The following is a 142,900-nucleotide window of genomic DNA, read 5'->3' as shown; positions in this document are numbered from 1 at the left end:
GGTCAAGTGCTTCGGTCATTTACCTAGGTCTTGGATTGTACTAATAACATTGCTTAGGGCACATGTTTAAAAAAAAGAGCAGCTACTTTTACTGTAGCAGAAAAACACAGGAATGTGTAGCAGATGAGCATTTGAAAGGGGTTGAGAACCCAGGTTCTGGTTCAGCCGCTAATAAACCATATTATTCTGGGCAAACTCATCTTCATCTGTAAGACTAAGAAACTGTGTACTCTGCATCGTATTATCTCTTGCACAAAAACATAAGCTCTGCCAAAGCACCACTGCCTGCCTTGTCTAGGGCTGAGTCTTAGAATAAATCCTGGCACCTGGCAGATGCTCAGAAATGTGTGCTGCTATTGACCAATCCATGCTGTACATCGTTCACTAGAAGACTCTCTTACATGTGAAGGACAGCTCACTAGCTGAAGCTCTCATTTGGCTCTCCAGGGGGACATGCCTCACTTGTTAATGTAGAAATATAGGCATCGAGAAGCCTCTTCTGGGATAAGAAGTCTGGCCCAGGAGTCAGCAAACTTGGCCCACCACTAGCTCCTGTGTGGCTTTGAGTAAGTTATCCTATCCCTCCAAGGTTCTGCTTTCTCCTCTTCAAGGTAAGAATGCTAATAAGTACCCTTCTGGAGGCATGGCCCTATGACAAAAGAGCATCGAGGTCAGATGAAATCTCAGAGAGGAGGATGTGGAGCTGCGTGACTAATGAAGGCAAGACCATGAGCACAGAGGCGGAGGCTCATTAGAAACTTCGAGACAGGTGGACCTTGCTTTTTAGGTTCACCACTTAACATCCTTTACGAGCACCACCTGGAGTGGCTGGCTGTTCCTTTGCTCTCACTGGTTTGTCAAAGCAGGTCACTGTCTGCTGCCATGCTGTGATGGGGTGGGAACAGCAGGGGAGGAAGCTGGCCCTCCTGTAGTCTGTGGGAATGACCATGTATTTACACTGGCCAGGTGGGGTGATCCTGATGATTCCGCTATAATTTTTATAGAAAATTCCTTTTTTTTTTTTTTCGGAGACAGGGTCTTGTTATGTAGTCTGTGCTAGACTTGAACTCACTGTGTACTCCAGATTGGCCTCAAATTTACAGTGATTCTCTTGCTTCCAGTCTTATCCGCCCCCCCCCCCGCCTTTCCCTCTCTCCCTCTCCCTCTCCCTCTCCCTCTCCCTCTCCCTCTCCCTGCAGTGCTGGAGATCAAACCTAGGGCCTCATGCATGCTAAGTGAGTGCTTCACCAGGAATCTACTTCCCCAGCCCTTTTGGGTTTCTTTATGCAAAATGACCAGACCTCTCATACTCATTAGGATGGCTGCTATACATAGAGACAAAAACCAGAAACACCAAGGAAATAACAAGTATTGGTGGGGTTGAGGAGAGAGATTGGAACTCTGTTCACTATTGGTGAAAGTGTCAAATGAGGTAGCCACAAAGGTAAACAATCTGAAGGTTCCTCAAAAAATTAAAATAGAATTACCATATGATCCAGAAATCCCACTTTTGGGTATATATATAAAAGAATTGACAGCAGAGCTGGGCGTGGTGGCGCATGCCTGTAATCCCAGCACTCAGGAGGCTGAGGCAGGAGGATCACTGTGAGTTCAAGGCCAGCCTGGGGCACATAGTAAGTTCAAAGCCAGCCTGAGGTATATAGTGAGACTCTGTCTCAACAAAACAAAACAAAAGATTTGAAAGCAGTATTTCAAAGAGATATTTTTGTACACTCATGTTCATTGCAGCATTAATCACAGAGCCCATGAGGTAGAAGCAACTCAAATGTCTGACAGATGAATAAAGAAAAATGTGATGTATACATACAATAGAATACTATTTAGCCTTTCAAAGGAAGGAAAGCCTGTTACATGCTACAGCATGGATGGACCTTGTGGACATTGTATTGAGTGAAGTAAGCCAGTCACAAAAAGACAAATACGTCATGATTCTATTGTATGAGGCATCTAGAGTAACCAAAGTCATAAAGACAGAAAATAGAATGGTGGAGGCCAGGGGCTGGGGCAGGGAGGCTAGTTCAAAGGGCATAGAATTTCAGTTTTGCTAAAAGAAAAAGTTTTAGAGACCTTTGTATACAACAGGGTCAATATAACTACTACTAGTGAATTGAACACTCAAATGTTGGTTTAAATGGTATATTTTGTTATTTTTTAAAAAGTATGACTAAAAAATACTAACCAGGGAAGTAATCCAACAGGTAAGTTGCTACTAACATCTCTACTTCATCACATTAGAATGAGCCTAATTTCTTCAGACCAGGGTATTTCAATCCCATGAATACGTGGCACCAATTCTTTCCAGGTTTGCTGGGAAAGGGCTAGTGCAGCCCTTCAGACGTGAAGAAAGAGACACACAGACAATGCAGGGGCCAGTAAGAGTGTAATTCTGCAGGGAAGGGTAGTTGTTGGATGGAGGGTCCTGGAGGATGGGAAGCGCTAGGAGTCAGAGGAGGAGGGCCAGCAGAGGCCCCGTTGCTAGTGTGACTTGCGAGCTCTCCAGGAGCCTTCCCCAGTCACCTTGATCAGGACGTGTGCTTGGATTTCCACGGTTCGTGTTTCCTACGGATATTATAATCCTGCATCTTGCTGGGGGCTTAGAGTCGCCCGTGGGATGAGATACTCCTGTGTGGTATCAACAGTCTGGAAAGGAAGAAATGCCATCAATAACACTCCAAGCCAACACAGGGGACAATCATCTCCCAAACTGCGTTTGAAATATTATCATCTCACCATCACTTAATTCTTTGTTAATGAAAAAGAAAAAAATACTGAGCCCACTCATCTCAGACTACCCTCTTAGGCATTAACAAGAATCTTTTTTGCAAGGCTCTGGAATGGCTGATTACTGGATTTTGAAACTCATCCAAGAAAGTCTTAGAGGGGATAATAAAGATTTTCTTATTGTGTAAATGCCCTCCTGAGGGTTAATTAGAGCAAATGATTTATAGCCATGCCCTTGATCCTTGTGTCTTTCTAGAAAAAGGAAAAATCTCAGATAACAGTCCAGAGGGCCTAGCTCAGCTAGTTGCCTGGTAAAGTTCATTGAACAAGCAGTCTGAGGACACCTTTCATTCTTGGATTTTAGCTGCTTTCCAGCCCCATCATTTCAGCACTGGGTCCCCAAGTGGTATTTTTGGCCGTCTGGATTTGAATGTCTTGGAGCCATCACAGTACAGATGTGAGTGATGCCCAATCTACTCCGTCTTTTCCCTAAAAGGATTAAAACTGGTTCATCTATCTGGGCATCCAGATGATGACAACAGACCTTGCCCTGTCCTTGGGGGAAGACTTGGGGGCTGGAGCTAGACAGTGATTCAGAGAGGCAATGGGGGATGCTCAGAGGATGGATTTAGTCAACTGATCCTAAAAACAGAGCCGGTGCCCACCCATATTTATGGTCTTCTGTTGACCTCAATGCAAATCCTGGTCAGCTGGCTCTTCTTCACCCTCATACAAACCGTTTAAGTTCCTTGTTCTTTCCGGAGACATTCACGGCATCAGAATAGACAGGAGACTCACAGGTTCGGGCAGAGGAGAATGGGAGCCTTGCCTGTCTTGTGCTACCCTGGTAAGGCTAGGAGCTGGATGGCAGAAGCTCTGCATGCCTTTGAGGATGATTCTGCCCTGTTTTGCGTGTCTGAGGTCAGTAGGGCCATTGCAAGTGGAGCCAGAAGGCTCTTCAAAGGAAGACGTGCTTACTATGTCTCTCCTGGGCAAAAGAGAGGAGCACATTTACCTGCAGCTGAATGGGAGTACCATAGGAAGTTAATGCTACATCCTCCTCAGCTCCGTCACTGTCTCGGGCTGAAAGCCAAAGGAGGGAGGGCGGGGTTAGTGTCAGAGATTCATGGGAAACAGCTTGTGAGGTCTACGAGATGGCTCAGTGGCTTGCAAAGGGGCCCCTGACCCTCGAAAAGCAATATTCAGTTGGAGCTGTTACTGAAAATAATGTACGGTTTAGGAGTGTTTTAGAAGTGTGCAAGGAAGGTTGATATGTGTCCAGGAGAAGCACATGGATGTTTAGTTACTAGAGGGGGGAAGAGTCCCCATCACTTTCTAGAGAAAGAGCATGAGCCCCAGAGCTTAGTATTAATTGTGTAAATGTGGGCATCACACTTGTTAAAAATTGTCCCTTTGAGCTTAATTCTTGCTTTTTAAGACTGGATGTAATAAAGACCCCTAGAGACATTCTATACTGTGGTAGAGCAGCCACACACAGTTATTTGCTTAATGTCTGTCTTCTCAACCAGATGTAAGCTTCGAGAAGACAGATGCTTGTCTCGCTCCAAGGCCAGGCTGTGCCCGATGCATTGTTTGCTGTTGGATGGCCACAGACATAACTGTGTCACTAGTGTTCCCACTCCGGGGCTATAGTGCTGAGTAGAGAAGGATTCTAATTCTGGAAAAGGATTACTGGGTCCCTCATCTGTGTTACCTAAAGCCAAGTTCCTTAACCTTTTGTTGCTTTTGCTTCCTGATGGAAATAAAAGACAACCATGTAATAGTAAATGTGTTGCAGAGATGTTTTAAGAATATAGTTAATATATATATAAAAACCTTGGATCAGAGCATGATATAGTAAAAAAAATATATGTGCTCTTTGTATATTTTTATTGGTGGTTGTGATGGTGTACAGTTTTAATTGATTCTCTGAGAACCTCCTCCTACTGGCATTTTTAAAAGGAGCTGGATGCTGTGAGGTTTGAAACATTTGTCTTAACATCTCCCTTCCTCTTCTCCTCCTGCTTTACTCCTTTTAGTTCCAGTACTGGGGATTAAATCCAGGGGCTGCTGAGCTAAAATCCTCAGCTTCTTTCTTTTTTAAACAAAACTTTTGAGACAGGATTTTTTTTTTTTTGGTCCCGGGGATTGAACTCGTGTCCTTGCGCTTGCACAGCAGGTGGCGAAACCACTGAGCTAAATCCCCGGCCCGAGACAGGATTTTTTAAGCTGCCCAGGCTGGCCTCTCAAACTTTAGTCCTCCTGCCTCAGCCTCCCAAGTAGCTGGGATTACAGGAATGTATGTACCACTGCACTAGACAAATGCTTATCTTTCTTCCAAGGCAGAACAAACTGAAGCCTTGGCTTAACTTTGCTCCTTGTGGCATAACAGGACTCCTCCACACTCAGTCCCTGGATAACCAGCTTTCATCCGACATTCTTATCAGACCAAATCATACATTAGAAAAACGAATTCTCCAGCTCCAGTTATTGCTCCTGGATTTACCAAAATGCTGAGTATCTCTCTATATTCAACTGGCAACCATTTCATGGTAGGAACTGGAAGTTGAGGAAGACCTGATATTTACACATGGAGGAGGCAGGGAAGGGCAAATAACCATCATTTATCAACAAAGACTCTGAGTAGATTCCTGGTCTTTGGAGCCCCTGGTCTTGTGTTTGCAGGAACAATTTTCCTAGGTGGTGAGAAAGAAGGAGAGCGAGGCTTTGTAGCCCGGATGCTACTGCCCAGTTATGCTTTGGTCTCCATGGATATCAGACCCACATGGACACTGCCCAAAGCCTCCCAGGACTCATTGTCTTCTGACCTGCTCTCTGCTAGTCTCCCCCACCCCGTCTGACCCATAACTCTTTTTCAATTTATTTTTAACTGATAAATAAAATTGGACCTATAATGGAGCACTATGTGACATTTCCATACCTGTATCCTTTGCTTAATGGCCAAATCCAGGAAAACATTATCTACCTCCTGACACAGTTATCAATTCTTTATGATGAAAAATATTCTAAATCCTTTCTTTTAGCTTTTAAGAAAATACACAACACACAGGACACAGCACTCCCTATTGTATAACAGCACACCAGCACTTCTTTCCCCTCTTTGGCTGTAGTAGCATCCACTGGTCATCCATTAATCTCCCCAGCCTTGGAGAACCACAATTCTATCCCAACACCTATGAAATCAACTTCTGTAGATCCCCGAAACACCTAAGAGTAGCAAACAGAGCTTCCTGTGGAGGAACAAATGACAATTGTGACACCTGAGACCATGTGAATTGGATTTCCTTTGGAAAGCTGGATGTGCTTTGAAGAACAAAAATGTTGAGAATTGTCAAAAAGGACTACATTTAGCAAAAGTTGGGAATACATCCTCAAAGATTTATGTTTGCAGGAACAATTTTCTCCTGGTTTGTCTCATTTTTGTATCATGTAGATTCATTGGTTATCTTTTCCCTAATATCTTAAAAAATCATACTAGGTTTGTCTATACACATTCAAACATCACATCACATGTGTCCACAGTATTGTGATTCTTTCGAACATGGGTGGGTCTTTCTTTTAGCAAGCTTGATGTAACGAGATTCTAATTAATCTCAAACAGATACAGTAGGTAATAGAGGAGAAGTTTTTATCTCACAAAAATGTTGGTAGTTAATAGTCTACTAGATTTAAGACTTCTGCAAATTTCCAGTGAAAAGAGCAACTGATTTAGTTGATTAAGTAATTCATCCATTTATTTTTGGACGTTAGTTATACTTTATTTGGGAAGAGAAATATTAAAAAACTCACCAACTCCACAAATAAAACAAGTAACATATCCATAAACTAATCTAATTAATGAAGGATATGTTAAAAAATAGCATAATCCCAAATGCATGTAAATGACTAATTAAACATTCACATAATGGCTTGTGCATTTTTACTTTGCATTTTAACTACTTTATTTATACACGCGCAGATTCTTTGCCCTACTCTTGAGCATCTTTATGTTACAGTTTCCTGAGCCTAACAATATGTTGAGGTTATAAAATATTAATCAAATTCTGTGAGAGCATATATCTATCTTTTTGGCTTAAGATTCTGGTGAAGAGCAACTGATTTAAAAAGTTCAATCAATACATATTTAGGGGATAGGGCAAAGGATATTTATACCCATTTGTTCACTGTCTTGTAGTGGCAAGCCTGACTGCACTTTTACTCTCTATCCAGATGTTTTTATATCTTGGATTTAAGTCCATAAGCCACTTCAGAGAGATAAAGTCTAATCTTCTCTGGAAAGACTTCTGGGGAGATGGAGTCCTTAATCCCTTTTGCTAATCTGTTCCAGCAAAGTGTTTACCATCCCTTATGTTCATATTTGATCTAAATTTCTCCTGTTTTGGTTCAAGTTAATTCCCACCCCTTGTTTTTAGCTGGAGATGGAAAACAGCAGGACAATGGCCTCTTGCAGGGAGGTCTTCATACTTGTGAAATTCTCCACTAATCATCCTTTGACTTACTTTTCTTTCAGTTGAATAATTCTGCTGTCATAAACCCAGTGGTAAATCAAATACTCATGCGAGTGGAGCCACAGTCGCAAACAGCATTAGTCAGAAGAGTCATATGACAAGTGCTTGCCTCATGGACTTGGACAAAATGATGTGTTTTAGTCCAGAATTTAGAGAGAGGGGAGGAGAGAGAGAGAGGGAGTGAGAACACTTCGGTCATCTACAAGAAAGGCACACGAAGAACTCAAGAGCTGCCAGGTCAGGATCATTGTCTTACCCTTTCCACACAGGTCTGATGCTATAATCCCTTAATCATCTTTGTGGTTTTCTGCCCCACACTTCTCATTAAAGAATCCCAGGCCTGGGATGGAAATTCTTGCTGGATCCTGACCCATGCTGAGGACAAGGACAAGGTTGTTCTTGGCAGCCACATCTGTTTACATAGTGCCTTGACGGTTTCTTCAGCAAACTGCCCCAGGCAGCTGAGAGCAGCTTTCCCCATCAGCTCCTGACCCGTGATGACATTCAGGCTTATTCCACTTACTGTTCCTCTACTTCTCTGGCTCTTACTTCCAACCTTATCTATTTGTATGTTTTTCCTAAGTAGCTGTAATCTTGCATTTTCAAATTGAGTTTTACGTAGTCTTCTAATTTTTGACATTTGTACTTTTTCCTGGTGACCTATATTCTGATTCTATTCTCTGACTTGAAGTTTCTAGTGACTTTGTCCAGTCATGGAGAGAAATATAGAATTTTTTTTTTAACTACATTATTGATTTTTTTCTCTCCATGAAATATCAAACTGCTTTGGCAATGACTCTCACTGGCAGATTATTTCCTGCTCAGAAATGGGTTTCTAACCTTACTTGAGTAACAGGGTTGTCCTGGCCAAATCAGGAAACATGTCCTTTTGTAAACACTCTCTCTTCAACTAAGATACTCCTTAGAAAATTTTGAACACACGGTCCATATACGGGGTAGGTAAGGACTATTGATCATTACAAGTGTGTACTGGGTTATTGTGAAACTCAGAGAGCTTCGTTCTGACTTTTGTTTGGTGGAAACATTCAACAACCAAAACCAACACAGCAACTTTTATCCTATCTTCTGGTAAGAACTATGAAAAGAATTTTCCAGAAAGATGGACTCTGCAATTCTGCCGCACTTCTCCAGTGATCTGATTACACATTATCAACAAGCAATGAAAAAATTTCAGAGGAAGGATGTAGTGTTAATTTCTGATTCTTGATCAACTGAACTGAAAAGAATTAATGGGAGCATTTAGATGAACAGGATTTGATTTGAATGTGCAATTAGCCATAGATTACAGCTCAAAAAAGTATATGCACTTAAAAGGAAAGCTTTACATTAATTTCTTTAGCTTGGTGAACATTATGTGTACTGCATAATATATAAAATAACACCATTGGTACACTTTAGAAATAAAATGTGAGAAATTAGTTGCCTATTAAGATATAAAAATTGATATAAAACTATGATAGTGAATTCTCAATAACAGGCCAGATGTTTCAGAAAAGGAATTAATGAGTTTTGATACATTTCCAGATAACTGAAATTGGCACTATTTCCCCCAGGTTGCTGGGGACAAAATATTTTTGTTGTTATAGATAATATGTTTTATTTCCTAACACAATGGAGTCAGGTGGCTTGGTCTTACATAAGACTAAAAATATGACCCAGAAATTATTATGAAAACATCACGTAAGCAACTTGCATTATATCTACCAATGATCGAACTTTTACTCAGAATTTGGATTAAATGATCCTTCCTGTTGCTTGTTTGTAAACCTTGAAAGATTTAAAACAATTCATAGTTTGAAAGTGGAAATCCAGAAACTGTTGGGTCCTGTGGCTTTTATGAGTGGTGAGTCCCAGAAAAAGTTTAAGATTATGTTGGGACAAATTAGCTTTGAGACTCAAAATTTTAAAATATTAATCACTGTTGCCAGGATTGACTTTTGTACTCAATAGCCAACTCAATTGGATATAGCATTCAATGTCACACAATAGCATGGGCTAAGCCTCATTTGGGGGTGAGTAACTGATTTTATTGTGGGTGCCTCTCTTTACCCGGCTTGTGCACTCAGAGTCATGCCTTGTTTACTTAGGATCTTTGATTCCTGTCTGTCTTGGTGCCTCCCCATCAACCTCTCTGTTCTGGAAGAACTACGTTTTCATAAAAATTTAACCTTGAATCCGAGAGTCTTCATCTCCACGCTTGAACTATGAAGTTACTCACCAAAAATCTGACCATTCCTTTTGGATCCCTCTTGGTCAACCAGCTGCCCTATTTCTCTGCACTTCTCCCTGTCCCCTGAGCCATGCCCACCTCCCCGCAGGAAAGTACCTCTGGAGAGCTCCTGGTTCTCCGTGCAGAAGGTGCGCTGGTAGACTGGGACCATACCACAGGCATCGCCTTGTGGAGGGCAGTCCTGCCTACACGATCTGTAGAGAATGCAGAGCTCAGGAATGATGTACAGCAGCAGGAAAACCCACGCATTGGTGACCAGGCCAATGCAGATGACTGCGTCGTCCCACTGGGGCTGCTGCTGGAGCTGTGGGTTGCCTCTCATGAGCATGGAGATCCACACCACCCAGATAATGATGGAGAGGAGCACAGTGACAAAGATGAGCCTTCCATGTTGCTTCCAGTTCTCACATGGGCCACAGAAAGTGGCTTTGGAAACGAAGAACGTGAGGGCCATCAGGAGGAGGACGTAGACCAAGAGCACAACAAAGTCCACATTGAGCTGATAGGGTGTCATGTGCACAAACATCATGCCTCGGGTCATCATGAGTGTCACATACTCGATGGCAATAATCGTCTGCAGCAGACTGACCCCAACAGCAATGCACAGGATTGTTGTCCAAGAGAAGGAGACTCCACCTCGGACCAGTTTCACCAAGTTGGAGGCATGAGCCAGGAGGCAGGAGAAACAGAGAGCAAAGAGAACCCCAAAGAGAAAGTAGCGCACAGGGGCAGTTTGTTCATTGAATTGGATGATAAAGGCAAAAGCAAGTCCAAAGAGCCCCAGCACACCCAGCAGGAAGAGGAACTGGGTGGGGAGGACGTTCCACTGGCTGCAGTCTTGGACTTTCCGCATAAGGAACAGAAAGGCTAAGAGCAGCAGAATTGTCACCACTATGCCAATCGCTGCCAAGGACTCCAGGACAATGCCCCACGCGCCCTCATTGTCACAGAAGAGATAATAGTCTTTGGTGGGCTCCATGCAATCATCGTACATGGTGACTTCTAGGTGGCCCTCACGGGAATGGTCTTCCTGCACCCTGCAGAAAAAGGAGGAGACAAACAGGTGATTTTTCATCCATCCTCAGAATGATGTTAGGAGTCCTAGGCAGGGCACTATAGTGCCTCTCACTCCCCATGAAGATGCCTGGCACGTGAAGGAAATGCCTTTACCAAACTGTCACTAGGACACGGAGAAGACACAAGTTCTATTTTGTTTGACTACTGATACTTATCTAAATCCTAAGCTTCCTTAGAGTAGTTTAGATCATATATATACAAGTGTAGTCTAGGGGGATGGGAAATGCTGGTACATACAGCACCCCCAGATTTATAGCTGTTGTATATAGGATGCCAGGAAAGCAAATGAGAAAGCTAACCTAATATTCTCCAAGCTATCTGCTAGAATTGCCCCATATTTCAGCTGGAATAAGCAGAACAGATTTCTTTGGGGCTCCAGATAACTCACCCCTTTTTTTTTGAGATAAGGTCTCATTAAATTGCTAAGCTGCCCAGGCAGGGCTTGAAAACTCATCCGTTTCAGTATCACAGTTTCTAAGGCTTTTTGAAAGCAAATACAGAATCTTTTTCATAAAATGGGATATGTGACAATGTTTGCGTGATTGATGGGATTCCAGCTATGTCAACAAAGTTTGCCTACATCAGTGGATCATTGATTCGATTATTCTAAACACGGATTCACTGCTTGAAGGAATAGGCAGATGATTTTCCCCAGTAATTTTAATTTAATGACTGTTTCTTTTTTCAATTCAAATCAATCCAATGCAACAGGTTATTATTCAACAGCTGTAGTTTATCAAAGAATTATATAAAATGGTTCCTTTTTTCCAAATAACTTTCTGGATAGCTTAGTATCAAAGTTCATGTCTTGACTAAAGTGGTTTGATAAAAAAAAAATCCCACATATTTATTTGGGGAAAACCAAACTCAACCAAACCAAGCCAAGCCAAACCAAACCAAACCAAACCACCTTGCTACTGAATATCCCCGAGCCCATTCCCCTTCAGTTATTCCCAAACTAGACGGCCTGAGTGATCCAGGTTTGTAGCTGACAGCAGGCCCCTTAATCCCGACTTACCTCCTCTGTGTCTGTCCGCTCTGGAAGCTGAGGCTGTAGTGGTGGTGAGGCTTTAACTGCAAATGAGTAAGAAGGAGACAACCTCAGCTTCTTTAATCTCTCCCCAAATGGGCGGAAGAGCTGTAGGCCCTCACTCAGGTTCCTGCAGTGCCTATAAAAAGAACCGGAAGGACAGAAAGACACACCTATTCCAGTTTCACAGCAGTTTATCCACTCAGATTTCTTTGGTGAGAACCATTATTTTTCATTCTTCTGCTGACCAGAGGGACCTTGGTTTCCAGGAGGTCCTCAAGGGGTGGGAATGTAGGGACATCTGTGTCCTCCTCATATATTTCAGTGCATTCAGGAAGCAACACGAGGCCTGTTTGGGCTCAGAGAGGGACACTTCATCCGTCTTCTGACCTACTTCCTAAAAACGCCATTTCCGGAGACTTCCCTACATCTTCGTTTAATTGTAAGATTCAACACAGCATCCATTTTACAAACTAACAAGAATTTCACTGGACCATTGGAAAGGCAATTTTGTCTATTATTAGCATTCAAATGGTCAATGGACTAGATGTGGTGGTACGCATATGCCTGTAATTCCAGTACTCTGGGAGGCTGAGGCAGGAGGATTGCAAGTTCAGCCTAGCCTGGGCAACTTAATTATTTAGCGAGATCCTTTCTCAAAAAATAAAGATAAAAATTTTAAAAGAGACTGAAGAGGCAGCTCAGTGCAAAGGCCTTGGGCTCAACCCCTAACACCACCACCACCACCACCAAAAAAGCCAAAAAACCCCCCAAAACCTCACTGAAAACCAAAAGTAAAATTGTAAATTAGAGGAATTTTGCTTACCCTGCGTATCTCTTTTCTTCTCTCTTTGAAATCCTCCCTCAGGCCCTGGTGATCCATCAGAGGTGGCAGCTCACCTGGACCAGCCATTTCTGGTATTGCCCATGGCTTTACTTGCAATTTCCAGATTCCCTTTGCCTCCTCAGCCCCATGGGAATGCCCTGCCAAGGGTCTTACTTCACTGGGCCATCCAGGCTCAATAGTTTTGCCAGGCTGGCTTTCTCGCAGCTTCACAAAGAACTAAGCTGCCCCGTGGTCGTCTTTGACGTGTCCCTGTCTTGAACTGCCTTTTGCTTTATTCCTATGGATCCTGTTTCTGATCCCAACACTTTTCCTACCTCTACGACCTAGTTCATCTGACCCCCTGAACTCTTCCTGGCTTTCCTGATCATCCGGGCACACATTGATCACCTTCCACCATCAACTCAGTAGGATTTATGGTACTATTCAAATTTTCTGCCCATTTTATGTTGTTAATTTGTCAGTTAAAAAATGAAGTTATAAACAATAAACAGATATAAATGAATAGTAATAAACAAGAAATTTATCAAGTTGTTTGTATGAATCTCATCTCTTTGACAGAGTTATAACTGCTTTCAGAGTTTTGTTTTGTTTTGTTTTTTGGTACTGGAGACTGAACCCAAGACCTTCACACTGAGCTACATCCCCAGTCATTTTTATTTTTTATTTTCAGACATAGTCTAGCTAAATTGCACAGGCAGGACTTGAACTTACAATCCTCCTGCCTCAGCCTCCCAGAGTGCTGGGATTACAGGTGTGTGCCACCACTCCCAGCTAGGTTCCACAGATTTTGCCTGAATAGCACCTGGCCCCATGCAGACCACAGCCTGGGTGAATGGTTGGGTTAATTAAATGATTCTAATGATAAAAGTACTTTGCAAAAATACTTTTTAGCAATGTAGTTTTTCAACAGATGCCTTTTAATGGAAACCACCTGCAAATATGTCAGGAACTTAACAAATCCTTGCCAAAGTCATTCTGATGTTCTGTCTTCAGTGATTCTTTAATTTAAAGCCCATTTTCTCCTTTGAGAAAAGAAAATTGTAGGGATGAGATGCTCTCCTTTATTTGCTTTGGGCATAACTGTTGTCCGTCTGAAGCCAGAAAGCTCAAGTTCACGCAAAGGGTAAAGGGATTTTCCAGAGGATGCCATACAGTGTCTACAGAATTCACTCGTGAAGAAAGTGCTCTCAGTAGACCAACAGGGATTTTCCATTTAATTCTTCCAAGAGACCTATTTCGGTGACCCCTACCTCCCTCCCCCTTCCTGCTTGTCTCCTTCAGCCCATTTTGCTGTGAGCAGACTCCTCCTGACCTCTGGATGGCTTGAAGAGAGTGAATTAATGAGTTAATACTCACAAAGCCTTTTGAGCACCTCAGATAAAAGGATCTGGCTCAGGTAATAATTATTGTCATTTTAAAATCTAGGTTGATAGAATTAACCCATCTGCTGCTAAGCCTGAAGGATGTAAGGGCCCATTTCATCTACACACATCCAAATTACTCACCTCATTTCTTTTGGCTTCTATGCGGCAGCAACACCTGAACAAAGAGTTCAGATATGGCTCTGATGAATCAAAACACATAGATTACAACAAGTCCATGAAGCATGGAGATAAAATAGTCAAGAAGCTGAATGCCTTTTGCCAAACATCTCTTTGCTGAAAAAGAAACAGAGCCGGAGGGAATGTTGGAGGTCATCTAGCCTAGCGCTTTCATTAATAATGAGGAAGCCAACAGGGTAATGTGAGGAATTTAGTAATAAGGAAGCAGGGCCCAGAGAGATGAAGGCACGGAATGTTCGAGAAGACAGCCCAGGGTTGTCTCACAACCGGCCATGGTCTTGCTGCTGTACTGGCTTCACTTCCCTGACACTTTCCACCTCTGGGGACAGGACTTACACAGACATGAGTCCTTTGACAACACTCGAGGGTCATGACCAGAAAGAACAAGAAAAAAGCATGAGTGCATCGGATGTGCTTCATCCTGCAGAGGCTATGCCTGGCCATGTGGAGCCCATTTATCCTTTCGCTTGCTGGCACCTCCTGGGCTGACTTCCAGGGGGGGCAGCCAGAGCACTTTTGCCAGTCTGACTCAGTAGGGCCTGCACTTGGAGTTCCGTGGCTTTGTGGTCACCATCTTGAAATTCTTAATAATTTTATCTTTGATTTTGTATTTGGTGAGCGAAGCAGATGAGATGAGTGAGCATGTGCAGGGGTCTTACAGCCTTCATTCAAAACACGATCCTATCCCCATAGCTTTGTCACTGCCCAGAGACAGGCTCCTGAGCACCTCGTCTACGCCTCCCCTTGGCCCTGAGCCTCCTGGCCTCGCACTTCTGCCCCTTCCCATGGCTGCAGCTGCCCCTTGCAGTGGCTGCTCCTGGGTAGGAAAGCATAAAACAGCAACAAACCTTTGGAAATCAGGCTTGTTCGTTCCTCCTAATGAGTCCAGAGCCATCACCTCTGACAGATATGCATAGATCTTATTCACCTTTTCATCTAATGCTGAAGGTCTGCAAGCCAGAGGAAATGGTCTTGTCAAAAATGCAACAGTAAACATAATTTTAAAGACAATATAGGAGCTCCCAGAAGAGCTACAAGCTGAGTGATCTAGAAGACATTCTTTAGATAATCACATTCTCCTGCCTAGACCCTTTTCCCATATCCTTAAAACCCCAATCTCTTGACCTCACTGTATGATTTTTGTCTTGGAAACTTGCCCGCAGTCCCTCATGACAGTGTACCCTGAGCTAAACAAACCCTTGACTTTTCTTTTTTAAAAATTTATCTATCTATCTATCTATCTATCTATCTATCTATCTATCTATCTATCTATTTATTTATACTGGGAATCGAACTCAGGGCCTTGGGCTTGCTAGACAGGCACTGTGTCGCTGAGCTACATCCCCGGCCCTTACCCCTTGATTTTTCTTCATACCTTGTCTCTTGGTGAAATCCTTTTGATTCCCTGCATCACTGGCCCTCTTTATACAATGCTTTGCATGGCACGCCTCACCTGGCCTCACCTGTCTGCCGTGGGCTAAGTCTTTGGCCCTTGGATAGGTGTAGGGAACAGGGAAAGGGGACATTACTAGAACCTCTGCAGTAAGTCCTAGTCTCCTGTGAGCCACGGCAGCACAAGGCCAATTACAGGAAAGGTAGAAAAATGAGACTGAGAAGAAGCTGAGCTTTGGGTCTGATCAGTGCTGCTCTGGGCAGCAAAGACAAAAGCCCCCAGCTTACCGTACATCGGGAGAAACAAATGTAACAAATGACTTACAGAGAGTTCAGTACATCCTGCATAAATAAGATGTAACAATCCAAGAACAGCAAGGAACTGAGTAGATATTTGTACCTCCCAGGATGTTTTCAGCTCCTAGGATGTTTCTTGTTCTGGAGAATCACAGCATCACCGGATCATTGAGGTCTCAGTTGTGACCGGAGGCCAAAATGGAATTATGTCTCGGAATTCCATAGCTGGGCTGTAGGCAGGAGAACTAAGTTAACCAAATGATTTTTCCCTAAAATTATGTAGTATTGCTCCCGACAGATAGGGACAATGACTTACCTATTTTCAGGCAGGGCCCTATATTTTCATTTTGCAATGGACTTTAGAACTGTTGTAGCTGGTCCTGGGCATCTCATTCAATTTTCTGGTGTACGACAGGTAACTTGGTGAATTTTATATCAGTATGGGTACCTTGCACAGTTTAGTTTCATGTTTAGATGATGTGAAGTTTGTTGTGAAGTCCTGGAGGAATTGATCTGGGACCAGCAAATTGTCACGACTCTCAATTGAGTGTCATTTATAAATGTCTTTTTGAAAAGAAAGTTACTTTACATTTCCCCCTTACTTTGTGACTATAATAATCTTTTAACTTAACCAGTTCCCATTTCCTTTACTGAGCTGTTTTGTTTTTAGAAGAAACAGACGATGTGATGAATATAGAGGTAAGTTCAAGTTCAACTTCTGCATCTGGAATATAAACTTTATTGAGAAAAATGTTGATTCCAATAAAATTTTATTCCAGTTGCATTCTTTAAAGAAGACAGTTGATATAAGACCTTATAGTGACTGGTATTTAAATGTGATTTTATTTTTTATGCAAGGCTTAACAAAAATGACCAAGTTGACATTACTTATAATAAAATTCTTATAAATGAAAGCTTAAAACCTTCAAAATAAAAAACATACTGGGAGAAAATATGACATCCTTTCAATAAATGTCTCATGTTTCCAAAGGAAAAATAAATAAATTTATTAATAATTTCTAAGTTGTCAATTAATATTAATAAAAGAGTTTTAAATCATCTACTTGGTTGTATATTATGTGGCAAAGATAAAAAAAAGTCATATAGCTGCTGAAAATTCTGCTTTCAGAATGTATGGAAAGTGTATATGATTTTTCATGATAAAATGATAAGTCAGCTAACAAATTAAACAGTATATCATCATATCAAACCAGTATTATTGCTGATCAAAAGAGGCAGTTTTTTTTTTTAAAAGGCACTGTTTTTAATGCAGTTATAGCTTGGTATAGGTTTTGTGATTAAACTTAAAAAAACACTGATGGTACAAGTTGCTAATACTTTCAGTAAGGTCAAATATAAATTACAAGACAATTTCATAGAGAACATATTGTGTTGTTTAAAGTTAACTTCACCCACAAGTGGGTTAGCTATAATCTACTAGTTGGAAAAGAGTCATATTGATTCAATATTATTTAACCTAAAAAAAGCCACAAATGTTTAGAAAGATTGTATACCCTGGTACGCAGGCAGAGTCAAGCCCACCCTGTACCCCATTTATGGATGAAGTCCTAATCTCCAATATCTCAGAAGGTGACTTTATTCAGAGATAGGTTTCTTAAAAAGTGGTAATTAAAGTAGAATGTGGTTGTGACAGTAGGAGCTACTCTGATCTGACTGGGGCCCTTGTAAGATGCACACACCGGATGACCACAGGTGACCATGTAAGGACACTGGGAGGTCCATTTGCAGGCCAAGGAGAGGCTGCATGAGGAGCTACCCTATAACACCTGGATCTTGGACTTCAGTCTCCAGGACTCTTGAGAAAAATGCCTGTTGCTTAAGTCACCCAGTCTGCATTAATTGTTATGCAGCCACAGGAAACTTAGCACAGCCAGGAACCAACAACTTGAAAAGATGCTTGAAAGGAACAACAAAACAATTAGGCCCTAGGAGTAACTCTAACAGATGATGTGCAGGACCTAGTGAGAAAAACCACAGTTTATTAAAATTATTAAAGCAAACAGAAAGGAAAAAAAAAAACTGCAAAGGAGCTGTAGGCATGGACAACAAATATGACCAGAACATATGGCACTTGTTAAAAATTGTTTAAAAAATTACTAACAGCCATGGTTTATTCATCATGAATCTTTGACACCAAAAGAACTTTTTATTAAATTTCATGGATTTATTAAAATCAGATGAGATGACAGTAAGCAAAACTTGTAGAAATCTGTTTTTCAGATGTTGGAACTAAGCAATATCCACTTAGCATATGTGGTCAAATTCCTGATTGCCATGAAGGAAAATACTAAGCACAGTACGCAAACTCAGAAACAAAAGATCTTTTGGATTGAAAAAAATATCTCATTTTGGCAAATATTTTTGGACATGGTAAAAGTGCCTATTTAGCTGATTTGGGGGCATTCTTAACATTTAATTATGAGGGACAGCTATGATACATTTTAACATATCAGGCACATTTGAGGATTCCAAAAGACATGGCAGTTTTAAAGATGGCTGTAATCATCTGACATTCCTCTCATCAGGAGGTGGGGTCTAATTCTCCTCCACTTGAACTTGGGCTGGTTGTAGGGAACCTCCTGTAGCCAATAAAATGCAGTGGGAATGATGATTTGTAAGTTCCAAGGCAAAGCCAAAGTTAACCTGGCAACATCTGCTTTGGTCTGTGGAATATTTCGTCACCAAATGCTCTCTTCTGGGACAGGCTGCCGTACGCTGAAAACATTGAGTCACACAAGAGATCACTTCTCTGGTCAGCGGTACCAGCCGAGCCCAGGTTTCCGGCAGTCATCACTAAGGCGACAGACTTATGAACGTGCAACCATCTTGGAAGTGATCCTCTCATTCCAAGTGTTCAGTTGAATCTCCATTGAACACAATTATTGTGCACGCCTATGTTCAAGAATTATTTGCATTGCTACCATTTTTCTACGTGATAAGTTCTATTGTGGAGACTTCTAGAATAGCCTTGTCAAAAACATATCCATTTAGGAACAGATAAACCCAGAGGCACCAACATTTCACTGACAGGAGGTACATCCAGAGTCTTAATTTTTCCTTGAAACGTAATAATTACATCTTCCGTATATTCACAATACTGTTGGAACATATAGAAGAGCGCACTGAAGCGACAGAAAACCAGAAATGGCGGTAAGCAGGGAAGTGACACTATCCAGCTTACCCTGTACAATGATCCATCTGACTCCCAACTGCTGAATTCGTGAGGAGCACCAGCACTAGGAACAGAGTGGGGAGGGCCAGGGTAAGAAGCGGGAGACCCTCTCAAGGGTCCAAGTGAGATGCGATGAGTTCTCCAGCTTTGGGTGGAGGTGACACGGAGATCCAGTGAGATTCGAGGGATACTTTGGAGGTGGAATCTGGGTCTTGCTGGTGGCGGGAGAGACAGAATGGAGGAAAACGGCTTCTGATGACTCTAAACCTGCTCTGCATCTCAGTTGATAGCAAACCCATTCATCTGGTGGCTGAAACCAAAAAAGGTGGAATCATCTCAACTCCCCTCTTTCTTTCACACCCCACATCTGGCCAACCAGGAAATCTTAGTGGTTCTGCTCTCCAAATGTGAACACACCCTGACCACTTCTCAGCACTTCAGTGTCACTGTCAGCGTCCAGGGAACTGTCGTCTGTCTGCTTTGCTGCAGTAGACTCCTAACTGGTCACCTGCCTCTTCCCTGTCTCCTCACTCCAGCCCCAAGCCTGAACCTCCTACAGTCAACGCAGAGGCCAGAAAGCTTCTTTTGATAATAGTGCTTTTCTGCATGAATCCTACAATGGGCATTTCCATTTTATAGAGAAGTCAAAGGCTATAAAGTGGCCTCCAAAGCCTCATGTGACCTTAACTTCTCCATGGCCCCCTCTGCTCCTCTTTGCAGCCCAATTGGACCTCCCAGAGCCCCTCAGTCACACAGGCTTACCTTGTCTTAGGGCCTTTGCACTGCTGGTTCCTCTGCCAGTTCCTTCCCTTCCAGCCTCCATTCTCCATGAGGCCATCCGTGATCACACAAGTAAAAATTGTGTCCACCCTCTGCTCCCTGTACTCCCCAACACTGCCCGTGCCTTTCAATTAAATTTTAAATTTTGCCATAGCACTTTTTGTTTTCTGACGTATACCACAAATACTTATTCACATGTTTATTATTTGCTATGGGTCTCCCCTACGCTACAAGGGCAAGGGGCTTTGTTTTGTTCACTGATACATCTGCTTGCTTAGAATAGGGCTTGGCACATAGAGGGGTTTGGGAAAGTTCTGTAAAGTGAATGAATGAAATGGAGTCAAGATTGGAATCAAATACAGTGGAAGGGAATCCAGCCAACAAGGCAGAGGGTAATAGGGAAGATTTAGAGGCAGAGGTTGGTGAAATTCATGTGATCTCCTAAATTCTCGTTTCTGGTTGGAGATACCATTTGGGTTTGTGCTCCAGGACAGGGTCCCTACTCTTCCCCATCCAGTCTTCCATTTTTTATAAGAGAATTTTAGAGGAAACAGGAAGCTGGCAGGATGATCAAGAAAAAGTGAGGATGGACTTGCTAGTGGGAGGAATATTATGATCTCAGATTAGAGCTGTGTAGGGAGAAGGGCATCCAGCAAACAGGGAAGTCAATGTCCAGCGTTGTGATTTAAGCATTAGGTGAATGGTGACATGGGTTAGAGCAGGAATGGCGAACCTTTTAGAGATGAGTGCCCAAACGGCAACCCAAAACCCACGTATTTGTTGTAAAGTGCTAACACTTCAGTTAAACCCAAATACTTTTAAAAAGAAACCCCAAATACGAGGTTTTAGTTTAGAAAAAAACAACTGTTATCTGATGCTCAGCTGTAGGGGTGATTTGTCTCATGTAGACTTAGCTCGCATCCCGAGAGAGGGGCTCTGCACACCCACTGAGGTACCTGTGCCATCGGTTTGCCACCACTGGTTTGGAGAGTCGAGGAAGATTGAGAAATGAAAAGGTTTGGGGGAGTGGAAGGGTGTGGACTAAGAGTTCAGTTTTGGACATGTTAAGTTCGAAGTCTTTGTGAATTACGTGTGTGATTATATCAAGGTAGGGCATCGGACAGGTGCTTCTGAAGCTTTCAGATTTATTCCTGCGCTTGGTGCCTTTGCTGCTTCACAGTGTTCTTGCTGGTGTCATACGCACATCCCAGGTCGGTGGTGAGCATGCAGGCTGCTCCCTCTCTCCACCTTCATTTTGCAGTGTTCTTTCTATAGTTTCAGAAATCGGGAAACACACTGGTTCCTTTTTTCATCTCATAGAGATTGAGCATTGGCCACTACTGGGAACTCTCCTGGGAACTGAGAGTACAAAAATGAATAACACTAAATATCAGCACTCAAGAAATCACATCTAAATTGCTGATAAATAAGTAAGACTTACCCACCATGAGACATGTACAAGCTGGGGGGTAAATTAATACTTCTCTGACCCCATGTCTTTCCCACTAGAAAAGGACTCTCAGAAAGAGGTGGATCTTACCAATTCCTAAGAAGTGATTCCTGCAAAACTTTTGTGTCTTTGTGTCATTAAGAAAAGGACTAGTCTGTCTGTCTCAGCAATGAATTCATTTCTTACTCCTGCATGCCCAAGGGTCATGTTTTGAAAGGAGATGAGATGAAGAGAAATATTATGTAAAGAAAAGAAATGGGCTGGAAATAAATGCTTGGGAGTCATTGGACATGGATGGTCATGGAACCCACGTGGCCATGAATGAGCTCACCTCAGAGACAGTGCAGAATGATATGCTATGGCAATAAGAGGACAGAGTGCTGCCCCTGAAGAACACCAGCATTTGAGGGCTGGGCAGGGAGAGGAGCCTATGAAACAAGTTGGGGAATAGCCAGAGGCAGGCACTGCTGGACAATGGGAGGTCACGGGTACCACAGCGAAGGAGAAATCTGTATAAACTGGTACCGAGGAGCCATCCAACCTGATAAAGATCAACATATGCTGGACTGCCTAAGTGAAGATCAAAGATGTGAATATCAATGGATGGAGTGGAGGAGAGGAAAAGGTCTGAATGCTTTGGGTGTGAAGTAACTGCTTAGGCAAATTTTGAAGGCGAGGAGAGAGTTGGGGTATACCTGGAACACAAGACCACACAGACGGAAGATTTTTTGATCCTAAGTAGAGAGACATGAGCCTGATTTATGTTGAGAGGAAGGAGCCAGGGGCGAGGGAGAGAAATCAGGTCAGTGGCTGGGTGTTGTAGAGTGCTTGTGTAGCATGCAAGAGGCCCTGGGTTTGATCTTCAGTACTTAAAAAAAATTGCTGAACTCAAAAGGAGAGAGTAAATGGCAGGATGGGAGCGAGGGGCTTGGCTTTCAGGGTAGGTGACAGGATTAACCTTGCATGGAAGGTGAGATGCCTAATCCCAGTGAGGGAGAGAGATCAAGGATATTTTTCTCCAGTGACCAACAATCATGAAATCAAGTCCTGCATCTCCAATTCCTCCATGGAGCCTGAAAAACACATCTGAGTACTGAAGCTTTCATTCAGTTCTTAAAAATCAATTGAGAATTTGCTGGGCTCTGCCTTAGTATAGGTCCCCCCCACCCCCACTCAGAAAATACATTCTGATGACACAGCAAACATCCCGTGTGAATTTTTAAAAGAGAGCATGATCATAAATATATATTACTTATTCAAAAGTGTCGCAGACATTACTGAAGGGTGAGAGCTGAATTTGAATCTACAGAGAAAAGAAGGAGAGAAGATAAAGGCTGCTAATTTGACAAGCGGTAGATAGGCTGCTGCTGGGTGTCTGCTCTGCTTCAGGAGTTTCAAGCACATGGACTTGTTCGTCTACATCCCAGGCAGCAGCATATACCCTAGGGACACAGGGATTATATGGATTATACCATTGCTGCCTTAATGGAGCCACAGAGTAAACAGCACAGCATCTACCCCTCGAACTCACTTGCAGACGACACACGCCCAGGGTCATTGCCTTTCCTGCTGGCCGGGAAGCAGATGAGCACTCAGTGCTGCGTTGCACAGTGGAGGGGAGCGGGGCTCCGGGGTTAAATTCCCAGCATGCAAATTCTTTCTCTGTCATGTGTCATTCATGGAGCCCGGAGCATGTTAAGGAAGCTCCCTGCATTGCCCTCATTTATCTTTAAATGGAGTAGATATGACAGTGTTAGTGACAACCTCATACCGTGAAGTAAGGACATTCACCTCTGGGACACAGCGAACGTTCCATAAATGTTAGCCATTAATAGCTCTTAAGTTAAAAAAATACCAATATACAGTAACAAAACAGTGCTGCATGCAGATCCTAATGTGGTAGGTGTGAGGTAGGGATTATAAACCAGAGGAAGAGCAGTGTTGGGATGAGCGAAGAATTCCAAGATGCTAGAGCTGGACTTGAAAGATAGGTAGAGATTGGACAGAGAGGGATGGGGGATCTAGGTGTGGGATCAGGGTGAGCATAGACACACAGAAGGGATGGTGCAGAGCGTCCTAGGGGAACCAGAAATTATCCTTGTGCTTATGAAAATGACTTTTTGATGGGGGTCTGGCTAATTCATTGCCAAAGAGAGATGAGGTAGTTTTGCGTGAAGTTTGAGTATATGAAAGCTCAACACAGCCCACACCAATTCTAGCCATATCTGCAGTCTGTACTGGCATTTCTACCTCACCTAGTTTGATTCTTAATTCTGCGTTTGTGACTTGGGTTTGTCCCTATTGTCCCATAGAATAATGTTGTTATAGAAACAAGAATATTTCTAAGGGGAAAGCCCAGAGCTAGTCAAGAATATAAATTCAAAGGCAAAGTCTGAGGCATTCAACTGTATAAATATTCATCAACGAGGCATGCTATGAAACTTTAATTATCATGCTCAAGATCAAAGTCCTCTTATTCAAGAGTGGAGAAGCCAAGTGGGAATTAAGGAGGTCTACCTTCAACAGATGATGAGCAGCCAACTCCCTGAACTCATCCAAGTGTCCCCCTGTGTTTATACACACAATCACCCTGTGCCCCTTAAACACCCGTGTAAGCATGAGTGTGCCATTGTGCTGTGGGACATGCAGAACAACTCTGCTGGGTGGAGCTCACGAAAATGCAAGGAATGTTAATGCCCTAGGAGGGCAGCTCCTGGTGGAGGGCAAAGTATTCTTATAGACATGGTTCTGAATGGGCTGCCGACCTGAGGCCATGACCCTGGGCAGTAGGCCTAGAGCACGGTTTAGGTGTACACTGACACCTGGACAGTGGACCCTCGAGTTATGACTGGCCTGACATATGAACAGCTTGAGTTACGACCAGAATTTCACTTTTAACTTATGACCAAAGTCTTGAGTTGAGACCTGAGTGCTGGCCACTTCTGCTTCCAGATAGTCTCAGATACAAATTTAACCCTTAGAGAGTTCTGGAAGGAACATGACAGCATCCTTTCCTGTGTGGGGTTAAGAAATCCTGAGCTAATATCTCTCTAAGGACACTGAAATCTGCCCGTATGCAGGAGAGAGACTTTAAAGGTTGTGTAGAGGAGCCTGAGCCTTCAATTGATTAACTTGAGTTACAACCAGCCCTTGGGAATGAATTGAGTTTGTAAGTCAAGGGTCCACTGTACTCTCCCCTTGACAATTTTCCAACTCAGTTATACAGTGATCTGAAATATTAACCATTGGCTCTGTTCCAGACCCTAGGAAGAGGAGCAGAGAGATGACAGCCGGGGGTGTTTTTGTCAGCTTCTGTTTTGGGAAAGACCCTGACATGAGGGTAGGTGGGAATCAGGGAAAAGATTGCTTTACTAGCCACAGGTTGGTAATTAGGAACTCTGGTGTCTGTGGTTCTGTTTTTTATTATTAAATCCAAGATGAGAGAAAATTCATTTCTTTAGCCCTTACCCCCTTTTCCCTGGAATCACTATCATCCTCCTGTCGCCCCCTACGCCCTCAGTGTTGGGCAGGTGGCTGAAAATCGTTCCTCTCTTCTTTCCTGGACTACGTATATGCCATTGCTTCGGCTTCGTCAAGGGGGAAGAGGAGAGATGGGCACAGCAGGGTTCACTGGGAGGGAAGGCAGCAAAGCGCCTATGAGCTGTGCACTGGCTGAGCAATGAGCCACAGCTCACTCTCACCTCCTACACTCTGGCCCCAGACACTCTGTCTCCTTGGTTAGCTACCCAAAGCCGTTTCTGTATGTGCATCTCCCTTGCTGCTTCCCACGCCAGAGGCTAAAAACCCAAACACACACTTTCTCTATCTTCCTTGTAGGTGGGTGGCTCTGTATGTCCGTTCAGGCCCATAAATACAAGTGGAACTCTGATAGAGAAACTTCTGAAAAAGCTTTTGTTTCTTCATCAATAGGGACAGGTAAGAAATGATATGGCAGCTCCTCCTTTTCTAGCCTTGAATGTGATGTGATGACAGAAGCTGTGCCAGCCATCTTGCTGTCCTGAGGGGAAGAGCTAGACAATTGTAGAAATGCCAACACGAGGCCAGCAAACCCACCTCTATATTTCTTGCTATTCGAGAAAAAGAAAACCTTACTTGGGTAAATTACTGTTGGTTAAGTTTTCTGTTACAGTTTAGTGCATTCCTAAATGGTACGTCCCTGAGCTAGCTGAGGGTATGTATAGGAGAGCACAGCAGGTACGGGCCTCTTCTTAACAAACCTGCATCCGGTGGGGGGCAGAAGAAAGGAAATGAGCAAGTCCAAAAACTACCAATGGTGTTTGTGTTATTAAGAGAAAAAAATGATGCTATGTAGAGAACTATCTGTGTTTCCCTGAAAACAAGACCTAGCTGGAAAACAATCAGCCTTGAACTAGAGATCAAATATTCCAGTTGCAGCCAGTCTATTCTGGCCTCTCCTGCTTTACAGAGTGGCCACTGAGCAAGAGAATAGTGATGGCAGGTAAGGCAAGGATAGGCTGATAGGGGCGGCATTTTTGATCTCTAGTTTTCAAGGCTGCTTGTTTTCCACCTAGGCCTTATTTTCAGGGAAAGAGGGCAACAGCTACTGGGAGGTCCCTAGGGCTGAAAAGGTTTCAGTGTATCCAAGGCTCGGGACAGTCAGGGAGACTGATTAGGAAGAAAAGGAGTTCAGCAGTGGTCAGGGTTCATACAAGGGCCTGCAGGCTGTGACATGGAGTTGGAGTTTTAGTCTAAGTGCAAAACGAGAGTTTTAAGCAAAGATCTTTCTGGATGTTTTGTATAAAATGGACCAATGGGAGGGAGGAGTAGAAATATGGAGATCAGGGAGGAGGCTGTGGTAGAAGCTTAGGGAAGCTTGATGGGGAGGTGCCTGCCACCATCCCAGGGACTTGCGGCAGCAGACTTTCGCACATGCTGGTTGCTTCTCTCTGGTTTTCTGACATTTCTCCTCTACTTCTGGCCATTTTGTTTTTATTGTCGTCAGGCTCTTTTTCACTGCTCTTCTCTAAACATCGGGGTTTCTCTGAGATTTCCCCCTTCTTATTCTACAGCCTTTCCTCAAGGATTCATAATTCATCTACTCTATCTCTCTTTATAGGACATACAAACATAAATCTAAAGCTACCTTTTTTTTGCTGAACTGGACCTTGACTGAGCTAAATCCCTGACACTATAACTTACTTTTTTATCGTCAGACCCATACTTCCGGTTGGCCCCTGGGTGTTTTCACTTGAATGCTCTGCAAAGGCAAGCCTCCTTTCCCAACACCGTTCTGGTCACTCTGCTTCTCGCCTGCTGTCCCGTCTCAGCCCTATCCACCCACTTGTCTAAGCCACAATTCTGGGCATTGTACTTGACCCTGTAGAAGGGGAAGACTCTTCCCCTACCCGCTTAAATTCCATATATGGGGTCTGTGAGTTGAAGTGACGGAAGATAGAGTCACAGGAGAAAAAGCATACAAATTTTATCTCATGTTAATCTTTTTTATATGGCATGGGGGCTGCTTCATAGAAAGAAGCAAGTAGACCCTGGGCTCATATACCATTTTTTTTGGTACCGGGGATCAAACTCAGGACCTTGAGCTTGCAAGGCAGGCACCGGAACCACTGAACTAAATCCCTGGCCCCCATCATATACCATTTTAACAAAGAACAATAAATTGTGGAGACAGGATAAGACAAAGGACAAAGGGGCTTGGAAAATTGTGGGAAAGTGACCGGGACACATATAAGGGGAACTCATGGAAAATAAGGTTTGCATTACTAAGATAGTACTGACTCATCTTGGCATTGACTCCCCACCTCTGGGGATAAAGATGTTCTCCCCTTTGTTGTACAAGGTGAGCAGTTTTCTCAGGGGAAATTTACACCCTGATTTTTGGTGGGAAAGGGGAGGGCAGAGAGGCCATCCTGTGTTTGCTGTTTCTCAACTGTCTTCAGCTGAAAATAATCAAGTTGCCAAAATGGGATACTTGGGGTGACATGTTCTGATCTCCTCCGAATACTTCTCCCTCATCTCATTCACCATCAGTCCCCAAGTCCTGAGACCCCACCACTTGCTCCAAACTGTTCATTCTCTCCATCCACACTGCATTGCCCTAGTTGAGACTACCATCATCTTTTACTTAGCTTTGTTATCAGTCACCTTGCACCTAGCCACACCCCTTCACATCTATTTTCCATACCGTGGACAGAATTTTCCTTCTAAAACATGATGGAGTCAGTTTCCTGCTCAAAGCCATTCATATGCTTGTCAGTTTTCTTAGGAAAAAATTCCAAACCTTTTGGCACATCCTGAGGCCCCCATGGCTGCATGTGTGTCGCGGTCCTGAGTTCAGTGTGAGGCTGGGGAACCTGGGCCTCCTCACGACTGTGGGGACTGTCACCGTATCTGGGTGTCTGGCTGGGGAATCTTCAGAAACGGCCCCGGCCCCCAGGGGAGGCGATGGCAGCTCTCCTTGTCCCTCAAGGAGCCTCACTTATGCCACCTGAGCCCTCCGTGGTGAAGGCTACAGCTCAGGTTCCTGTTTTTTCCCTAAGAAGCACCTCACAGAGCCCTCACTGCTCCCAAAGTAACTCAGATGGGTCTGTGGTGGGTTTCTCCTGGGGGGGGTCACTGCCACTGTCTCAGGTGCGGCTGTTGACAGGCCAGGCCTGGGTGCACCCCATGAAGACCAGGGCGCCCCCCCTCCAAGCTCTGCTCCAGCTCTGCTATCCCCTCTCTCCCGCACACAGCCTTGCCTCCTCTTCCCTTCTCCACAGGCCAAGCTGCACATCATTTCTTCTATTTCACTCCTCTTCACTTAGCCTTTTCTGATCTCACCTCAGCAGGCTGAATAAATACTCCTGCAAATTTCCTGCCTGCGGGGCTGTTTGTGATTTTTCTCCTAAGTCTGCTTTTGTGACTCCTGGGACCCTCCACGGACTATGGCCATGAATGTGACCATCCCCTCCTTATGGTCATGGATGCGCTATGTGAGTCAGTAAATGTCCGCTGGGAAACAGTGAAGGATACTTCTCCACTGGGGCCTTTGGAACCCTGACACAGGACTCCCGCTGTGGTGACCACTGTCAACAGTACCCACAACTGGTGCACCTATGGCACGCGTGCTGCAGCAAGCTGTTTGTGTCATTCAGAGCTCTAAAAGGTTTGCCATCACTCCCCTAGATCCTTGGAAATAATTATACTTGGGTTTTGTCTCAGCTGCTTAAGTCAAAGATTTTTATTTTTGGTTTCCTTTAGATAGAGCTTTTGTAAGAATCACAGATGAAAGGCTGCACAAATCATATAATGACTCACAAAAGTACAAATTCGATCATTTAAAAAAACAGTTTTCAGCGACCCAAGTGGCTGAGAAAAATACTGCTGGGTTTTTTTCTCATATGTCACAGAATTTTCTATGAGAATGATGCTGCCTAGCTTGGCTGTATTATTTCCCACCACCAAAAAAGACCCTCAGTGTATGCAACATGCTTATTTCAGAGAACTCAGTGGTGACGGGCTTGGAAGGGAAGCTGCAACCTGAGAAGCTCTGGCCCCTGGCAACCCTGTGCCAGGGGCCACTGAGGCCCACTTCCGGGAGCTCTTGGCTCCACGAGTCACTCATGTCTTCACCAGCCAGACTTCATTGCGGCGTCCATACGGCTTCATGGGAGGGTCATAGCCTGTGCAGAAGTAGAGGTCGCCCCGGTAGGTGGCCGTTCCCTCCAGGGCGGCACGCAGCTGCCTGGCCTGAGCTACGTAGTCTGCTTCCTTGGCATAGCCACCAAACTGCCTGAGGAGACAAGAGCAAGGGCTGGTAAGAAAGGACCTGGCGTTGGAGAGAGAGGAGTCCGCAGAAGAAGTCATCGCCGTGCTCACTAGGACAAGCACGCTAGAATGGCAGCACTGTGGACTCGCCACGTCCCACATGGGTGGACTTGACCTTTCTGAGCTTAAGTTTTCACAGCTGTGAAAAAAATGCCATGTATTTTCTTTTTCCTCCAAAGTAATGACTATTACCTGAAATAACAGAAGTGAAAATTATAATCATGACAGGGCCTGAGACACAATAGTCACATCCTAAATGTGAGCTTCCTTTGCTGCAATTTCCCAGAGATGGTAAGCTGTTCCCCAGGGTACCTTAGGTCCCCACTGTTTTCTCTTAACTCCTTCTTCCACCCACCTGCTCCTCCCTGGCCTCTGTCACCAGCAGGAAGGAGGGACAACCGGGAGTCAAGGTGGAGCTGCTGCTCACAGGGTAGGAGCTACAGTTTCTCCCAAAGCAGAGCAGCTGCAATGACTGTGCTCACCCCAGAAAAGGATGTGTGGCAGCTTCATTCATCAGAGCTAAGAAAGGCCAGGACCCAGGAAGTCTCAGAAGGGACCCCACACAAGTGTTACATAGCCCCCCAAATAAACCCCTTCTAATACATCCCTTCGCCTGCACAAAATCATGAACATCTTCTTTTCCTAAATCAAGCAATTCTGCTGGCAGAAGTTAGGGAAAGAGAAGCAATAAAACCTTTCTTTTGGAGATTATTACTTCCCTTACATCATCTGCCTCTGCACCAAAAGTCATCCTATAGCCTAAATATACCACTCTAAATCTGGGTTGCCCTAAAATCTTTATTAGAGTCGAATACACCCGCATTTCTGACGAGCTTTATGACTCAAAAGTCTGAATTTGCACCAGGCCAAGATGAGGCCAAATAATGCATTATTCTTGGTGGCGTTCTCTGAATCATGCTTTGCTCTTTTACAAGTGGTTAGTCACGCCTGGCAAGCATTCAGCACGCTGATTACGGGGTCACCGATGTGAAAACATGCAGGATTTCAACTGCAAAGGACTGGTTATGCTCATCATGTCCAGGCCACAGCTTCAGATTGGGGAGTGAAGCTGACACCAGTTCACTGGTTCTTCAAATATATGGAGGAAAGACTGCAAGGCAGGTGAGGAAAGCTGAGCTCTGGTTTCCTTCTTAAGCTCTGGCTTAGGCAGGGGCACACAGGATTAGCAGACAGGATGAAGAGCCAGGAAGGATTTTTCTAGCAGTAAAAGCCCACAGGACATTAGTGTTTCTCACAAAGAGCATCTAGACAGAGAACCACCTGTCAGGACAGAGTGGGATGCCAGATGTGGGACCCGGTATTGAGGGTTTCCCTCAGCCCCTACTTGCGCTGTGACACTGAACCGTTCTGGGTGATAAGGAACAATACCAGCCAGCTCATTAAGCCGAATCTGCGCTGTCACTTTCCAGCTCACGGTACCAGGCAAGTTCTTTAATTTCTGGACCCTTTGGGTCATTGGTTTTGTTACGTAGAAATGGTGATAGAGCATCAATCTCAGGAGGCTGTGGAAAGGTTAAAGGAGACAGGACTGGGAACCGCTTGGCCAGCGGGCGTCACATAGCTAACCACAGCAAGCAGGAGCTGTGACTGTCACAGTTGTTCCTGGTATCCATGGGCACTGGTTCCTCCCCACCCACTGGGATACTAAAATTTGTAGATGCTCCATTCCCTTATACGAAATGGCACAGCTTTTGGATATATCCAGTGCATATCCTCTGTGTAATTTAAATAATCTCTAAAGCTGGGTGTGGTGGTGCTTGAAAACCCTGAGCACATAAAAACAGGACAGTGGGAGTGGGGGTAAGAGTGGATCAACAGAAGCCAGACAGAGATGGGCCGTGAATGCCGCGCCAAGGAGTTTTCAACCTATGGAAAGGTTTTAAAGCAGGCGACCGACAAGGTCAGACGGTTTACAAAGAGGCCCCAGTCACAGTGGAGGGGTGGTAGCAATGGTGGGAAGCCAGGGAAGGTCGGGAACAGCAGGGTGAGAGGCTGCGGATGTGGAGGGGAGGAGTCAGGTGGAGAGGGAGGCTCCCCAGGGCTTCTGGGAAGAAGCAGATGCCCCACTGGAACAGAGGCTGAGGGCTGAGGAGTAGCTCTGCAGAGCGGGCGCTGCTCCACCTAGGGGTGCTCGGGACCCGGTTTGGGGTACGCTTACATATTCTGGGACGACTAATTCAGCATCCAGATGTGCGTCTGATGCTGTGAGGCTCCTTCGCCTTGGTAAAGGATGGAGTCAGAGAGGCCGTTGGGAAAGCAGTGGATTTGGTGACAGAACTTGGGCATCCCGCCGCTCGGGTCCCAGGTGGAGTCATGGTGAGGAGTGAAGCGAAGTATAGAGGACGGATGCTGGGAATCCTTCCTACCACCCGAGGGGTGCCCTTGGCAGGGGACACTGGGAAGGGCTGTCCGAGAAGCAGGAGATCCAGCGGAGAGTGACAGGGAGGACGCAATCCTGAATTTAGGGTTCCTAAAATTGAGTACTAGAAAGTTCCCATTTCACTGGGCCTGGTGGCCCATCTACTGGGATGGGCCCTGTAATCCCATCTACTTGGGAAGCTGAGGCAGGAGGATTGCTAAGCTGGAGGCCAGTCTGCATAACTTAGTGAGACCCTGTCTCAAAATAAAATAAAAAGGGCTTGGAATGTAACTTAGAGTGCAAGAACGTTGCCTAGCACGCCCTAGGCCCTGGGTTCAGAAACTGCACAAGAAAAAGAAAGGAAAGAAAGAAAACCTCTGATACTTTATATTTACTCCTAGGCAGACCAAGATGCTGCAGTGAAGACAAACATCTTCCTGTTGCTTCATCATGGAAGCATTTTAGTAGGAAACAAATGAAGCTGGGAAAATTATGGACACAGACACATGGATGTCTTTGCTGCTCAATTAATAAACTCACCCGAACCCCAATCACAGAGCCACACTAACACGGCAGAAAACCAAATCCTAGCAGGAGCATGGCCTCCTGCCAGGAGGTGCAGTGACTCAGCCTATGGTCAGGGCTGAGAGCCTCGTTCTTCCCTGCCTCGGCTGCTGGGAGGAGGACTCATGGGGTCTCCAGCCCCCCAACTCATGAGCGCCTCTGAGTGTGTTAAGGAATGCTCGTAAAGTGCGCTGAGCTCCTCTGAGGAAATGAACATATTCCTTTGTACATTATTTCCCCAAGCCTGTTAATAAGTTTCCAACTCCCATCTTCAAAGGAGCACTGTGTTTTATCTCACCAAAAATCCCAACAAAAAATGTGGTTATCGTGGGAACAAAGACCACACACACACACACACACTCACACTCACACATACAGGATTCCAAAAACACAAAAGAGCCAACTCGAAAGGTCTGGGAGAGTTAGAAAGTGGTGGTGGTGCGGAGATGACGCAGGCACAATGGGGTGTAAGAGGCAGGCTTTTGGTCCAAGGAGGTAAAGATTCACAATGTGCTGTCTTCCAGGAAGTGGCTGGTGCCTCACACGGTGAGGGAGGAAGCAAAATGGAGTGACTCTGAATGTGACTGTCCAACTTTGTCTGAACCTTTAGCAACCAACAGGTCAGCACCAACGTGCACGGAGTCAGCGGTGCACACAGCCGTGTGTGAGGCAGGAGGAGGGTCAGAGCAGCATGTGGGCGTCGTCACATCAGCAGCAGGGGCCTGACTGTGTGCTTTTCATCAGCCACACGGAGCCAGTGCTACTGAGCGGGACACCTCTAGGCACAGAGCACAGAGCACAGCTGGGACTCACGGTGATGATTCAGGATGCATTTCTATGCCTCTGAGGTCCAGCCAGAGAGGTCAGGACAGAAGCACACATGGACTCTGATGGACAGAAGGAAACAGGGCTGAGGAGGCAGAGAGAAGGCACAGGTAGAATGTTGGGGACAGGGAACAGGGAGTCTCTGGTTGTGGCTGGGAATGGCTCTGAAGGACAGGACGCTAAGCAGTTACAGACTGAGCATCTCTTCTTGATGCTGGCGCGAGCAGTGTGACAGGATTCTGTCCGCACAGAACTTCTGAGAAGCAGAGGTAGGGACAGGGTGGAGAGGAGCTGGGGCTCTGAGCAAAGGTCTGCAAGAGGCTGGGGGCCGAGGGCTGGGATGCTGAGATCTATGCGCAGCGGGAGTGGGGCTATGTGCTGCAGGGCAGCGAGTGCCACGATGGGCATTTTTACTCGGCTTCATTTCCTGATTAAACACCGAGGGAACCTCACGTCATCTCTCTCCTCAGGGCAACGGAGTATCTCATTACCAGCCCAGGCTGAGGTCCCAGTGTGCACATGTAGGGAGGTCAGGGCCAGGCCTGTGGCCAGGGCTGGGCGGCCCCTGTGTCTGAGCAGGGAGTGGCGACACAACTGGTCCTGCGCTTTGAGGCTGGTGATGTAAAAGGATAAATCAGAAGAGGCAGTGGTGGGGAGCTGGAAACCCATCACAGGGCCAGGACAACTGTCCAGCAAAGAAACAATGAAGACCTGTGACACGGGGATGGGAAGGCAGGGACAGTGGGGAGGTGACAGGACTGGGCCAATAATTGGGAGTAGAAGGTGAAAGAGTCAGAGCATTAGAACCAGGTGGGCAGGAGGATGGAGGGGAACGTAAGTAAGATGGGCACAGAAAGGGATGAGACTAGGGGAAGAGCCCTGAGTTCTGTCAGGGGCCCCGTTGATGTGGGAGCTACTTGGGGAGACGCCTGTGCTGAAGTCTCCCGGCCAGCTGGGGTGCAAGGCTTGGGAGGAAGGGTGGCTCTGCATGTGCTGGGTGCCACCCCACCCACTCGGTGACCGAGGCCTTTCCGAGAATGAGTCTGTGAAGGACTGTGGCACAAGGACTGGACACAGGGGCAACGACATGGTGATCAACTAAGTTTCAGATGCAGACACTTGTCACTGTCAAGGCTTTTAGACGTGAGGTGGCTTAAATATTAGAGGTAATCAGTAAACATCTGTGAGATCGAACCAAGCCTCCAAATGTCCCGGGATCCAGCAGAATGTCACGTGCCTATCCAGATGCTGCCTAAGCTCCTCTGGGGACAAGGACTTCGCGACCTCCAACTCAGTCCATTTTAGAGTTGCCCCCAATGCTTTTGTTTTTGGATAGAAGTCTGCCTTCTTCTAATTTCAAAAATGTGGACAACAGTTCTTTCTCTGGTAAAACAGTCCTTAGCTACCCTGAGATATTTGCTTTTTTGTCTGTTTTCCCTACATATGATATTTTTCCTACTTCAAAGGGCAGAGACTTTTGTTCTCTGTTTTAGGTTCAGCACCTAAACTGTTCCTGGTTCAAAGTAAATGAACAATGAGTCCATTGTTTTTGAATGAATGAGTTGATGATTTCACCTTAGTCTTCATGCTAAGTTTGATGAAATGATAAACCATTCATCACCAATGGATGGGTGACAGCTGAAGCTCTGTTGGGGACCCAAGATCGTTAGGAGAGAGAGTGCAGCAGAAGAAAGGACTAAGGCCTGTTGTTCATTTACTGAGCACTTTTTAGATCCCAGCCCACAGCCCTGCCCCCAGGGAGCCTGCATTCTAACTGGGGAGAGGGCAGTGAACAAGTGAACAGACAGGTATATAATGCGAGGGAGAGGAGTGGAACAAAGGAAAATAAAGCAATGTAAAGGCACAGAAAAGGACAGGGTGCTCTTTTTGATAGAATGGTCACGTTAGGCCCATTTAAGTTTGAAGTGAGAGAAGAAAATAAGCAGGGACTGAATAGGACTTTCAAACTCCCTGCAGCGCTGGTGTTGGAATTCACTAGGAACTTGGGCCAACGCTGGTCTGCAGCTCTCTTGATCTTGGTAACATGGGGACCCTCAGAGGTTTAGGGGATGGGGTCCTCCCAAATGTCTCTTTTTCAATTTCAAACTTCCCAAGTGCAGGAGGCCTCCATTAGGGCCTGGTCATTCAAAGGGAGAAACGACACTGAAATTCAAGGAACTCTTACCCGACCAGGCTCTTTCACAAGGATAACTTCACTGGCCCTCACCACAATGCCTTGGAAGTCCTATTTTTATAGATAAGGGGACTGAGGCTCTGAAAGATTAGACAAGTTGCCCAAAGTTGTAAAGCATGTACTTATTAGAATTGAGGGTTAAAAACGTGCATCTACTGTATCCTTGACTTTTTTGCTGCTGTTTTTCTAATAAAACTTTAATTTTCAGCGGGAGGTGATGTCAAGAAGAAAATAGGCTAAAATGTTCTGAATGTCTACCTCATGTCTAGCACTATGTGGGCATTTACAGATATGATCCCATTTCATCCAATGGGCTATGTGTACTCTCACCTATCTTACAGAGGAGGAAACTGAGGCACCAAGAGGCCTGCCTGGTAACATGCCAGTGGTCTTACTGCCATGAAGTGGTTAGTTTGGGTCATAGCACCGGCCACCCTGACAATAAACTCATGTTTTCCAACTCTTTCTGTTATATTCAGACATTTCATGAAGATGGTGAGTTTCACTAAAGCCACCCACTCTCCTGCTGTGGGCCTGCTGAGAACCCAGTACTGGATGCTGAGCCCTAACCTTCATGGAACTTTTCTAGAACATGGAGGGAGGACAGTAGTCTACAACGTCACCCCTGGTCTAAGTGTGAGGATAATTCTACTGCCTCTTGGGGATAGTATGGTACATGTATTCTGATAGTGCTATTTTCCACAGCACTTTATTTATCTAAATAGTGCTGGTAATTAGTGCTGCTAATAAATGTATAAATCTTTTGTAGACATTTTTTTTACAAGACCATAAAAAAAGACTTAATTAAGGATGCAAGGCTTTCATTTTAGAATTAGGTCTGTCATAGAATGCACTCGCTACATTATTTGAAATGTACCTTCGTATGTGAAACAGTACTGTTGCTTTCTATCACCTCGGTAATGCTCCTAACAATCAGAAATACTACAAATTACTGTAAGCGACGTTTAAATGTACACTTGACTGTGCAGTGACACCCAGTGGCTGGTTGAGGAATTACCACATAAAAAGTTAGAATTGTATCAAATTGAAATAAAAAATTCACAGAGCCGGCTAAACACCAAATTTGGTACTATCATCGTTCTCGATTTCAGAGAATTAAAAGGAAACTTCAACAGATCTGGGTTCAATCTTTTTTTTTTTTTGGTACCAGGGATTGAACTCTGGTCCTTGCGCTTGTGCAGCAGGCGGCGAAACCACTGAGCTAAATCCCCGGCCCTCAATCTATCTTTTAAATAGATACCATTACCCAGAAATGGCTGATCTCAGCTCTACAGCAAGAAATAGTTAAGACGTGCTTGCAAGCAAAAAAGCTACCAGAGTTGGGTCAAAATAACTAAAGAACCACTGGCCACAAGTGGGACAATTTGAGGAGCAATAAGAGTAATAATTGCAAAGAATGGGAAACACATCAAGAATATTTGAATTTATGTTACTTGACACTCAAAAAACAAAACAAAACAAAACAAAGGTGAAGCCTACTCACTTTTGGACGATGTTAAAAAAATGAAATTATTTGTCTGAAAACTGGTTAGTGAAGAGAAGGCATTAGCGCATATCTTGCTTTCTCTTATTTATTTTTTTTTTACAGTACTGGGGATTGAACCTAGGGCTTTCATACTGAGCTACCTCACATTTTTAAAAGTTAAAAAAAAAATCTTTTTTTGAGATAGAGTCGCACTACGTCACTAAATTGCTCAGTTTGGGCTTAAAACTGTAATCCTCCTGCCTCAGCCTCCCAGAGAGCTGGGATTTACAGGCGTGTGCCACAGTTCCTTGGTTCCTCATTTGTATCTTGCTTCTTCTGACTCTACCTCAGCAGAACCAAACAGGAGATGAGGGAAACTTCTTACTGGATATTCCTGCTGATCAATGAAGAAGGAAACAGAGAGAACATTCCCATTGCACTAGCTCGAATGGGACAAGCCATCCAGGAAGGAATTATTTCTCTTTACTCTGATCACAACGACAGAGGACACCGGATGGGTGGGCTACACACTGCCACCTAGGAAATATTCTTGTTCCAAACCCTAAAACCTGAATCTGAACACATCTGGTTCTAAGATCTAATTTACAGGCAACAGAGGAGGACATGTTAAAGTACCACCAACGTAATCCTCAAAATCGAGGCCGTGGGAAAGAAAAGGACCAGAGAATCACACACAGCAAGGAAAAGTGAGGCAGCACTGTGGCGAGGAAAGGTCCAGATTACAAAAGCTGAAACCTGTGCTGAACCAGTGCCACGGATGGATCCTACTTGGATCCAGATTTAAACAAACTGTGAGCCCACAGGAGAAACCTGAACACTGGGTACTTTATATTACTAAAACATGAACAAGTTACTGTTAAAATTTTAGAAGCAGTAAATTACTGTGATTATATTTTTTAAATCTTCAGTCATCACACAAAAATATTTATGAGCAAAATAATACAATGTCTGGAATTTGCCTAAAAATAATCCAGGGTGGTGCCATATCTACATCAAAACTTTCCCAAGTTGATCAAGGATCAGCGATGAGTGATGGGTAGGTGTGGTTTCATTATCTTATTCTTCCTACTTTCTTATAAGTTGAAAGTTTTCATTCAAAAGCTTAAAGACAAAAGAAAACAATTGTAATAACTCATTACTCCATGTCTGGTAGAACAAATGATTAGAGACCAGGCCCATCTGTGAGAAGCCTTATTTGAGCTGATTTAATAGTGCGAACCCCATTCCTTATGAAATAAGAAGGGGCAAAGAGAAAGAATAATTACTGACATCCACTACAGGACAGAAAAATCAATTTGTAAATAATATTGTAGTAAATACTAAATATTGTTGTCCCAATGTTATTGTTATTCTTTAACAATCCCTTGAGGTAGGTTATATTATTCACACTTAATGGGGAGAACACTAAAGTTTTACATCATCCTCCTGGTACTAAACAGCGAAGCTGGCAAATCACACTTAAAATACTCATCATATGGCACCAGGCTGCCTCTCAAAGGACAGGAAGAAGAATGGGAAACTCTGAGCAGAAATGAAGGCAAGACAAGCAGATATCCAGGGTGCAGGTTTTAAGGAGGCACTCACTTCAGGGCCCGCCCTGCACTCTGATGGCTGTGAGAATGAGTACTTCCTTAAATTTTCAATCCGAGGTGCCTCAGTTCCCTACCCTAGTCCCTCCCCTGGGAGAAGACACTGTTTAATTAGTCTGCTTCCTCTGCAGCGTCTTCACTGAAGGCTGGGAACTCTGAATAAGGGCTGGAGTATAAAGAAGTATAGGAGTACAGGCTCGTGAGTCAGCGGCACACCTGCATTACACACCCTCACCGCTAGGGGGCTCTGTGGCGGCCTGGCCTAATAATGAGGACAAGCTCACGTTCTGAGGCCTAGGCAGTGCTAACTCCGGGGAACCGCCCTCATCGACAGGGGCAGAGTTGGAGCAGGGAAGCCAGATGACCAAGTCTGGAGGTCCCTGCGAGGGGACCAAAACGATGTCCAGTACAAGAGTGTTTGTATAGTTCCCTTTCATGAGGATTTTCGAGAGGAGAACCAAACCCCAACCTCCGGTTAGTACTGAAGATCCTAGCCTTCCCCTGTACCGAGTTTGGTGCCTGTCACACAGCAGGATTTTCAGAACAGGGAGTCACTGATCATCTAGAAGAGACTTGGTATCTGAGGGGGAGCCTGGGGCCCAAACAATAAACACATGATTGTCAGGATTCAGTATTTCTTACTTGAATTAATTTGGCAGCAAGAAAAAAACCAATGCAAATCTCACTGAGGATGATTCAAGGAGGGGCTGTGGGAAGCAAGGGCGGCCCATGGTGCCAAAGGAACTGTCTTCTTACGTGGAGTAGACAGTGATGCTCTCCCTCTCCTCAATCTTGATGCTGTCGTCACTGGGAACTGGTGGGTCGCTCTGGAATTGGTTCGGAATCCGGAACCAGACTTTTAATTTCTTCTGAAGGGAGCCGTCTTCATTGGGGAACACGGCGAAGGAAATAGGGACTGTCATCCCCATCCCAATTCCTGACAATGTAAAAACACAGTGCAGTGGGCATTAGGGACAGAGCTTGCTCCGGGAGTGGAGGATCACTGGTCTCATTTTTGTTTCATAGCAACATTTTTCTTTTTGTTGCTGTTGTTCTTGAAGTTAACAATGAACATTTCAGGTACTAAAAATATACAGGCAAGCTCGGTGTGATGGCACCCGCTTGTAATTCCAGCACTTTGGGAGGCTGAGGGAGGAGAACAGTAAATTAGAACATAGCCTGGGAAACCTAGTGATTTAGATGCCTCATCAAAAAAACCCCCCAGAAAACCAAAAAAACTGAGAATGTAGCTTGGTGTGAAGGCCCTGGGTTCAATCCCTAATACCTCAAAATCTCTCTCTTTCTCTATCTAGATATCTAGATAGAGAGATATAAATATAGTTAGACATTTGAAAACACTTTTTATTTTATACATTGGAGGTTGCAGTGTGGTGGTACATTTCTTGAAAAAATTATTTGCTAACATACATCAAGAGGGCCGGGAATGTAGCTCAGTAGTGCAGCTACTCTGTCTGGCAAGCTCAAGGCCCCGAGTTTGAGTCCCAGAACGCCCCCCCAAATATATATATGTACATACATACATACATCAAGAATGTAGAGGGCCAGGGATTTAGCTCAGTGGCGCCGCGCCTGCTTTGCAAGCACAAGGTCCTAAGTTTGATCCCCAGTACCAAAAAAAAGAGAATGCAGATATCAGTATCTAATTACTTCCTATGTAAATATAAATTTTAATCAATTTAAAGGAAATAATACAAAATATTGAAAAGGCTATAGGTAATAGAACATTTACCACAGCAAAATTTATTATTCTGTTCAAAACAGAAATATGTCTAAGGCAATTATGGATACATTGTGCAATATAATGCAGTTAAATTATTCTTAAGACTACTTAGTATTAGTAGAAAATAATTATATAGAATTAAAATATACAATTAAGATCACACTAAAAATCCCTAAAGTAATATGTTAAAAAGGCAATGACTGCACTTGGAATAGTTTAGAGATGGCTATTTTGTTATTTTCACAATTTTCTTTAGTATTATAATTTTTAGACATATTTTCATCTAAAAAGATGTTATAAACAGCATTAAGAGGAAAAGATTTCTTCTTTTGACTTCCTACTGGTCAACATATTTTGCAAAATCTGATTACTTTGCTCCTAGAAAATATTACTATGGTTCGTACCGGTTTCTTTCTAGATTATCAGCTTGAGAAATATCCTAAAAATTAAGTCCAACATCTCTCTTTTTTTTCACCTAACTTCCTGACTCATATTTAGTTCGCAGTGATTCCAAAAGCTGCACAAATCAGTGAGGTCCCTAAGAGGTCAACATTTAAAAATATAGTTTCTATTCCAGCAGGCACACCTTAAATGATGTCGAGAGACATTCTACATAAATTTTGGGGAAAAATCGTTTCATAGTTAAATTATGATTAGGACTGTCTACGGCCCATGTCTTCTCGCCCTCGAGCCGGCTATGGCATGCGGAAACCTAGCTCCATTTTGCCTCTGGTCACAAGTTGAGGCTTCAGTGGTCCTGTGATGCTGTGATGCTCAAGGGCAAGAGTACATCAGCTGAAGACATCCTGGTTCTTCCAGAACCCAGTAGTAATAAAAAAAAGAGAGAAAGTTTCACCTGGGGGTAGAACAAATTCTTTATTAGCCTGCTGTCTTGTTCCACCTACTATTGTAAGAATGCTCTCCTTACTGTCTTCATCAACATAAGATCCTCGTGATCTAAGATCCTCATCAACGTAGCATCACCACTGCCCTGTGAGTCACCCGATGCTCCCTCTCATTATTGTGTGCACCCAGGAAATAGTGGCGAGCTCAGAGAGTCTTTGTCTTTGCCCACTCTGAGGCATTGACCTCCCGGCCCACCATGTACTTTGAAATTACTCAAGTCTCTACTGTCTTTCTTTCTTTCTTAGCCCTCGCTGTCCCCCTTTCTAGGCAGTCGGAGGACTGATCCCCGCCCTGGGACACATGAAACTTCAGGTCTATTATTTTAAAGGCGGGGAAGCAGTCAGCATGGACAAGTCTTTAGGAGTGAGATGGTCTGAGAGTCCTCACGCCCTTCGCTTGCCAGAGGAGAGTTTGGGACCTTAACACTTAAGATTCACTCAGTTCCCTGGTGGCTGAGGACCCAAGTTGGATGTCGGCCTTGCTTTACACTGGGGCTCAGTTTACCGTGGATGACCGACCAATCCAAAGACACAACCAACACTGTAGGGTTTAAAAAAAAAGAAAACTGACAAGCTGGGTGTGGTGGTCAGGCTTGTAATCCTAGCACTCTGGGTGGCTGAGGCAGGAGGATCTCACATTCCAGCACAGTCTGGGCAACTTAGTGAGACCCTGTCTCAAAATAAAAAAATTAAAAAAAGGCTGGGACACAGCTCAGTGTGAAGGCCTGGGGTTCAATCCCCAATACTGGCAAAAACAGAATAAGAAAAAAAATACCTGTGTGGATGGCAGATGGCTCCATACTTGGGAAAGAACCGGGAACTGAGTGATACAGCAAGGGCTCCCTACAGTGAGGGGAGGGGTGAGGTGGGAGTGGTCTCTCCAGCGCTTCCTGAGGCAGGACATCACAGCTGCCTCCCAGCCCTGTCCCCATGTTTCCTATAGGTGAAGTGAGATCATGCAAAGCTGCCCTCTCAGACCAGGCCTGTCCCTCAGGGGTACTCACCCTTGTCATTGGTGCCCCCCACATACTTCATGACCTTGGGCATTGCTTCCCGGAGGGCCTCATCCACGGGCTTATTTGTCACTTCCACTGTGGCAAACTTCCCTCCATCACAGGCTCTCTCTTCATAGGAGAGGTCTTCCTAGAGGTACAGGAGACACAGCTTGAGAGGGACAGAGCAGCAGACCGTGTTATCCCCAGAAGTAGCAGTGGTCCAGCGACAGGAAGCACAAACCCTAAGGGGCTTTACAGAATGGGTGTGGTAACAACGCAGAAGAGTGCGCTGGGCCATGAGAAATAGATTCTGGGAGTCTTACACCTGTGGAGACAACACCAGAAGCTGAAAAAAATTTGTTAAAATAATTTTCTCAGGGAGATAAGATACTGCATTGGAAAACACTGGAACGTTATAAAATGGAACATTCAGAAATCAAAAGAGCTCTTAAAAATATTTTAGTAACAGAAATGAGAATTTCCACAGAAAGGCTGAAAGATAAAGTTGCGGGAAATCTGTCAAGTCAAGTAAAGAAGTAAAAAAGTGGAAAAGGAAAGAAATCAGAGGATCAAGCCCAGGGATCCAACATCTGAGTAAAAGGAGAGCCAGGAAAAAGAAGAGGAAAAGGAATGGGGAGAAGAGGAGGAGGAGGAGATGGAGGAGAGGAAGAGGGAGAGGAGGAGGACAAAGTAAGGAGAGGAAACACAGAAAGACAATGACAACAATCACACAGGACTCAAGGGCCCCAGGATGAGTTTCGTCCTAGCAGCAGAGCTGCAATTCAGAGTAGCTCTGCTGACCCACGCTCCAGGACAGTGACTCCTCCCCAACTCTGTTTGTTTGGTGCTGGGGACTGAGCCCAGGGCCTCACGCTGATCATGTGCTCTGCCACTGAGCTACACCTCCAGGCCTTCCTCTCCCTTGCTTTTTTATTAGTGCATGTTAATATTGCAGAGTGGTGGGATTTGTTCTGGGAAACTGGCACATGCATCGAATGTATCTTGATCATCTTTGATACCGTTACAAGCTCTCTCCCTTTCTCCTTCCTCTTCGTCTCCAAAAGACGACCTGATGGTATCCTGTCATCCTTCCTTTATTTATTTACTTGTTTATTAATTTATATATTGTTAGGTTTCTCATATAAGAGAAAACATGCAATTTTAAAGAATCTGACTAATTACATGCAACATGTTTGCTAGGTCTATCTATTTTCCTGCAAAGAACCTGATTTCATTCTTCTTTATGGCTGAGTAATAGTCCACTATATTTCCACTGCCATATTTTCTTTATCCATTCATTTGTTGCCTGGCATCCAGGCTGTTCCCCCAGCTCAGCTATTGTGAACAGTGCTGCTATAAGCATGGGTGTGCATGTATCATTATAGTATGCAGTCCTTAATTCTTTTGGAATATCCACAACAATGAACCTTCCTGTATCACTGGTGGGAATATAAACTAGTGTAACCACTATGGAAATCAGTATGGGGATTCCTCGAGAAACTAAACATAGAAATACCACTTGATCCAGTTATACCTCTCCCTATCTCTTGACTCACTCTATCACAGCCTCCCGACCTCTTACTGCTCAGCTCCGCGGCCTCTCCCCACACAAACCCTTCCTCCCCTACACACTCTGCACCGAGTCTCTGTCCCAAGATCATGCACTTTTCCCTGGTGTTTAGGCTCAAAAAAACCCATGTGGCTCCCCTCAGCACCCCACCCCCTTCTCCTTGCCCATGTGATGTTTCCTAGAATCCAATTTTATGTTCCTGGACACTCAGTAAGGCAATGTTTCTCAAACTCAAAAAAAAAAAAAAAAATTCCCACAATCCACAACCAGAAAGACATTTCTCCATGATGCCTTACCATGAATATACCCATGCTTGAAATGAAGTTTGGCAAAAATAATACTCTGTCTTTAGGGATGGGCCGCATTATGAATTTTTCCTTTCTTTCCTGTTTACTTCCACTCTGCTTGAGTGAATTTTATTCTATTGCACTAAAAGAGGAAAAGTTGGTCGATATTGATTTTACTCTCTGGTAAAGGAACACTGTTGTAGTTTGAAAAATCTGCAATAAAGTCTTTGTAGACAGGAACTATACCACAGAGTTTTATATGACAGCCGCTCAATAGATATTTATTTGATTAAGGGGATGTCTCTGCTAGTGATGATTATGAAAAATGGATACATAATAGAGGACCCAGCCTCCCCACTTTGGTCAAATAGGCCATCCTATGATATTGTGGTCTGACGATTCTCAACTAGGGACGACAATGTGATTCCCAGGGGCACACAAAGGATCTCTGGAGAAAGCTAGGGGGGTGGGGCTTCGAGTGGACTGTGTAGTCCGAATAAGTATATTTAATCTTACAACTTTATACTTGGAATGTAAAAATACCTGTTGTTTTTGTATATGTGCTGCCAAAGTGAACAGCCAAAGCTGTTTTTGTAATGTGAAATTAAAGGAAAGCAGTGAGAGAGGCTGGAGACATCTGAAAGCAAACCCTGAGTGACAATTTCATGCTTCAACTTCCCTGCACCTGGGTAGGAGGAATGGCACCAGACCAAGAATCAAGTGGCAAAAATCAGCTCTGACCTTGGGACTCTGGGCTTAGCAATTCCAAGGAAGGCTGGTGCTTCCAAAGAGCCATGGTGAGCAAACTTCCGTAAACTCAGAGTGGTTTGTTCCTTCTGGCTCTTCCACAGCAGAGAATTCCAGAACTCTCCTTTTATTTGAGGACTTATCTTCCTACTTGTAATGTTTCAAATTTTAGAAGTGCTGCCTGCCCTGTGAATCAACAGAGTTCAGAACTATGAGCAGTTCTAAAGCTCACCTAATCCAGGTCACTTTAACAAAGAGGAAATGAGTAACCAGGTGGATTGGATTGCTCAAGATGACCCAGCTACTAAATGGTGAAACTGGGAATTAGGATTAGTGTCCCAAACCGCACTCTTAATGGTGCAAGACTTTCTACAACTGTGGGGGTAGATTGAGCGTTTTGCTTCTCCTTAGTCACTGTGTTGGTTGAAGAGGCATTAGTATGCCCGTGTCGAGCTCAGGACAAAGCTCTGAATGATTTTATGCAGTTACTTCTTGTATAAATGGGGACTCCAGCAATAAGCACTTACTGGAGAAGCAGCCAACTGGCTCTTTTCTTTGGTCTTTCTTTCCCTTTTAATGCATTCAACCAACAAGCCCTCAGCACTGGCAACGTGTGAACACTGTGCCAGAGGCCGAAATACAGAGATGAAGGACATCAGGAAAGGGCCAGTCCAACAGGGGAGGAGCCTCCCTACTAGGGGGAGGAGCGCCAGGGCAGCGCAGGGCAAAGGAAAGAGCTGCTTAGGCTCCTCTGCGACCCTCACGTGTGGGTGTTTGTCACACAGACTCTGAGGGCCTTCCAGACCGACCCCCTCGCAGATGTTCAGCCATTGTTTCATGGATTCATTAAATAAACACGACTGAAAACTTCTGCCAGAGGCTACAGACGTGGAGATTAATATGACATGGAGAATGAGGAGGGTGGTGGGAAGGAACACACAAAGGATGATTACACAACACAGGAGATGCTGAGAGTTTAGGGAAGGGACTCCAGTAGTGAGTGCTAAAATGGGAGAGGTCAAGGACAGTATGAGGAAGGTGAAGGATACAAGAAGTTCAGTGTGGCTGGCTGGAGCTAAGACTGTCAGGAGGACATGGAGGAGGAGGAGGCCTGAGGTTCTGCAGGGGCCAGATCCCAATGGGGCTCCGGGCTGTCTCGGGATGTGGACCTTGTAGCCATTGGTCAGTCATGGTGACCTGACAGCAGGCCAGTTTCATCTCCTCTAAATTAGTTCAACTGAGTTTTGTGATCTAAACAGGACACTGAAGTGTATGTGACCCTCTGAGGGTCCCTAGAGCAGGAAGTAACAAGTAATCCGCACCCTCAGCCCACTCCCCAGGCAGAAAGTCCACAGCAAGGAAAGTAAGGCCGCTGGGAAAGGAACCTAGTTTGACTCAGAGAGCCGAGGCCCCGGAGGAAGACCTTAAGGTTGAACTCAACTCTTCCTCCTCCCTCCGCGAGTGACATTTCCTTTCTATGAACTCCAAAAGTTAGCTAATTCCAGAGCTAGGAGGGCCCTCACATTTGTCCATTCATCAGCCTCCTCTTGCATGAACCAAGCTCTCCTTTGGGCAACTGGACACGGGGGTCTGGAGCTCAGAGGGAAGCTGCCACGGAGAAATGTAAATCTGGCAGCCACCAGCAGAAGGAAGTCTGAGGCTCCGCATGTGCTGAAGGCTGCCCGGGGAGCCTATGCAGGGCATTCTGTATCATTGAATACCCTGCCCAGAGTCTTCATTCATTGAGTGTTTAATCCACCCAGATGATCCGGGTTCCACCACCCAGCTTCTACCTGCCCTGCCAGCCACACCCACACTTCCTCACTGGACTTCTCCTATTTCCTTTAAATCCTGGTCATTCCAGGGCCAGGGCCTCTGTACCTGCAGCTGCTTCTGCCTGGGGTGTCTTCCTGCTTAACTGTTCCTCCCTTAGCCTCTACACATTCAACAGGTTCCAGCCTGCAGGTTACTTCTGCACAGTGGCCCCTAATCTAAAACAGGCTCACCGTGATATTTGTATAAAGCTTTGTACTTTCATGACTAACTTACTGTGGTTACAATTAAACAGGATTGTCTTTAATCCCATCCGCAACCATAAGTCCTACGGGGTCAGGACTGTAGCTATACCTGTCCTGTGTATTGTATAAGCATTGTTGGGAAGAGGGCTCGGAGTGAAACCTGGTTTTGCTCTAATGAAAGGATTACAAATAGCTATAGCCACCAGGAGGGATGAGAGCTTAGTCTGGGCAGGTCTCCTGGAGAAAAGTTGGCTCCTGCTGTCTTAAACCAGGTCTCCTGCAGGTCGGCACCACCTGTTTTCATAGCGTCCCTGTCCATAACCTCTCATTTGAACCACTATGAAAATTTAGATCTGAGATGTGGATATGATAAAACTATTCTAGTTCTCCAGGGAGCTCTATTTGAATTTATTTCACTAGTTTTCTATTTCTGCAAAGAATAAGGCACCTATGTGAACATAGTATTGGTTCTCAAAATTTAACATCTCTCTCTCTCTATTTTATCTTATTTTTTGTATTGGGAATTGAACCCAGGGCCTTGCACATGCTAGGCCAGGGCTCCACCACTGAGCTACATTCTCAGTCCTTTTTTTCCTTTCTTTCTTTTTAAATTTTCTTTCTTTCTTTCGAGTCCAGGTCTTGCTAAGTTGCCCAGGCTGGCCTGAAACCTGTGACCCTCCTCCTTCAGCCTCCCGACTAGCCAGAATTAGAGAAATGCGCCACTGTGCCCAGATAAAATTTAACATTTTGGTGGATATTCTTGTTGGACGGAAACAGAGCAGCTTTCCTTCACCCCATCCCCAGTTAGCTATGCTTCCAGTCAGTCAGGGTCATAAACACCAATTTTTAATGTGTACTGGAAACCTTGGTGAAGTGGGGGCCCCAGAGAGATCTTGTGAGAATGCGTCTCGATATGGGATTGCAAGTTCTCTGCAAGGTCAGATTTCTTGTGGCCACTTGACATGGTGGCTACACTGCATGTGTTAATTTGGGAAGCCTGATTTCTCATTGTAAGAAAATATTAAAGCCAAGTGTGATGGCATATGCCTGTAATACATCAACCTGGGAGCCTGAGGCAGGAGGATCGTGAGTTCAAGGCCAGCCTGGACAACTTAACAAGATCCTATCTCAAAAAGAAAAATATTAATAATACCAACTAATGGAATGCTTTCTATGTACCTGTTATTATTCTAATCACCTTACATAAATTCATTCAATTCTTCCAGCCACCCTGTGAAGAAACTACTTTAATCTTCATTTTTAGGGGAGCAAGAGGTTGAGTAACATACTCAAGTTTTAGGGGGCAAATAGTGGATTCAAATCCAGGCTACTGGGTCCTAACCTATTTGCACAGGCTGGACACAAGTCCAATACAGGTGTCCATCATCAGTATCACTTCTGTTCTGGGCATTCGCAGGGCTCACTCAACCCAGCACAGGGAGCTGCCTACCCACTTCCCTCCCCAAGCAATGTAGCAGGCACCTGATAAGGTCTGTGTGGAATCACTATGCCCCGAGTCAGTCCTGAACATCTGCATGGGGACACAGTGTGCCGCCTAGTCCCTTTGCAGGACAAAGGAGATAATTTCAGGGGGAGGCTCTCTTCAAAATAATAACACTCTGACCTTGTATATTTAAAAAGCGTTACATGTACTTTTGAATATTTGTCACACTGGCATGGTCACTCTCTTCTCAGAGTTGAGGAATCTGAGGGTCCAGAGTGGTTGAGATGTTAAGTAACTCGCTCACCAGTACCACTAAGACGAAGGGCAAGCGAACAGTTACTGTGCCCAGTGAACTGCCTGGCGCCTGTTGATCAATGTATACAGTCATCTCATTCAAACTTCAAAACATTTGTAACAGTCTTCAAAGGGAAGACCTGTTCCTTTCTCTCGTGATTAGCTTCAGAGAGATTGAGTTGTCTGAGGCTACACAGCTAATAACTGTGGAGCTGAGAGTTCTGAAGTAATTATATCACTATGTATGTAGAGTGTACTATAGTGTTTGTAAAACATTTTTATCCCCAGCACTGCAAAATCTTTTCATTAAAATTTAATATTCATAGTAACTTTGGAGGAGATGAGAGATATTTTTATTTTCATTCTACAGCTGCAAAAACAGGTTCATTGGGCCAAATGATCTGCTTCAGCCTGCTAACAGTATGATGTTATATCATACCCCATTGGGTCCCCCAGTCCCATCAAGTGTTGAGGGAAATGCTTATTAGGGTATTGGATTTATCCCTAAGGCACTAAGTCAGTGGCAGGTGGTACTGTATCAGTAAGGCTCAAATAGGAAATAGAAACTAGTAGTGTTCAGAAGACAGGTACTATGATGCAAGGAACTGGTTACACAGATAACAGAAGAGTGGAGATGTCAAGCAGGGGACAAGGAGGCAACCGAGAGGTTAGGAAGCTCCCTAGGACAGACAGAGGAGGTTTACCTGTTACCTGAGCTCAGATGCCCAGGTCACCTGGTGAAAGCTAACCATGGACATCTGTATACAGAAGGCAAAGCCACCGAGTTAGAAGCTCCTAGTGTTAAAAGACCCGACAGAGGGGCAGAAAGAGGAAGTACCATGGTTTCTCCCTTCTTTCTTTCTCTGACTAGTGCTGCTTACTGTGTAAACCTAGCTGGGAGCCAGCTGTTTATCTGAGCCTGGGAAACTGCCCCAGGGAGCCCTGACTTTACACTGAGACAGACAGCAAAGCTGGGAAGGGGTGAAGGAAGCTGAAGGCACCAGCCACAGAACAGCCCAGGCCTTCCATCTGTACTCCTGGTTGCCATTAACCCCCAAAGACCAAGTGAGCCCCGTTCACTATGGAGAGGGGCCGCTCTCAGAGCTGCTGATCACATGGGCACTGTTAGAACCATGGCAACCTGCACCAGGGCAGGGATCAAAGGCGTGATCTGGCTCAGACAGGATCCCTGCAGTGCTTATGAGCACCTTAGTCCGCTGCCAGCAATTTATACCATTGCCGTCCTACTCAAAAGCTACAGCCTCACCCTAATCCTCCCTATACCTTACTTACCTCATTCTTCCTTTCCTACTTGCTTTACTTTATTTCCTTTTTGTGTGTGTGCTGGGGAAGGAACCTAGAGCCTTGCTTCACCTCAAGCTACCTCCCCAGGCTTATCTGCTGTTCTTCACAGCACTAATCGCCACCTGATTCCGGACACATCATTTCTTCATCCATTAGCTAAAGCATAAGCTGGATGAGGGCAGGGATTTGTTGGTTTCGTCCATTCCTTACCTCCACTGCCTGCAAGAGTTATCAAGTACATAGTTTGGCACTCAAAAATAGTTGAATTAAATTCAAAAATTGTTGAATTAATTAATTTCAAATTGGGAAATTTCCCATCAAGAATTTGGATATCTAGTTCTCCTTACAAATCTGGTAACACTGGCCCTGAGGGGGGCATCACTTCGCGGCGGTGGCTGGAGGGAGTCCCTCTTTACAGAAGGGGGCCCAAGGCCTCTCTCGGTCTGCCTCGGTCCCCACCGTGCCCTACAATCCAGGGCTGCCAGCTTCCATCATTTCCATCCTCTGCCTGGCGGCTGTGGGCACTGAATGTGTCACCCTCCATCAGGGCTGAAGCAGCTCATTCTACACACAGCTGAGGAGACTGAGGCAGGGACAGATGAGTGACGGGCCACTGTTGGGTTGAAGAGTCCAGTATAGAGTTCAGGGCTTTTGAGTGATAATCATTGTGCTAAGTCCCAGAACTTGGTGCCTGGGTAACATGGGCCTTTAACAAATGAGAGGCGGCGTGCTGGGAGCTCCTAGACAGCCTCGCTGTACAAAGCACCTGTCTGCAAGGAGAATATAACCGTGGAACTGCTTGTGTTCAGGGAGGCAGCCCCATTTTCGCGTTTTGGCACTGATGTAAAGCTGGAGAAATCCAGCAATTATCCCTCCTCACTCACTCTAGCAGTGCTACTGGCCCAAAGGAACTGCAGCCCCGGGCCTTTGCGCGTGCTCTCCGAGCAATGCCGGGCTCTGGTACAGCCTGGCCTAGCTCTGGGCCCTCCTTCTGTGAAGGCCCCATAGCCCCCCGGCAGAACCGCCTGTTTCTTCCACGAGCTCCACCCAGCCCAGGTCTATGGGGCAAGGCCCTTGTTCCTCAATGTCAGTTCTCCATTATCCGGGAGGATTTTTATTTAGTTTTTGCCAGCTAGGGCTCTGTCAGTCATTTCTGCAACAGGGTCTCTCAACCAGCAAAACACCACCGATCAGTATGCTTAAAAAGGAGCGCATCCAACAGGCGGCGTCCAGCTCTCCCCACGGGCGCTCCCCGCTGATCAGCCTCTGTGCTGCCCCCTCCTCTGGCTGCACGGGCCTCTGACTCCCCTCCTTCCCGGCTCCAGGTGCCAGCTGGAGAGGCCGGGCCCACCGCACTCCGGGGCCGCTGCCACCCGCTCTCCCTGAGCCAGCCCGGCCGGACCGGCCTACCTTGCCCCCGGTGCTCAGGACCTGCCACGGCCACGTCTCCACGCTCCCAAACAGCGAGTTCCTGATCATGCCCAACATGTCGCCGCGGCGATCGGGACCCACCCCCGGCGGACTCGGGTGCGGAGCAGCGGGAGAGCAGGGGCGGCGGGGAACTGGGGGGAACGGGGCAGGGCCTCCGCGGGCTCCGCCCACAGGAACTGCGCTCGGGGGTGTGTGGGCGGGACGCACCGCGCGGCCGGGACGCGGTGGGCGGAGCCGTGGGCGGGGCTACTCCGTCTCCAGCTGCTTACGGCCGGGTTACCTCTCTGATAGCAGGTTGAAAAAGCCTCAGAGAGTTCAATACCCGCTACCAAAAAAAAGAGAAAAAAAAAAAAAAAAAAGAAAAGAAAAAGCCTCGGGCCGGGGATTTAACTCAGTGGTTCCGCCGCCTGCCTCGCAAGTGAAAGAACCCGAGTTCGATCCCCGGTACCAAAAAAAAAAAGCCTCTTAACTTGTTTCCAATGCTTGCTTTCCTACAGTCCGTTTTAACCACAGATCCCACCGTACTTCCAAGCCATAGCTTCGCTCACTTACTCCTATACATAACTTTCTAGCCAATATTATTAACATTTATTGTCTGCTCCAGGCCAAGCTCACACCACTAAAAAAGTAGTATTTTAGAAACCATTCTGGAAAAGAGGAAACAGAAGCCCAAAATAAAGAAGTAACTTCACACAGTGTGACTTGTCCGGGATTTGAACTCATGCCCGTGGTGTCAATGCCCATAATGCTTTGTTGTGCCCTGTCATGCTGAGCTTCCATAGACTGATCTCTACCTCTGCATTTGCAAATGCTTTCCAAATATTCCTTGTGTCACATGGATCCTTCAGCCTGGACAGCGTCCCCGTCTCTGAGAGTTTGGCTTCCTCGAAAGCACATTTCAAACGCTGCATCTGTGGGCCCTGTACGGTCCCCTTTGTCGTGATATTTGCTCATGTGACATTTGCCTATGCACTTTTACTCGATTGATTTAATGGCGCGAATATGGTTGTCACGTGAAATTGGTAACTGAATTACTAGTGTGATTTATGGAGTACTCTCTGAACCAATCTAAGGGACCTTGTTACGTCTCCGCCTGCTGAGAAGAGAAAGTAGAGCCCAAGCCAGGCAGAAACGATCAATAATGACCTCTCATTTTGTGGAAACAAATACTAACTTTATTAACTGTGCATAAAAAAGATTTACTTTCTGACAAACAAATGCTTGTTCACTGCTGTAAAATAAATTGCCACTTAATTATTTCATGCTTTCTTAACTCTAAAATGCCATGGATTCTAAGAGGCATTGTTATTTTATGTACTGCCAAGAAAGAAAACAAATACTACCAAGTAACTACAGCATTCAATTGATTTGAAATGCTTCCAGAGACATTGAAATATGAAATAGCATTTTGGTGTTGTTTTCACTCTTTTTAAAAATCAATTATCTGGATTAATGGGTTCCATTTTGGCAGATTCGTACATGCACAAAGTATGATTTGATTGTTTTCACCCCTCCCCGTTACCCCCATCCCCAGCCTAGTTTCACATTTTGGGGGGGCTTCAATGTGTATAATGTAATTTGCTCATATCCCCTATTACCGGCCATACACTCCTCTCCCTCTCTCTTACTCCCTGCCTTTATCTAATAATAGTCCCTCCTCCACTTGTCATCTTTTCAGATTTCATATATGAGGGAGAAATTCAAAATTTGTCTTTCTGAATCCGGCTTATTTCACTCAACAAAATCGTCTCCAGATCCATCCATTTTCTGGCCAATGACAGGATTTCATTCTTCGTTATGGCTGAGTCACACTACATTATGTACATATACCACTTTTTTTATCCCTTCATCTGTTGATGGGCATCTAGGTTGGATTCATGTCTTGGCTGTTGTAAATTGTGCTGCAATAAATGTAGGTATGCAACTATTCCTGTAATACGGTGATTAATTCTTCGGGTATATACCAAGGAGTGGTTGTTTTGGGTTGGCTTGGTTTTGGTGCTAGGGATTGAACCCAGGACCTTACATATACTAGCCACACTCCTCACCCAAGCAGTGGTATAACTGGATCTACTTGTAGTGTTTTGAGGACCTCCATGCTGATAACCGTAGTGGCTGTACTAACTTACATCCCTAACAGCTGTGTAGAAGGGTTCCCCTCCCTAACCCTGCCAGCATTGAGTTGTTTTTTTTTTTGGTACTGGGGATCAAACTTGGGACCTTGTGCTTTTGAGGCAGGTGTCGGAACCACTGAGCTAAATCCCCGGCCCAGCATTTAGTTTTTGTATTCACCCAGCCATTCTGAGGGGGTGAGACTGTATTTCAATGCAATTTTTTTGCATTTCCCTGAAATAGCATTTAGGTTATAATTCATAGAGGATTGTTATCACTTTGTAAGAGTCTCTGAGCATTTTTTTTTTTTGGTACCGGGGATCAAACTCAGGTCCTTGGCTTGTGAGGCAGTCAGTGGAACCACTGAGCTAAATCCCCAGCAAATGTCTCTAATTTATCTTTTTTTTCCTTTTTGGTACTGGGGATTGAACTTGGGTCCTTTCGCTTGCGCAGCAGGCGGCAAAACCACTGCGCTAAATCCCCGGCCCTTCTCTGAGCATTTTTTCTGCTCATAGCCATCTCTCTCTCCCCACCCCATGTCTCTCTGTGGTTCTGGGAACTGAACCCATGGCCTTGTGTCCCCAGCCTAGCCACATCCCTGCTCTTACAAACGACTCTCATATAGGATGAAGGGAAGTTTAAAGTTTTCTCTCTCTCTTATATATGTTAAATAACAAGTATAGGAGGGCCGGGGACTTAGCTCAGTGGTTCTGTGCCTGCCTGGCAAGTGTGAGGTCCTGAGTTTGATCCACGGTGCCAGGAAAAAAAAAAGTATAAGAAGCCATTGTTTTGGATGACGCAGTTGCACTGGGCCCTAGGAGAATAGGCTAAAACCCAAGAAGGAGTCATCTACTCTAAATTCCATGTCACTGGCTGAAACTAAGCTGTGACCTGACTGGAGAAATCAGGGTAAGAAATGTAGTGAACAAAGTTTGTTTTACCGTGGGGTGCAGTGGTGCACCCTTGTAATTCCAGCACTCGGGGTGGCTGAAGCAGGAAAGTAACAAGTTTGAGCCCACCCTGGGCAACTTAGCAAGACACTGTCTCAAAATGAAAAATAAAGGGCTGTGGATGTAGCTTAGTGTGAAGGCCCTGGGTTCAATCCTCAGGACCTAAAAACAAAGTTTTTCTTATCATAGAGATGCAGTCTCACAGGTAACAGGTAACAGTCATCATAAGGTTGCCTGTGGGCTGGGTGTCAGACCCGCCAATCTTTTCCTGTGGAAAGATCTTTCCTAGGTGGAGAGAGGGAGGGATATCACACAGAAAACCTTCTGTCTGCAGTGCTGTTTACGGATGCAGATGGATGTCAAACTCTTTTCACAGAAGGACCACTTTTCAGAGCTATTCCCTCGTCTGCAGAAGTCTGTAGTTTCTCTGAACAGCCAACTTGAAGGATGCTAAGGAAATATATTTTGGGGTGCCCTATTTTGATTTCTCTCAGGGACAAAGATCTATTTTCTTTAGCCTTTCCCTCACTAGTCACACCCAGGGGTTGCTCAGTAAGCACAGAATGAGTAATGAAACTATTCTTGCTATTTGATCTAATCATCTATTTTGTTTTCTTTCTATTTTTGGTACTGGGGATCGAACTCGGGACCTTGCACTTTTGAGGCAGGCAGCAGAACCACTGAGCTAAATCCCTGGCATTGTTTTCTTAACTAGGTATAGTGAAAGGGATCTATTATTACTCGGCATGGTCAAGTGGCAGAAGTATTTGGGAGTCAGAAGACATTAGGTTGGAAGACCTGGATTCCAGTCTAGTTCTGTCCTGCTAGTGCGAACAATGTCTCTTCTGCATTCCTAATCTCTGCAAGGCTCGGTTTCTACATCTACAGCACAGTGCCTTGGGTTTTACCACCGAGGCACTTAGCACCACATACACTGTGAGGGCCTGGCCTCCTTGCACTCCCACGGTCAAGTTTGTTTTGCTGAACGCAGCTGTTTCAAGAGGATTTTTGAAGCATGGATTATTAGGTGTTTTTCTTAGTCTGAAGAGTTTAATATGTTGTGAGCACTTTTCTTTGCAATTTGTTGGTCATTATGATTGAGTAATGTTAGTGTGTGCTTGTGTGTGTGTGCATGTGTGTGCATGTGATATAGACAAAATGTATTTTATGCATTATTTATGCTTTGATTTTGAGAATAAAGTGCTATGACCAAGAAGAATCTGGTAAGAGAGATATAATAACTTACACTCCGAAGATCAGTGGAATAGATTAGAAGATACAGAAATAACTACAGATATACTCAGCCACCTCATCTTTGACAAAGGAGCCAAACACCCTCATTGGAGGAAAGATAGCCTATTTAATAAATGGTGTTGGAAAAACTGGATTTCAACCTGCCAAAGATTAAAACTAGACTCATACCTATCACCATGCACGGAACTAAGATCGAAGTGGATTAAAGATCTAAATATCAAGACAGAAATACTAAACTTGCTGGAAGATAAGTTAGGTAGAACTCTTGAAGACATTGGCATAGGAAAAGACTTCATGAACAAAACCTCAGCAGCACGGGAACTAGCACAAACAATCAACACCTGGGATCTCATCTTATTAAAAAGCTTCTGCACTGCAAGAGAAACCACCAACAGATCTAAGAGACAACCTACAATGTGGGAAAAAAATTTTCAGCAGCTGCGCCTTACCCAAAGGACTACTATCTAGAATATATAAAGAACTGAAAAAAATCAGACCCCCCCCAAATTCAAAGACCCAATTCAAAAATGAGCATCTGAAATGAACAGATATTTCTCAGAAAAAGAAGTAAAAGCAGCAAATAAATATATGAAAAAATGTTCAACATCACTGGTTATTCGAGAGATGCAGATGAAAACAACCCTGAGATTCCACCTCACCCCAGAAAGAATGGCTGCTATCATGAAATCAACCAATAACAAATGCTGGCGGGGCTGTGGGGAGAAAGGAACCTTTCTCCATTGTTGGTGGGAGTGCAGACTGGTGCAACCACTGGGGAAATAAGTATGGAGATTCCTCAAAGAACTAGGGCTAGAGGTCCCATTTGACCCAGCTATTCCCCTGCTGGGTATCTTCCTAAAAGAATTAAAAGAATCATACCACAGCGATACATGTGCATTCATGGTTATAGCAGCACAGTTTGTAATAGCTAAAGCTTGGAAACAGCCCAAGTGCCCATCTACTGGAGACCGGATAAAGAAGATGTGTTATTATTATTATTATTATTATTTTAAACAAAATGGAGTACTACTCAGCTATAAAGAATGAGAAACTAGAGACATTTATAGCTAAATGGATGCATATTGAGGCCATCCTCTTAAGTGAAATAAATAGGACACACATGTGTAAATACCAAATAGTTTCTCTAGTGTGAGAAACTGAAAGTGTAAATAAGGAGTAAAATGATTAAAATGAATAATGGATAATTTGAAATACAAAGAAAAGTTTCAAAGGGGTAGGGGTGGCAGGAGGGGAAGGGGAGAGATCAGGTTACAGTTTGGAATCTGTAAAGAATGCATACATAGATTGTGTTTAAAACTATAGGAAGAGAGATGTAGATAGAGACTAAGCTGGAGCTCATCAATGGGTTGGGAAGGAAGAGTCACTGAGATCAAAGGAGAGAAGGGTGTGTTTCCAGAAGAAGCACATACAACTATGTATAGTACACTGTACTTGATAGTGTGATAAATGACTGTTACTGTTTTATGTACTCATCATAACATGCTGTGTTTTTCATCCTTTAGAGCATAATCCTACTCATATAAAAGAGTTTACTGTAAAACAGTGTGCTGCTATGCCAGTGGTAGCCTCATGTATCTCATGTTTAACTGCGTATTTGGATAATATCAAGGGGCCATCACAGATGATCGATGTATACCTTTTCAGTTTGCACTTAGAAGTTGGCACTCTGTGTGGTACTTTGCGATACACATGGATGAAATTGTCTAATGACATATTTCTCAGATTATATTTCCATCACGTGTCACATGACTGTGTTGAAATTTAAATTTTAAAAAATTTGGCCTATGTGGAGTCTACTAGTTAATAGAATGTTTTCTCCAGACCACTATTTGTCCAATATTAGTTTTGAAAATCTTTCTAAAACAAATCACATCTTCTGATGTCTTGTTAATGCTTGAGATGTTTTTTAAAAATTATATGGAAAAATGTTTAAGTACTTTTCAGTTTTGCTTTGGTTGAATTCTATTATATTTGAATATTATTATAGTTTTTTTCTCTTGTACTGTTTTCCTTTGAATAATTTTAATTTTTGTATATGTGTGTTTAGTGAATGATAATAAAGTTATACATTAAAAAAAAGAAGAGTAAATATGACATGGTTTTTCTTATATGAGAAACCCAAAGCACAAATAATTTAGAGAGGGAAATAAAAGATAGGCAATAAAAAACAGGAAGGTAGACTTTATCAAGATAAGGAGGGGATCTAGAAATGGAGGGGGAGGGAAGGGCAAGGAGGGGGAGGGAAGTAAAAAGGACTAATAGGCATTATGTGTATATAGCAACTCCCGGCAATGAATGTACTCATTACATATAGCAAACATGTACTAATAGAAAAGTACACTTAGATGGGGGCGGAGAACGTATGGTAAAGGGAAAGGTTGTGTAGGTTGTATAAGTGCTTATTTGAAACTTATCAGCAACTTTGGAGAAAAAGAGGAACCAAAGAGAGGAACTTTACTGACACATCTTTAACTCAGTTGTAATGTCGGCTATTTCTTTCTTTCTTTCTTTCGTTTTTGGTACCGGGGATCAAACTCGGGACCTTGTGCTTGCAAGGCAGGGGCTGAAACCACTGAGCTAAACCCCCAGTCTAGCTATTTCTTTTTGATGACACAGTTGATATTAAAATTGAAACTAGAATGACAAGAAGATCGCGTCCCTAACTTATATCTACCTGGGCACATTGTCCTTCATTTGGAAAATTTGCCTACCACCTTGTGTAGAAAGAACGCCATGATGTTCCCATCTTATTGGGATGAGTGCCTGCCTGCCATCTTTGGCTCCTTCCAGCCTCGTTTCTGGGTAATACTTCTCTGATAATACTCTCACATGTGGGCCTGTGATGTGGGTTGGTGTTTCTCATGGGGCTCCTTGCATTTCTTGCATCCCTTAGAGAACCTTCAATAATGCAGATCCTTGCCAGGCTTGGTGGTGCATACCTGTAAACCCAACACAAGAGGCCAAGGCAGGAGGATCACTGTGAGTTTGAGGTCAGTGTGGGGTACCTAGTGAATCCAAGGCCAGTCTAAACTACACAGTGAGACTGTCTTATAAGAACCAACCAATCAAAAAAATTATGTGGATTCCTTGACCCCCAAATTGGAATTTTGGGGAGGATGCATCTAGGAAACTGCTAGCTTTAATTTTTTTTACATTTTTTGGAGTAAAATATACATTTCAGAAATTCAAAATATATTGAAGGATAGGAAGTAAAAGTTTTCTTTCTAGCCTGCTATTTCCCTTTCCCAGAAATATAAATTGTTATATTAATTTCATATTTTTTTCTCTGGAGATATTTTGTGTCTAGACATGGCAATATATGTATATACTGTTTTCTTCTCCATCACTACTCCTGTATTACTCAAATAGTAGCATATATTCACATTATTTTTGCACATAGTTTTAAAAAAATGTGCCAATATATTTGGAGAATTATTCCAATTTGGTATAAAAAATAACTTACTTTTTCATAGCTGTGAAATTCTCATGTATGTATGAGCACAATTATTCAATAAGTAGCCTATCAGTGAACATTTACATTATTTTAAAGTTTTTGATAACAGAAACAATGTTGGAATATAAAAATCACTTACATCGATCATTTCTCACACACATAGGCATATATGATGGAAAATTTCCTGGGCCAGAGGACCCATTCATTTGAAAATTTTGATAGATATTTAGTCCACTTTCCATAACTATAATAAATACCTGAGAAATCAACTTATAAGAGAAAAGATTTATTTTGGCTCAGTTTGGGAGGCTTCAGTTCATGATCAGTTGGCCCTGTTGTGTTGGGCAATGTGGCACAATATGGCAGGAGCTGTAGTAGAGCAAAGTCACTTTTGTCATGGCTAGGGAGTGAAAAAGAGAGAGAAAGAGAAGGAGGTTAGAATCCACTCTCTCCTCAGGACATGTCCCCAATGACGAGACCTCCCATAGCGCCAGCTTCTTAAAGGTTTCACCACCTCCCATCAGTGCCACGCTGAAGACTATGTGTCTCACACATGGGCCATCTAGGGGGGATTTAAGATCCAAATAGTGATATTGTCAAATTACCTTCCATCTAGGTTGATAAATTTACCTGGCCAAATAGACCTGTTATTTCTTTTTCATAAGGCTATTAATAATTAATTCAATTCCTTTAGTTGAGTTTAGGTTATCTCTACTTCTTTTGTTTTTTGGGTAGTGGGGATCCAACTTGGGATCTTGGGCTTTTGAGGCAGCTGTTGGAACCACTGAGCTAAATCCCTGGCCCATCTATACTTCTTTATGTGAGTTTTGGCACTTTGTGTTTGTGGCAGTTAAGTCTAATTGTATCAACTTGACTGGGTTGGGAGCCACCTGACGGATTAATAAAGCACACTTTGGGTCGTGGAAGTGTGACCTTGGGTATGGTATATAGTCCCTGGCCCTTTCTTTTCAGGTTCTATTCCCCTGCTCTACTTTCCTGCTACCATAAGCTAAGCATCTTTCTCCTCCCAGGCCTTTCTTCCAAGATGTTTCTGCCTTGGAGCCAGCTTACCATGAACTGAATCCCCTGAAACTGTGAGCCAAATTAAACCTCTCCTCCTTTAATTTGTGGGTGATGGGTGTTGTGTCTTAGAGACAGGAGAGCTGATTAATGCAGTGTTTTTCAAAGGAATTGGTCCATTTCATCAAAATTACCAGTTTGTGGATATAGAGTTGTTCATAGTATTCTTTTATTGTCTTTTCAGTGTTTATAAGATTGGATCAATGGTGATGAACCCTCTTTCATTTCTGATATTGATAATTTGTGCCTTCTTTTTTCTAGTTAGTTAGCTTGGCTAGTTTATCCATTTTATTGATCCTTTCAAAGAATCAATGTTTTGTTTTGTTGGTCTTCTCTGTTTTCATATGTTTAACTTCTTTTGATTTCTGGTCAAATTTTTATTATTTCTTTTATTCTTCTTGCTTTCGGATTAGATCTCCTTTCTTTCTCTAGATTCCTAACAACTCAGATCTCTCTGCCTTTTCAACATATGTGTTAAATTTTCCTATAATTTTTGTCTTTGGTCTATTTTGCACATTTTTGTTGTTAATTTTTTGGTGCTGGGAATTGAACCCAGGGTTTGTGCATGTTTAGCATGTGGCTGCTATGGAGCTATACCCCTAGGCCATTTCACATATTTTGATAAATTGTATTTTCATTTAATTAAAAAATTTAAAAATTTCTCTTGAGACATACTTTGAATATGTATTATTTAGAAGTGTGTTGTTTAACTTTGAAGTATTTTGGGTGGGGGAATTTCCAGCTCTTTCCATGAAAGATTTCTTGTAAGGGTCCACTGTGGTCTAAGAAATTCCTGCGTGGTTTATATTCTTTTTAATTTTTTAAGGCTTGTCTTATAATAAAAAATGTAACTTATCTTGGTGAATGTTCTATGTGGGCTTGAGAACAATTTGTATTCTGTTGTTGTTGGATGGAATAATCTGTAATGTTAACTAGATCAAGTAATTGATAGTGCTGTTCAGATAAACTATATTCTTACTTATTTTCTGCTTGGTTGATTTATCAATTACTAATAGAAAATTGAAATCTCTGATTATAATAGTGGACTTATCTGTTTCTCCATTCAGTTTGGACTTGGGCACATTTAAGACTATTACATCTTCTTGGAGAACTGATCCTTTTATCATTACATAGTGGCCCCATCCCTGAAAATTTTTCTTGTTCTAAGTCTGTTTGAATTTAACTCCTTCAGTATTCTTTCAATTAATGTATGATCTATTTATTTTCTCCATCCCTTTATTTTTAATCTATTTGTCTTTATAATTAAAGTGGATTTCTTATAGAAAAAATACTGTTGTGTTTATATTTTTTCTATTCTGACAGTTTCTGTCTTTTAGTTGGTAGAATTATTGATATATTTGGAAGACTATCAACTATACTTGTAACTTTTCTATTTATTGTCAGAAGTTTCTTTTTCTGTCTTCTCTGATTTTAATTGCATAACATTTTATATGATTCCATTTTTACCTGTTCTTAGTTCATCAATTTTATTTCTTTAAAAATTTTTTAGTAGTTTCCCTGGAGTTTACAATGCACATTTTTGACTAATCTAAATCAACCTTCAAATAACACACACCATTTCACATGTAGCTCAGATAATCTCTTTAGATTGTAATCTAAAACAACCCTGAATAGTTTAAGAAATAAAAGTGTAGAGAAATGAAAGATCTATTTTTGTCCTTAATGGGTGAACAGGGGTTAAAAGTTTCCATATGGTCTATTTCTTCTTTTATTACCTACAGGCTTACTTTATGATTGTTGATGCCATGTGATTTGGTGCATAGATCTTTATAACTATTATATTGCTACTGTGCATTGCATTTTTTATTATCAGGAAGTGTTTTTAAAAATCATGTTAATGTTTTTTCTCTCAATTCAACTTTAATATAATAAAATAGTTTGGTTCTTTGCCTGTTTTCTCCCGTTTTCCCCCTCTCTTTATTCTTTCTATCTTTTTTGTTTTTGAGACAGGGTCTCACTATGTAGTTCAGGCTGAGCTTGAACTCACTATGTAGCCCAGGCTGGCCTTGAACTCAAGTGCTAGGATTACAGGGATACACCACCATACCTGGCCTTCTTTTTGTTGTTTTGACACAGATCTTGGTATGTATCTCACCCCAGCCTTGAACTCATGAGACTTCTTGCCTCATTCTCCCAAGTGCTGGAATTATAGGCATGTGCCACCATGCCTAGCTTCATCTCCACTTTGGCTTGATTTTGTCTGCTTTTCTTGCTCCTGTCCTCTGTCCTTTGCTATGGTTTCAGCAGTGTCTACTTTTCCCTCCACTCCTTCATTTCTGTGATTTAAAAAATTTGTGCTTCTTTCTGAACATTTTTGATTTTTTTTACCTTTGCTTTTATTTTGGTTTCATAATGGTTTCATTACATTTTTGTAATTCATTCAAAAAGTATGGTCTACATTTTCATAGAAAATTTTAATAGAAATATTTTTCTGGTGAGTGCTTTTTGACTCTTTTTTGTTGTTGTTGTTGTTCCTGTCATCCATTTTTTCCTTTTTGCATCTCTGTACAGCTCCTGTGTTGGTTCCATTTTGATCACTCAATCTTTTTTTTTTGGTACCAGAGATCGAACTTGGGTCCTTGCGCTTGTGCAGCAGGCAGTGAAACCACTGAGCTCAATCCCCGGCCCCACTCAATCTTTAACGTGTTGAGTTTTTAGTAGATCAGATGTTCTGGGAATGTCAATATGAGGAAGGATATGTTACAAGATAGGGAAATTTAAAAAAAATTATGAGATGCATGTGGGAATTTATTTGGTCTTTCCTCACATCCAAACAAATAAAGAGTGTTTACAATGTAAATTGTCTCTTTTCCCACCACCCCCTGGACAGATGGTGATGGTGAGAAGGAGGAAGACAGAGGAGGACAAAAAGGGAAAGGAGGAGGATAGGAAGGAAGAGAAAGAGGAGGAAGAGGAGGAGGAAGACATGTCGATTCTGAAGAATTCTTTTCTGTTTTTTGTTTTGTTTCGTTTTCTAAATCAACCTGTGCATCCCTATTTTCCATTGATGCAAGCAAATGATTTCAATTTTGGACTTCAGTGCTGCCTTTAATCTTGATGAAATACCTTTGCCCACTCCTTCTGAGATCTATGGGCCTGGGTGATCTCTCACTGAATTTTCCTGAATTCCAGCTTGACCTTCTCTGTTTTTTGCACTCTTTTACCTGCTTTGAGGTTCAAGATTTTAACTGTTTCCTAATTTTATTGATTATCATGTTTATGTTTCTGTTTTCCTTCTCCTTGATATTTTTCAGTAATTTTCTAAGAAGTAATGGTTAAATTTCTTCTCTTACATGTGTATTTAATTCAAAAGTTGGATCCTACATTTTGAAAGCTTCTTCAGTGTGATAGTTTTAAAGATGGACACAGATTCTTTAATGTTTTTCTCATTGACAGGTAGAATCTACTTCCTCTTCTCCTTGAATCTAGACTAGCCCTATTCACTCATGATTAATAGAATGTAGCAGAAATGACCTAGCATGGCTTTTGATGAAGTTAGAAAGGCCATACATCTATTGTCTTATTTGCCGGAGCAATTGCCCTTGAAGCCTTGAGCCACTACCTGAGGCTGCATTGTGGAAAGGCTACATGAAAAACTGGGTGGATAATCCCAATTAGGCCAGCTTTTGTGTCATTTCAGCCCAGGCACTAGACATGTTGGTGAAGACATTGGAGGAAATCTCAACTGTTCCAACCTTTCCAGTGGAATTCACCAGACATTATGAGGCAAAGGCACACTATCCCCATTGCACTCTGTCTGAATTCTTTTTTTTTTTTTTTTTTTTTTTTTTTGAGGCAGGATCTCTACCTTTGTAGTTCAGGCTGGCCCTGAACTTACTATGTAGCTCAGCCTGGCCCCACACTTGGGGTGATACTCCTGCCTCAGCCTCCCGAGTGCTGGGATTACAGGCATGCATCACTATGTCTGGCTCTGTCTGAATACTTGACTCATAGAAGCCCCAGGTATAATAAAATGGCTGCTTTTTATGAGAGTAATTTGGAAGAGGTTTATTATACAAGCAAAAGACAATCAGAATTTTTGGTTAAGTTTTTCACAGTAAATTCTCAATACAATTTTCTTTTTTTCCCTCATTCCCTTGCCCTCCCTTCAATCCCTCCATCCCTCCCTATTTACAAAGACTTTATTTCCAGTTTTCCATTTTCTCATATTAATTCCATTCTCTTCTTTCCTTTCCCCTACCCCTCCCACTTCCTCTTCCCCTTTGCCCCTTTTCTTCCTATTTCACATTATCTATTATACCTTTTAGACCTTATTTACACTTTTAGTTCCTCACACTAGAGAAACTATTCAGTATTTACACATGTGTATCCTATTTATCTGAATACAATTTTCTGAGATGATTTCCATTGTACTCAAGAAAGTTGATTTGGTGGGTCTACATAATTTTCTTTCTCCTACCTATCACTAATAATAGGGTCCTTATAAATATCTGACTAGTAATTGACCCAGTAACAGAATTTCATTTTGAGGGCCTACTATTTATTTATTTTTGTTTGTTTGTTTTTTGCTACCAGGGATTGAACTCAGGACCTTGTGCTTGCAAGGCAGGTGCAGGCTCCACTGAGCCAAATCTCGCCCCCCCCGCTATTTATTTTTTAAATTTATTTTTAATTAAAAGATATCTGGGTGTGGTGGTGCATGCCTATAATCCCGGCACTTGGGAGGCTGAGGCAGGAGGATTGCTGTGAGTTCAAGGCCAGCCTGGGCTACATAGTGAGTTCAAGGAAATCCTAAATTAATAGTGAGATCCTGTCTCAAAAACCAAAAAAAAGATAAAGAATTGTATATAGTTATGGCATACAACATGGTGTTTTGAAATGTGTATATCTTGTAGAAGAGCTAAATGGAGCCAATTAACATATGCATTACACACATGCACTTTTGTGAGATGAGAACCTTTAAAATCTGTTCTTTGCAATTTCAGGTACACAACATATTGTTATTAACTGTAGCCATTATGTTGTACAATTCAGATCTTTTGAACTTATTTCTCCTATCTCACTGTAATTTTATATTTTTGACCATAGTCTTTCCAGCTTGTGCCCCAATCCAGCATCCCCTGATAACTACCTGTTTTGTTTCATTTAACAACATCCTTCAGTTTCATTCATGTCTTTGCAAATGGCAGGATTTCTTTTCTTTTTTAAGGCTGAATAGTATTCCATTATGTAAAGCATCATCTATTGCCAATAATTTTAGGAGAGGGTTCTTAAAAAAGGCTAATCCTGAGACAAGTATTGAATGATGGTTCTTATTTTGGAAAATAATTCTCCAAGGAAGAAAGAAGGAAGAATGAAATAGAAAAAAACGGAAAGGTTAATCTAAGAGCACCTTGTTGAGTTGATCCTATTGTGGGGAATTGGAGAGCAATCCTGAGGAGCCCTCTGGGAATTCATGCAGAATACACGGAGGAATGCTTGCCTAAGAAGGAATGAGGGAATGTTTATCACTGCCTCCTGTACATGGTTGTACACACAACTAGGCTCCAACACTCTCACACTTCTAGTTTTTAGAAAACTGATTTGGTTCTTTTGTAGCCTCTAAAGAATAATCGATGAGCACTCTAAAAAGTGTCATTATGAACATTTAGATTTTAACATACTATATTTTCTGTGTCCCAGTGTATTGCAGTCATTGTTCTTCTAGAAAATGTCCCCCCCCCCCTTTTTTTCTTTTCTTTTCTTTTCTTTTTTTTTTTTGGTACTGGGGATCGAACTCAGGACCTCGAACTTGCCAGGCAGGTGCTGTACCGCTGAGCTACATCCCCGGGTCCAGGTCCCATTTTTGATTACTGGGAGCCCCTTCACATTGATTCCTAAGACGTGACTTGGTAGACTGCAGTAGCTTCCTTGCTTTCTAGTGTGGCTAGGTGTTGCAAGCTCTTTCCTGCTCCAAATGGGAAATCACCTGTTTTACCAGGAAGCCCTGTTTCCTTTTAGCGGGCAATAGTACTGCATTTGAAGGTCATAATCAGGCACTAGAGGGCCTCATTGTTCTTGGGTTGGTCATTGCTGAGGCCTTTTTCTTTGGACAGAGCTAGAAGCAGGTATCTGTTTCTAAAAAAGAGAAATAGCTCCTAAGTTAGTACTCATATTTTTAGTTCAAATAGAACACTACAGTTTTTATTTGCCTAACTTTGTATTTCTTTATTTCTACTCATTACTAAGCACTTACTTTGCTTTAGCCTATTCTTTTTATGTGTATATGTTTCAAATACCACTATCAAATTATTTGGTATATCCTATGTGTATAATAGTTTCATATTAAAAATATCAATACTGTTATTATCAGTGTGATTCCTGAATAAAATTTAAGGTGTTTTGCAATTCTTTTTCTCCTTAGAATATATCCTACTTGAAAGTTCAAATTATTGTGTTTTTAAATTACCAAATTGGCTTTTCTCAACATAGTTAAGCCACCAACTTGATACACTTAATATTTAACTTTCAATTTTTAGGGACTGATATTCCTTAACCTTGATTTAATTTTGTTTTATAACTAGATAAGTCATTTATGGGGTTTCTTAGGCAAATGCTATAAAACAAAGCATATTCAGAGAAGTTAGCTTCTACACCTTTTCCCTCTAACCTGCTTATTGCTTCTTCTTGTAAGGAAGTTCAAATCTTCTCTCTGAAGTTTTTAATATTTGCGTTGGCTGAAATAAACTGGCAACAGACAGAATAACAGGAGAAAAGTGATAAGAAACGTATTTTTCGTAATAGTTTCATGTGACATGGAAGCCTTAAGATCTGAGACCCTGATAAACATCTATTCTTGGATGAAGAATGGACAGCCGTACAGAACTGTGATTGGAATAAAGGGGTAAGAGCTAATGCAATAGATGGTAGTGGTGTTGGAGGTGACCAGCAAGTCCTGTCTTTTCACATTCTTCTGTGCCCTCACTTGTAACATTCCTTCCTCTGGGATGTGGGACAGGATCATTTCTGGAATGGGACTCTTAGGACTTATAATCAAGACAGTTAGGTCAAGAATTTCTTTGTATGTCCTTACATGGAACATATGGAAAGGTTGGGGAGATATTTTTTAAGTTTTATGGCTGGCTGTAGGAAAAGGGGGTTCTGATTTCTGTGACCCACTTTGTTGTAGAGAAACTAGTTCCTGTATCCTAGCTCATGGGAGAATGAGGGGTGAGAGACAGGAGGGCAAGGGACTATCAGAGAGGGACTTTGCTTTTGAGATTTCTGTGGCTTTCATGATGTTTTTTTCCCCCTGATCTCCAGCACTCCTAAAAGTAATCACTTTTCATTACAATTTAATTTATTCTTCCACTTAAAAAATAGACATATACTTTCCATGTTCCGTCTCTTCTGTAGTAAAAAATACATTTGAATTTTTACTTTGTTTTTTTCATTTAACTATACTTCATGAAATTGATTCCATAATGACACCTTGACATTTCACTCCTTTCTATAGCTTCCTAATTCGTCGTTGTTTGAATTTATCTGTATCAATTCAAGACTGTGCTAGTAGATTTGGAAAATAAATCTGGGTCAATAATTAGAAAAACAGAAGTAACACTGATTGGAATTGGGAAGATTGCAAAAAAGAAGGAGTTTCAAGGGAATATCAGGAGTTTGGTTGAGAACGTATCTTGTATGAAATGTTTATTTGACTTCCAAGGAGGATGATGAGTAGATAGTTTGGACATACTAGTCTTGAATTCAAGGATGAGATCTAAATTGGATGTATAATTTTAAAGTTAATATCTAGGGTTTATAATGAGAGTGGAGGAGTCCATGGTCTATGCTGGTCAGTTTTCTCTGCTTTTCTTAACTTCTAAATCTAGAAGATTTTAGTTGCTTGCTTTTAGTTCCTGGACTCCTATTACATTGATTTCCAGGGTGGACAGGAAGGCAATGATGGTCTCAAAGTAGAGAGGCAAGAGGAAAATGCAAAGTTGTTTTCATTAACTTCTATCCCCTGCCACTCTTCTCCCCCATGCTATAGCTTCCAGCACTATCTTCAGATACACAACTCCCATCTCCCAGGGGTTTCTACTGCGGATACAATTAGTTCCTGGAACCCATGTTTCCATCTGGGCTTTTCCCTGTTTGATTGTGGGGGAAGGAAGGTGACAACCTGTACAAGATTTTCCATCTTTGCAGGAGCTAGAAATTGTATTAAATTTATTAAATTAAACAAGGTAAAGGAATATTCTTTAAGAGAAAAAAGTTGGGAGGAAGTCCATTTTACCATCTTTTTTCAAATATCCTAAGAAAACATCCCAAGGAGATTGAACCTGAGTAGACTCAAGTTGAGACAAAAGGGATTCAACAAAGCTGGAAGCTGTAGACAGAAGAAGAAGAAGGAGAAGGAGAAGGAGAAGGAGAAGGAGAAGGAGAAGGAGAAGGAGAAGGAGAAGGAGAAGGAGAAGGAGAAGGAGAAGGAGAAGGAGAAGGAGAAGGAGAAGAAGAAGAAGAAGTGACAAGTTTTCAGGAGAAAGAGTGCATTGTATGTGAAAAAATTGTATAATCTAGACATTTCCAGAATTCTTAGGAATCTAGAAAATTCTAGAATTTCAAGAATTTCTGAATTTCTACCTTGGATAAACAAGTATAGCATTTCCTTCAGAGCTACATTCCTCTGGTTTGCAATGTGCACATGGAAAAATATAAAAGTCATCACAATCTATTTCTCTTTAATGGTTCAGCAAGATTATATAGAGAGAATGATTCAGTATTATGAAGTCAAGTACAGTATAAAAGACGACAATCGATGTTAAATAGGATGAACATTAAACAGGAGAGACAGATTATAAAATTAAACTAGGTGACATAATGTGAAGTTAATAAAATTTAAATCAACAAAAGTTTTTAAATGGAAATTAATATCTAAGTTTTTATATGAATCTCTATTGCCTCTATGTCATTAGTATATTTTATTTGTTTTCTACTTTTTTTCTTTTTCAATCTGATTTTGTTTTTATTTAAGTATTATGGTCACATACAAATTTGTGCTGATGTTGTACCTTCCCCACTTTAATCCTTCTAAAGAGCTGACAAAAAGCACCACTGCCAATCACACAAAAAACAGTACTTTCAATCTTGTGTTTTTAAATAGCTATTTAAATACTATCCTGAATAACTTAGTCCAAAGAATTCAAAAATAAAATCTAATTTACTACTGTATCATGCTTTTAAAAGGATCTGAACTTATAGATCAACTATAAAAGGTTAGAAGTAGGCCGGGGATTTAGCTCAGTGGTTTCGCCGCCTGCTGCGCAAGCGTAAGGACCCAAGTTCGATCCTCGGTACCAAAAAAAAAAAAGTCTTCAAGACTTGGTATAAAAGGTGAGAAGTGTTAAATATTTTTTATTTAGTATTATACATACACCACCCTAAAATGCCTTTCAGTAAGTAAAAGGCAGCAGTCTTTAGATACAAGGAATTCTAATTAAATTGGCATAGTCAAGATAAAAAATATAGATGTTCCTTCCTGGTCTTTAACCACTGTCTTTAACAAGCTAATAAACAAATTGAAACAGGAGTCTTGCTTGGTTGTGAGACAGTGAAGGATTTCCCTGGTATTTAAACATATTCACACAACCAGTTACATGTATAAATCTAAATATAAAACCAGTAGGTTTTGAGATAACATTCTCCATCTTTGTGAAAATTCGAACATTACTAATCAAGTCCAACCATATTTTTAGAAAGAGAAAACAGTGATAGTATTTACTGAACTGGAATTACTATTAAAATTTGAAAAAAAGATATCCATTTAACTATAAGCCAGTTTTATTTAAATCAGGACTGTCCAACAAAAATACTCTGTCAGCCACTCATGATCTGAATTCTAGTGTATGAGATCTATTAAATTATGGTACACATTAAAAAGCCATGAGACGTTTCTGTTCTGTTATAAATATGGCAGTGACTATTACTCATTAGTAGCTTTTCTGAGGTAAGCTATTAAGTCTGCCCTTTTTCCCTTCTTCTTAATGCCAGTGAAGATCATTTTTGTTCCAGGGATGTACTTCTTGGGATTCTCCAAGTACTCCATCAATGAATGTATCCTCTCCCCAGGTGATGCCTTTGTTCTTGTTGGCATCTGTGTAAGAGAATCCAGCAGCTTGACCTGTCTTCCGCCCAAACAGACCATGGAGATTTGGGCCAGTCTTGTGCTTGCCTCCCTTCTCCACAGTGTGGCACTGGGCACACTTCTGCACAAAAATCTTCTTGCCTTTTTCAACATCACCCATTTTTAAATCTGCTGCGGCTTCCGCATCTGAGGCTTAGCGCTCTTTCGCCGTTACCACAGACAAAGTCCCAGCTCAGAAGCCAGACGTCCCACTCTCTACCTGTTTTCTACTTTTATACTGGTGGCTTCTTTAAAAATTTTTCAAGAAATATATGTTTATTATTCACTAATTGTGGTGGATTAACTAATGGTCAACTTGGAACGCCCAGCTGAACTGAGTCAGTGTGGTCTGGGCTTGGAAGACCCACCTGAGGTTTGTTGCCAATGGCATAAAAAGAGAGGTGGAGGGGAAGATTGCCGGATGTTGATTTTCTTGGAGAAGCTTGCTGTGGCTGGTTTTCCTGATATGAATTTGGCTGTTCTCATTGTCAGAGGAGCTCCGGTCCTTGCTGTTGCCAGGATGTCTGCTGTTCTTATCAGGAGAGCTCTGGTTTTTGCCTTAAGTATCACTTCCTGGCTCCAGTGTAGATCTCTCAGCCTGGTGGCACAGATCCTTCACCCCGCGGTGCAGGCTTCCACCACTGGCCTTTGGGCCTTCTCGTGGACAAGCAGGAGACATTGCCATGGGCTCTAGGCCTCTGGCTGGACTCATGGAGGACACTGCCTCGGGCCCTAGGCCTTCAGCTGGACTTGTGTGGGACTTTGCAGTGGGATCCAGGCCCTCAGCTGGATTCTTTGGATCTCTAGTTTATGGACATATCTTCTGTACTCCTCTGCATTTGACTTTTTGGGTGAATATTATAAAATAATCCTATAAATTATGTGTCCTGTATTAAATCTATTCCCTTGCAAACCCTGACTACAACAGTAATACAAATGAATATTGAGTCAACAGTGAAAGTTCTATAACAGCAATATTCCTGTCATGGGTGCAAGGCATCAAAACTCCCAGAGATCATCACTCTGTGTGTGTGTGTGTGTGTGTGTGTGTGGTATTCAGGTTAAACCTAGGGTCTTTGCACTGAGCTACATCCCCTCTACCTCCCCACCCCTTTTGGAGATAGGGTCTTGTTAAGTTGCCTAGGCTGGGCTGGAATTTGTGATCCTTCTGCCTCATCCTCCCAAAGTGCTGGAATTACAGCTGTGCATTGCCACGTCCAGCTCAAATAATTGCTCATGACAGACTAGTGTTCGTCCTTCTTGACTTTTTAATAGTTTTACATGTACACACACATACACATAAGGTCATTTTATGTTTATATTTGTGAAATTTAGGTATGTTGCTCTGTTACATTTATATTTATGTCATTTTAAATAGCTGAAGTTCATTTTGTACATATATTAATAAGTTATATTTTATTTCCCTAAGAAGTACACACAAAAAGATAAAATAGAAATGAACCAATCAGCCAGGTGAGATAATGCATGGCTGTAATCCTAGCTTGCTGGGAGGTTGAGGCAGGAGGATTACAAGTTTAAGCCAAGCCTGGGCAATGTAGCAACTTAGTGAGTCCCTGTTTCAAAATTAAAAATTAAAAAAAAAGGATATAGCTCAGTCCTGGGGCCCAAGCTCAAGCCACAGTACCAGAAGCAAAAAATGAACCGTATAGTCTTTATTCCATTTTAAATGAAAACATTATAAAATAATTTAAATAAGCATTCATTTGTTCCAGCTGCATCTCTTCTTTTTTATGTTGTCAACTTGTATTTTTGGCATGGTTACAAAAAGAGAAAACAATCCACAAATCTATAGGGCTGAGGTGTTGCAGAGGAATCGTGTGTAACAGAAGCACAAAAATGCTTACATGCCTGATCTTTAACAGTAGGGAGTCGAGGAAAATATAATCAACAGCTTATCAAATAAGAGAGGACAGAGGTGAAATACTTAAGCTAAGGTTTTTAAAAAGAAGAATACAGGATAAACAGGAAAATATCATTCAAAAACTCTTTCTGTGCTTCCTCTTCTGGTTGGCCTAGTAAAGCAGAAAGGTGCGATGTTCTTAGAAATAACAAAAATCTCAGGTCTTCTTTGGCTAGCAGAGAAAGAGAAACACAGAGTTCCGTGATGGGATTGTCTAGGTGGCTCCAGGTACATTCTGTTCTCTAGAAAACAATGTTCATGGTCTTGAAGCCACTACTATGGTCATGGAAATTTCCTCGTCTTTTGGGGCACGTGACTAAGGTCTTTAAAGATTTACAGGGCAGCAGTGAGAGCAAACACTTCTAAGGGGGAAGAGGCATTAACTCCATAAAGACTAGGGAATGAAACTCCATCACTCTAGGGAATGAAGGTTTGCTTGCTGTAGGAGAAATTAGCCTCAGAGGAAAACTTCATGCATTAGGTAACAGAACTTCATATACTTAAGGCAAAGGGGAGGGGGGAATATTACTAATAGGAAGGAGAAAATAGCTCTAAGTTTCCTAAGAACCATGTGTCAAGCAGATGTGTGAAGGACTGACAGGGGGACTAGAGATTAGGCCTCCTTCCCCAAGGCTTCAGGAGAGGAGAATCAATACTGCTGGGGGTGACCTCGGGTTCGGTGGCACAGTTAGACAACAGTGGTTATCTGCTATGTGTCACAAGCTCTCAGGAGCTGATAGTGTCCAAACACAGACGACATGCCTGAGGATTATGGAAGCAACAGCTGCTTGTTGGAGATTAGAAGTGCAGACCTCTGAGGTCCCATCCAACCTCACGATCCAGTGTTATGAGAGGAAATAATGGCACACACAGATCCCTGCAGCAGGGCTGACACCAAAGTAAGGGTGGGAGTAAGGACGGGTGACTGTGTGGAGTGGGAAACTATGGGGTGGCTGGAGAATTATTTCTCAGCAGCTTAATTTGAAGTGAATTGCTAAATTGGTGGGCATGTGGGAGCAGGTGAATGAGTCTCTTAAGGAGACACAGAGCCAGCAGCAGGCACCCGTTTCACTCCAGTGGCATTGCACCAGCTTGTCTTGGGCACAAGAGGGGTCCTAGAACTTTCTAGGGAGATGCTCCAAAGCATGGCGTATCCTGAGACAGAAGGCCCCTCTGCCTTCAGTCTGAAATTGTCATTCTGGATTTCCTGAGAAGGCATGGGATTAAACTTGGTAGGTAAACAATATAGCAGGCAAATACTAAATACTGTGTTTAGGATCAAATAATTTTTTTGTTTATTACTCTATTTTAAACTAAATATTTGCCTAATTCTCTCCTTCATTTCTTTATTTAAGTAAGTTAAAATTTGATAACGTGTAGTTTTGTATACCAGTAACTGGAAGAGATGATATGGGATGGATGAGAGTCATATTTTAAAGTTGGGTAATGACAGAATAGGAGATTGAAATTTTTTTCCCACTTGGAAAGAATGATATAATACTGTTGGAGCTCAGAAAATGAAACTCCAAAGTGTGAGTCTTTGGCAGGCTAGGAACTTTTAAATGAAAAGACATTGGTGGCCCTCAGAAGTAGGATCTGAGCCAAAGCCTTTCTGATCTTCTCCAAACCTTTTATCTCCTGTCCTCATTCTCCAACAAAGTGAGTCACAGAAACAAGAATTCCTCTTCTCCAAGGCAGGTCATAGAAACTAGAACCCAATTCCCTCAAAACAAGTCATAAAACCACAAAATATTAACACTGATCTTCTCTCACCTCTCTGTCTAGGAGCTGACGATAAAGAATCTCTCCGACCTTCTCTTGTGTAATTGTTAGGTCACAGGACCCTCATTCCAGGGCAGTCCCTGCCCCATACCAAAGAGGGAAGAATGCGACATCAGAGAGACCAAGAGGAATTTGAATAAACAGGCCTTCCTAGGTTTGCCTGCTTGGTCTATTATAATCATCTCACACCCTTTTTTGAAATCACGTTTCTACACAACTGTTCCTGTCTCATTGAACCTAAGCATATAATAGACATTTTCTCCTATGTCTTTGAGTCTTCAGTGCGAAGGCTTATGTGTCACGTCTTTGATTAAATGTATGTGTTATGCTTTTCTCTTGTTAACCTGTCTTGCTACAAGAGTGTTTGCCAAAGCTTTTGTATACAAGGAGGGGAAGAGGGGTTGGAGGGGAAGATGGGAAAAAAGAAGAGGCAAGATATATCATGTACAGGTACAAATTCTCTATGATGAAAGTTATCATTACTTAAATCTAAAATTACCAATAAATTTTTTGCTTCAAGAACAAAAAACAACACTCCCCACCAAAAAACCCAAGAGTGTTTGCCAAGACTCAATGATGGGAAAGAAAGAGATCAATTTTCCACTCTTACAAAGCTAAGAATTAAGAAACTTCTTCAGTGTCTAATATTTCTAGTTCTAGTTTCAAGGTAGAAGAGAAAAGATGCACACAGATTTTCTCAGTAAGGTAACTTAATCAAAAGTGTTTCAGATGGAGAAAAAGATGTGTAGTCTGAAGAACAAGTCGATATTATGAGATATTCCTCTATCAGAAATCTAGTTGTTTTAAAGCCTGTATTTGTGAAGGAAAAAATATCCTTGGAAAACTTTTAGATACAGAAGTGTTAATTGGACTTACATTTTTAAGCCATTTCTTTGGATTACTTTGCTGTTTTGAAAACAGTGTGGGAGAGATGGCAGTATTGACAGCTGCAATAACGTAGCCAAGAAATGAAATCTCTGAAATAAAAGAACATGGTTTCATGACATTATGGCCAAGACAAAAAAATATAATAAAAATAAATATTTTTCACAAGATTGAGACAGTACATGTATGCGCATTCTCCTGAGACAATATTGCAAGGGGTTACTTTTTCATGAACTTAGACACATTTATTTTTCATTATGTCTTTTACCCTGGAGTTGAAGTTTTTTTTATTATTTGTGGTTTCTTGTTTGTTTTGGTCTTGTCAATATCTTTGAAGATCATAAAATAGGATTTTATGACCATTGCAAATATTTGATTTTCATTCTACCTCCATTCTCATCCAATTTTTGACTTTAGATACGGGCTACGTGCTCATAAAATTTAGAGTCCCAATAGAACTTCCCCCTGAAGTTCAGATTCTTATATCCAACTGATGAGCCAACATTTCTACTTGACAGTCTAATTGGATGTTGAACTTACCACGCCCAAGCCAAACACCTAGCCTGTCTTTCCCATCCTACTCCACTCCCAGTCTTCTCTAGCCTTCCACTGCCTAGGCACAGCCTCAGAGACACCCTTGATTCCTTGTTCCTCATACTCAATTCACCAGCAAATCCTGTGGGCTCTGGCTCTCACATCTCCCAACCTGCACTGCTGTCAGCCTACTCTAAGCCACTGTCAGTTCTTGTCTGCATTATTGCAATAGTGAAAATTCTCCATCCACCCCTCCACCCCTATAGTCCACTTTTAAAAAATCAAAGTCATCCAAAGAGATCTTTAGAAAATCTAAGTTGAATCAACACTTCAGGGACTAAAAGCTTTCCAAGGCTTCCTATTTAACACAGACTAACAGCCAAAGTCTTTTTTTATACCTGCAAAGACTACATAATCTGTGACTCTTCTGGCCATATCTGACCTCATTTCTTACTACTTTTCCCTAGAACCATCCTTCCCGGGAAACTTCTAGGTGGTTTTCAAACAAGCTTCTTCCTCAGGGGCTCTTTACTTGCTATTCATGTTGCCTCTCAGATCTTTGTTCAAATGTCTCCCTCTTCTCCAGGCCTTCCCTAATCATCCTGTTTAAAATTGGATACCACATCCTCCACTATTAACAACATCCACACTGCATTTTCCCTTCTATATATTTTTCTATTAAATGTCACTATTGGACACAACATATATAATATATAATAATATATATAATTTATCATATTTTATTATATATATGTAATAACATACATATAATTTATCAGCATATGTTTTATCTGTTTATCAATTGTCTCTCTTATTTGATTCCACATTTCCACAAACACATACACCATAAGACAAGGACTTCTGTCTATTTTGTCTTCTCTTACATCTTAGAATAGGGGTGTTCAGTTATGATCACTCAAATATTTGTTGGATGAGTAATTTAAAATATGAATGAATGAATGAGGCTCAAAGGGGAAGCAGCTATGCTAAGTATGCCCTCTTTTCTTCTTCTGAACTCATTAATTGGAAAATTCACAAGATAATCTAGTGGAGGGCCAGGGATTTAGCTCAGTGAAATCTGAAGATTGAGGAAATGTAAAAACTTATTAAAAAATCTTGTCAAATAAGATCAGCATTATTCTTTAAAATTGGGAAAGTGGAGGAAAGACTAGCTTCATGTAAGATATCCCAGGAGAAGAAGAAAATTAGAGTTTTAAAGATTAAATTAGAAAAGAAACAAAAGTAAGACTATGTGTGTTAGGAAATATTTCTAAGCAAAATCTCATCTTTAAATCTACTTTTTGTTTTCAAGACTGGAGTAGGTATGTGCAGGGTATAAAATCAACACACAAAAATCAGTAACATCCCTATAACTAACAGTGAATGATCTGAAAAAATATTAAGAGCAATTCCATTTACAGTAGCTGGCAAAACAAACAAACAAACAAACGGTAATGAAAAACTTAGGAATAAATTTAACCAAGAAGGTTAAAGACCTCTGCAGTGACAACTATAAAAATCTGATGAAGAAAATTAAGGAAGACACCAATAAATAGAAATAGATCTCATGTTCAGGATGGAAAGGACTATAATGTTTAAAATGTATGTACTACTCAAAGGGATCAATGAATGCATGGAATTCTATCAAACTTCCAATGGGATTTTTCACAAAAGTACAAAATATAATTCTAAAATTCATATGGAATCACAAAAGATCCTGAATAGTCCAAGCAATTTTAAACACAAAGAACAAAGCTAGAGGCACCACATTACCTGATTTCAAACTATACTGGAAAATTGTAATTAAAACAGAATGATATGAGAGAAAGAGAACAGATGCACATCAGCTGGTGTAACAGAATAGAGAGCCTAGAAATGAAACTACATATGTATAGCTAACCAATTTTCAACAAAGCTACTAAGAATACATAATGAAAAAGGGACTTTTTAGATAAATACTATTAGGAAAAAGGAATATTCACATGCAGAAGAATAAAATTAGTTCCTTATCTTACCATATACAAAAGTCAGCTAAAATGGATTAAATATTTAATTGTAAAACTAGAAACTGTAAAATTACTAGAAAAAAACACAGGAGAAAACCTGCGTGATACTGGTGTGAGCAATGATTTTTTGGGGTTTTGACCTCAGAAGTTCAGGTAAGCAAGGGAAAAATAAATGAATGATTTTACATCAACTAAAATCTGCTCAGCAAAGGAAACACTGAACAGTGCGAAGAGACAATTTATGAATTGGAAAGAAAATATTTGTGAGCAAGAGTGTGGCTGATATCATTAACCTTGGCTTACCTATGATGTTTGGAACTGTGAAAAGAGCCTCCTCAGCTGCTTTGTCAGTGTCAGCTACAAGGACGGGTCATCGTCTTGCTTGACCATATCCTGTGAAAGCATGGGAGACTTCCCTCTTTGGTGACCTACCTTTTTTGGTATACTGTGCATTGGTTGACTTCTATTCTCTGGGGTCCAACAATCTCCCTGTGGAAAGGGCCCATCACGTCCTGGGTCCTTGTTGACCTTGGAGGGCAGAGTTCAATCCCCGGTACCAAAATAAATAAATTTAAAAAAAAAAGTCCCATCAAAGAAACCTAAATATGGAGACATCACAATCTTCCCTGCTCTCAGCTTTTAACATGGCTCAAGCAACCAACAAAAGGTATAAGCAACCAGTAAACAATGAATGACAATTTAAAAAAAATTTTTTTTGAAAATTTTTGATTAACTAAATGAATCACAACCCAGAATCCAGTCAAAATATTTGGGGAGTGCCATGAAACAAAAACAAACTCTTACCTTCTTCCAGTTATCTCAGTGGGATCTCCAAAATTATTTAGGAGAAATATAACTCCCAACCTGTCAGATGTGTCAAGTTCATGTCCCCTGAAATTAAAGAATGAATTTCAAAGGAGAAAGGAGGTTAAGAATAGGAAAGGTTTATTGGGGAATAGGAATAGCTCCTGAGAGACAGGAGGCATCCTAAATGGGGTGCCCACTGATGCCCTTTGTCAGGGGTAATTTATAGGGCAAAGTCACAAATGTGGGTACAACATGGGTCAAGTATAATTGACCAATAAGTTATAAATATAGCACTTAGCTAAATGATACAATAGGGAAGCAAGACACATAGCAAGTGTCAATGGCTGACATCATTAACCTTGGCTTATCTATGACTTCTAAAACAGGAACATTTTGGGGAAAGAATGGGTCCAGATGTTCTGGTTACCCACTTGGTTGTCTGAGGCATATCTAGATTTAATGGACTGGTTTGAACTAATTACAGTGTAGTCTCAAGTTCTGCTTATCCCTTAGGAAAGTATGCAAGTCTGGCCTTTGTGACTTTAGTCTCAAGCCCTTGCCTTTCTCAGATGCACCTCCGGCCACAGCTGCGATGTGTCCTGACCTTCTACACTGACTTCCTCGAGGGCCTGTTCCTGTCGGACTACCTATTAATTTCTACATAACTTAGCAGTCTAGAATAGTTTCTTGAAAAATTTTGTAGAACTTTTAGTTCTTTAAGGACAAATTCATGTAAGGAAACAATAACAAAATTTTAAAAAAATGGAAATATTTGTTGTGGCAAAGGTCCATAGGTTTATTGGTCTCACAATCTCTGCATGGTTTGTGTCTACAGAGGTACATCTTTTTGCCTTGCCATTGTGATTAATTCTCTAAAACCCTCAAGGAACAATCTAGAGACAAATTAAACATCACATCGAGTACCATGACATATCAAATCCCAGACTGACAAACCAAGCATGTTGTCAGAAGTTAATAATGAACAATTTTTATAGATTGCTTTTTGAGGCAAGATTATAACTTTTTTTTTTCAGTGCTGATGATGTACCCCAGGGTTTTTGTGTGGGAAGTGCTATACTTTCTTTTATCTAGGGGTAAGATTATAATGAAGAGTACTTCAGAAAGAATTTTTAAGTCATTCATAAAATTGAAAAAAATAGTTTATTTGGTTAGTTTACAAGTAAGACAGCTAGCTAGTGGAAGGGCCTGAGATAGAGTGGGGTGACCAACCATATTGATAAAAATTTAGAATAGACAGGACTTTGGACTGGACTAGGACTTTGGACAAAGAATAAATTTGCTCAGGCAACTTGGAATGCAGCCCACCCCTACCAAGGGGTGGTATAGCCACTCCCCTACTAAATTCCTGAATTTCAAGGAAATTGTAACGCAAATTAATCAGATCCTTCTGAGATCCAAGTTTATGGTAAACCCTACATGTCAAAGAACTGAGTTAAAGCTTGAGTCCCAATTGATCCTTTTAAGTCCACAGAGCCACCTGTGATAAATGACCACTAAAGAATTGAACAGTTCCTGAGCTGTTTATTTATAATTAGCTCTAGAACAGGGAGCCATGTGGCCACCCCATTCAGACCCCTCCTGGAAATCCAGGAGCTATTCTCTTTCTCCTTATTTTCAATAAAAACTCTTCTGACCTCTTTCTTTGCTTTGGGACTTCATTCTTCAACATTTGCAGAACCACGAGTCTAGTATATACGGTAACAAAATTATATTATAACAATATGCTTCAGTTTAGGAAAGCTGAATGTATTAATTGTACAGGAACGCAAATGGATAGTACTTAAGATAGTACTTAAGTCAGAATTTACCATTATATAGTGAGTATTGTGTGATAGCTGTTTATCTTTTCCTCAATGATAGATCAATACAGAGGGAAAGCGTTTATTTTCATACATGATATGTCAAGCTGTCATCTAAGGCGATGGCTCCCTTGCTATGGAGGGAGGCAGGACAGAGGCAGGGAGCTTCAGTGTCTATGTAAGTTGGCTTGGTTCCCTGGTTGACAGCTAACTGAAGCTTTGGGGAGACCGCTTGCAGGAGGGATAGGACCGTGTCTGGCTGGGTGAGAGTGACTGTCTTATTTGTAACAGGCTCACTGGAGAAGTAATCTGAGTTCTGTAATGTTTAGTAGTCTCTATAATAAGAGAAAAATAAGCAGCACCTATATTTTCTTTCTTGTCAGATCAGAAAAGCAAGTACAGTGTAAATAGTTTGAATTTGTGCGTATGTTATATCTGAGAGTTATGTTATATTTGAGCAACTAAATATACCATGACCTCTTTCCTGTAACTAGTCTTTTTATCTCCATTCTTGTTTTTCTCCAATTATTCATGTCATTTTTCTAATTTAAGTCCTTCAAGACCAAGGCTTTCAAGTCGCCTGTCCACTTCTTGCTTCTTACCCACTGTCTGCTCTTTGTCCTTACCTGCCAGGTACAGAACCAGGCCTTTTCTGACTTAGGCCTTGAACACCCTGTGCTTCACCTTATACATTACTGACTTCCAGCTCTTCTTCAGGTCTCAGTTTACATACCAGTTTCTCAGAGTCATTTTCTTGCTCCCACCCCAGTCTGTGTTCTCCATGTAATTATCTTTCATGGTTACTAGATTTTTTTTTTTTTTACCTTATTAGCACTTGTCACAGTTCGTAATTATAGATTTATTCTTTGCAGGCTCAATATCTATCTCTCCCACCAGGTGGTACCAAACTTGCTGGCTTTGTTTATTATTTCAAATCCAACTCTGTGGAATGAATGGTCTGGGGATAGCACTCTGAGAAGGCTGAAGCCAGTAGAATCCAGGAAGGGTGCACTTGATACCAAGAGTTAACATTTCCCATTCTGCATTACAGTTCCTCATGGAGATGCAGAGAGGAGACGATCAGGGGTAATTATCAGAAGAAACAGTCTACCTAATAGAGGGAGAAGGGGGAGTGACAGCCACGAGGCTTATGCCCCTGTGCTCTGCTAAGGGAGTCACACGCAGAGGGACTGGGTTTCCTGAGATCTTGCAGTCTGGGTTCTTGGACAATGGCCTTGGTATGAAGAGGAATGATGAAATAATTTGAGAATATTTGGATTTCACAAATCAAGGAATACGAGTTTAGAAAAATAGTTTTATTTCTTTTCATTATAAAGCCCCATTTTTTCCCTAAATTAATTAATTTCATCTTCTCTCATAATATGATATTCTTTGTGTGTGTGTGTGTGTGTGTGTGTGTGTGGTACTCAGGGTTTTTGCACTGAGCTACCATCTTTGCCCTTAAGAAAAATAATTTTTTTTGAGATAGGATCTCACTAAGTTGCCCAGGATAGGCTCAAACTTGTGATCTTCCTGTCTTAGTCACTCAGAGTGGTAGGGTTACAGGTGTGTGGCACCACGCCCACTTAGTCATTCATTCCTGAATTCACATTTATCTGACAAACATCTGGGGCCATATGCTACAATTTGTGTAAGGCTAAAAGGACAAAATTTCATCTTACTTTGAAAGAACTGAACATTTAGTATGGGGGGGGGTCATAATATGGCAGACCTATATTCGGCTTTAATGTGATAGCCTGCTAGAGCTTCAATCTTAAATATTCCCCAAATGCCCATACGTTGAAAGTTTGGTCACCAGCCTGTGCTATTATTGGGATGTGGTGGCAATTTAGGATGCGGGACCTAGTGCAAGGAAGTTAAATCACTGGGGGTGAGTGCTTAGAAGAGATTTGGGGACCAGAACCTTCCTCTCTCCCTTTCTGCCTCCTGGCTGCCATGAGGTGAACAGTTTCTTCTGCCACACACACCTGCCATCATGTATTGTCCTGCCATAGGCCCCAAAGCAAGAGAGCCAACCAACCATGGACTGAAACCTCTGAAGCTGTGAGCCAAAATAAACCTCTCCTCTTTTTTTTTTTTTTTGGTACCGGGGATACTACTCAGGACCTTGTGCTTGCGAGGCAGGTGGCACAACCACTGAGCTAAATCCCCGGCCCAAACCTCTCCTCTCTTTAAGTTGATCACTTCTCTCCCTGACCCCTCAAGTCATCAGGAAACTACCCAAATCACAATATGCTTGGTCTATTAATTTTTTTTTGGAAGCTGGTAAAAGGGCTGAGGTCTAGATCAAAACTGGCAATGTTCTAAAACAGTGTCTTCTTGTGTAGGTGATAAGGGCTCATAAGTGATAGCTATTGCCTCTCACATTACTATTGCAAGTGTGACAGACATATGAACCAGCTATGATGTGGGCTAAGAGGAAGGAGGGCTCAGTTGGCTTGGGTGGATCTGTCCTTAATTATATTGTTCTCAAACGTAAGTTCCAGCCAGACACTTGTTAAGAAAAAGCCTTTGTTTAGGTCTCAGGGCCAAGAAAGCATTTTACAGTCTAGATTCTAAAAAGTTCTATAGGTTGAAAGTCTGTATGAATGCAAACTGTATGAGCCTTTGTGTTTTTGTAAAGGATGCTTTGGAAACAAACCTGTTTGTCATCACGATATGCAACTCCAGGTTAGAGGCAAGTTTTATATGATAAGAAGTGACTATGCCATGTGTACATGCCCTTTTTGAACTTCTTGATATACATGCAAGACTGATTTCACGAGTTTCTTGACATTTGCAGTTAACTCCCACATGTTCTTTAACTGGGCTTCTCTTTTGCTTTTCTCCTTCCCTCTACTCTCATTGCTACTTGCTATAGTATTTTCTTTTAGCTTTATGGATCTCATATTTGTTACTGCTTTCTGACACTATCTCTTTGGCACCAGCCTAGACCAGGTACCACTGTGAGTCCAGAATGGATCCAGCAGTGAGTTCAGACTTGTCCGTGTTGTGCTGATGGATGTGGACATGGCCTCTAGAAATGTATCAGCAGAGGGAGTAAGCTGTCTCCTGGGAGAAATTTACTTTACACACAGTAGCAAGTCCATAAGCGAAGGACAACAAACTCAGCCCAACAGCAAAGCTTTAGTCCCTAGAGGAAAAAGGCAATTCTATGAAGAGCAATGACCGGAACTTCTCCCCATCACCATAAGCTCAGGCCGGTATTTTATAAATATATTCAGTGACTAATGTAGCAGAGACTGGCTAGGTATTTCCCAAACTCGTTTCTTTTCCTTCCTGTGCTCACACCTTCCTGGCACACATATTTTGCTACTGAGTTCTAGCAAAATAAATGTGGGCAGAAGTCACTTACACCAGCTCTGGCCTGTGTGATCTGGAATGCAAATGATTTACTGAAGGTCTCCAAGGGCTTAAAAGGATAAAGAAGCCCTAGACTGGAAGACTCCAGAACTCTGAGTGGCTGGGAGGAATACAGCCCCAGTGCTGCCTATTCTGCCTCCCACTTTGTGACATAAGCAAAAAAAGAACTTGTGTTCTCTAGTATCACTGAACTGCTGAGGTGGTTATGACATTTACTTTGTCCTGATTGACTCACTAAGTAGAAATGGGAAGCTCTGTCTAATGAAAACACTGCATCTGACCTTGAGGAATATGCAGTGGAGCACTGGCCATTTTCTAATAAAGTATAACTTAAGAAGAAGAGAGTCATTCTTCCCTACTTTCCATTGCAGTGCAAGGTTTTCACTTTTTTTTTTTGGTACCGGGGATCAAACCCAGGACCTTGTGCTTGCGAGGCAGGCAGTGGAACCACTGAGCTAAATCCCTGGCCCACAAGGTTTTCACATTTTAACCCACGATGTGGCACTGACTGGTGAGAGACACTGGAAGAAGCCTTTTCAGAGGAGGTGGACATGGCCACAGACCTGGCAATCCCAGTGGTGCCGAGGGGATGTGTGGCAGCTGTGGATGGACACGGTGGTCTTGGCTCCAAGAGGAAGTTGTGAAACCTAGTAGGAGGGTCAGGACCAGCAGAAGTGGCTGTGGTGTTCAGGGAATGACAGGTATTACATGACCAGGTCTGACTGTCCTTTAATCAAGTGTAGGATGCTTGGAGATTTTGAGTGTTAGAAAAGCAATAAGAACTGGCAACTATCGGTTCCCTCCGTAAGTTATTGGAACCTGAGAAAACTGGGGAGAAATATTCCCACTATAGATCAATGCAGGAGGAATAAAAGGTGCTTACCTGACTTCAGTTGGGATTTTCAGAAAAAAATCATTTTTCCCCTTCTCAGAGGCACAGCGGTCAGGAAGATGTCCCTCCCCAGCCATGCTTGCTTTACTTTTCTGGAGGCAAGCTAAGTCCACAAGCCAGGGGGCTCCTGGGCATATCTACATTTTCCATTTTCCATCTGAAAAAAACACAGATGAACAGATTTGAGTATTTCTCTCCAGTTTTCTCTAGTTCTGATAACTTATAGAGGAACCCATAGTTGCCAGCTCTTATAAATCTCCAAGTGTCCTACACTTGATCAAAGGACGATCAGATCTATAGTTCCTATGTTAAAATGGAAAAAAATAATGTAGCAGGATGAGAGATTTCTGGCAGGGGCAAGGGAAACAAAAAGGAGAAAAGCTGAGGGGCCTGGGGAGGGAAGGATTTCTCAGCATCTGCTTCCCCTTGAAAATCATTTGGGCAAAGCTGGGTGATTATGAGAGAAGGTAAATGCTATGTAGATTAGGCATAGAAGTGGAAGGGGCTGGAGATGCTACATCTATTTGATGTGTGTCTGCTCACATTTGTTTATGTGCATATAAACAAATGACTGGGTAGATACACACAGGCACTTCAGGTAACTATCCAGTTTGAAGCAGAGTTTTTCATCAAAATTTAAACTATACAATTTTATTTTACTTAGATCACATAAGAAGGGACACTCCTGGAATATACTTTCTCACTAAGGAACAGATTTTGTCCCTTTCCTTCCATCCCATGTAACCTGGCTGTTCTGGTCTACTCACCTCTTGTTCTAGAAGCTCAAGTTCTTGTTATTCTGCAACTAAAACTGCCATATCCTTTATCTTTCTAGACGTGAAGGTCATTTTTCTCAGTCTTTCTATCACAGAATGTGTTCGAATTAGCTAATCTGATATCAGGCAAGCAACTACTGGCTTATTGTGACTTGTGTTTCTTTATTTAGATGACCTACACTGATGTAAAATATGGTTTTTAATCATACCTCCAGAGAAGTGGCAAACAGTATACATTCTGGGTATTGTAGAATGCTGAAGGAATTAATCCATAAATAAATTATTGAACCCTTAAATTATTATTAACTTTATTGTTACTAAATTGAAATTTAAAATGTAAAAACCATTAATAAAGTATCAGTAAAAAGAAGAGTAATACTAAAAAAACACTAATGGCAGGTACTGTTCTAAGTGCCTTACATTTAATTTATTCTCAGTACAACTCTGTGGAACTACTTTAACTCCATTTCACAGACGAGGAAATTGAGGCAGGGAGAGATTAAGCATCTAGCTGTTTGTGAAGCTGGCAGGACATGATAAAGCTGGGATTTGAACTCAGGAGGCCAAGAGTCTGGAATCCCTCAGGCAGAAGAGTCCTATCTACAATTCCTCATGGGATGATGCGGCTTCTGAAGTGAGTGGCATCTTGGAGCTTTTATTTTGACCCTCAGAAGTACCATCATTTTTCCAGATCTTGGTTTTCTCTTCAACAAAACAAGGAGATGGAATAGCCTCTAAAATAATTCTGCTTCCAAGATAATGTAACATCTTTAGGATTTCTGCATTAAAACGTTGATCTCATGGCGTCTTTGGGGAAGAAGCAAGTTGGTTCTTGCTTCCTAGACCTGGCACGCCAGAAAATGCGGGATAGGGTGCTGACTGCAAAGAACTGGGAACGGGAAATGTGAGTTTGAGTTCCAGGGCACTGCAGCGTGCACCTGAGAAACATAAAAAGACACCTTGAACTGTGTGTTTTGAGCAGATCACACAGTGTCATTTTCACAGTGAGTTTATAAAGTAGGTAGTGTCCTCTCCACTTAACAAAAAAGAAGCTGAAGCTCAAACACCTCAAGTGACCTGCCCAAGACGGGCCAGCCAGTGAGCAATGCAGATAGGCTCCAAATCCAGTTTGTTCAACCCCAAAGCCTACGCGCATTTCACAAGCCGCGCCTCTCTAAGTATCTGTTATCTCACTGGAGTTTCTCCGCAAGCCTAGGGGGTGGTTATTGTCCGCACACAGGGATGAGACTTAAAGTGGGAAGGTGACCTGCTAGGCGGCCTGTGCTGCAGCCCCGCACCTCCTCCTGCCCGGCTCGGCGCGGGTCCCACCTTCCCGGGACGCAGCCCACGCGCGGCCCCGCCGCAAACTACAGTTCCCGGCAGGACGCGCCGCGCGCACGCGCACCGGGGCCTCCGCCATGGCGACAGTGCTGTCCAGGGCGCTCAAGCTCCCGGGTGAGGAGGCGCAGCATCGCGACCCCCTGCCCTCACCGGGCCGGGGGAGGGAGGGAGGCGAGGCCCCGGGGGCGCGGCCGGTCCGGGACGGTCCCCGACCCCGGAGGGCTGAGGGCGTCCCGGGGCGAGCGGGGTGCGGCTCCCGCGGCTGGGGTCCGTCGCCGCCAGGGGGCGGGAGGGGCGCGGCGGGGCGGCGGAGCGGGGGGGGGGGCGAGGGGCGGGCGGCCGGAGCTGCGGGGCGGCGGGGACTACGGAGCGCAGCCGCAGTCTCCCAGGCCGGGTGGGTGAGGCGAGCATCCTTCAGCCAAGCCGAGGACCAGGTACCGGGACTCCATCTCCTTCTGTCCTGGGCTGGACCTGGGCGGGCGCGGGGGTTGCAGGGCGGGAAGTGACCCCGAGTGAGTGGAGCAGTCTCTCCACGTAACGACAGCCGTGACGCGGCCCAGGGCTGCGTGAGACAGGTGTTTTTCCCTTCCCAGGAAAATAACTTCAGGAGGATGGCTAATGGAAGTGCCCAGGGTCGCTCAAGCAGTATTGGAGAAGCCTATGAGCATCAGGGCCGTTTTGGACTCTAGATCCTGAGCTTTTGACTATACTTAGTCTCTGGTTGCTGAAGCGTGGGAAATGATTTGGCACCTGTTAAGCCTATAATGTATGGAATATTCTTTAAGAAAGTGCTGGTGGCGCTGACAGCTTCCAGAGGTGATTCAGTACTTCGGGCAGCAGCTCCCAAGTTTTTTTCCCCTTTCATCTTAAACTGCTAGAATAGGACTGTACTGTTAGAAACTTGCTATTTTAATCAAAGTATTTTTATTCTGCCCAAGTAAATGTTAAACACTTAGGCTTCAGAAAATTTTACAGTGTTGTATAAATTTTAAACATGAAGTTATAAGCATTTATTTGCTCACAACTTAAAATGTTCAAGGGGAAGGCGATTGCTTTTCCTGGCATCGTGTTGGGTGCCTGGTGGAGACTCAGCACGAGAATGCCAGGAGTCTCAGGGGCCTTGTTCTCAAGGAGCTTCCAGTCTGTTGGAGTGAGACAAGCCTTGTGCCTTGGGTGACTCTGGGTTGGATGTGAATTTGCATTCCTGTCCTCAGACTTCATGACTTCAGACAGATATTTTTTCCCCTCAGGGCTCGTTAGAGCATGGATGGAACGCTGATAATGTCTACCTTGGAATGTGTAGATAATGCTGTATTGGAATTAAATGAGAGACAAGTCCCATTTACCTGCCGGATTAATCTACTGTGGAAAGAGTGGCCTTATATAGGTTGATATCCATCCAAATGTCAGACATATTTAGCTTGCTTTCCTCCTCCTATTCCCCTCCTCTTCTTCTTCCTCCTCCTATTCCTCCTCTTCATTTTCAGTCCTTGTTTTATTTCAGCATAGCTAATTGTTATGCTCTGAGGATGAGAATGCAAGAAGATCTTGATTTAGAAACACTTGACCTCTTTTGTGGTTTCCCATCCTGAGGCTGTGACATCTGTACTCCTTGGACCCTTTAGCTGTAGTATCTTGGTCAGCTGATAGTTGGGGTAAAGAATCCTGTAGCTCTGTCCTTGGGCCTGTGTCTGACTGGTAGCTTGGATCTGAGTAGGAAGGTACAATGGATACTTTTTAAAGCCTGGATATACTAACCATATGTTCTTTTATGTGATATAGATTTTCTTTCCCACTTGTACTTTTTCTGGTTTCTCTCTTGTCCTTTCTCCACTCCACCCACAGTACAATTTCGGGCTTTTCTATTAGGTAGAAGCTGCTGTCTTATAGCTGTTTTTGGATATCCCTTGACAGGCTGTGAGACTGCGGTCTTGTTTGGGTCATGTTACTCTGGTTAACATCCTCTCTGCTTTTCTGTGTGAAGAAAGCAGAAGAGAATGGTAGCTAAGAGCAGGACACAGGCTCAGGTTCAGATCCAGGCTTCACCTGATTAGCTGCTTAACCTCTTTAGGCTTTACTTTCCCTATCTGTAATAATAATGTTATTAGGGAACATTCACTACATGCCAGAAGCTGCACTGCATACTTACCTCACAGGGCTATTTGGAATACTAAAAGAGATGGACATACTTAACTTCTGACAGGTTAGTTATTGTTGTTCTTATTATCAGTAGCACCATGTTCATTTATGAGTGTGGTACCCGAAGGAAGAAAGACTGACGCAATTGTCGCTGTGGACAGACCTCAACAACCTAGTAATGTAACAACAGTGGCTGGGAATGTATTTCTTATTCTCAAATCTTTTCACTAAGCCCAGGATGGAAAAATGTTTGGCTCACATGTATGGCATGAGGTTAATTAATAACAGAAGAACAATACGACATTCATAAAGCCTGTGGAACAACTTATCTCTTAAGTATATATTTTTTTAGGTCATTTTAAAAGATTGAAGGTCAAACACTGAAGGGAATATCAGAGCATAATATTGTTATGGTTTATTTTATTACTTGTGATTTAGAGGTATTGTGGCTCTGGATAAACTAATCCATGATATGAATTATTTACCCTTACATACAGTTACATATTCCATAGTATATATATATATATATATATATATATGTATAGTGTATATTACAGTATAGTGTATGTTATAGGGTACTATATGCTTTGGTGTGTTTTCCTGAAAACATTTGGGAATGGCATAATAGTATATTTAGGACTTCTTTAGTGAATTCCTCACTACCATGTTGGAAATGATACTTAGTTGGCATCCTCCATCTCCCTTGGAGGAAAAGCAATGTGGAAAGCTTGTTTATATTGGTACATCTTTCATTAATTAAGAATCTGAAAGCAGCAGAGATGGAAATGAGTGTTAAGTGTTCTCAGCTTTGAAGCATGGATTCCATATCTAGCTTCTCAGCCCGAGTGTGACCTAACACAAGTCAGAGAACTTCTTTATTCTTTCTCTTGTTGTCTTTCTGCAAATACACAGAAAACAAAATCATTAAGGACTTCTTTAGTTAAATCATGTAGACTATAGTAGTTAAGCTGGGATTTGTTTTTGCACTAGTGGAAGAAAATGTATTAGTGTGAAAGTAAATGTTTATTGTACTCCAGAAGTTGGTCAGAAACTGGCCCTAATCTTCTGTGCCCTTTGGAAGGAAGGCACAGCAAGTAGTATGGCTGCCCTGACATGTGTCCCCGCCTGTATACTTCAGAGATGTCGGAGTTGTGGGACTTCACACCACATGGTTTTAGATGCTGCTTCACTGTCTTGTACGTTGCAGTGGAAAAGTCTGCCCCCTGTCATTAGAGATTTGATTCTTTTTCCCTTGTCCTGGCTGCTCATAGCATTTGTTCTTTGTTCTTGAAGCCCAGTGCTTTTACTAGGATATGTTTCATTATTGATTACTCTATATCGTGTATTTTTGGCCTCTGTCTACCCTTTACTGTACAGTTTTAGGTCTTGCTTTATTGCAGGTACTATTTTGTATCTGCTTTAGTTTTGTTTGTTTTTATTTTATTTTTTGTTTGGTTGGGTGTTTTTTGGTACCTGGGATCAAACTCAGAACCTTACCCTTGCAAGGCAGGTGCTGGAACCACTGAGCTAAATCCCTGGCCGCCTGTTTTTGTTTTGTTTTTAAGACAGGGTCTCACTATATAGATCAGGCTGACCTTGGCTCAGTATGTAGACCAGGATCCTCCTGCCTCAGCCTCCTGAGTGCTGGGAGAATGCTGGGATTACAGGCATGGTCAATATATCGGTTTGTGTTTATTTTATAATTCATTTTATTGGTATATTTTAGATATATATAATGATGACATTCATCATAGGGAATTTGTACCTATACAGGATATTTCTTAATTCTTTGTTTCCCATTCTCCATTCCTCCCTTCCTTTCAATACTGTTTTTGGTTCTCTTTTCTCTTCTCTTTAGTTATGCATATGCTCACCTTTGTTCTCTATATTGATCGAGTTCTTTCTAGTCTTTTAAAATGCCTTGTTCACCAGGCATAGTGGCCCATGCCTGTAATCCCAGCACTTGGGAGGCTGAGGCAGGAGGATCACCACAAGTTTGAGGCCAGACTGGGCTACACAGTGGGATCAAGGGCAGAGGTAGCCAGTGCAGACTTTGAAGCCAGACTGCCTAGGTTTGAATCTAGCCGCTGTTTAACCACAGACAGTTGCTTAAACTTTCAGATGTCAATTTCCTTATCTAGACATGAAAGACAATAGTATGTCCACCTCAAAGAGGTGTTACAGAGATTCCCAGAGACTTTAAAAGGGCTTGGGAGAGTCTCTATTAAATGCTCAAAACTGCCAGCCTTCTTGTTATTGCATTTGATTTTGCTTGGATTGTCACTGCTCTATGCTTTGTTTCTGAGTCTGATTCCAATAAGAATTTCTTTTCTAAAATTGCTTTATTATCTTCTTCTGTTACCTTCCTGACCTTGCTTGTTTACTTTTCATTTTTTCTGCCATTTCTTCCTGGAAACGTTATATGTTTCTCTGAGCCCTTATTTCAGAGAAGACCATTTCCTTTAATTTCCTGAACTCCCCAGGGAAGCAACTATTCACTGTTTCTTCCATCTTACAGTAGAATGGTAGAATCAGAATCGGTGCAGTGTTGATTCTTAATAGCTGGTTTTGTTTGCCGTGTCTTGAATATTTGTAGAACTCTGTGGTATTTTGTGGAATGAGTGCTGGTAATATTTCTTTCTGATTGCTACTTATATTTAAATGAGGGTAAGAGTTGTTGGCTGACACACAGGCAGAGGCAGGGCTGGGGGAGTGAGCTGGGAGCTAGAATTTCCTGTAGGCCTGCTGACTCTGATCTCTCCCCAGCAGTCCACCTCTATTTTCTCTCTCTATCCTAGCTAGCAGGAGAATGCTGGCTTATCACTGGGCCTGAAGTGCTGATAAAGCCTTTGATTCTCTTGGTTTGCTGTGTGTGTTTTCAACCCATTGCTCCTGAACTTCAAATTCACCTTTGTTATCTGTGAAAGTGGATCTGGACTCTTTTAAATGCCAAGTTTATCTTTTCTTTCATTACTATTCCTTAGCCATAGGGTACCTTTAAGTTATCTTCTTAACTTTTTATTTCCTCTCTTATATTGGTTAGTACTTTTTTTGTATTGAATTATCTTTTAATTACTGTGTGGTTCCTGTTTCCTCATGAGGCATAGTCTGTCCAAACAAACAAACAAACAACAAACAATGACGGAAAACAAAATTAGCTTCCTCAGAACCTGGCCATGTCTATAGTTACTTTTTTTTTTTTTGGTACTGGGGATGGAACTCAGGACCTTGCGCTTGTGAGGCAGGTGCCGTGCCACTGAGCTACATCCCTGGCCCTATAGTTACTTTTTTAACCTGCTATACTGAAAGGTTGCTTCTTGTAATGATGTCTGCTTATACTTTTTCTGCTTGCCTATGTGATGTTGAATGGGGCTCACAGGCATTTCTGTGACCCTAGACTTTGTCTTTCCAAGCAAAAAATTACTGATTGAGCAGCTATGTGTCTTTGAAACAAGGGGGTAGTAGTACAGCTTGTCAGTTAAAACAAATAGACTGTGCAGTCAAATGCATGGGTTTGGATCTTGGCTTTTCTTCTGGCTGCTTCTGTAATCTTAGGCAACCTACCTTGTATATTTTAGTTTCCTTATTGATAACATAGGAATGATACCTACCATGTGGGTTGTTGTGAGGGCTAAATGAATTAAGACATGTAAATTGCTTGGATCAGTGCCTGGGATGCCAAACACTCAATATACTCCCACTTGTTGTTATTATTGTCATCAATTCTGTAAACTCTGCTCCTTGCTGAAGATTTGCAGATGTATATGCCAAATTTTATGGTGTTTCCTCTATTAGATACAAGTATCACTGTGTTTGGCAACTGTTTTTCATAAACTGTGGTTTGGGATTGTGAGCTCTTTCCTATTTTTTTTCTTTCTATTTTTCCCTCCTGGTTTTAGGGAAAATAGTGTGACAGAAATGCCTTCCTATGTCACCAATAACTGTAGGGGTCTAGCCCTTCTTAAATGACCAACTCAACAGCAGTTTTTCCCCCCAAAGAATGGTTGCAAATTATTTTTATAGATTTATTAATGATTGTCTACATTTTTGTAGCAGTAGTCAAGTTTTCTTCCTGCCTGCCTGTGACAGTGTATGATAATGAATTTTCTTTAAATATTTTGTTATCCAGTATTTTATTAATGATTTCACTTTGGCAAAGGTGCTATTTTAGGTTATGTTTATTGCAAGGTGGAAACTGACAAGTGAGATTGAATAAAATAGATGTTGATGCTAACTTTTTAACTTGGTGCTAAAAGTCCAATTGTACAAAATTATAGGATGGCTTGAACCTGTGTTAAAAGTGCTTAGGAGTTTTGGTTGAATCAGTTGTGTGTGGGACTGCCAAGAAAGCGACCACAATTTTAGACTGCAGTAATTGAATTGTAATGTGCTATTATTGTAGATAGGTAAGTTAATTAGATATCTTGTAGGCAGTTAGACAGGGCCAGCCTGCGAGGAGCCAACATGGGACAGTCAAGGAGCCAGCGTGGAGGACAATCAAGACACATTCACTAAATGCCAGCATTGTAAAAGAAGAGAATCCACCACACCTGCATAGGATGAATACCAGTGATTGATATTCTAAATAGGTATTAATCACCTGGTTGGGCGACCAAGATCTTCCATGAAAGATCCCTGACCCACACCTTAGCTAGAATCCTTGCTCTCTTCTTGTATGCTTGCTATGTGACTTGCTTCCCCATTGGATCCCTATCTAATCAATATTACCTAAGCAACTATACTTGTCATAATCATATTGGTTGTTCATAGTTTTGTCCGCCTTGTGATTTCTCGTTGGATCAATATTACCAAAGGGACTATACTTGTAATCTTACTAGTTGACTATAGTTTTGTCCCACCTCCAACCCGCCTCACCTCGTGGCTTTGTCCCCTAAGATACCTTTGAGAAGTTGGGTGAGAGGGCAACCCACTTTCCAGTCCGCCTTCTGTCTCTCTTAGACAGAAACTATCTTTCTCTCAATAAATTTTTCCTACTCTTAACCTCCGTTGTTCCTAGAATTCATTCTTCCATTTTGGAGAACAGGAGCTTGCGTTTCAGCCATCTAATAGGTTTGGCAGTTAGATCTCTTCCCCCTATATCACTATCTGGAGTCACAGGAGCACAGTTCTGTCCTCCTCTTCACTAGTCTGCACACTGCAACTATATCAGTTCTGGAAAATATGCCTTAAAAAGCACAGACCTAACACATGTGTCTGAGGAGAGCGACTCGGGATGTTAAGGACACCTGAAACAAGGCTTTGTTAAGCAGTGGGTTGAAAGAGATGAAGGTGTTTAACTTGGAGATTGGAGGGTGGCCAGGGACATTTGGGAAAAATAATGACAACCATGGTAATGGTAATGATACTAATAGAAGCTCAAAGTCATTGAGTGTGACCATAAGCCAGGCACCAAGAACAATCAACACATTATCATATTTAATCCTTATAAAAATCCTCCAAGACAGGAACAGTTATTATTCCATTTCATAAGTAGGGAAATTGGGGCTCAGTGAAGTTAAGACACTTAGAGGTCACACAGTTAGCAAGAGGGCCAAGATTTGTCTTTTGTTTGTCTCATTGTGAAAACCTGAGCTCTTAAAATTCTGTATGACTTTGAGATTTGCAAGTATGTAAAAGGACTTGAACGTGGAAGTGGCAACTACCCAGAAACAGGTTCTTGGGTCAGTGTAAAGCACTGCTTTCTAGGCTGGAGGGCAGTGGATTCTCTAATGCTGCTTATGCTCAGGTGCTCCTAAGTGACTGCTTGGCCTTGGTAAGGACACGTGTAAGTCTGGGGTCTGCAGGAGATTATGTGATCTTTAAAATCTCTTCCAGCCCTGAGGATTTGGGGATCTTGTATGTTTTCCTCTTTGTCAGGTATATTTAAATTTTTTAAAAAAAATTTGTACAAAATACAGATACCATAAAATTTACTGTCTTAACCACTTCAAGTGTATAGTTCAAGATAATGTATAGTCACATTATTGTGGAGCGAGTCTCTGGAACTTTTTCATCTTGTAAAACTGAAACTCTGTGCTTACTAAACAATGACCACCAATTTCCTCCAGATCTGGGAAATCACCATTCTACTTTCTTTTTCTGTGAATTTGGCTGCTCTAGGTACCTCATGTATGTGGAATCATGCTACCCGTTTTCTTGTGTCTGGCTTGTTTCACTCTGTATGATGTCCTTGATCTTCATCCATGTTGTACCATGTGCCAGCACTTTCTTCCTTTTTAAGACCACACAGTAACACATGGCATGTGTGAACCGTCGTTTGCCTATCATGTCAGGTGTATTTTATTTAAAAACAAAAGTTTTAGAGCTGATGTTATCATAAAAAGTTTGGCTCTGTAAATTATATATTGAGGTACTTGGAGTGGATATAGAATGGAGTACTCTAATTAACAAAATTATTTGCAGTAGGACTATACATTGTAGGCGATCAGCCTGACCCTGTGGCATATCCTGGAAGTACTATGTTAAATTAAATTCCTAATAATCAGTTTATTTTCTTAAAATTTGTGCCTTTAAAAATCAAATCCAAACTTTACTTGACAATGAATACCTTTGAAATGAAAATGAGAATTTTCTAGTTATTAGACTTCCATATTACTTAGTATTCTCTGTGGGGTTTTTTTTGTAGTGCTTAATGTTATAAAATAATTCTGTGGAACCTTGTTCGTTTAACATCAAACAATTGTTGTTTTTCTGTGTACCAAATACTAAACTTTAGACTGAAGGTTTTCCTCTCCATATCTGGCCTCCATTATTATGATTTATTGCTTCATTTCTGGTGTTGAGCAAACAGGCCTGGTATGGGAAATTAGGTCACCAAGTGATCCAGAGGCAGAGGTTGGCATCAAGAGTTTTTCTTCCAATTAGCTGAGTTGTGTTTTCTTTTTTAATTTGCTTCTGAACAAAAGATTTAACAGTAGCATTTATATATTAGTAGCAGCTTGCCAGGTAAATTTCCAAGAAAAGGGAGTTTTTCTTGGTTATAACATGAAAGAAAGGCATAAAATCATTTAGTCACTGGACTAAATGATTAGTGAGGACCAGAGGTTGACATAGGAGATATACTTAAGTCCTCCTGTAATTTCTGTCTCCAGCCTTTCCAAATCAACACAGGGTCTAAGTAAGAATAGTGCTTGCTGAGCGCACCAGCTTTCAACAAGTCTATGGCTACTGTCCTGCTGGGTTGTCTCCTCTCCAGGGTGCTTGCTCACAACACAGCCTGAAAGGTAAACACTGTGCCCTAAAAGATGCACTGAAAGGACATTCGGACCACAGGACAGTTTGAGAAGTGAGATTCCAGTAAAATCTCCAGATGACATTTAGCACTAAGTTTTCATAGAAACAATTGGGAACCCATGAGGAGGACCATGAAGAGCAATGTACAGAGCAGAATTGTTCTAGAAGTTTACCAGGAGAGAGGAGGGCTTCATAGATCTAAGAAATCAAAGGCAATAATTCATGTTAGGTACCTGGAAAGTTGATGTAAGAGTGATAACTTTCTCCATAAATGAGAGTCAAACAAATTAAGAAAGCTTTTATAAGACTAAAGATATTTGAAATTTGCTAATTTGCTTGTCTTCTTTTAAAAAATTTTTTTTGGTGGTACTGGGGATTGAACCCAGGGACCCTCTGTCTGTCTGTCTGTCTGTCTACCTGTGTCTATCATGCATCTATCTGACTATCTATAGGTAGGTGTTCAGGCTGGGTTTGAACTTGTGATCCTCCTGGCTCAGTCTCCCAAGTAGTTGGCATTAAAGCATGGGCCACTCTGCCTGGCTTAATTGGCACTTAGTAATTGTACATATTTATAGGGTACAGTGTGACATTTCAATACATATATACAATGTGTAATGATCAGATCAGGGTGATTGGCATATACATTTCTTAGTGTTGGGAGCTTTTAACATCTTCTCTATTAGTTATTTTGAAATATTTAATTAATCGTTGTCGACCATAGTGCCAAAGAACATTAGAGGTCGTTCCTCCAATGCAGTTGCACCCTCTATCTGCTAACTGTCCTTTCTCTATCCCTCCCCTCCCCATATCCTTCTAAGCCTCTGGTAAGCATTATGTGTTCTATACCTCTATGGACCAAGTTTTTAGCTTCCACATATAAGTGAAGACACACAGTATTTGTCTTTCTGTTCCTAATTTATCTCGTTTAATATAATGATCTCCATTTCCATCCACGTTGCTGCATCCTTTCCAATTTTCCTAACCTGGTGCAGGCAATAATTCTAAAGTATCCCTCCTCCCATTGTCCCCATTACCCCTTTGCTGGCACCTGATTTTACAGGTAGCCACCAAGGCCCAAGCTTGATATAAACCCGCAGCCTTTTGCTCTCTGTGTTTCCCTAGGTGTTGGTGGTTGCTGTGGTTTGGTGATGGTCTCTCCTTGCTGGTTCTCCTTGACACTGTCCTGTCTTCTCAGGAAAGAAGAGCCCCGACCTTGGGGAGTATGATCCCCTCACCCAGGCCGACAGCGATGAGAGCGAAGATGATCTTGTGATTAACCTGCAGCAGAAGAACGGAGGGGTCAAAAATGGGAAGAGCCCTCTGGGAGGAGCACCAGAGCCTGACTCTGATGCAGAGGCTGCCGGGCCTGCAAAGCCACATCTCTCCGAAGTCACCACAGAGGGCTACCCCCCGGAGCCCCTTGGGGGCTTGGAGCAGAAGGCAACCTCCTCCCTTGTGTCCTACGTGCGCACGTCCGTCTTCCTGCTGACGCTGGGGGTGTCGATGGTCTTGGTGCTCCTCTGTGCTTTCCTCATCCCCTGTCCCCCCAGAGATCTGCACAGCACTTGGAGCCATCGCTTGGGCTCTCAGGGAGGTGCGTGGTGGGATTTTCAGTGTTAGTTCTGGAAAATTTTATGGTATTATCTGATCAAGTTGAATCCCCCCTCCCCCCCATCTTCAAAATGAATGTGTGTCATAGAGACAGGTGTCCGCCCTGCCCCTGTGCATGGAAGTGATTGGGAGGATAAGATTGGAGAGCAGACAAGCGGATGGGGTGCTGCACCTCCCTACAGTGTGTTGTGTTAGCCCTGGTCTTGGTTTGCTGGGTTCCTGCAGGGGAGTGAACACTGCACAGGGAGCGCAAAGCTGCATAGAGGAAAGTAAGGCTCCCGGCCCCTCGGGCCGTCCATGAGTATACAAGCCTGGCCTAATTAGAATTGGAGAATAATTCCTTTTCTTGTGGGAGACAGTTGCTGCCTTTTCTTTCCTGTCCCAGTGGTTAGGGAGGTGGTTCCCCAGCAAGGCTGGCTTTTCATCTCCGAAACCTGTTGCTTTGGGACGGGGATTGCGGGGATTGCATTTCATCTGTGTGGAGCCTTTGTCTCCTGGGAGCTGGATGGGTTCCCTCAACCCAGGGAAGGGCCTTTTCTCTGCTGCTTCTCTGATTCCAGTGAATTAGCTTCCGGTGGGCTCTGTGTTCTCATCTTTGGGTCTCTTAAGGCAAACTTAGTTTACATATATGATATTTTTATGAAGTATGAAGCCTCGTAACAAATTCTGGGTGACTCCAACACCCAGCTGGAGGGATAGAACATATTGGTAAGTGAAACAAACCAGACAGGGAAGGATAAATATCGCATGGTCTCTCTTATACGTGAAACCCAAAATATAAAAAATTTAAGTGTAAAGCTATGAAAAAATTAAAGAGCAAAATAGAAAGATGGTAGGGAAGTAGAATTTGTAGAGATGAGAAAGATATATGGGGGGAAGGTGAGAGAGAAGTAAAATGACCAGGATGTGATATGTATATGTACCAGTTCTCCAAGATGCAGGCAGTTATGATATATTGCAAACATATGTAGATATATGTGTGTGGGCCAAGAAAGAAATAGAACATTAAGCCAGGCGTAGTGTCACATGCCTATAATCCTAGTACTCTGGGAGGGTGAAGCAGTAGGATCTCAAGTTAGAACCTAGCCTGAGCAATTTGACTTGCTGAGATTTTTTTTTTTGAGGTATAATGGCATAATAGTTTTAATATAACCACCAATCTTCACGAAATAATTTTAATACTTTGTGCCTGAGCTAGCAGCATCTTGCATTGTGACATTCCTCTGCATACATAAGCATTTACCCAAGTACAAATGTTAAAAGTAGAGTAACATAATCAATTGGCTATACAAAGGTAAATAGACACTGTACATTATTCTTTTCTTGAATCATTTTTGCTGCATAGTAAATTGCAATTACATGTCAGCATAATGTTACTGATCTATAGAACACACTTTGTTTTGTTTTGTTTTTTTGATACCAGGGATCGGTCCATGCGCTTGTGAGGCAGGCTATAGAATACACTTTGAACTATGAGGTATGGCAACTCTATTGAGAAGAGAGCTAACGTGTAAACCTGTATTTAACATGTAAAATATTATGAGTGATTTTTTTGTTTTGTAGCTGCCATGGATAGGAAAGACAAAATCCAGCATTCAAAGACTAGAAACTTTATTTTTCTAATGAACAAACAAACAAAAGTAACTCTTACCTATTTATCATTTCCTCATTTTAGCATTGTTGAATGGAAAAAGATAAATACTGAAGTGAAGCTATGTTTTGTTATGGAATTATGGATTAAACCAATTATTTAAAAAAAAAATCCACCAGTTAACTGCTCATTTACTTTACATCAAGTTGAGCTCCTGATATATACATCTCAACTTTATAATTCAAGATTGCAGTTAAATACTTATAATTCACTGTAATCACCATGGCAGTAGGACAGTTAGAAACATTAATAATATTTTCTCAGAAAGGACATGCTTAACATTTTCTGATGTTATTTCTAAACTCAGATTAAGCACAAAATCCCCCCACCCAAAAGTGGAGGAATATTCTGCTCTACAAGTTGAGTGATTGAGAGCTGATAGCAAAAGCTATCGTGGTTTAACATTTCCACCACAGAGTAGTTACAAATAAAGCTAACTGTTGTTTAAGCATCTAATAAGAAATTAACACGAACCAATTAGATGAAATTAGAAGAAAGCTGCCATTCCAGTTTGAATATTTTCAGTGCTATTTCAAACTTTCAAAATGGACAGTAATGCAATTGATGTAATTGCATAATTACAGCAATGTTTTGATGTAATTTCACTTTAAATTCTGTGCCCAGATTACATATTTGATGTTAAAATTGGGGAGTCACTCATACATTATTCAAATGCTCTAGAAAACAAAATATAATTGGTTAAGTTTATCATAGTCAACTATCACAAACCATCATTGGAAATAAAAGGATCACAGAATGAAACCAAAAATAGGAGAAGCTAACAGAAGAACTAATTGAACATTTTTTTTTTTTTTTGTTAGTACCGAGGATCAAACTCGGGTCCTTTTGCTTGCGTAGCGGGTGGTGAAACCACTGAGCTAAATCCCTGGCCACTAATTGAACATTTAATGCAGATGAGCAGATCCAAGAAAAAACAATCTTCAATGTTTCTTATATGAAAGGATAATCTTGTGTTTTGTCCACATTCACTGCTCTTATACTCAAGATGATGGCAGTCTCTTTTGCTTGTGTTTAAGAGAAACTGTTTTAGTAAACAGTGCTGGGCAGGCATTTTAGTGACAACATAGAAATGATACTGGATAGAAAAAATTGAAAATTACAGCTATAAATTAGTTTCAATAACTAAATCTTTTTTTTTTCCTGGTACTGGGGATTGAACCCAGAGTCTTTATGTAACATTGAGCTACATTCTCAGCCTTTTTATTTTTGAGACAGGGCTTCACTCAATTGCCCAGGCTGGGCTTAAATGTGAAATCCTCTTGTCTCAGCCTCCTGAGTAGTGGGATTACAGGAATGTGCTATCGAAACTGTATTTTTAGGCAGACTTCTAGAAATGATGTATTTTTACCAAACTAATTTTTAAAAACTCCTAGGTTTTAACTGCCTAAGTTGTAAAATCCACATTTACCTTCATAAAAATTATTTTAAGCAGAGTTTCTGCTGAATGAAGTATTTAGGTTGATTACATTTCAAGAGACAGTTTTGCTGACCTACCCTGGAACAATTTATATACAGAAAAGCCACGCTATCTAGGTCTTTACCAACTAGAATTTTGAACATCCAGTGCAATATGAATTCCACTAGACTATGACACCAGATGACCCAATCACACAGTACAGCTTTTTCTATATTATTACATCTCAGGGAGGAAAGCATGACTTGCTGAGACTTTGTATCAAAATAAAAAATAATAATGGCTGGGGATGTAGTTCAGGGCAAAGGCCCTGGGTTCATCCCCAGTACCAAGAAAGAAAAAGCAACAGCACATTATTGGACTGCTATAGTCTCCTTCGTGTTCCTCCCGGCTGTGTCCTCCCCTGCTTACCATAGGGTCTGGTCGCCTGAATTTGTTTTGATTATCCTTTGGCTGCGTTTTACCACAGTGACATGTATCCTAAACAATCTGTTACTAATTTTGCCTCTTCTTGAATTTTACACAAATGTAGTCACATAGACTTGCTTTTCTGTTCAACATAAGTTTTTGAAATAATATTTTTGAGGTTAATCCCTTCTCTCCTTTGCTTATCTGGTGCTTATTCATTTTTACTACTGTTGAATCCTCCATGATATGAATATCCCATGATTTATTTATCCATTTTAGGGTTGATGAACATTACATGGCTTCTAGTTTTTTTTTTTTTTTTTTTTTTTACAAATGATGCCAAGGACATTTTTGTATGTGTCTTCTGATCCAGTATATAAGAAATTCTCTAAGGCATGAACCCGGAACAGAATTGCTAGGTCAGAGGGTGTGTGCACATTTGTTTTTAGTAGTTGATCTTCCAGAGTGGTTTGTCATCTGTTCTTCACTGCAATGTGTGAGTTGTCTCCAGGTCTGGCCGGCACCCTCTGACGCTACTCCTGTGAGGGGGAGAGGGCCTACCTTGTCGTTGCGGGTGGGATGCGAATCCAGGCTCTCCACCAGCCCTGGTGAGACCACCCTGTCTTAGTAGAGCTGCAGGCTTCCTCTGTGTGCAGAGGGCCTTAGCACTGCTAGGCTGGATAACAGCTCTAGCTTCCCACCTCTGTCCTTTTCCTGGGTTGTGGGGTGGGGTTACCTTGTCAGCAGGGACCAGGTGGAAGTAGGGTTCCCACTTCAGCCTTGGCCGTGTGTGTGTGTGTGTGTGTGTGCGTGTGTGTGTGTGTGTGTGTGTGGTGGGTCCAGGGCCATGGTTTTGTGTGTGCAGATCAGTTGGAGTGGAGCAGTCATACTTGAAATGTTTCTGCCTGGCCAGGCTGCTCCTTCCCTGGGGTTTTGGCTAGAGAAGCCAGCATTTCTTGGTGTTCTTGGTCTGCAGCTGTGGCATTTCTGGGTTGCTGATTTCTCCAGCACCTTGTCTGAGAAATATGAGGCCCAAAGAAAACCCAGGGAACTCATCACCTTGTCATCCCATGGCCTTGCAGTCTCTAGTCCATCTGCCTTGCAGAGCCTTGCTCTGTTTGTTTAAGTGTAACGTCTGGGCTTTGAGATGGACTTAGAGGGCAGAGGAGTAAGGAAAAGTGTGTCTCTGCTGTTTGTCTGGAACCAGAAGTTGGCCTGGTTTTTGTGGGTGCTGGCAGCGTTATGTGTCTATACCCTTTCTAACCTGGTTTATGGGAGTGTTCTCAGGGCCTTTTTGTTTGTTTCTTTACATGTACATCAGGTGGGGACCTGTCTCCACTGGAATTGGCTGATGTGAATGGAGACGGCCTGCGGGATGTGCTCCTCTCCTTTGTGGCATCAAGGAATGGGAGCTCAGCAGGTAAGGGACATGTCTTTCTGAGGCTGCTGTCCGCCAGGAAAAAGTATCTGTTGTGCCGAAAGGAGCACCACAGGAGGTCTGCAGTGAACAGGAGGTTACCACACATCTGTCATACATGATGAGTCTGATCAGAAAGTGCTTGTGTGAAAATAAAGCTCAGTCCAAGAAACCCAGAGAGAGTTATAGTGGGAAGGAGCTTTCAGTGGCCGCTGAAGAAACTGATCCGGGAGGAAGTGGTTTCTCCAGAGAGCTTCGGGCGAAAGTTTCTGGAGTCCCTCCCCATCTGCTCTGCATGGCCTCTTAGCTCGAAATGAATGTCAGCTACCCAGTTCTCCCAGCCCTGGCCCATGCCTTTTTTCACGAACTTACAGGTGCCATCTGAAAGGCAGTATGCACTTGAATTTAAAATATTTACTACCATTGTAATAAGAGGCACATTTCCTTAATCTCTGCCTCAGAATTCTCCCCCTGGCTTCAGACACACCTATCCTGTTATTCTTTCCACTTTCTGAAGCAGTTCTGAAGGCCCTCTTTCATGAGTGTCTTTAGTTGTTCTGTCAAGGATGCCTTGATGTCCTGAATTGGTTCAAAATATTTACCTTTCACAGTCATTTTGACTTTGGGAATGATCCAGAAGTCATATGATGCCAGATTTGAATAAGATAGATTGCAGACTGTAATGGTTTTACAAGCCTGCCTTTCCATTGGGTGGCACTCAGCAGCAGCATTCACTGTGTTTTTGATCATGCCTTGTACAGACACTCATAAAAGAGGACTCTCAGAACTGCTTTAGGAAGTGGCAAGAACAATGGGGTAGATGTGATCAAAGTGAGGGGGGCATTTTGAGGTTTAATGGATGTGTCTTTTTTAAAAAATTTTTTTATTTTTTTGAGACAAGGTCTCACTTTGTAGTGCAGACGGACCTTGAACTCACTATGTAGCCCAGGCTGGCCTCAAACTTGCAGCAATCTTCCTGCTTCAGCTTCCCTAGTTCTAGGACTACAGGCATGTGCCACCATGCCCAGCAATGGCAATGTCTTTTATTAAATTTTGAAGATTTAAACTTTCACTGTATTTTTTTTGTTTGGTACCAGGGATGGAACTCGGGATCTTCCACTTGCCAGGCAGGCGGTGGCACCACTGAGCTAAATCCCCGGCCCCTTTCACTGTATGTTTTGATCACCTCTTGTACACATTTGTGCACACATACCCCTTGGCTGGGTGCTGTCGTCTTCTCCCTGGTTTACACTCCTGATATCCTGCCTTCTGCTTGGGGAGGCTGGCCTGTAAGTCTGGGTCTCTCCACCCTGACCATATCTTTTTTTTTTTTTTTTCTTCTTCACATAAAAATACTGGCCCTGATCGATGCAGTGAGTTGTGCTGCTGCCGTCTGGTTTTTTTTTTAGTTCTTTTAATGGTACATTTTAGGTATACAATTCGTTTACATTTATCATTGGGTGTTTGTACCTGTACATGATGTATCTTGGTTCTTATTTTTTTCCCCATTACCTGTGCGCCCTTCACCCCCTCCACCCTTCCCTATTTACATAAATTTCATTTCCATTATTTTTTTCTTTTCTCATAGTTTTTCCTTTCCCTCTTTTCCTTTCCCCTTCCCCTCCCTTCACTCCTTCATCTTTGGACCTTTTTTCCTATTTCAAATTATCAGTTACTCATTTTAATCATTTTAACCCTTGTTTACACTATCAGTTTCTCACACTAGAGAAACTATTCGGTATTTACACGTGTGTCCTATTTATTTCATTTAAGAGTATGGCCTCAATATGGATCCATTTAGCTATAAATGACTCTAGTTTTTTGTTCTTTATGGCTGAGTAGTACTCCATTTTATTAAAAAACCACATCTTCTTTATGCAGTTTCCAGTTGATGGGCCCTTGGGCTGGTTCCAAGCTTTAGCTATTACAAACTGTGCCACTATGAACCTGGGTGCACATATATCACTGTGGTATGGTTCTTTTAATTCTTTGGGGAAGATACTTAGCAGGGGAATAACTGAGTCAATGGGACCTCCAGTCCTAGTTCTTTGAGGTATCTCCACACTGATTTCCACAGTGGTTGCACCAGTCTGCACTCCCACCAGCAATGAAGAAGGGTTCCTTTCTCCCCACAACCCTGCCAACATTTGTTATTGGTTGATTTCTTGATAGCAGCCACTCTTTCTGGGGTGAGGTGGAATCTCAGGGTTGTTTTCATCTGCATCTATCAAATTTCGAGTGATGTTGAACATTTTTTCATATATTTGTTTGCTGCTTTTACTTCCTTGTCTGAGAAATGTCTGTTCATTTCAGATGCCCATTTTTTGAATTGGGTCTTTGAATTTGGGGGGGTCTGATTTTTTCAATTCTTTATATATTCTAGATAGTAGTCCTTTGTCTGAGGTACAGCAGCTAAAAATTTTTTCCCACATTGTAGGTTGTCTGTTAGCTCTGTTGGTGGTTTCTTTTGCAGCGCAGAAGCTTTTTAATAAGATGAGATCACAGTTGTTGATTCTTTGTGCTAGTTCCCGTGCTGCTGAGGTTTTGTTCATGAAGTCTTTTCCTATGCCAATGTCTTCAAGAGTTCCACCTAACTTATCTTCCAGCACGTTTAGTGTTTCTTTCTTGATATTTAGGTCTTTAATCCACTTCGATCTTAGTTTAATGCATGGTGATAGGTATGGGTCTAGTTTTAATCTTTGGCAGGTTGAAATACAGTTTTTCCAACACCATTTATTAAATAGGCTATCTTTCCTCCAATGAGGGTGTTTGGCTCCTTTGTTAAAGATCAGGTGGCTGAGCATGTCTGGAGTTGTTTCTGCATCTTCTGATCTATTCCACTGTTCCTCAGGTCTGTTCGTTTGCCAGTACCATGCTGATTTTATCACAGTAGCTTTGTAGTATAGTTTTAAGTTGGGGATTGTGATACCCCCAGCCATGTCTCTGTTGCTTAGATTGCTTTAGCTATTCTAGGTCTCTTATGGTTCCAAATGAATTTTTGGATTGTTTTCTCTAGTTCTGTGAAGTATATTGTTGGAATTTCGATTGGCATTGCATTGAATCTATATAGTAGTTTTGGAAGTATGGCCATCTTCACTATATTGGTTCTTCCTACCCAGGAGCAAGGGATGTCTTTCCATTTTCTTGTATCCTCTTTGATCTCTTTTTTCAGAGTGCTATAGTTTTCAGTGTAGAGGTCTTTTGCTTCCTTTGTTAGATCGATTCCTAGATATTTCATTTTTTTGGATGCTATTAATAGACATGAACCAAATAAATGCTAACACAATTGTAGTAGGGGACCTCAATACCCCACTATCACAAATAGACAGATCATTTAGACAAAAAGTTAACAAGGAAATTCTAGAACTGAACCAAGCTATTGAACAAATGAACTTAATAGATGTTTACAGAGTGTTCCACCCCACAAAATCGGAATATACATTCTTTTCAGCTACACACGGGTCATTCTCCAGAATAGACCACATGCTAGCTTATAGGACATGTCTAAGTAAATGTAAAAGAATTGAAGTTACCCCCTGTATATTATCAGACCATAGTGCAATAAAATTGGAGATCAGTAACATAAGAAACTGCAAAACCCCAACAAACACATGGAAACTGAGTAACACCCTCTTGAACAACCAATGGGTCACAGAAGTAATTAAAGAAGAAATTAAACAGTTTCTACAAGTAAATGAAAATGCCAGTACAACATACAGGAATCTATGGGACACAATGAAAGCAGTTCTATGCGAGAAATTCATAGCAGTGAAGGCCATATTAGGAAATCAGAGAAAACTCAGATAAATAACCTAATGCAGAACCTCAAGCTCCTAGAAAAAGAAGAGCATAATGAATCCAAAGCTCGTACAAGACAGGAAATTATAAAGATCAGGGCAGAAATCAATGCAATGGAGACCAAGAGATCAATACAAAAAAATCAATGAATCAAAGAGTTGGTTTTTTGAAAGAATAAATAAAATCGATAAACCTTTAGCCAACCTTATCAAAAAAAGGAAAGAAAAGGCACAAATACATGCAATTAAGAATGAAAAAGGTGAAGTCACAACAGACCCAGAAGAAATCCAGAGGATCATCAATACCTACTTCAAGAACCTCTACTCCAATAAAATGGAAAACACAGAAGAAACGGGCAGATTCCTAGATACATACGAATTGCCAAAGTTAAATGAAGAAGATATAGAAATTCTAAATACCCCAATTACAATGAATGAAATTGAAAATGTAATAAAATATTTACCAAGAAAGAAAAGCCCAGGTCCGGATGGCTTCACTGCTGAATTTTACAAGACATTTAAAGAAGAACTAACGCTATTACTCTTTAAACTCATCAAGGAAATTGAAAGGGAAGTAGTACTTCCAAATTCATTCCTGGACGCAAGTGTTACTTTGATTCCAAAACTAGGGAAAGACCCAACCCAAAAAGAGAACTACAGGCCAATCTCCCTGACCATATCTTTGTAGTCTCATTAAATCTTCTGCCGCTTACCCTGAGCATGCTGCTGCTGGGATCCTGGATGTTTTACTTGTCAGTTGTAGAAACAAATAAGCAAAAGCACATTCTGCTTTCAGCTTAGGGACACGGGGGCTCTGGCCTGACCTGCAGCCTCTGTTAAAGTGGCACTGATTGCATTCTGCCAGCTGATACAAGAGCTGTAGTTGGAGACCAAGAAAGCCCTGAGAGCTACTTGTTAATCATTTAGGCCTTGGAATAAATTTGGAGGTATTGTCTAGAGATCTCTGAACTGTGCACACCTTTGGCAGGATTAGAAATACCTTTCTGGGGTTTAAGCAATGTGTAGAAGCAATTTGGTCAGAGGTCAGTGACAGAGAAAACTTGCTGCCTGTTGTTTTCATGTAATTGGACCTTGACTACATTTTTTTCCTGCCTATGATTCATTAATTAACCTTTGAAGTAAGATTTTCTCCACCCACTTTCAGATTTAGGGATGTTTTAGTCAGATGTTATTTTACATGATTTGCTACACATGGAGATGCATAATGGTAAAGCTGTGGGCTTGGACACCAGATGGACCAGCCTGATTTGCCCACAGATTGTAAAAATAATAGAACCTACATTTGGTGCTTTCTATGTGCTGTGCACTGTTGTAAGTGTGTAACATGTGAACGCATTTACCCCTGAACACACTCTTATGAGGTAGACGAATCTTATTGTCCCCCTTCTGTGGATGAGGGAACTGACACATGGTGGGGTTCAGGAACTTTGGCAGAGACCCTTGGCTGGTAAATGGTAGAGCTGGGAATGAGATCCAGGAGTCGCTCTGGAGTTTATGTCCTGCCCCTCAGGCCAGGTGGTTGTGCCCATAACCTACAAAGCTCTGTGCCATTGGATATAGCAGGGTTGGATTTGTGTTTTTTTGGTACCAGGGATCGAACTCAGGACCTTGTGCTTTCGAGGCAGGTGGCAGAACCACTGAGCTAAATCCCCGGCCCTAGGGTTGGATTTTTAATGCACTTGTTCGTAGCGGGATTGGGTTTTTAGTGGGTTTGTTCATTGGTCTTTCCACCCATTCAGCAGCCATGAATTAGTGCTGACCATCGCAGGTGCTGTGCCTGTCTCCAGGGCTGTGTGGCTTGTAGAGACCTCACCCAGAGGAATACAGGCTCTGCCTCAAGCGGCTGAGAGCTGATGAGGAAGGGGTGACCCTTTACCACCCTGGAAAACAAGTCAGAAATGCCTAGAGGCTCAGGAGGGTCCTTAAACAGGAAGGGTGGCACGTGCACTAATCGTAGCTTCCTTGAGACCTCTGGAAGCCGACTTAGGTACCACTGTTTGTCATATGTCACTTCTTCTGGCGACAAGGTCTGAAACAGTGAGCCACAGTTTGCCATTTGTTTTTAGGTCGTATATTTAATTAGTCATAGTGAAGACTAAATTTAATGAAGCTCTGAAGCTTACGTTGCCTTTCCTGTTTTAGTTGTTGCTGGAAGTGGAGAGTGAGTGAGATGAGTCAAGGTGTCTGTGCCCTGAAAGTGAAAATAAGCCTGGCAGGAGTATTACTACTCTGCGGTGCTAGTTAAGCCACCTAAAGCCTTGTTTACTGAAGAGGTGAGCGACTCTGGTTCCTTACCAGCTAGCCTCAGTCCCAGGTCTTGTCTTTCCAAGTAACCTTTCCTACGTGGGACCAAAGCAGCTGATTCCATGGAGCTCTAGACCAGCTACACCTTTGCTCTCTACCTGTGATTTTCAGATTTATTTTTAAAAACATTCTTTTTCTGCTCTTAGGAAGCATTTGCTACAGGTGATTATGATTCAGGTATTTTGCTCCCTCTCTGCACATATTCTAGGTCAGACCAGTGTTTCTGAGTGTACTTTTTCTCCTGGCTTTTTGTTCCCAACAGCTCTTTTCCATATGCTGGGTTTTGTTCCTATCTTTTACTCAGCAAACAGTTGGGTACTGTGTGTGCCAGGCATTTTGCAAGCTACTGAGGATACAGAAATGAGTGAGGCAGTCTTTACCCTTAAGGACATCACTATTAGTGGGGACTGAGGTGTTAGGCAGGTGAACATTGTGCTGGGAAAGGTACAGAAGTAGAGGTGGAGTGAGGCGGCCACTTCCTGTCTGACATGGGAGGTGTGTGAGCAGAGGCGACAGGTGCTCAGTGTTCAGATACATAGGAATGGACTGTGCACACATGAGCTGCTGCCTCACCACCATTCACTTCTAGTCTTCAGGCCTCGTGCTCATTTCTCCCTCTTATCTCCTCAGCCTCCTTGTCTTTCTCATCTCTCTGTGCTCTTAGGTGACTCAAGACCGGCCGCTGATCTTGTATGCCTCTCAGGGATGAATGGCAGCACCCTGTGGTCCAGTCCCCTCCCAGAAGAGGCCCAGGATATCACATGTTTGGATCTGATGCCAGGTAGCAGGGCTGAGATCATCTGTCTTGTGACTGGGACACGTAAGATGCTCAGCGCATTCAATGCCACCACAGGTGAGGATCATTGACCACAAAGGATCTTTGTTGTAATGAATGATAATGTGGAATTCTGACAGGCTGGTAGGGAAGGGACTTTCCTACTGTGGCAGGATGGAAAGTCTGATTTGCTACCCAGCAGGTGGTTATTAAGGGGCTAAGATAAGAGGTTTGGGCAGATTGAGTAAATCATGTTTCAGCCTGTTTGGTGATAAAATGGGGCGAAACTCAGAAACTAGCCTGAGGCCTTTGGTTGTGAATTGTCTCCCTGCTCTGTAGAAAGGACAGATGAGCTTTGTCCCTTCCCATTTGATATAATATATGTGGGGTCAGTCCTTGCAGAAACATAGGTATTGACTACTTAAAAATATTTCTTTATGAAGAAACAAAGGCTTGTTGAGGCATGTTGATTTGGCCTTTCAGCTTCTTACTGCATTTAGGTAAGAAAAAAGGAATGAAAAACAAATGTACAGAAGCCTTCTTACAGAATCAAAAGGACCCTGCCAGTGCGCCGGTTGCTACCCGGGCAAAAGCTGACCACTGTGCTTGTGCCTGCAGCCCCAGCTACTTATGGGGCTGAGGCAGGAGGGTCACTTAGCCCAGAGGTTCAAGACCAGACTGGGCCACCTAACAAGATCCTGTTGCAAAAACAAACAAACAAAAAAACCAAAATAAAACAAAGAACAAAAGGGGTAAAGTAAGGACGAGTTGCTGCCTGTTGTTCAGCCCTTTGGATTTTGCTTTGTGTCTGCCCTTTCCAGGGGTGGAAAGCCACACTAGTGATCACTCTCTTTGTCCTGCCCTAGGGAAGGCCATCTGGACTCTGAGCCCGGACTCCCTGTCCAGTGGCACCCTGGCTGCCCCTGCGGTGGTGCTGCCGGACTTGGACGAGGATGGTGTTAGAGACCTCGCAGTTCTGGCCATCGGGGAAACACAGGTGTGGTCTCCACTAACCGGTTTTTGTCACTTACAGAGAGAACTTTACTTTTAGTTATCTCAGTTCCTGATGTCATAATTGTTTGAAAGTTCTTTTTACAAAAGATGAAGTTTAAATAACTTCTCTTGGTGAGGTTAAGCAACTAAATGAGCATTGTGAACCCATTTTCCCAGCAGTCTCATTACAGTTCCGGGGACTGTGGTGTAGTGAGCTCTGGATGTACACGGGGCTGTGTCTACCACCTTGGGTGAACCACGGAACCCACCCAAGCTCTGGTTTCCTCATGTGCCAAACATGGGACTGTTACATCTGGTTGTGGGATTGGTATGAAAAGTAGAGTCGGACACACTTTAGGTTCCTAGAGTAGAGCCTGCTTTTTATATTTTTTAATGTATTGTTAGTTTTACTATATTAAATATATTTGTTTTATTTCAACTGTAAAATAATAGGACTGTCTGATAAAAAGTTCATAAAATATATATAGAAAAAAATCTAAGTCAAACAATAGCATCACTAATCAAAGAAAAGAGAGTTATAGTCTATCCTGTGACAAGACAGACTGATTCCAGTACAGAGGCCCTTAAATGATCATCCTGCTAGCTGCCTAAATTCACAGCATTCTGGGAGGCTGAGACAGGAGGATTGCAAGTTCAAGCCAGTCTGGGCAACTTAGTGATTTAGCGAGACTCTGTCTATAAAAAAAGTGTAAGGGCGTCTGAGAATATAGCTCAGAATGAAGGTCCTGGTTTCAACCCCCAGTACCACAAAAAGAAAAAAATCATCCTATTAATTGTGGAGCTAGTCATTCTATATACAGCTACAGTGATACTAGTATTCTCTCCAAATTGCAGGAAAGACAACATTAGTGAACAATCATCTCAGTTTTAAGTTTTTGGTCCTGAAGCACTTTTTTTTGGTCCTGAAGCTTCATATATATATATATTTTTGGCCATGTTGTTCAGGCTGGTCTTGAACTCACTACTTAGCCCAGGTTGGCCACGAACTCACATCAATCTTCCTGCCTTAGCCTCCCAAGTGCTGGGATTGCAGGCATGTGCTACCACACCTGGCACTTTTATAGCTCTGTTAAAGTTTTTCTAAGACATTTTTCTCAGACTGCCTAATCAGCCAAGGAAATGCTTATGGACTAAAAAAATTGAACAAATGGCAAAATGAAAAATGTGGATATAGAAATGTAGGAACATGTGAATACAGATAATTTTGCCTCATTTGATAGCTGATTTTAATTTTAAAACAAAAGACTTTGTGGATACTTTCTGTTGGTTTTCTTCAACAAGCTGTTTGGTCTGGAAGTGGACCAGAACCAAGAATTTAGGAATTATTCATGTAATTTTTTTTTAATATCCTAGCCATTGTGAGTAAAGGGACAAGTCTAGGGAAAATTTCAAGTATTACCTCAAGCACGGAGAGATTTTCTAAAAGTCTCAAAGAGGAAAGGCTGGGGAATTTCTTTCTAATGGAATTCTAGTCAGCACAGGCAGAGCAAAACATTGAATACACTTTTATACCCTGAACAAATTTAAAGTCTTGGTCTTAATACCCCATCTCCTCCTTGTTGGTGGTGGTCAGGGGGTTTAGGGTTCAGGCCTTTAGGCAATACCCCACAGTAAGGGGCTTCCATTGGAAGAATCAGCTTCTCATCTGCTCTTAAGTTGCTAGTGCAGTGCCCAGCTCGCCTGTCAGAACTTACTCTTAGCACAGTGGTGTACAGCTATGGAATACTCTCCATTCTGCCTGACAAGTGACAGCTCTAGAAAATTCTTGGAGAGATGATGGGTTTGGAGCAGCAGCTTCATCATTGTTCTGACCTCTTTGCCCTTTTTATCATCAGCAGAGAACCTGAGGATGTATTTAAGCTGCACTCATGGAAGATGTTCTCTTCACAAGGAGGGAAACAGATGAGGGCTTTGACTTAGAGCCAAACTTGGGGCAACTGGGCCTGGTTTGGGATTAGTGGATGGATGTGGCTGAGGATGTCGAGGGAAGGGACTGTAGAAGCCAGTGGTTGCTATTCTCACACCATGGTGTGGTCTGAGTCTGGTTCCAGATACAGGGCTCCCAGTTCCTCCTTGAGCATGTGGGCTGATGCGAATGTCACTCATTTGTGAGGCAGCTGTTTCATTTTTGGTCAGCTCTAGAAAATTCTGTGCTATTGATGAGAAATGGTTTTTTTTTTTTGGTACCGGGCATCGAATTCAGGACCTCACACTTGCCAGGCAGGCCCTGTACTGCTAAGCTATATTCCTGGATGAGAAATATGTTTTCTTCTAGCTTTTTTTTTTTTTTGGTACTGGGGATCGAACTTGGGACCTTGTGCTTTTGAGGCAGGTGGTGGAACCACTGAGCCAAATCCCGGGCCTTGAGAAATGTGTTTTCTAATAGCCTCTACTCACTGTTCCAACATCAGTGCCATAGAGCCTCTCTACATGAGTCTACTTCCCAAGTATAGGAAAGCCCTGTGGCCATTGGCCTGGTCCCTTTAATCCTATGACATTTCCTTATTCTGTTCCTCCATTGCCAGGAAGTTAAAACCTCTTTTTCTTGATTTCTTTCCCTTTGGCTTCTAATTTTTGCAACATTTTAAAATGCAGTGTCACTATTTATAAACAGTAATTTATTCATAGCATAGCCGGTGATATCAGCCTAAGAATATTGTTACTTCTTTTGATCCGGCTCTATGTTTCTATTTATGCAAGAAAAACTTACAATAGCTTTTCTAAGATTTTTGTTTAATAATCAATGAAAGCACCCACAGTTTATAATTGATTAGTGTACCAACTTTTCTTTTTTCAAATTGGTGTATGTTTGCCGTATAGCCATACATAAAATTTATGTTTGTTTTGAAGAATTGGTGGATATATATATATATTTTGATCCCCTTCCCCCTCCCCTCTCCTCTGCGTACCAGTTTTTAAATAGATTTTGATTCATCTTCCAGCCTAAGGCCTCTTTGAATTTCAAGTTTATCATACAGCATAGTAGCCAGATCTCCTTGCTTTGTGATAAACTTGAATTCTATTTATTCAGATCTTTGATAAGAATGTTTAATAGGATTGGGCCAATAGCAGAGTGCTATGTCATTCCATTAAAAACCTTTCTCTAGGTTAGTTTTGACCTTGTAAGTACCTTTTTCTGGGTACCCTGCAAACCATATTTATTTTGTCCCCGAGAATTCACAATGATAAATTTTGTCAAGACAATCAGTATAATTCTTGTATTTCCCAACTGATGACTCTGTCCTCAAAAGAAAAATCCTCAAGGGCTGGGATTAATAAACTGTGGCCAGATTTGGGCTACTGCCTGTTTTTATAAATAAAGTTTTATTGGAATACAGTCATGGCCATTCATTTTTGTGTTATCTATGACTACTTTCATGCTAAAACAGCAGAGTAGAGTAGTTGCTATAGCAACCATCTCACTGGTAAAGACTAAAATATTTTACCATCTGGCCTTTCATGGGAAAGGTTTGCTGGTCTCTGAGAATAGAGTTGACAGTGGCCAGGCCAGACATCCGATGTGATGATGGGGAAGCTCTGTCTGCATTGATTTTGCTTGGGGACAAACATTCCTGAGAGTTTCTGGGAATGGGAGTGGAGACCTGGGGTCAGCTGTATTTTATTTAGCTCTAGGTTAGAATCTTATGCATGAGCAGACTGTGCAACAACTGTGCTCAGAGAAATTGTCTGCAGGACCCTAAGGATGGCTTTTTTTTGGTACCGGGGATCGAACTTGGGACCTTGAGCTCGCGAGGCAGGCACCGGAACCACTGAGCTAAATCCCTGGCCCGAGGATGGCTTTTGTACATGTGGAGTATTTTCCTCACTTTTTACTTCCAGGGAAATAAGAGACAAGGTTGGCTTTGTGCTTCCCACATGAGGAAAATATTTCTGAGCCCTTAGCTGATGAAGAGGTGGTGACTGTCTGGATAAACTGTTTGGCTAGGAGTGGAAAGCTTTTATTGACTTGACCTTTCTTTCATTTCTTCAGCCAGATGTGTGCTTTCTGCTGGTGTCTGGCTGGACAGGGAGCCCAGTGGGCCGACCTGTGAAGTACAGCATCGTGAGAATGGGGAATCTGATTGGTCCCCAGGTTTACAGCACGGCCAGTGGGGCTGTCTACATCCTGTTTGGCTTTGGTAAGAAGCATGGCTGGTTTTCCCTGCTGTTCCCTGCAGATTTGTGTTGCAGCTTGCCTTGTAAGATGAGGTGAAAGCTCTGGGGTTGCAGAGGACCGCCTTTCCGTTCCATCCTGCGCAGGGGTCTGTCTTTCTCCCTTCCTTCCCTATTGTAGGTGGTTAACTCCACTTTCCCTTGCTGCGTTCCCTAGAGAGAAGATTCTGCCCAGCATCCACTTAACCACTTTCCCGCCCACCCCATGTGGGACCAGCCTGAACAGGTTCTGTTAGATCCGCCAGATTGGGCTCTCAGTCTCCTGTTCAAACCCCCATCCTGGGATATTCTGTTAAATTCAGCTTCTCAGTGTTGGTTCTTCCTATGGTGCTAGGAAATGTACAAGCTGTCGCCCTGCGAGACATTTTTGTTCAGGCCCAAAACCGAGACAGCTCACCACCTTCTCTGCAGATAGAAGAGCCAGAATGGGAGAAGCGGAGATCCATCAACCTGTCTGAGCTCATTGACATATACAGGTAGGACAGGTGCCCGTCCTCGGTCCCAATGAGGTCTGTGAGCTCACATGCTGTGGGTCTCTGAGTTTGCATGAGCCAGTGAAAGTGTGGGCAGAGATTTGAGGGAGGCAGTACTGCTCTTAGATTCTCTTCTGGCCTGGGGGACATGAATGAGAAGTTTTCTTTTCTTTGGAGTAATTTTTTCTTTTTGGTACCAGGGATCGAACTCAGGACCTTGTGCTTGGGAGGCAGGCGACAGCACCACTGAGCTAAATCCCTGGCCCTGAAATTTTCTTAGTCACATAAGGTGTTGGTGTCTATGTGTTAGTGACTCTGGTGTGTGATCCCCTCATGTGTGGATTACAAGGAAGAAAATTTGATTAGAGTTCTGAGTCAGTGCCAAGATAGGGAGATAGATTTATTAGAAATGATGGTTTTAATTAAAATCATGGTTTATAAAGCTGTGCAGATGTCTCTGAGCAACTCTTTCTCTATATTTTTGTCTTAGTTGAAGAATCATTTTGACAGAAGCAGACATGACCATGGAACCTTATTTTTAAATTCTTATTTATTTCTAGACTAAAAGCATATCATGGTCCTTTACAGTCCATTTTTACTCATATAACCAAGTGTGAGTAATGATTTTTATTCTTTTCTATCAGAAATTTCAAGTCATTTTCTAAGGGATTATCATGTCTCAGTGAATTTGACAGGTATTAAATCAACTGGTCCCAGTGATTAGAGGAAGAAGTAAGTGTATAATAGCAGTCGCTGTCCAAGCTTATTGACAATCTTAGGCCTCCTATCTCACCCTCTGTCTGTTTTCCATGCCATTATCCTTGGCTGTGTCACTTTTTCTACTGTATCCAGTGTGAGAAGCATTGTACTATAACATGTTTCTTGTGAGTTCCTTTGGAACCTGCGTAGAATTTTCTAGGGGCCTTTGGTTTCTAAGGGTCAAGAAGAAATCAAATGGGAACAACACAGGGTCTCAAGACTATGGTTGGCTCTCTGTATCTATGCACTCCACATTTTTGGATTCAACCAATTTCAGATTGGAAAAATTAGGAAAAATATTGTCTGTACTGAACATGTGCAGGCTTTTTTCCCCTTGTCTTTATTCCCTAAACAGTAGAGTATAACAACCATTTACATAGCATTTACACGGTACGAGGTATTATAAATAATCTAGAGATTATTTAAAGTATACAGGAGGATGTAGGTAATGGAAATATTATGCCGTTGTATGTGAGGGGTGTGAACATCAGTGGATTTTAGTATCTTTGGGGGATCCCAAACCCAAACCCCCACAGATGCTAAGGGACTGGTGTGTATGGAGACACTTGCACAGTGAGAGAAAAGGCTGAAATAAATGGGTTCTGGAAACTCATCTGTGCCAGAGACTAACTGTTGGGGTCTTGTTTAATTCAGCGATGGTGTTGAGCTGCTCCAGATGGTGAAGACCCCTGATTCCAACTGCAGCAACCTCCTGATTACAACCAGACAAGGCCTGGTTCTGCTTCGGGGGCAAAACCTTACACCCTACTGGACATTGAGCCTTCCAGGCCTGTGCAGGTTTGCAGTTGCTGTTTTGGTCCATTTCCTTACGTTTAAAAATTATGTAGAATAAAAAAAATTATGTAGAATAATTGATTGATATCTGTGGCTGGTGCAAAAGAGGGAGGGTAGAAGTTCCTTGTTTTCCTTCTTCAACATTGATTGCTTCTTTGTCCTTGCTTGCAGCCAGCCTACTCCTGGGTATTTTACTGATGACCGGACATTAGACTTCCTTCTGCAGACACAGGAAGGAGTTGGGATGAAAAAGGTAAACAACACTGGGGCACAAATCAAAGCATATATAAAGCATATACTTCATGCCCAGGCCTTTGCTAGGCCTTGTGTGGGTTAAAAAGAACCTAAAATATGATCTCTTCCTTCCAAGAGCTCGAAGTCTAGGTGAATGAGTAAAATGAAAACTCACACTTCAGTGTTTGTGCTGAACACTTACCTTTTTTCTTGTCACTAGTCCCTAAACAAAAGGTGTAACAGCTGTTTACATGGCAATTACCTTAGGTGTTATAAATAACCTGGAGATGATTTCAGTGTACAGGAGGATGTGCAGGGGTTATGTGCAAATTCCACATAGAAGGGACACGAGCATCCAGTGATTTGTGTTTCCATGGGGAGTTCCCCCACAAATACCCAGGGAGGACTGTATGTGTATGATTTGAATATCTGCAGCTGTTTATCTTCTTTTTGTTTTTGTGCACTCTCTGGCTATATCCACTGTCTTCTCTCTTGCAGATGATGGTGGTTGATGGCGACTCTGGCTCCATCATTTGGAACTACAGCACTCCATGTCACATGAAAGAAACTCCAACCACCTCAGCAGTTACTTCAGACCGGAAGTCTGTCTTCCTGTTCTGGGCAGAAGGGCTGTCGGCTGCACCACCCAATTCTGTGAGTGGGCCTGGGAGGTCCCTCTTTGTCACATGCCAGGGCTCTTCGGGGCTTACTGGCATCTCCAGATGTGATTTGACCGGTCATCTTCCAAGGGGATCAGGTAGAAACAGATAGGAGCCACTCTTCCCATCTTTGCCTTTTTGCCAACAATGTAAACACTGACCAGAGCCCCTGCCTACTGACAACCAACAGAGGAAGGCTGGATAAGGAATAAAAAGTCCTCTCAAGAGGCTAGGTCCAAATTACAGTTAACTCCTACATGCTGCAGTTGTTGCAGAGGAGAAATCAGTATGATTGGCCCACAGTGGGCAGACAAAGTCTCTTGCAGGGATGGGGCTGGGCTTGGAGGTGAAGAAAGACACTGCAGGTGTGGGCATGGGTGGGAGGCAGAGCTATGGGGAGGAGTGTTGTTGAGTGGGCTCAGCCGAATGATCAGTTGGAGTAGTGAATGAGAAGGTCTGACTGCTAGAAGACAGATTTTAAGAAGTTTCAGGTGTTGTCCTGCAGTATTTTAGGAGGGCTGCTGAGACAGGGTGCCGCCCAGGATAGGTGCCTCGGAGTCTCCAATAAGCACTGCCCCACCTTAGTTCCGTGCGACACATTTTGGCTAGTACTCACTGTGTGCCGGGCTGAGCTGTTTGTAGGCATCGAAGGATACTGGAAGCAGTCTGGACTCTCTGGGGATAGCAGATGGCCAGGGCTGGGGAGCCTGCTGGCCGCTGAGACCTGACTCCATTACCATGTGCTCTCTGACAAGTTGCTCAACATTTCTGAGCCTCATGGTCTCAATCCATTAATGAAGGTGCTAGTCTATTCCCTCATTTTGATTTACCTAAAACCTGGATTATAGCTGTAGTTTTAATTTCCTGGATTCCTCATATAATAAAATGAGGGGATTAGACCAGATGGCTCTGAGATATGAGCTTCTATAAATAGCAGCACAATGAGGTCAGGCTATGAATGTGCTCCTAGAGGTACAGGTAAGAAGGGTAGATGGATGGGGACCATCCTGGGGGACTGGGGAACTTCTCAAGAAGAAGGAGCATTCACACTGGGAACCTGAGGACAGGAAGTGTTCTGATATGTGGAAATGAGAGAGGGGTTAGACAGTCTAAGGGGAAATAAGATTGGCAATGGGCAGGTAAGGAAGCAGAGGAAGCATGCCTGTAGGGTGACAGTCAGACATTCTTGAAGCATGGGTGAGCAGTACATAATTGCAGAAGGCAGATTTCAGTTCAACAGTGTAAAACTTTGGTTTTCATGCTATGGATTTTTGGGCCTCTTTCTGTGGGTGGTGAGCAAGGCTATTTTGCCTATTTTCTGGCCACTTTGTGGAGCCAGGGCTCTGTCCCTTCCTACGTGGGTGTGGAGATGCCCTCTTGCTTCGTGGTCCTGCAGTGGGAGTGAGGTTGCGCGCTCCTGGCCCCGTTTTTCCTCACTAAGCTAACTTAGAAGCTGCGTTGGCTGCACATGCGTGCCCCTATCCAGAGGTCACACTGATGCCGGTGGTCCCGAGGTATTTCTTCTCTGGGATGAAGAGACCTGATGCTTAGGCCTTGGAAGTTTGGATTTATAGTTGATGATTTGCCTGTCTCATCAATAATCTGCTTATTTCAGGAACTGATAAGAGTTTTAAAGTTTTTAACCTGTTTCTTGCAGTTGGCTTCAATATCCAGTGAGATGAAATCTTTGGCTCACACTATGTCTTCAGAAGTACATTTTTCTCTGTACAAAGACCCACCTGCTGCAAGGAATGACTCTACCCTAGTTGTCCTGCAGCCAGAAGAAGGGTTATTCTCTACAGCATGTTCCTCTTGGGGCATGCACATTTCCTTTCTCTTTTTTCTTCTTATAAGAGAGCATTTTCTAACTATAAATAGTGATCTGAAGAAGTTAGTGATGAGTCAGTGTTTTGAGCTCTTTGAAATAACATGTCTCCTGTATGTGGGAGTTTCTTTCAGATACATCCTTGCAGTTGGGAGGCAGAATTCAGCACCTGAGAAGAATGAGTAATCACCACTTTTTTCTCTGCCCATTTCTCCTGTCATGTATAGGAATGTAGACTCACCTTTGCTTTTCCTTTGTGTGGCTTATTGTCAGGATGCCATCTTAGGAGCTGATCCACCCAGCCTTTACCACCTTTACCTCCTACATCCGACCTTCCCCTCCATCCTGCTGGACCTGGCCAATGCCACAGGCACAGTGACGGCCTCAAAGGGTGAGTCTCTGTACGGGGAGGGGCTCATACACAGGACAAGGGGAGAATGTGTGCTGGCTGTGTATGGAGGGAGCCTTGCCCCACTGCGGGGAGGATTGTGCTCTTCCAGTGACAGCAGCAGCATGTTCTCTAGTGTCCCTGGAGCCAGGGGGTCTTGCTGGGGTGTGCAGACCTTTACTGAGCCTCAGCTCTGTCAGGACTGTACCAGGGCCACACAAGACATGTAGGACTAGTTGTTGTTGTTGTTGTTTTTACCTTTTAAGGGCATACAATTTGGAGCTGAGAGACATGATGGAGGTAAAATAGTTTTTCAGGGCATTGGCTTATTAGAGCTTTTTGAATAGTCAACATGCATACTGCATAGAAATTAGAGTCATTGCATAGATACTGGAGTCAAGAGAAAAATCAAAGAAGAAAAATTTCCTATAATCTGACCACTCATTACTGCATTTGGAACATGTTCTACTGTATATGTCTATCCAAATGAGACTGTAAGGCACAATTGGGATCATGTATTAGAGACCTTTAATTCAGGAAACCAAAGGCCTTGAAACTCAGCCATTACCACCTGCTTCTCGGGGTGTCTCCTTTTGCCTGGCCTTGGGGAGGCTGCTCTTCCTGTTGGGGGTAGAGAAGGGGAAGCTTGGTCTGGCCACATCTCCTTTATGTCTTTCCACTCTCTTGCCACTTACAGACTCCCTTCCTCTGGTGGAACACTCAGGCATGCTGTCCACAGGCTATGTCATGAGATGTCAGCTTGCAGAGTCCTCTCGTTATCTAAATGAGCCACCTTTCCAATATTAACACAGTGCAGTATTCAGGGAACATTGACTAATATTAATTAATAGTAAGAAGAATCTTAAGAAAATTTTTAATACAACCACTATTTTAAAGAGGAGGCAAAAGTAGGTATGGTGGTGCATACCTGTAATCCTAGCGCCCTGGGAGGCTGAGTCAAGAGGATCACAAGTTCAAACCTAGCCTGGACAACTTAGTGACTTAGTGAGACCCTGGCTGAAAAGAAAAATTAAAAAGAAAAAGACTAAGCAAAGTCAACACTGGTGAAATTAAAAAGCTTATGTGCCTCATAAATGTGTGCCATAGTGGGCATGTTCTCTCATTTGCTGAGCTGGGCCTTTCTTGGACAGAGCTTGAGAGAAGTAAAGACCGAGAAGAGTAGGCAGCTTGCCAACACGCACTCTCACCTCTGCACCCACTGGTTCTCTGCCTGGCATCTGTTAGCTGCTCAGTAAGTTTCCTGTGTCTGTGTGAACTGAGTGAATGTTGCTGAACAGAGTCACTCTCCTGCCAGCAGAAGCTGCCTGTCCTTGGTAACTGCTTTCTTTTTCGTTCCTCCTCAGTTGGAATCAATGACCTCTGGAAAGATGCCTTTTATGTCACCAGGACGACAGGGCCAGGCTCTGAGGGGCACCCCACACCCGTGGTGGTCAGCAAGCTTAGTCTTCGTTGGGCACTGATGGAGAGCCAGATGGTCCAGCTGAAGGAGACCACACCCAAAATTGGCCGGGGGGAGCTGCGAAGATTCCTCTCCAGGATAAAGTTTGTTGATTCTCCCTATCAGGTGAATACCTTCTGAGACACTACAGACTCAAGCTTTGATTTTAGGGAGCATGGGGAGGATTTCTGAGTAGAAGAATATCAGGAACCAGTCATGTTGGACCAGGGGTGCTTCCGGACCACACAGAAATGTTTCTCAGTTAACTGTTTCCAGCTGGAAGTAGCTCTGAAACCCTTAGGGGAATTTGGAAATGTGGAGTCATGGTTTTTATTGTCCAGCGAGGGGGGTGGTGTGGAACCTTCTGGTGTTTTCTGGGTAGGGCCTAGAAAGGACCCTTTGTAGTTGTGTACTACAAAGAATTACCTTGCGGGAAAAAATTTTCACCAGCAGTCCCTCAGACAAAGGTCTACTATCTTGAATCTATAAAGAACTGAAAAAAATCAGACCTCCCAAATTGAAAGACCCAATCCAAAATGGTCATCTGAAATGAACAGACATTTCTCACACAAAGAAGTAGAAATGGCAAATAAACATATGAAAAAATGTTCAACATCACTGGTCATTTGAGAGATGCAATTGAAAACAATGCTGAGATTCCACCTCACCCCAGAAAGAATGGCTGCTATCATGAAATCAACCAATAACAAATGCTGGCGGGGCTGTGGGGAAAGAGGAACACTGCTCCACTGCTGGTGGGAGTGTAGACTGGTGCAACCACTGTGGAAATCAGTATGGAGATACCTCAAAGAACTGGGACTGGAAGTCCCATTTGACCCAGCTATTCCCCTGCTGGGTGTCTTCCCCAAAGAATTAAGAGAATCATACCACAGCGATATATGTGCACCCATGTTCATAGCAGCACAGTTTGTAATAGCTAAAGCTTGGAAACAGCCCAATTGGCCATCAACTGGATACTGGATAAAGAAAATTTTTTTTTATTAAATAAAATGGAGAACTACTTAGCCATAAAGAATGAGAAATTAGAGACATTTATTGCTAGATGGATGCACATTGAGGCAATACTCTTAAGTGAAATAAATAGGACACACATGTGTAAATACCAAATAGTTTCTCTAGTGTGAGAAACAAAGTGTAAATAAGGACTAAAATGCATAACAGATAATGTGAAACAGGAAGAAAAGGTTCAAAAAGAAAGGGGAACTGGGAGGGGTAGGGGAAAGGAAAGAAGGGAATGGAATTAATATGAGAAAATGAAAAAATGGAAACAAAGTCTTTGTAAATAGGGAAGGATGGAAGGGTTGAAGGGAGGGCAGGGGAAGGGGGAAAAATAAGAACCAAGATGGATTATGTAAAGGTGCAAATTTCCAATGATGAATGTCATTATATTGTATACCTAAATCGTACCAATAAAAGGATATACAGTTGAAAAGAAAAGAATTACCTTGCTGAAAATGCTAATGTTCATTTCCTACCCCCCTTCCCTGAATACTCTGGTCTAGTTCAGAGTTCATGAGCTCATCATTGAGAAGGACAAAGTCTCCAGGCCTTTCTGGAGGGAGGAAGGGTAAACCACTGGGACTGAACAAGAAGGCAGGGAGTCTGACCTTTAGGTTTCCCTCATTTTTTGGAAACTTTCTAAGATGGAAAAATATGAAGTCACTGACAGTCTCCCTCTCCCCACAGATCTAGTCTAATGGAATCTTCAGTTTCAGAAGTAAACAGAGCGGGTCCCCTCTGCAGTCAGTGTGGAAGCAGTTCTTTGGAGAGAGGGAGACGTCCCAGGATGGATCGCTGCACTTTGGAAGGCAGCTGATGGAGCTGCGAGGATGCATGACCCGCTTGGCTGGGGCCTGGACTACCTTTCCCATCCCCGTCCTGCGTTAACCCCTCTAGGAACTCTGCGTGGGTAGTTTGGAAATGTGAATCTTCTCGGTGTTTTATTTTTTCATACATCTAATTTATAAACTGTTGCTGGGGAATCCAGTAAAGCCTATGAGTAGGACATATTTTGTTTTGCATTATGCTGCGTGTATGTATTTTTTGGTATTGTGGTGAGATTATTTCCAGACATGCCCTAAGCTTCAGGGATCCCATTTCTTGTCCTCTGGAGATACCTGTGACTTCATCATCTTGAGACTTCCAGATCGCCTGCCTCTGATTTTGAGGGTCACCCGTCATTCTCTCCTTACTCTCTCTCCCGTACCACGGCTACTTCTGAGCTGGTGAGAAAGACTGACAGTGGAGGACCAAGTCACCCAGCCAGCATTTTCATCTTTCCTTCCCCAACTTTCCATCTGTATTAAGTGGCCATGACAACAATCATGTTCCTATCACAAGGGGAGCAAGAGAAATAGTTTCAATGACTCACTTCTAACCAGGTCGCTATGTCCTGTCGAATTTGGTTTTGTTTGCTCTGCCAGGCATGACCTTTGTTCCTGCAATGATGTCAGAGGGCTGGGAGTCAGGGCCCAGGAAGCCCCATCCTCTCCACTCTGCTTTCTTCGCATCTCCGCTGGGCATCTCCGCTGGGCATCTCCGCATCTCCTCACCTCCTCTTACCTTGCTTTCTTTTTTATTCAGGGATATGTGTCTGGACTTTTACTTTTGCTACTTGAGTCCAGTATGCAACCATTTTGCCCTGTACCTTCCCTTATAGAGTCTTTGAAGCATTGTATTTAGCGAAAATTCTTATGCAAACACTATAAATTTTATAAGTGATTAACCTCTTTAGAATTATTTCCAGTACTTTCCCCATTCTTCTGTACACATTTATTTTTTTGTTTTCTTTTTTTTGGTACTGGGGATCAAACTCTGGTCCTTGTGCTTGTGAAGCAGGCGGCGAAACCACTGAGCTAAATCCCCGGCCCTGTACACATTTATTACTTCTGTTAAGTTCCCTTTTAAACTTCTAGGTCATTGTCTATATAGCAGAAAATCCAGTGGTAGCTCATGAAGAGAAAAAACTGCTTTTCTGATTGAGTACTTTTGATCTTCCCTGAGTGAAAATCAGGCTTTCTTCTTACTTGGGCTAGTTTCTCTTTAGCTTGTGTTAATGAAGGGATTCCAGAAAATTATGGATTCCATATTTCAAGGGATATCTATTAATTGCTCACTGATAGGTGTTGCAACAGGGGATTGGTAGCAATATATCCAAGCAAGTATATTGTTTCCACTGCAGACTATCTGGCCTACAGCTCAGCCGTGCCAGGTTTCTGCTAAGACTCTGAAAACATATTTACTTTCAACATTTTGGAAGTTGTGGGTGGGTCCAGCTTGACTTTAGTAGAACAGTTGAGAGGATATTTCAACTACAGATTCCTTTGTAGGCACTGAATCTACTTGGGTAAAAGGGCCTAGGTCACAGGGATGGCGAATCTTTTGGAGCTTTCAATAACAACATCCCTCTGTGGCACGCATGACATAGGTTTGCCACCACTGGCCTAGGATATAGTTCAATTAGCTATAGCGTTCTCAGGACTAATTTATAGTGGACCAAAGCCCAAAACTAATGGTCCTATGGCTTGGTTAAGCCATCCATGCATAACCTGTTCTCTAACATGTTGAGGCTTTCTGGGAAGCCAGCCAGCATATACAGGAGTAAAATACAAAGTTGTTTATTGAAGATCTGTTTGAGTAGGGTTTGTTTGGACAGAGGGACTATGTGTATGCAGGGTAAGTCTCAGACACAGAGAAGAGGAATCTAGAAACTAGTGTGACTGAATTCTGCAGAAGTACATTCTGTGAGTTTGAATCCCTCCTTGCTACACATAATGAAAGCTCCAGGTTTACTTCCTCTTGCAGCTAGTATAGAAGGATAGAAGTGATTCTGAGGACTGAGGAAGTGTCATCTGTCTGATATGAGTGCTGGTCTCTTGTCAGATGTGTCCTAAACAACCCACTCCTTGCAGGCAACCACCCACCCAGATACCCAAGACAGGAAGCTGTCCTTTCTCTTCCCAGTCCAAACAGGGTTTCTGGCAAAGCCAGCTGGATGACTACTTAGCAGCAGTAATGACTTCTACAAGTGCAAGGGCTTTCCCCACGCAGGCTCTCCTCTTTCCTTCCCTTGTAAACCCTCCCCTCTGTGCTAGGCAGTATCCTCACTGTCCCCCAAATATGTGGCATGGTTCTACCAACTAACCCCGTGAATGTGAATCGCTGTCCTTATTGTTCACAGGAAAGGAGAGCCAGCTGGTCTGTTGTCTGAAAGCACTATTTAAAATGTGAACTGTTAGAGAACAAATAAATACCATGTACCGGAATGTACTTGTGTGTCATTCTCGTTCTTGCCATCAGAGTTGGTTTGGTTTCCCTTAGGGAAAAGAGAAAGGGCATCTGTGTGGATGGTGTTCTTTATGGAGGAAATAGGAGGGCAAGCTTCTCAAGGGAGAGCAGGTGGCATCCAGAGAGGAGCCTCTGCCCCAGCCTGGTTCGCTAGAAAATCTCCAGTATGACTCTTTGGGCACTACAGTTCCATCTGAATAGCCATGGTAGGCCAGTTCCAGAAGTGAACCTTACCTTGTGGGCTGTGGGAGCTTTCTTGTACTATGCTACCCTTCTTTTCTTGGTGCCTGCGATGTGGATACAGGATGCTGTGGTAGGCAGCGTGGAGGACACCTCTCTTTCCTATCAAAGCACTCGAGGTGCTTCCATCTTCCAGCTGTGACTTCCAGAAAAATTCCAGTACACTATGGACTGTTGAGCCCTTGTCCCCTAGTCAAACTGCTGTTAATTTTGCTGACCTCTGTTTTTCCAACTTCTAGAGAGAATTTCCAGTTACCGGATTTCTAAGACCCCCTAAAGGCAGGAACTGTACTTCACTTTTTATCTCCATCGCTTAGTCCAAGAACTTGGCTCATAAGCAATCATTGAAGGATGAGAAGCAAATTCTGGATGCAGGAGATACAGGGAATGGATGCAGTGAGACAGAGCTGGGAAAGAGAAGGGGTGGTTACAGTGCCCCTCGGGACTTGTACTTAGCTCCTAAAAACCAGGCTCGAGACAGACTTTGGCTTAAGCAGCTATTGATAACAAGCAAACATGTAAGGTAGGGCTCAACCTGCTCTTCAAACCCACTTAACTCTTAGCACTGCCCTTCCTTTACAGATGACTCAGCCACTTCTTTCAGCTTTGGGCTGGTCCCTTGCTGAAATGCCTTGTCTTGTACTGCTGAGTAAAAGTCGACACTTTCTGAGACAGAATGGACAGGCCGATTGTGGTACTGGTGGTAGCTGCTCAAAGGAACCCCTGGGCAGGCAGCACATGATAGCTGCTGGAGGAAACACTGGTGGTGATCGGGCATGCAACTCGGGTTTTCTTTGAAGCTCTTACTATGCCTGCACTTGAACTCCAGCATCATCCTGGTGTACACTTTGAAGGTAGTGACAGCCAATGCCATGCAGCAGGTGAAGGAAACCCAGGCCATGCTAGGGGCAAGCACACAACAAAGGACAGAAAATGAGTGACTTGCTTGGAAGAAAAATGCTATGATCCCTTCCCACTAAGCTGACGCCTTTTGGGGACTCGGGGGGCTGAGTGTGCTGCCTTCCACCATGTCTCAGGTAAAGAACTGGTATGCCTTAGTAGAGTATGTTCCGCAAAGAACATACTGAAGATTAGCTCAGTGGTAGCTCACTTGTCCATGCACATGGCTTTGGGTTCAATTACCAGTACTGGCAAAGAAAAACTAAATTAGGTTGTAGCTCTTGCTCAGTGGTAGAGTGTTCCCTAGCATATGCAAAGCTCCAGGTTCCATTTTAGCACATACACACGGGGGGGTGGGGGTGGGGGTGGGGGGGGTGGAGAGAATGAAAGAGGACGGAGGAGGAGAGAGAAGCAAATGAGAACGTGACCCATGTAGTATACAAATCATACAAGGAGTTCAGTGGAGTGGTGGTGTGCCTATTTTATACACAGAAATGAAATTTATATATATATAATTATATATTAATATAATATATAATATATATATATTCCACAGCTGCTGTTACCCTTGTAAAATCTCCATGATCCCACAGACCTGCATGATTCCTCCATGATTTCTTTACTCACCCCTCCCCACCAAAGACTTCCCTTCGTGCAGGTGCCAGCAGGAACCATCCCTCTCCTACCCTCCTTTGTTTTGAACTGAACTTCCTTTGAGAGTCATTCATGAAAACATTGCTACAAATCTGAGGAAATTACGTCACAGTAGGAATTTGCTTAGTTTGAAAACAGCGTGGCTCTTGGTTTAAGGTGGTTTACAATGGATGCTTTAAGAGAAGCTGGAGGTGGATGGAATCAAGAAAGAAAATGACACACTAAGGAACTGTAGCAAACACATTCCTAAAAACTTGGAAAGCAGAGCCCTAAATCTGCCTGTGATTCTGGGAAGCTCAGGAAGCAGGAAGTTCTGGGAGGTGAGGCAGGCTGTCTCTAGGTCAAGGGATGGTTAAGGCCACAGTTGGTGCTTGATGCTCCCATCTGCTGCCTCTGAAAAACCACGTAGCTTCAGGTTGGGTGGCTTTGTATCGGAGTTTTTACAGCCTGAGCTCCCCAAATTCAGTGCCAAGGAAGGCCTGAAGATAGAAGGGGTGAGAAATGGTGCAGTGGCGAGGGAGTAGAATAAAGGCTCCTGAACCAAAGGACACGTGGGACACCACGAGGAGAGGGGACAGGATCTCAGCCCAGACATGAGTCGGTGTGCAGAAGGCCTTCATTCCAACGGGAACTGGAGCCCAGCACTGTCTTCTCCAAGTGGTCCATGCACTTAGCATGTGCCCCTGGAGGTTAATGGGAGTCCAAGTTGGCAGCTCCATAGTGAACAAAGAGCGCTCCTCAAAGGAGAAGGCGGGGGAACTTTTAAACAAAGCCAGTGTTGGGGCTGATGTGTTTGTTTTGGCATGGTTGCTGCATGGAACGGACCCCCTAGTAAAGATCTGAGAGGAACAGTGGGTAGGGAAGTTTACTCTAACACAGTTTGGCAGAAGAAGAATAAGGTGGGAAGAAGTTACTCTTGGAGTTTATAGGAGAGTTTGTAATGGCTAGAAGGAAATTTATTGATCATCAACTCAAGTGAACTGGAATTCAATCCAAATTTCAAGGCTAATTATTTTTCATTTCTCTAGTAATTTGGAATCATAAAATGTATATAAAAAGCATCAGTTCCATAAGCCAGACAAAATCAGTGTCATCTTTCAAGGACAACATACAGATTAAGTGAAGAGAAACTGGACAATCTAGGTGGCTGAGACAGGAGGGTTGCAAGTGTGAGCAAAGCCTGGCTGGCTTAGCTACTTCATGAGACCCTGTATCAAAAAAGTAGAAGGGCTGGGATGTTAACCCAGCGCGAAGACCTGGGGTTCAATCACCAATGATGCAAAGTAAAAAAAAGAAAAAAAAGATGAAAGAAGGAAATAACCAACTTGGGAGGCTGAGGCAGGAGGATCGCTGTGAGTTTGAGGCCAGCCTGGGCTATGCAGTGAGTCCAAAGCCAGTCGGAGCTACAAAGCGAGACCCTGTCTCAGAAACCAAACAGAACCAAACTAAACCAAAACCAAACCAAGAAAAGAAGAAAGGTCTTTCTGGACAAGACCATGTCGTCACAAAGCATGCCGGAGGAATGCTCTGTACCCCTTCCGAAGGCAGGGAAAGAATGAATGCCCTGATGACAGACTTCAAGAATGGAGGATGAAGAGAAAGAGGAAAACTGGGAAGTGAACATGGAGCCGAGAGTAGAAAAGGTAGGGAAAGTTGGCCAGGGAAGGGGTAAAAGGTTCAGGGAATGATGCTCACTTACTAGAAGGCCCAACCATAATTCCAGGCATGAGGTCTCCAGTCTTCTGGACCCAAGTTGGCAGTGGCCTGGAAGACTTGGGAATACATCATGTGGGCCACCATCCCCAAGAGGCCTTCAGAGGGAACAGGATGGCACAGGGTTAGGGAAGGGCTGTCCTTGGCATTCCCTGGAACATGACTTTGGCACCACTACCTAAAACTGCAGCCTGGCAGGGCCTCCTGTACCCTTCCCTCCAGTTCCCGGGAGACTGGTCTATATGGGGGCATCTTGAATGCATTCTCTTCGGAGTGGTCACCCCGAACTTCCGGTGAGAGCTACAGACAGAGCACCTGAGTGCTGCACCAGGGCCATTGCTCCCTTTAACTTCTTCCCTCACTCTGTTCTTCCTCCTGCACATGCATCTTTCACTTTATCCAAGACCATTTTGAAAGGCTGTGTGCCAGCCACAGCGGAAAAACAAACCCAGCAAGCAGTTTCCCGTACTGGGAAAGCTTGCAAAGAAAGCAACCTAGGGGTAAATCACTTTGTAAAGAGCACAATTATCCATTATTTCACATTACTTCAATTTAAAACGAAAGATGCCTGATCAAGGTGTGATATATATATGTACCAATTCCCCACAATGAATGTATTTATTATGTGTCACAAACATATTCTAATTAAAAAAGGGTACCTGCAATGTATCTCCTACCTCCAGCCAGTGCCCCTCCTTGTTTGGGGGTCACTCACCTGATAGGGAGGAAATGGCCACGAAAGCGCTCTGCTTGAGCCTTAAGCCTGGGTTCCCTGTGAGCAGCAAGTCCGTCCGTAGCAGGAGGAAGGTGATGAACTGAAGTCCAATGTAGGTGATCTGGGCTCCCAGCGATAGCCAGAGGATCTCTGTTGGAAACCATGGAGAGAAGGGACCCCCACCCCAACAGTGACATGACTGGACCAGTGGTGAGCACAGGCAGCCAGGCCCCCAGAGGTCAGAAGCCCAGAGTTTGGGGGAAGAAAAGGAGACAGAGATGCAACCAGTGACTCTATTTCGAGTTCTTTGATGTCAGCCGCAGCTCCCACCCTGTGTGGCATCCTGCATGTAATCGCGTAAATGTGGACTGTAAATACTTTGAGCGAAATTTGTGACTTTCAAAGTTACCTAACTTTCCATAAGTCCCGATGGTATATCCCTTTGTTAGTTATCATTTTTGTCTTTCCTTTTCCTTATTTAATTTTGAGAAGATCAGTTTTGTGTTCTCTTTTCTTCCCTCCCACCTCCCTCCCTCCACTCCCTTCATTAAAAAAATAAAAATAACAATTGGAAGAAAAGCCAAAGCTTTTCAACATGGTTTCTTGGCAGGGAGCGCCAGCTAGAACTCTTGGTGGTTTTCTATTTGTGAACTGTGTTTAGCCCCGCTGTTCCTGTTTTGCATTCCTGCCTGTGAATGACAGCTCTAGGAGGAATTCGTGTTGCCCCTTGGGACTCAGAAGAGGAGGAGAGCAGAGATCACAGCGAAGTTTAGCTCCAGAGAGGCCCCAAGCGATGGTAGCCAGGTTGGTTATAGAACACATACTTGCCACGAGCCCCAAGGGAAGGCGGGGGAGGAAAGCGTTCTCCGTCAACCCTCCAAATCGGAGAGCGGGGTGACACAGGCCTTGCAACGTGGGAAATTCCAGTAGTCCTTTCTCACCTCTCTCGGCTGGTGGTGTGAGTTCAAGGAAACTTCGGCACCTCTCCCCTGAAACACACAAGGGGCCGACTTCACGGGGCGCTTTCTTGGGCAGCCCCGTCCCCAGGCTGCTCTAGGACTTAGCAAATGTGTCGGTTGGAAAGCAGGAAAGAATGCTTGGATGAATGAATGGCAGGGGACATCAGACTGGTTTCTCTCTCCTGCCTTTTTGGTAGGAAGATGCTGTTTCCCAAGAATGCCAGCCCAGGCTGCTGTTCCTACTTCCTTTCTCAGGAAAAGTGCATGACCCTGGCGTGATGAATGTGGCCACTGGACTGCTGGATCAAATGGTTCTCAATTGTTTCCAGGACTCTGTGGTTGGGGCTGCACTGAGCTGCACAGTAATACATAAAAATGCAAACACACACACACACACACACACACACATTTTTATTCCTCTTCTATCTCCTTTTCCCTTTACCCTGGGTTCAAGAGAAGTAGCAGATTTCAAATTGAACATGATTCTGGGCATTAGAGAAATGTCACCACCAGACACTTCCCAGGCCACAAGGTGACCTTCAAATGCTGAGAGCCAGGAGAAGCAAGGGGAGGAGTCCTCAGCCTTATTCCCTTCAATTTGAGGAACACACGTCAATGAGTGGAAACTGGCACAGTGTCTGCAGCTCCTTGAGGAACCCTTACACGACCAGCCCCTTCCCCGGGCTGCAACTCCCCTAACCCTTTATACTGTAATAATCCCTTAGGATGGGAAAATGCTTTAGGAGGAGAAGGGGAGAGGCTTTGCAGATGATCTGCTCTGGTCCTTTCATCTCACAAATGAGAAAAATCAAAGCCTATAGAAATGAAGTTATTCATAGAAGATCCCAGTTAGGCAACACTAGGACTTTTTCTACAACAGTCTTTTCTCCTTGTTTTGTTTCTAAGATACAATTCTAGAGCAGCTGTTCTAGCTGGGTGTCATGGCTCATGCCTGTAATTCCAGCACTCAGGAGGCTGAGGCAAGAGGATCACCATGAGTTCAAGGCAGTCTGGGATACATAGTGAGTTCAAGGTCAGCCTCAACTACATAGCAAAACCCTGTCTCCAAAAAAAAAAAAAAAAAAAAAATTCTCCAAAGGTGAAGGTTCTAAATAAATGACAATTGATGATAATGCTTTCTTCTTTCTTTTGTCTTGCTGTACCAGAGGTTGAACTCAGGGCGTCACACATGCTAAGCAAGCACTATACCTCTGAGCTACATCTCCAGCCCTGGGTTAACACTATTTAAAACACGCAAGTAGAGGTGGGTTTGCGGCCTCAGGGTGGGGCCCGAAGGTCAGAAGAGTTCAAAATCAGCCCCGGCAGTTTAGTGAGACCTTGTCCTAAAAACAAAACAAAGCAACAACAACAAAACCCAAAGAACAAAACAGAAAAGGCAATTAAAAACCAAAAGAACCCAAAACAACCCAGCAAGCCTAGTGAAGAGGGAGGCAGAGAAAGCCAGAAGGAATTTTTAGCTTGTTACAGGGGCTAGGAGAAGAGACAGTACCGAGGGGAGGGCGCTGAGCAGGGGATGCGGTGGAAGGTCGAGGGATTGGGGCAGTTGGGTACTTTGCACTGCTGTCCCAACTCAAGATGCCCTAAAGGTTTCCTGCCCTGCTCCACTCCCCTGCAAAAAAATAAAAACAAACCCCCAAAACCAGATCAGGCAGATGAGGTGAGAAGGCACCTGGCTCTTCCATGATTTCCTCACAGGATAGCCACATGCCACTTCGGAAGGTAAGGAAGGAGAAGCGGTCATCCCCAGTCTCCCAGCTGTATCGTACCACCTCTGGGGTGGATGTGTTGGAGACGCCACCCTCCAGGGACAGTGGCACGTCAGAGCACTTGGTCGCCCGACCTTTTCCGCACAGGGGCTTGGGCACCTTCTGTGACCCCACAAACCAGTAGCTGCTGAGCAGGGATATTGTGGAGAGGCTGAGTGATAGCACACTGAGGACGGCAGATACAAATGTCCGCTGGCCAGAGGAGCCCTTCGGGAGTTCCATCTGCAACACACAAATGGGAGGACAGGAAGGGAGCTAGAGAGCCTGGTTTCAGAGTCTCCTCCCTGGAGCTGTGGACACGCTTCTGCTGAGTGGCCCAATTTAAGCTGGACCTTGTGTGGCTCCTACAGAAAAGTAGTAGTGATTTGTGCAGATGGAATAAAGACAGGGCTGGACTCTGGGCATGAAACACAACTGAGGGAAGAAGGGATAAAGGTGATCCACCAGATGGCACACATCATAACGAGGGACGCACAAGTCAGATTGAGTTGGATGTGAATGTGTTGAAATCTATTTCTGCTTAAAGGTGAGAATTGTGTCCACGTGGCTTCTGACTGGCAAACACTAGGGAAAATGTGTGTGTGTGTGAGTGCCTGCCTTTCGGGAAGAAGACTCCAGAAGGACCCCACAGGCAGCATGTGTTCTGAGCAGCAGAGATGGATTTGTTTGAAGCCACCAAATCATCCCCTCAAGTGGCCAGAGGCAGCAAGACAGTGAAAGGGCATTGAAACAAGTGTGCCGCTGGCCAGGCTGCCTACTGAAACCCTCCCCTCCGCAGCTTACTCCAAGCCCCAAGTACTGCAGGAAGTTCCCCTCGCTGGCACCTTCCATGGGAAGTGAGGCTGGGGAGAGTGTGGAGGACTCGGTTTTTACTTCTCCATGGTACAGATGGAGGATAGAGCGGGCAGTGAGCCCAGTGGGCCCGGGGCTGTTGAAAGCCCGCGGAGGAGAGGGGGCTTGTGGGCTCTGACAGAGGGGTGAGCTGAGTCCAGAATCTCAAATAGGAGGCAGCCACATGACGCCACTGAGCTGGACCCTGAGTGTCGTGGGGCCAGTGGGAGGGGCTGTCGCCAAGCCCTCGGTTGGGGGAGAGGACCCTGCGGCCCAATGCCGCAGTGGCGCTGGCTCAGTGGGGATGCACGCGTGGCACTGTAGCCCTGGCTGCAGCCTCCACTTTCCTCGTCATTGTAAGCCTATGAAGAGGCTGACCTAAAAAGTGACCAGTTTTAAATGTGCCAACTCTGTTGAGTGGTGGTTTGGAGCCAGATTTAATTTGATTTAGAAAAATAACTCCAACAAGCCCTGTGCTGTGTGTTCTGGAGCAGGGTCTGCTGTTACATGAAGGCATTTTGAACAGAACAGAGGGCTGTGCTTAGTTGCTGACAGACGCTTCTTAAAGTAAACCATCTTGAGCTTTGCAGAGTATGTCTTTTATCAGAATTAATCGGACCCAAATCTGCTTAGCTTAAGAGATGTAAATAAAACCACGGCTAAATGAACAGGCCTGTAAATCTGCCTCCCTCTTCACCCCCAGCTTAACAGTTGCTACATTTAACACAGAGCTTTAGTTTAGAACCGTAACTGTTTGTCCTTCAGAATCTCCAGTGCGCACCACAATCTGCCTGTTATTTGTGACAGTAAGAAATATGCAAGGTGGGCGTATATATAAAAACAAGAACACAAGAAAAGGGTAAAATAGCTTCAGGGAAACAATATGCTAATTTGATTTTTTAAAAAGCACTTAATTTAATTTTTGTAAGGTTCTTGGTAACTTTGACTAAGGACAAAACACATATGCATGCATGCACACACGCACACACACAACATTAAAAGAAGCAAAGACCTTACATTGCCAGATCCTGGAGAAATGTGTTGCTCAGTTCCCCAGAAAGAATGTTTTCATCTTTTTAGTGGTGACAATCCTATTGGCTTTCTTCATTGTTGTTTTACTGAGTTATCTTTTCTAATTATTCTTAGAATAGAAATGGACTTCCAGGTAGAGCATCTACACTAACCTTTCTGTATGAAGATGAAACTAAGGATTTAGGCAATTCTAGAATTGTCACCTCAGGATTAGTTTTCAACAGTATTTTCAAGCTTACTGGGTTTGAAAATTGTCTACTATTGCATCATATCACATCAGCTGTAACTCCACATTCAATCCATTTCAAGTTAACATGCATTTGTAAGTTAATCTACAGGTTATTTAGAAAAAAGCCCTACGCTGAAGTACACCCACTTTGGGGTACCAAAGTAACAAGTTAAGAGATGCTCTGAGAAACAAAGGATGAAGAAGACCTTAGGTTAGCTCAAAGTGCTCCTTCCAGAAGTATTCACCAAGGACAGACTGGAGAAGCCAGCCCCTTTCAAGAATTATCTCCTTGATAAAGGAATGATCATCTCACTTAAAAGCCTTCTCAAGAATTATCTTCACTACTCATTGTACCATGCTGTGTTACATTCCTTTTCTCTCTAAGATCCAGGTACCACTTATTGGAAAAACAAATCTCACTTTGCAATGATTTCCTTAGAGGGATCCTGGAGAACAGTTATATCTGCATATGGATTCAGACCCTGTGCTAAAGTGACACAACTCTCCAGATCAGGGACAGAGTGGCTTCTCTGACATTTAGGGGCTTAGATCATCAGGAAGTGCATAGGTGCCAGTATGTCAGTATTCCTTTTAGCAACATATATTAGCAGAAAAACCTCAGCAACAGCATAGGTTAGGAAGGACAACAAATTGACAAGACAGGCATGCCTCATAAAAGCACCAGGTGCAAATCATCTGTTGGATTTATCTCCTGAGCAATAAAAAGGGGAAGCTGGTTACCTTGACCATGGTCAGCATTTGGCAGCCTGTCTGGGACCATGTTAAGATTCCATCTGCATCACAAGGCTCTTTAGTTTAATGTTGTAAGGATGAAAGCTGCCTTCCCACCCCCTTCTTTGCCTCCCCCCTTCTATCACATACTTTTGGAATGCCTCTTGATTAAATGCTGCTTTACAATGGACATGGGCGTTTAATAATTGGAAATGCAATCACAGCCCAGCTGTTCTGGGAGATTACACCAGAGTGCTTGCCAATGGCAATCTGGGATTAAGCACAACAAGGCGAGGATCTGCATTTCCAGAGGTAAATTATTTCATTTCCACCTACCTGCCATTCCCTGGGTAACTGGTGTGAGTGGACCAGGCTTGATTTCTTTGGCAGACACAGAAAATATCATGGGGCCACTATTATCATTAGCAAAGTCTCCCCTCCCTTGAGTAGGGTTTCCCATGCCTTTGAAGAGGGCATGCTCTCTGGAATGTTGGGACCTCAGGGAGCCGTGAACTGGAATAGCTTCCTTGTCCCATGGCTGGTCTCCAGTTTCTAGGCAGTGTCATTAGTAAGATGATTAAGTACCTCCCTCTTCAGAATGTGTGTTGGATGCGAATGGAGTGGAGGATATGGATGCAGTGGGAGATAGATAACTATAGATATCTTTCAGAGATAGATAACTCCAAGGTCAGTATTGTGATGCCTGTAGACAGTTTCTCTCCTCTATTTTAGGCAAAGGAATGACAGTCTTTTGTTCCCCCCCCAAAAAAAAATTTCTAAAATTTGAAAAAAATCCAACAAATGCGTTGACTGCTTGTATCCTCTTGCTACCAGTCACCTAGAAGTACAATTAGTACAAGTTGTTCTGTCTGTCTTCAAAATTGTACAAATTACTTGGATGACATTCTGCAACTTCATGTGATTCCCTAAACACGCTGAACTTCTGGTGTACCTTTGCTGATGTTCTCCCTTCGGCCAAGAACACCATCAATCTCTTTTTACCTGGCAAGCTGCCTCTCATCAAGTGTAAAAAATCACTCATTCTTTGAAAGTGTTTCTTTTCTTCCTAAGACATACAGTTCCTTCTCTCTGTTCTTGTCACATTGTACCTCTCTCATGACACTCTATTGCACTGTCATGATTTGTGTTGATCATAAATTCCTCAAAGGCTCCTCCTTCATCCTAGAGCAGTTCTGACCAAACAGAACAAATGTAAGTTTGGAAAATATGGAAATCACTGGACTCCACCTTGTGATTCCACAGTACTTGTAAGAGAAGACCCAGGAATTTGTAATCTTAGAAAGCTCTTAATATATCCCTAGGGCATTAATGTAACATGATTCCTGTTGGATTCATTTTAGGTGTACATTTAATGAAACCCTTCATAACCTGCTCTACCTGTCCCTTACCTCTTCTGGATCAACCACTAAGTCATAGTTTTCTTGCTGTATATTTATGCAGACATTTTAGAGAATTAAAGCCAGGGTCTCTTTAACCTGAGTGTTGGAATTTTAATCCAGTTCTAGACAAACGAGTCACTTTGGATACTGCTTTTGTCACCCAGCATATTCTCTACTCTGTCCAGGCTGATGCTAACAAGCAAATCGAATACAGGTGCGCATATGTCCAGGCGTGTTATATGTACTATGCAAACAGCCCCCTGGGAGAAGGGGGCTGGAACCCCGTGATCAGTCACCCACACTTGCGGTTGAACAGGCTGCTGCATTCCCGGCCACGTAGTTTCCTCGAGACACTGGGTGGCGCTATATCTCCATGTTTTTTCCTCTTCCATCCTGGGTTTCTCCACCAGCAAAACGTGGGTGGAGGTGGCTGCGCCTCCCAGTATAGAATTGTTCTCTTTTCTTCCTTTGGCCCCTTCCCTGCATGGCATGCTAATCTACAGAATACCGTGTGTCAGCCTGATGGAATTCAGGGCTCAGAATGGACTTGCCACTCCCTGGAGGACCTCTTCTACGATTACTTCCTGTGGCACATTTTTTGGGGTGGCCAGTTCAAGTTGTCAGTGACTCAATAAATCCTCAAATACTTGCTAGGGGAAATACAACACCACAGTATCACAAAATACATGTTTCCTGATGAGTGTGGTGCACATTTTTCTCTACTTAATTGTATCCTCATTCTCTCTCCACCCTAGAACAGTGAACAATTCTTTTCCCTTCACTGTACTTACACCCTTCAAATACTTGTAGACTCTTCTCATATTCCTCTTTGAGTCACTGTTTGGCACAGCCTCGTGTCTTCGGTTTTTATTACCTCTGCTCATAAACCACACCCCCTCTGCCTTAACACCCTGAAGTTTTGCCTTTTCCAGGGAAAAGGGGACAGGAGTGGCAGAGTTAAGCGTGTTACACGAGGAGGCCCAGAGGTGGCTTTAAAGCAAAGCTAATGGAACTTCAGCTCTGTGCTTCCCCCTCTTGCCTGGAATGCTTCCGAGACCCTGTTACTCAATTCAAACTTGTAATTTCGTATCATTTTTCTTGCAGAGGGCCTCCAAAATGATATTATTTTAAGCCTCTATAAAGCCAGGGTCCACCGCTTCCGAGGTTGTGCATTTTTTTGTGGGTGCTTGGCGGGCTGGCTGCTGGATGCGACCAGTCTTGGGTTCCCCCTTCCCAAAGTACCCCCGGGGCCACAACGTCTAATTTCCTCTTTTGACAAAACCCAAGTTTCTCTGCCTGGCCACAAAAATCAGAGTCCGGCATCCTACTCATTTCCTTTCATTGTAATTTGGGCATGTAAATATATTTTTTTCCTTTTCCTTTCTTAGAAGAGAAAAAGTAATTGCTAGTCAATGTAACATAAATATAATTAGGCTAGGCTCAGAAGCTCATGACTCAGCATAGACACAAAGATTCCACATCTCAAAACAGTATTTAACTTTGGTATGTTGGACTCTTACCATTTCAGGATGACTCCCACAGGGATATGTGTGCACCTCACCTCACCATGTGTGGTATCACAAAGCCAAGAGTTGGGACTAACCCACATATGCTAAGTCACTGTTCCCTGTATGATACAAAAGCATGTTTGTTAGATACACATAAGGACAGAGGTGATTTCATGATATCTACACACATTTTGTAGATGGAGATTCGGTTTATTGTGTTGTGAATACTCTGTAGATTACAGGCAATTAAAATGATGGTTGCATAGGATACTACTTCCCTAAGGCTGAAGCCCAGGGCTAAGAGAGCCCTTGAGGGTATTAATTTCCTTTCTTCACATCACCCATACTGGCACCTTCCTGTTTACCCTCCCTTACCATAATTCCTCTGTCCTTCTCCCTGGAGCCAGATTTCCAACCCCTGTCCTACGAACCAACTCCTTTCTGTTATTCAGAAGGCAAAAGGCTGGAGTGCATTTTGCCTGAGACCGGCTCTGATGGACCAGCCTTGCTCTCTGCTCCTGCATGTTCGGATGTGGCCACCTCTCCTGTAGCTTGCGGGTTTACTTGTGTATTATGCTCATTTGACTTTGAGTTACTGGCTACTGTAGCAGCCATGTTTTATTCACTGCAAAGCCTAACACTGTTTTAATGTCCAAGAGTGAAGCTTGTAACACCAACCACATAGCTCATGAACACACGCAGGAAGCCTGTGGATGAAGATCTGAATAACAAACGCTGCCCACACAGCCTTCTGTTGCTCAAGCCGACACGATTCTTCCCTGTTCACACACACAGGGACATGGGAAGCTGCAAAGGGGTCCACAGGTCCAGGCCCTCAGCCTGTCTACACAAATGCTTCCTCCCACAACTCCAGCAAACAGATTCTCTGCCAATACATTTCCTCTCACCTGTGGGAACATTCCTGCTTTTTGATGAGCAAAGCTCAGAAAACAGCAATGATCTCATGAGCGAGCATTATCTTTAGTCCACAGAGACCAGAGACACCCAGTGACAGACTGGAAATGTTACCTCCTTTTCCAAGCTCCGTGATTTTCTACCGATTAGGGCCCTTTTGCATGATCTATCTGGAGCCTTTTGAGGTTTTACGGCTCTCGTTGCAACTTTTACTGCTTTGTTGTGGGACATCTGACGGATAAAAGTAAGGAAGGTCTTCATGCAGGATATTTTGACCCCTGCTCCAGAGGGAAGGAAAACTGAGCCTCCTCAAGGCCCTCTGCTGTCCATGACACAACAGCACAGTTAGCTCTTCAATTTCCCAGCTTCTGGCTAATTATTTCCGAGCTATCCAGTGTAGAGGGGTCCACTTAACACCAAATGCTCACACAGTAAAGCGACCCCAGTCTTCCTAATGTGCGGCCGGTGGTTGCTGGAAACACTTCAATTCCTGTTCAGTGAGTGGGACCAAAGGAAAGTATTTGGGGGCCTCTCGCTTGCCTTTCCCTTTCCGCTTTTTAATGGAATTGTTGAAGGGCTTTTGCTAGTGCAATCATTTCCAGGAGAGGAAGCCGCCTTTCTTCCCTGCCCCAAGCAGCTGGAGTGAATCAGAGGGGCAGCCGCATCTGCGCATCCTGTGGGGCAATCGCTCACGCGCGGGTGACGGCCACCCGCTCCTCAGTCCCCTCATCCCGTCCTTTCCGGCTCCTCTCCCCTCCCTCCCCTGACTGTCGCGGTGTCGCCAGCTCCCCAGGCCGCCCGGGAATGAGTAACACTCCTCTCCGCGTTTACTACGGCGCCCCGGTTGCCTAGCAGCGGGCGCGCGTTGCCACGGCGACGCGAAAGGCAGGGTTTTGCATTGTTTGGCGAATCCTGCCCAAGTGGCGTTTGGACTTCCAGACCGGGTGGGGCAGGGGAGCAGCTGTTTGTTCCTCTGTCTTCCGGCGTAGGCTGAGAACTTCGACCCGAGGGCCTCCTAGGGCGACCCTGCCTGGAGAGCCGATCTTGAGGATCTGCGTGATTGCTGTGGATTCCGAAGTCACTGATTTCCTTGCTCCTTCGTTCCCTGAAAGGTCGGGGTTCCTGGTCCTGTTCTGAAGGAACTTCAGCCCGGGGCGGTGGCGGTGCCTGTAATCCCAGCAGTCTGGGAAGCCAGGACTATGACAAATTTAGGGATTTAGAGAGACCCTGTCTCAAAATTTAAAAATAAAAAAAATTAGAAATTACAAAAGGGGTGGAGAATGAACTCAGTGTGAAGGCCCTGGGTGCAATTCACACTACAACCACCACCACCAAAAAGAAAAAAAGGAAAAAGCAAGAAGAACCTTATTTAACAGGAAAATAACTCCCCCAGCAAATCTCACTTTTGGTCACGAATTCACCCATGACTGCATTGCTGCCTTGGCCAAATTACTTAACCTCTTCAGGCTTAAATGAGGGGAAAGAGTTGTAGCTCAAAAGAGGTGGAGGGAAAGCTCTCTAGGGGGGAAGGAAGGGGAAATGAACCCGAACTGCCAACAGGAATCGGGCTAGACTCTTCACAAACATCTTTAGTCCTCACTCGGAGCCTGAGAGAGGTGGCATCGCCATTCTACCAGGGATGGCTCAGGTTCCGAGCGTGTGATTCGCTCAAGGCCACAAAGCTAGTAAATGGTGGTGAGTATTCAGAACCTTCCAACTGCGCCTGACTCATCACAGATTTCAGTCCACTGTGGACACTCCTGCAGGATAAGGCAAAGCATTAGGTGTGCTGTGCTTTATGCTTCTCAGGTAAGATGGTAGCCGAGACATTGCCGCATGCTTTTTGTGTCTGTCCTAGAAAGCCAGTGATACAAAACAATAAAATTTACTCTAGGTCATGGCTGGCTTGCTCTGTTATATTCACAACCACTTCTGAGGGCTCTCCTATTTATGGTCTATTCACTTGGGCTTCTTCTGAATTCAGGAAGCTGCCTAAGTCCACACACCGACAGCTCCTCAGAACCACTGGCTCTGTCCTGCAGCCTCAGAAGTGCCTCTTAGTTTCTCCTGACCTTCCTTCTGAGCACTCTGATTTCCAGCTGCTTCCCGTGTGTGTGCTGTAGTTCCTTGGCTAATCGCAAGCTTCCCATTTCTCTCTTGTGACAAGTGAAGAATGAGCACCATTTTTTTTTTAACCCTTTGAGCTGAAAGTTGGTTGTTCCCAGTGTGAAAGAAGGACGGTCATGTCCAGATATGGCACCAGAGGAGCCTGAGGCTCTGCCGCTTTCCTCATTCCAGATTGCGGCTGGCTTCCGGTGGGCGGGACCTTGGAGGTACCTACCTCACTGCTTTGTCAGCTCCTCCAGCTCACTAGCGTGATACACGTCTCCATTATTTCTGCCACCACTGGCCACTACAAGATTTTGGCAACAGGAATTGTAGAGATAGAAGGAAAAAAGAAGAGCGATAGCTAAGAGCCAAGCAGCTCCTGGGACCAGTGAGGAAAAAGGAAGACCAAGAGGCAAAGGAAGAAGAAAGTTTTCAACAGGAAAGCTTCAATGGAAGAAGATAGGAAAACAAGAGGCCAAAGTACTGAATAAACCAGGCTTATAAAAATAACAGGCTTGAGTAACAAATTTTCATTCCATTGTGTGAAATGCTACATCGTGTTTGTGAGCTCCTCACTGTAAGCAAGTAAAGTAAATCAAAACATTGATATCCCCCATATTATAAATTTACCATTAAGGATAGTACTGAACACATATGTAATATTCATGGGGTTTCAAAAAGCAGTGTACCTACCTCCTGGGTGAGGCATACATTGTGAATCAGTTGAGAGGGATTGCTCATTCACTGTGGTACTTCGGGGCAAAGAGATTTTCAATTTCTCTTCAGCTGGGTCTTAATCAGTTGGGTAGAACAAATGTTGAGAGGATGATTCAGGCTCCCTCTCACCAGCAGAGGGGCAAGGTGGTGTGTGGTGGGCTGGAGAAGATGGAAATGATACTTCCTCAGCCCCTTGGGTGGGGCTGGGTGACCCAGGATTCACTCTGTGATGTCATAGTGGCAGGCAGGGCTCTCCTACCTACTACCTACTCCTCCCCACCCCCCAGGAAGAAAAGGTTGGGAGAGGGACACGTTGCTGCTTTTCAAAGGCCTAAACGTCCTCTGTGGGCTGTAGATTAGCATTGCTCTCCTTGTACAGGAGAATCACCCAGGGGGATTCTCACATTTATTCAAATGTGGGCTCTGAAGATCTGGGTGGCTTCCACAGGATGCCAACCAGACCACACTGAGTTGTAAAGTCTAGACTAGTGCTTTCAAAGACAAATACAGTGTGAACCACGTACGTGAATTCTTTAGTATTCACGTTAAAAAATTTAAAATGGACACACACTGCAATATGACAACGAAATCTTACGTAATGCTCTGGTTAAAGTAGAATGCAGCACACCCGAAACAAAGCTAGATTCCATGGAAAAGATACACTACTTTCGTTTTTAAATTTAAAATTATGTGAATTAAGTAAAATTAGAAATTCACTTCCTCAGTTGCACCATCTACATCCTAAGTACTCAAAAGCTACTTGTGGCTAGTAGCTACTGAACTGGATAGCATGACTCTAGGCTATTCTCTGAAGAGGCAGCGATGTACAGGAATTGCTATTCTAAAGGACTAGTGTCTGGCAACCTAGGACACATTCACTAACACAGTTTTAAGGAGTTCCTAATTTGGGCTTGGGACCAAGTGACACCGAGGTGTAATTCTGAGGCTTCCGGCAGGGGTTGTCAGCCTCCTTCGTATTCCAGCTGTGTGGATGGGGGTCTGCAGCCCTGTGAAACATCACACCCAGTCCACCTCTGTGCCTTTACTAGGGCTCGTTCCTTGGGATTCATCCTTGATTCTTGTCTCAATACCCTGTTATCATAGCTGTTTCTGGTAGGGTTGCACAATGTGAACCTCTTTACATGAGGTCTTGAACAGTTTTTCTGCTTTAGGTGTGTTAAGAGAGAGTGTTACTCTGTTTCTCCTATGAAATTCTAAGTTGCTTGAGGCCAGAGCCTACCTTACTTCTGTGGTCCCTAGTATAGCAGTAAGGGGGTAATAGTTGCTCAGAAGAATTATTTCATTAAATGACCTAAATTACCTAAGTAGATGTCTAAGAGCGAACACTAGGTCTGAAAGTGTCAATAACTTCACAAAGCTTGGTGGTTGGACTGGGTGACCTGTGGAGTACTCTGTGATGTCACAGTGGAAGCAGGGAGAAGGACCAGGTTGGGAGGGGAACATACTGCTACCTACTGAAGCCTCAGATGTCTTCTGAGGATCCTAGATCAGCACTTCTGTAATCATACATAGGAATCACTTGGGGAGGAGGATGGACATGAGCAAAATATATTATGCACATTGGAATGCACCCAAATGTGAGACTAGGGTAAGTGGGTGATAGAGGTTAAAATTATCAAAG

General features: G+C 43.0%; 4 protein-coding genes and 1 pseudogene across 13 annotated transcripts; 1 reads left to right on the top strand and 4 right to left on the bottom strand.

Moving 5' to 3' along the window:
* Window positions 1-2,384: 2,384 nt before the first annotated feature.
* Window positions 2,385-12,555, bottom strand: Gprc5d (G protein-coupled receptor class C group 5 member D). Of its 4 annotated transcripts, XM_021259162.2 has the most exons (4): window positions 11,618-12,555; window positions 9,619-10,559; window positions 3,758-3,825; window positions 2,385-2,661 (listed from the first exon to the last, which is right to left on the bottom strand). In XM_021259162.2, the coding sequence occupies exons 2-4, from the start codon at window positions 10,514-10,516 to the stop codon at window positions 2,590-2,592; spliced, it is 1,038 nt and encodes a 345-aa protein (XP_021114821.1). In that variant the 5' UTR covers window positions 10,517-10,559; window positions 11,618-12,555; the 3' UTR covers window positions 2,385-2,589. The 4 variants fall into 4 exon arrangements, with proteins under 4 accessions (XP_021114821.1, XP_087070201.1, XP_004845911.2 ...); XM_087214075.1 differs by lacking the exon at window positions 3,758-3,825; XM_004845854.3 differs by lacking the exon at window positions 11,618-12,555 and having other exon boundaries at window positions 9,619-11,124.
* A 15,802-nt stretch (window positions 12,556-28,357) lies between these two features.
* Window positions 28,358-50,924, bottom strand: Hebp1 (heme binding protein 1). The gene is made up of 4 exons (XM_004845853.3): window positions 50,735-50,924; window positions 41,669-41,807; window positions 38,775-38,955; window positions 28,358-28,924 (listed from the first exon to the last, which is right to left on the bottom strand). Exons 1-4 carry the CDS (start codon window positions 50,810-50,812, stop codon window positions 28,753-28,755), a joined length of 570 nt encoding a protein of 189 aa, XP_004845910.1. The 5' UTR covers window positions 50,813-50,924; the 3' UTR covers window positions 28,358-28,752.
* An 18,520-nt stretch (window positions 50,925-69,444) lies between these two features.
* LOC101726248 (cytochrome c, somatic pseudogene) lies at window positions 69,445-69,953 on the bottom strand (annotated as a pseudogene).
* A 15,863-nt stretch (window positions 69,954-85,816) lies between these two features.
* On the top strand, window positions 85,817-124,799 carry Fam234b (family with sequence similarity 234 member B). Of its 3 annotated transcripts, XM_087214072.1 has the most exons (13): window positions 85,817-86,032; window positions 96,507-96,905; window positions 101,738-101,836; window positions 108,620-108,808; window positions 109,597-109,727; window positions 113,736-113,883; window positions 114,252-114,393; window positions 115,804-115,947; window positions 116,116-116,197; window positions 116,677-116,832; window positions 118,936-119,053; window positions 120,415-120,635; window positions 122,217-124,799. In XM_087214072.1, the coding sequence occupies exons 1-13, from the start codon at window positions 85,996-85,998 to the stop codon at window positions 122,220-122,222; spliced, it is 1,872 nt and encodes a 623-aa protein (XP_087070198.1). In that variant the 5' UTR covers window positions 85,817-85,995; the 3' UTR covers window positions 122,223-124,799. The 3 variants fall into 3 exon arrangements, with proteins under 3 accessions (XP_087070198.1, XP_021114815.1, XP_087070200.1); XM_021259156.2 differs by lacking the exon at window positions 122,217-124,799 and having other exon boundaries at window positions 85,876-86,032; window positions 120,415-122,182; XM_087214074.1 differs by lacking the exons at window positions 85,817-86,032; window positions 122,217-124,799 and adding an exon at window positions 86,259-86,352 and having other exon boundaries at window positions 120,415-122,182.
* Window positions 124,800-125,540: 741 nt separating this feature from the next.
* Gsg1 (germ cell associated 1) lies at window positions 125,541-142,641 on the bottom strand. Of its 5 annotated transcripts, none has more exons than XM_021259157.1 (7): window positions 142,580-142,641; window positions 141,235-141,417; window positions 131,689-132,007; window positions 129,864-130,028; window positions 129,040-129,189; window positions 128,311-128,422; window positions 125,541-125,959 (listed from the first exon to the last, which is right to left on the bottom strand). In XM_021259157.1, exons 2-7 carry the CDS (start codon window positions 141,280-141,282, stop codon window positions 125,617-125,619), a joined length of 1,137 nt encoding a protein of 378 aa, XP_021114816.1. In that variant the 5' UTR covers window positions 141,283-141,417; window positions 142,580-142,641; the 3' UTR covers window positions 125,541-125,616. The 5 variants fall into 5 exon arrangements, with proteins under 5 accessions (XP_021114816.1, XP_021114818.1, XP_021114819.1 ...); XM_021259159.2 differs by having other exon boundaries at window positions 129,981-130,028; XM_021259160.2 differs by having other exon boundaries at window positions 131,860-132,007.
* Window positions 142,642-142,900: the final 259 nt, after the last annotated feature.

Source organism: Heterocephalus glaber, unplaced genomic scaffold, assembly GCF_053883595.1.
Source record: "Heterocephalus glaber isolate CG9 unplaced genomic scaffold, H.glaber_assembly_v1.0 deba00001444, whole genome shotgun sequence".
Classification (NCBI taxonomy): Eukaryota; Metazoa; Chordata; class Mammalia; order Rodentia; family Bathyergidae; genus Heterocephalus; species Heterocephalus glaber.
This window is presented reverse-complemented; position numbering and strand designations above follow the sequence as displayed.

What these genes read in the sequence shown, in the direction of transcription:
- Hebp1 (XM_004845853.3), bottom strand. Translation starts at nt 50,812, where the DNA reads ATGTTGGGCATGATCAGGAACTCGCTGTTTGGGAGCGTGGAGACGTGG. An exon ending in GGGGGGCACCAATGACAAGG is followed by an intron (nt 38,956 to 41,668) that starts GTGAGTACCCCT and finishes TTACATTGTCAG; the next exon opens with GAATTGGGATGGGGATGACA. An exon ending in AGCATCACTGTCTACTCCAC is followed by an intron (nt 28,925 to 38,774) that starts GTAAGAAGACAG and finishes TTGTCTCCTCAG; the next exon opens with GCAGTTTGGTGGCTATGCCA.
- Gprc5d (XM_004845854.3), bottom strand. Translation starts at nt 10,597, where the DNA reads ATGAAAAATCACCTGTTTGTCTCCTCCTTTTTCTGCAGGGTGCAGGAA. An exon ending in GAACCAGGAGCTCTCCAGAG is followed by an intron (nt 3,826 to 9,618) that starts GTACTTTCCTGC and finishes TTTGGCTTTCAG; the next exon opens with CCCGAGACAGTGACGGAGCT. An exon ending in GTACTCCCATTCAGCTGCAG is followed by an intron (nt 2,662 to 3,757) that starts GTAAATGTGCTC and finishes CTTCCTTTCCAG; the next exon opens with ACTGTTGATACCACACAGGA.
- Gsg1 (XM_021259157.1), bottom strand. Translation starts at nt 141,282, where the DNA reads ATGAGCAATCCCTCTCAACTGATTCACAATGTATGCCTCACCCAGGAG. An exon ending in TCCCTTGGGGCTCGTGGCAA is followed by an intron (nt 129,190 to 129,863) that starts GTATGTGTTCTA and finishes GGTTTCCAACAG; the next exon opens with AGATCCTCTGGCTATCGCTG. An exon ending in GGCCATTTCCTCCCTATCAG is followed by an intron (nt 128,423 to 129,039) that starts GTGAGTGACCCC and finishes TTCCCTCTGAAG; the next exon opens with GCCTCTTGGGGATGGTGGCC.
- Fam234b (XM_021259156.2), top strand. Translation starts at nt 85,996, where the DNA reads ATGGCGACAGTGCTGTCCAGGGCGCTCAAGCTCCCGG. An exon ending in CAGGGCGCTCAAGCTCCCGG is followed by an intron (nt 86,033 to 96,506) that starts GTGAGGAGGCGC and finishes CTGTCTTCTCAG; the next exon opens with GAAAGAAGAGCCCCGACCTT. An exon ending in CACAGTGACGGCCTCAAAGG is followed by an intron (nt 119,054 to 120,414) that starts GTGAGTCTCTGT and finishes GTTCCTCCTCAG; the next exon opens with TTGGAATCAATGACCTCTGG.